Genomic DNA, 138,629 nt, shown 5'->3' with positions numbered 1-138,629 from the left:
AAGTATATACATCAGTGGAGGCTGCTGAGAGGAGGACGGCTAGTAATAATGGCTGGAACAGAGCAAATAGAATGGCATCAACACATAGAAACCATGCGTTTGATGTATTTGATACCATTCCACCAATTCCGCTCCAGCCATTGCAAGCCCGTCCTCCGCAATGAAGGTTCCACCAACCTCCTGTGATAAACATCCGTGTGACCTTGAGGAGCTACAGCTAATTCAACAACAACACTACACTAATCCAATACATTTGGGCTCTTTCTCAATCGTCTAAAAATGTTTCCTCTCCTTCCCTGATCTGAAAGAAGTGACCAGGTGAGAGCTAAGCCAGCCTAATGATGAGCTTCCTTCCACCATATTGTTTTCACCTGTGAAGCCTGTCACTTTCAACTGTTCGCTGCTCTGGCACCCCAATGGTGGAACAAGCTCCCTCACGACGCCAGGACAGCGGAGTCACTCACCACCTTCCGGAGACATTTGAAACCCCACCTCTTTAAGGAATACCTGGGATAGGCTAAAGTATTCCTTCTAACCCCCCCCCCCAAATTGTAAAGTGGTTATCCCACTGGCTATAGGGTGAACGCACCAATTTGTGAGTCGCTCTGGCTAAGAGCGTCTGCTAAATGACGTTAATGTGCCCTTGAGCAAGGCACTTAACCCTAATTGCTCCTGTAAGTCGCTCTGGTTAAGAGCGTCTGCTAAATGACTAAAATGTAAAATGTAAATGTAAATGAAGCCAATCTATCAGTGCAGATGTATGGGAGGAGACAATTTGCAAAAAGCCTCTGGCCACATACGGAAGCCAAAAGTTGCAGATAGAAATGATATCAATAAAGCGGACATGATTCCTTATTCTACACGTCAGAGGCGCATGTTTTTTACTACAGAGCATATTTCTATCTGAATGTTCGTCAACGTTGCATCCTGCTGAACGGGCCCCTTGGTCTGGTGACATGTTCACAGATGACATACCAAGATCACCATCTAGTGGTCAATTATTGTACTGCTATAACTTTCCTAATAAAGACTGGTTTCTATCAACGATATGTATTAAACGTAGACAACTGACAGGGGGTGCTGTTTTGAAGCCTCTTCACATTCATTTTGGTACTACTCCATTGTAAAGACGTTGGAAGATACAGAAATGCATTTAAGGTCTACATTCATTTGACAAGTATATTATATTAGACACCTTAATGCATACTTTAAAATTAAATGAACATGAAAATATGAAACAGAGGTTCGTTGTTCAACAACAAAATCTATGAGCAACCATGGGGCATAACTGACGGGGTTGGCTTAGATTGTAAGTTATATTTCATGCTGTCAACAATGTTTGAATGAAAATACATTTGAACAATGACACAAACACATAGTTACTGTTTTTGGTTAGATAGCTAGCGAATGCCATATTACTGACATGAAATCAGTCAAAACAAGACATGGTATCAATAACAAGATGAATCAAGCTGAAACAAGCCACTTACAATTCCCCACATGGCAGTTTCTTGTAATTCTTGCTAGCAATCTGGCCATCCAGAATCCAGAACCAATTTTATATTCCCCAGCAAAAAAAACAAATAACGTAGATCAAATAGAAGGGGAACTAACAAAGAGTCACTGACCACAACCAAAAATAAACCGGTGCTTTTTAGGAGGGGTTCTGAAAAACACTCATGGAGATGTCCACTGGAAGTTGACTAGCAACAACAACTGGAACCTAGAAGACACACACCATGAGCGCCCACTAAAATTGCCCAAGAAGAGCCAAACAAAAGAAAACCCTTTTTGCTCCAAAAAGTGGAGCAAAATGAAATCAGGGAAGATCAGACAAAGGGATGTTTTCTAGATCTCAAATAGAGAGAGACATCTAAAGGTGTTTACTCTCAACACAACTGGAGTGCTGGGCCAGCCACTCTTAAATATCACCTGGGCCAACACCTTCGACTAACGAGATGGACAAGCCAGCACAGGTGTAACACCTACTGACTAACGAGGTGACACCAATCGGTGCGCCCCACATGCTAAATGAGCTAACGTCTAACCTCAAAATAGAAATGGAAAAACCAAAGCCTGTAACACCTTCCCACTTAAGACAACAAATAAATCTTATATTTTTGTTGGACAAGTTTGCTCACAACCAACAGAAAGTAACTTCCATCCCACAATATGATCAACTTAAATGCGTCGCCTCCTTCAAAAGAAACAAGACAAAACAGCCACTTTTTTTTCATATAATCTTTTATATTTTTTGTATATATAGTTGCCTAAAACAGAGGTAAAATCATGTACATTTCTATAACTCTCAACCAAAACAAAACTCATCTCCAAAACAGCAAAACGTGCAGTCAAAATAAATTGTGAGCCAGGGCTACACACTGGCTAAACACAAAACACAAAACGTATTGACTGCCCACCCTTGAAAGACAATCAGCAACCAAGTTGTCCTTACCGCATATATGTCTGATTTCAAGGGGGAAGACTCCTGCAATATGAGACTCCAGCGAAGGAGTCGGCTGTTCGTGGAGCTCGTCTTTTGCAGGAAAACTAGAGGGTTGTGATCGGTATAGACCACCAAAGGGGTAGAGAACAATACATGACCCTCGAAATGCTGAAGAGACAGTACCAAAGCAAGCGTCTCCTTCTCGATAGTCTAGGAGTGTTTTTTGCGCTCTGAGTTAGAGGGACCTGCCAATATCCCTTCAGCAGATCAAACTTTCTAACGTATTTAGCAGTGCCAACATGGTCCAGACAATCGTCGACCCTGGGCAAAGGGAGTCAGACTTAGTAACGGCATTGAGTTTCCGACATTCTGAAATAAACCGCGGAGACCCATCCGAATATACACTGCTCAAAAAAATTAAGAGAACACTCAAATAACACATCCTAGATCTGAATGAATGAAATAATCTTATTAAATACTTTTTTCTTTACATAGTTGAATGTGCTAACAACAAAATCACACACAAATTATCAATGGAAATCAAATTTATCAACCCATGTCGGTCTGGATTTGGAGTCACCCTCAAAATTAAAGTGGAAAACCACACTACAGGCTGATCCAACGTTGATGTAATGTCCTTAAAACAAGTCAAAATGAGGCTCAGTAGTATGTGTGGCCTCCACGTGCCTGTATGACCTCCCTACAACGCCTGGGCATGCTCCTGATGAGGTGGCGGATGGTCTCCTGAGGGATCTCCTCCCAGACCTGGACTAAAGCATCCGCCAACTCCTGGACAGTCTGTGGTGCAACGTGGGGTTGGTGGATGGAGAGAGACATGATGTCCCAGATGTGCTCAATTGGATTCAGGTCTGGGGAACGGACGGGCCAGTCCATAGCATCAATGCCTTCCTCTTGCAGGAACTGCTGACACTCCAGCCACATGAGGTCTAGCATTGTCTTGCATTAGGAGAAACCCAGGGCCAACCGCACCAGCATATGTTCTCACAAGGGGTCTGAGGATCTCATCTCGGTACCTATTGGCAGTCAGGCTACCTCTGGCGAGCATATGGAGGGCTGTGCGGCCCCCTAAAGAAATGCCACCCCACACCATGACTGACCCACCGCCAAACCGGTCATGCTGGAGGATGTTGCAGGCAGCAGAACGTTCTCCACGGTGTCTCCAGACTCTGTCACGTCTGTCACGTGCTCAGTGTGAACCTGCTTTCATCTGTGAATAGCACAGGGCGCCAGTGGCGAATTTGCCAATCTTGATGTTCTCTGGCAAATGCCAAACGTCCTGCACGGTGTTGGGCTGTAAGCACAACCCCCACCTGTGGACGTCGGGCCCTCATACCACCCTCATGGAGTCTGTTTCTGTCCGTTTGAGCAGACACCTGCACATTTGTGGCCTGCTGGAGGTCATTTTGCAGTGCTCCTCCTGCTCCTCCTTGCACAAAGGCGGAGTTAGCTGTCCTGCTGCTGGGTTGTTGCCATCCTACGGCCTCCTCCACATCTCCTGATGTACTGGCCTGTCTCCTGGTAGCGCCTCCATGCTCTGAACACTACGCTGACAGACACAGCAAACCTTCTTGCCACAGCTCGCATTGATGTGCCATCCTGGATGAGCTGCACTACCAGAGCCACTTGTGTGGGTTGTAGACTCCGTTTCATGCTACCACTAGAGTGAAAGCACCGCCAGCATTCAAAAGTGACCAAAACATCAGCCAGGAAGCATAGGAACTGAGAAGTGGTCTGTGGTCACCACCTGCAGAACCAGTCCTTTATTGGGGGTGTCTTGCTAATTGCCTATAATTTCCACCTGTTGTCTATTCCATTTGCACAACAGCATGTGAAATGTATTGTCAATCAGTGTTGCTTCCTAAGTAGACAGTTTGATTTCACAGAAGTGTGATTGACTTGGAGTTACATTGTGTTGTTTAAGTGTTCCCTATATTTTTTTGAGCAGTGTATATAGGGCGAATTCCACGGACTGTTGCCATGTTCTGCAATGCCATGCTCAAGCATGAACTCTACCTCACTGCGGAGCTTCTCTCTCTTTTCAGGGTTCACTCGATAGGCATGTTGTTTGATTGGGGCAGAGTCCACAACGTCAATGTCATGCTCTAGTACATTTGTCTGAGTTGGCACATCTGATAATAAACCCTGATATTCTAAAAGCAGTGCAACAATATCCCCTTTTTCCTCTGGAGACAAGTATGCCGAAAAGACATCAAGGTTTTCTAGAATCTCTGAGTAACTCAACTGTCCAATAGGAACAGGGTGTATTGACTTTTCATCATGCTCTTTAGGAAGACTATAGTCTGACTTCTGTCCCATGGAAGCGTGCACATTGTTTTAGTGAAGTTGTCAGCTAAACCATCTATATAAAAACATTCCTTAAAATATATTTTAGAGAGTACTAATGTTACTGTCCCCACTACAACAAAGAAATACTTAAATACAGTGAGGGAAAAAAGTATTTGATCCCCTGCTGATTTTGTACGTTTGCCCACTGACAAATAAATGATCAGTCTATAATTTTAATGGTAGGTTTATTTGAACAGTGAGAAACAAAAAAATCCAGAAAAAAGCATGTCAAAAATGTTATAAATTGATTTGCATTTTAATGAGGGAAATAAGTATTTGACCCCTCTGCAAAACATGACTTAGTACTTGGTGGCAAAACCCTTGTTGGCAATCAGAGGTCAGACGTTTCTTGTAGTTGGCCACCAGGTTTGCACACATCTCAGGAGGGATTTTGTCCCACTCCTCTTTGCAGATCTTCTCCAAGTCATTAAGGTTTCGAGGCTGACGTTTGGCAACTCAAACCTTCAGCTCCCTCCACAGATTTTCTATGGGATTAAGGTCTGGAGACTGGCTAGGCCACTCCAGGACCTTAATGTGCTTCTTCTTGAGCCACTCCTTTGTTGCCTTGGCCGTGGGTTTTGGGTCATTGTCATGCTGGAATACCCATCCACAACCCATTTTCAATGCCCTGGCTGAGGGAAGGAGGTTCTCACCCAAGATTTGACGGTACATGGCCCCGTCCATCGTCCCTTTGATGCAGTGAAGTTGTCCTGTCCCCTTAGCAGAAAAACACCCCCAAAGCATAATGTTTCCACCTCCCATGTTTGACGGTTGGGATGGTGTTCTTGGGGTCATAGGCAGCATTCCGGCGAGTTGAGTTGATGCCAAAGAGCTCGATTTTGGTCTCATCTGACCACAACACTTTCACCCAGTTCTCCTCTGAATTATTCAGATGTTCATTGGCAAACTTCAGACGGGCATGTATATGTGCTTTCTTGAGCAGGGGGACCTTGCGGGCGCTGCAGGATTTCAGTCCTTCACGGCGTAGTGTTACCAATTGTTTTTTCCTTGGTTACTATGGTCCCAGCTGCCTTGAGATCATTGACAAGATCCTCCCATGTAGTTCTGGGCTGATTCCTCACCATTCTCATGATCATTGCATCTCCACGAGGTGAGATCTTGCATGGAGCCCCAGGCCGAGGGAGATTGACAGTTATTTTGTGTTTATTCCATTTGCGAATAATCACACCAACTGTTGTCACCTTCTCAACAAGCTGCTTGGCGATGGTCGTGTAGCCCATTCCAGCCTTGTGTAGGTCTACAATCTTGTCCCTGACATCCTTGGAGAGCTCTTTGGTCTTGGCCATGGTGGAGAGTTTGGAATCTGATTGATTGATTGCTTCTGTGGACAGGTGTCTTTTATACAGGTAACAAACTCCTTTTAAGAGTGTGCTCCTAATCTCAGCTCGTTACCTGTATAAAAGACACCTGGGAGCCAGAAATCTGATTGAGAGGGGGTCAAATATTTATTTCCCTCATTAAAATGCAAATCAATTTATAACATTTTTGACATGCGTTTTTCTGGATTTTTTTGTTGTATTTCTCTATCTCACTGTTCAAATAAACCTACCATTAAAATTATAGACTGATCATTTCTTTGTCAGTGGGCAAACGTACAAAATCCGCAGGGGATCAAATACTTTTTTCCCTCACTGTATTTCCCCGGGTGCCTTGTATTTTCCAGTGTGCCTGTTTTGCCCACTGGAGTGTTTTTAACGCATTACCGCGTAACTCTGTATTCGCAGAATAAAGCTTGTTATTCTGCCCTGGAATTGCGTTCCCGTGCAAAACCAGACAGATAGCTAACAACTGAGTCTTCAATAAAACTTCCAAGGCGTGACTTTTCTTGAACGAATGTATTGAAAACGTTTATGTTGTGAAACTGCAAATACAGAAAATAATATACTTTAGTATTCAATTCACATTGACATACTGGAGCTGTACATTATACATTTCAAGTTGAAGTTGCATAAATACAAAGCAAGTGCCAAGTTACCATGTATCTGGCATGACGACAAACCAAATAGATAATTACTCTATGAGTAACAACTAGCCAACTCCTTTCATTACTCTAATAATGTACAAACACCTCTGTACAATAACAAAGCATATTACACTAGAAACAGTAACAAACTATAGTATGTTTTACACTTCTTTTACATGACGCACGAGCAAACTAATACAGCTAACGGCATCCATGAAAGTCAATGCAATTTGCGTGAGTAAATGTAACCAACTAACATTGATAAGTAAGCAATTCTGTCAATAACAATATTATCATCACTTGCAATATGCTTGAATTGAACTTACAAACAAATATTTTCCGAGGCTGAAGCGTAACAAGAAATAGTTGCACTGAAAGAACTGTACAGTAGCGTTGTTTCTAGCTGCTTGTCTGCGTGCAGAATGACTACTTTACTTCCGGTTTTTGTACATTATTCTAAGTACCAGAAAGCTCCACTAGATGGCGCTAAACACCATGGAACACAATGAAAGTCACTCTTAATCACTATAATAAAATAATCTGTTACCTTCTAACAAGATGGCAGCACACTTGTTATTCTGTGATTTACCCTCCTGCGCCTGACTACTTCAACATCACCTCAATGAATAGTTATGCACGCTCAAGTTTCTGTTTTTTTTGTCTTATTTCTTGTTTGTTGCACAATATAAAATATTTTGCATCTTCAAAGTTGTAGGCATGTTGTGTAAATCAAATGATACAAACCCCCCAAAAATCCATTTTAGGCAACTATTCACACAATGAAACAATGAATGCTCACGAATTGGCGGGAGACAGCTGAGTGCATTCTGGAGAGCTGCTGAAGTGCATGCATTCTGGAGAGAGACATGCCATATATCCGCCACACACCCCTCCCTTTCTTCTTGTTGCAACATTTTCAATTATACTCAAGACACATTATCTTCACACATATTTTTTATGCTTTTCACTGACAGCCGCAACTCAATCAGCTAGTCCTATTGCCACGCACGCTTCCCAAATTGCGGGCACTTGTGATTTGTATCAATCCACAGCAACAACAAAAAAATTGTGGCGAAGTCATGCTCTCTGGTGAAGTATTTTGAATGATTTTATTTAGGCTGGCGTAATTGAATAATTTTGGTACAGTGTGCACCCGGCAACTTTCCCTTCCAATTCGCAAGAGGCTGAAACCAGAGATCTGTATATAATGACATGAGGCTCATGTCTCTGCCCTAACAATGGGATTAGTTGTCCCAAAGGCAGGAAGGCAGGCTACAAGCTTAGGTCTGCATATTATGCTCATAGAAACACATTGGGTTAACTCTGGACAGATTTTGGCGAGAGTGAGCCCTCTCGCTTCGCCTCTTCCTCTCCGCTGAAACTATCTTACGGGAGAAAGCATCCGAGCGAGCGAAACAGCGCCCCTCTGTCTTACTACACAGTGTGTAGCCCATGTCTCTAATGTTGTCTGGCCAGAAATGGTATGACATGCCATACTATTTTGGTCCAGACAGCATCAGATACACGGTCTACTCATACTGAGACAGAGGGGCGCTGTTTTGCTCGCTTGGACGCTTTATCTGAAATGGATGCTTCTTTCTGTCGGCACGCAACTGGGTCAAATAAATGATCAATATTTTAATATTTTATTTGGACGGGCAAGGACGTACGGTAGGGCGGGCCAGGCCTCCTAAGGCCCGCCCATAACGCCGGCCCTGTTGCCAGGAAACAAAACCAAACATTGATTGCTGTCATTAAAAAAATAAAAAAATAATAATACTATGTCCATAGACTGCTTACAGGGTAAGGAAACCAATATGTAATTTTGTAATTTGGGTGAACTATCCCTTTAACACATTTAGATTTTAGATAATGCACTTTGCGTTTGCATTACCCATATAGTTGTTTAAGGTCATTCAAAGGCAGAGTGCAGTATCAACATTTTAGGGGTCATAGGTCATGTGTTCATGGTTGATATGCCTACAAAATTACTTCATAATAAGATAATAGTCCCTCGGTGCATTATCTCTTATCTACCTACAATATATTTTTCTGGACAGCCAAAACACTTTAAAAGGGCCAAAGTTGAGGGATGGGCCTGGAGAAATGTAGCCACTCTCAAATTCATAAACAGAGCCATGGATGCAAGGACTGACCATTCATGATATCAAAATGATAGTTTTAACCATGTTTTGAGGCTATACAGCGTTTGTTTACATTTACATTGTTTAAAAACATTGGAGTAAAACAAGCTTATATATTTTGGGTTCTGATCTAAGCTCATGAGGTATTTATAAGTTATATTCTTCTAGAATAAATAGTATATATCATTCATAAAAATAAAAATAAACGATGTAGCAACAGCCCTATGAAGCTATTTTTCTCAGTTTCGCTGGTTGCATAGTTACTGCTCTTTGCCTTTGTAGGGCAGTTATTGACCTCAGGTGGCTGCCCTTCCCTTGTCCCTAGTCTGCCTCCTTTCCCTCCTATCACCATGGAGACAGCTTCCTGACAACAATGGCACTGTACTTCGCTTAAACCTGTTCTGTCAGTTCATGTACTTAAAGATTAGAATGTTCCAGTGTGGTTAGCCAAAAAGATGACAAGACAGTAATCCTGGATGATGACTGTGTGAACTGTCTAACAGATATGTCACATTTCTGGTTCGTCCATAACTTCTTTCCTGCTTGTAGGAGGGTGCGTTTACATGATTTCATGGACATTTTTTATTCAGTGAGGGTGTGTAATGCAAGTCAAGGTATCCTTAGATGATTGTTTTAAGATGGTCATACCAAGGATCATTTATCTATTTGATTTTTGAATTTTAAGACCCCTGTAGGTATATAAAAAAAATGAATTTAGCCTTACTGCTATTAGCCCATAGAAACACACTGAATAACAAACCAGATAGTTAAACATTTATTAAAAAAGGAAATATGTTTTAAATTGTCTGTCCTATATCTGAGATATAAGAAAGCTCAGGAAATTATTATATATTTATTTTACCCATATTTAACCCCTTTTTTGTCATTAAAGTAATTCAATTATATTTTTTAAACTGGTACCTGGTTCAGACGAGTCCTGTGAGGCTTGTGTTCATCGCAGAGCAAAACAACTGACATGTATGTGTTCATGTGAGTCTCAGCTTTCGATGGTGGGGTTTGTGGTTTGAATTGAAGAGGGCAGTCCATAAACGCAGATGAAGGATATCAAGGATAAGGAAATATTCTGTATGGAGGAATGGTCTAAGATCCCTCCTAATATGTTCTCCAATCTCATATTTTGTTGTGGTTGAAAAAAGGCTCAGCGTCGTCATGCTTGCAAGGGGAAGGTGATAGGGTATTGAAAACAGGGCATCCAATAATTTTGACACCTATCTTTTTGATATTGCTTTTTTTATTACTTGTTATACTAAATCTCTTTCTCTGTGCAATTGTATTAGTATATTTATATATATAATTATGTATTGCATACAATATTTGTTTGATTTATTTTATAATATTTTTTGCTCATCTTTATCAAGGGATCCAATAATTCCGACTCCACTGTATGTGGGTGAGTCAACTTATTTGAATAACGATATTATGATATGATTTAATACATGTTCTCCATTTGAAGAATACATTGAAAGTAAACTTTATTAGATTAAACAAAATATTTAATCATTTTGAGACTACAGGAAATAGGTAGACTGCTATGTTAAACACTGCATTCACGGTTGCCAACAGCCTTGTGGCTGTTGTAGTCTTTTGACCGTAGAAAAACAGGAATCTCTAAATTTGTTCCAGGTGAGGCAGGAGGCATGCGAGGGAGGGGCAACTGCTCCTGCACCTGAACTAGACAGACTGGAACAACCTTCATGATTTACAAGAAATCACCTGACTGACTACAAAAGAAAAACCTTCAAGCTAAAGGTGACCAATCACATCATGAAGTACAACTAGGCCCCACATCGCTATAAAGCGTCAGCTGCATCTCTTGTAGACATATGATTCTAGATACCAACTCAACAGGCAAAGGTAAGGACATCTATAAAGTTACTATTACAAGACACAAGCCTGAAACAATACATGGGTGTTTTGTCTTTCAAAATGGACATATAAAATGAAGTATGACTTTTGTAAAGACATTATGTAATTTATTTTATACAAAGCCTTCCGTAATAAGTTTATTGTTACGATAATAACAATGCATACATTTAATTAGTAAATATAGGTATTATATAAAAGGCATTATGATGTGGGCATAATGATGAAGAAATTATGATGATGACATTATGCACATTCCTAAAAAGGGACTAATATGGACTTAAATATTTAATACACATTCTGCTGTCTGGCAATGAATTCAACAATTTCAGCCTGCACTATAAACGCTCTCTCACCCTTTTAACTGTGCATTGGATATGCTAAGGGAATCTTTGGAAGACAGTTTTGTAATATACTTACAGTACTGCAAAATATTTAAAGGAGGGTTCAGCTCTTCTTCCCGAGCAGTAGCGTCTGAGCGTTGTCGACGTGTCCCCCGTGGCTGTGGTCTCGGGGGACACAAAACAGGCAATTAGAACGTACACTGAACAATTGGGTTTAGACTCTCACTTTAGGAATACAGCCAGATTGATGTCAAAATTGGACATCTAACCATGTCCCGAGGACGTCAGAAAATGCTTTCAAAACTGGCCACTAGGGACAACAGTGAGCACTATTACCATCAATTAGGCTTTAGTTTTGCAGAAGGTTGCGTGTTCAATCCCTTGTTTTAAATTGTTTGGTTTTAACCATGTCCCAAAATGTAACCCTTACCTTAACCATTTGGAATGAGTGCCTAAAGGTAATGTTTAATCCTTATCCCAAAACGTACCTTAACCCAGGGCATCCAAACTTATTGGGCCCACGACCCAATTTTGATATCTGAAAATTCTCGCAACCCCAACCATGTGAAACATTTGAAACATTTATGTAATTAACTGTCAATGTTTACTTTTTTAATTGGAGCTATGGCAGTCAATTGCAAATTGGTCTGACAATGTATCTCATCTCACCACCACTAATGACATGGGTGTGCTTGATGCATGACGCGTTGGAGCTTCTCAAAGTCATGGGGCGTGGTCAACAGTGCACACCTCATCGCTCCTGGATCGATATTTGTTTTTAATACAGACGAGAGCACTGAATCAGCGTAGCATGAGTTGTAATGTTCGGAGGGAGACGGCACAGTATTCCCTTTGAGTCAGGAACCAAAACTCCTCCATAGTGACTCGTGAATGAGTTGTCTGTAGCATTCAAACACATGACAGCTCGATCAGCTGTTCAATTTCACTTACTGGCACGTCAACTGAGCCAGGATTACAGTCAAACGGATTTCGCTGATTCGGTCACTCATCTGTAGATTTTTTTATTTCCCCTGCATGCCTGCGTTTAGTTCGTTCAGTTTTCCAAATATGTCTGTTACCTTCGGCAAGGAGACACATTTTATTTTCATTAGAAAGTCAACAAAGTCAGTTTTTTATATCCATTGCGAATAACAGTTCATGTCTCAATTTGAACAATTGTTCCAACACTACCCCTTGATAACCACCAAGCCTGGTGTGAATACAACATTGTCATGCTCTGATCCCATATCTCCACAAAGTTTTGCGAACAGGCGTGCGCGATGTAGTTTACAATCAAAGTTACCTGCTGCATATCTCTGAGTTCTACGCTCAGCTCTTTTGCCGCCAGTTGCTCTCGGTGTATCCATTATAGCTTAGTGGGTGTATCATACAATGGTCCATATGGCAGAGGGAGACACATTCATAACTAGAGTGCAGAGGCCTGCCCGCCGTCCCGTGATAGATGGAGCCCGTGCTGTGCAAAAGCCCACCATTCGATCCCATGGAATCTGTTTTTTGTTAATATAGCCACGCAGCACACTGAACATCCCCTGTGCCGTTTCATGCTCGGGAATCGTTTCATGCTCGGGAATCGTGAGACAGAACAATTATGTCCTCATGAATAGCAGCCCCTGACATGTAGCGAACAGAAGTCAATACATCTCGCCCCTCACAGCTAACATCTATTTGGAGAGCTTAAGGCGTAGCTCCCGAGTGGCGCAGCGGTCTAAGGCACTGCATCTCAGTGCTTGAGGTGTCACTACAGACCCCCTGGTTCGATTCCGGCCGTGATTGGGAGTCCCTAGCTAAATAACGGTTAAATAAACATTTTAAATTGTTGAGTAGTTCAGTCAGTTTCCTCTTGATTGCTAGTTATAGCATAAATTCTTAGTTTCACAGTGTTATCTGACAAAGGTATTGATGTGAGTTTCTGTGCCTCCCCAGGTCCACCACATTGTTTCACCATATCAATTGCGGCCAGTAATATCAAAGTCTCTGCAATAGTTTGTGGTTTCATAGCATAGTGGGCCTAGCCATTCACAGTGGGAATGATTCAAATGCAACGGTCAAGTGCTGCCTTTTCCCACGATCTGAGGGTGCTCTCTGGTTGAATTAGAACTTTTAGATTTAATGAATTTTCATTTAGATTTGTTAAGGTTAACCACATTACAATGATTTTGAGAGACAAAGATGATATAATATACCAGGATTTTTTTTATTCTCCCGCGACCCCATTTTCATTTCAGGCGACCACACATAGGGTCTCAACCACTAGTTTGGGAACCACTGCCTTAACCATTCAGAATGAGTGTCTAAACTTAACCCTTAACTTTGAAATGTGACGTTTGGAGAAATGGAACGATACAGAACAGCAGAAGCAACAAAAGCACTTAGACATTTGACGTTTGGAGCAACTTCCAAAATGTAACGTTTGCAGAACGTGGATGACCGTCGAATTCTGCAGCGAGACAGAGCTTGTTGAGGAATAAGCACTTTCCTTTAGTAGTGCTATAGAAAGCGTTGAATGAGTTGAGCTCTTGGCAGCCTGGCTCGGTTTTCGGATGCTGCTTGCTGGGCTGTTTCTCTGTCGGCGACGAGCCTGCTGGGTTGCAGCGTTGGGTATAGCCTCTCGCAGCTGCGTAGGGCCTGTCCCCGGTGTCTGTACACTAAACATACAATCAGAGCATGTACTGGCCAAAAATTGGAGTCACTCACACACTGGAAATTAGTGATGTTACGTTTACTACTGGAGCTCCGACACATGTGTCTCGTAATCGCTAAGCAGCTAACTTCGATGCAGTGTGCGGATACGTGTATCACTTTATCAGAAGTATGTCATCAATGACGTCTGAAGCTTCGTTTGATCACATGCTTTTCACACAGTGTTGCAAAATGCGAGATCCCACTGATTTCACCATGGTTCTGGTGCTTTCTCCGATTCTAAGCTACTTTCAAACACCAACCTCTATTGGACACCATACTTACACATATAGTTAGGATTTTCTACATGTAGTTTCACCTGACTGGTAGCTTAGCAGGTAGAGTAGGGAACTATGGAACATTCAGGTACATAAGGGTATGAGGTCCAATCCTGTCAAAGGCTAAATATTGTAGATTTCTTTTTCATGTGAAACCACACTTTCTGCATAATTTGTTTTATTTAGTATAGTATAAGATTCTGTCTTAAGCATCCTAAATATTGCCATAGATTCTTTTTCTTTTTTTAAATAGTCAACTTGAAGGCAAAAAAGGGAAGCGTGATGTAAAGCAAACGACTTCCCTAGTTCTGATGAATACAGTGGAGATAAGAGAAAGGTTATCTGATATTCACAGGCTGCTATTTATTGCTGACCAGCAGATGTCACTAATGTGCATTGTGAACCAATAATGAAGCTGAAAGTAATGAACCGTTTTTTCGCCACAATTTGGTGAAAGCTCCGAAGCCTTCAGAAAGCCTCAGTTTCCCATCACTACTTTGATCATGTTGATCATTTGTTGGAGGGTATTTTATACTTTGAAACAGAATACATTTTGATGTATCTTTGCCCAGCTGTCTTGAGTGAATGATCAACCAACACTAATTGTATTTGTTGTGAGAATAAACCACTAACAATGTTTATTACTTTACTTTGACAAACTCTGAAAAACATGTTTTCTTTAGAAGACTGCTGCAGCCCATCCATCTTTAGGTGTTGGGATTCCCCACCAGGTGGGGTTATAGTCATGGAGAGGCCTGATAATGAGGGGTCACCTGGTGGGGTTATAGTCATGGAGAGGCCTGATGATGAGGAGTCACCAGGTGGGGTTATAGAGGTGGAGAGGCCTGATGATGAGGAGTCACCTGGTGGGGTTATAGTCATGGAGAGGCCTGATGATGAGGGGTCACCAGGTGGGGTTATAGTCATGGAGAGGCCTGATAATGAGGAGTCACCAGGTGGGGTTATAGTCATGGAGAGGCCTGATGATGAGGGGTCCCCAGGTGGGGTTATAGAGGTGGAGAGGCCTGATGATGAGGGGTCACCTGGTGGGGTTATAGTCATGGAGAGGCCTGATGATGAGGGGTCACCAGGTGGGGTTATAGTGATGGAGAGGCCTGATGATGAGGGGTCACCAGGTGGGGTTATAGTGATGGAGAGGCCTGATGATGAGGGGTCACCAGGTGGGGTTATAGTGATGGAGAGGCCTGATGATGAAGGGTCACCAGGTGGGGTTATAGTCATGGAGAGGCCTGATGATGAGGAGTCACCAGGTGGGGTTATAGAGGTGGAGAGGCCTGATGATGAGGAGTCACCAGGTGGGGTTATAGTCATGGAGAGGCCTGATGATGAGGAGTCACCAGATGGGGTTATAGTCATGGAGAGGCCTGATGATGAGGAGTCACCAGGTGGGGTTATAGTCATGGAGAGGCCTGATGATGAGGAGTCACCAGGTGGGGTTATAGAGGTGGAGAGGCCTGATGATGAGGAGTCACCAGGTGGGGTTATAGTCATGGAGAGGCCTGATAATGAGGAGTCACCAGGTGGGGTTATAGAGGTGGAGAGGCCTGATGATGAGGAGTCACCAGGTGGGGTTATAGAGGTGGAGAGGCCTGATGATGAGGAGTCACCAGGTGGGGTTATAGTCATGGAGAGGCCTGATGATGAGGAGTCACCAGGTGGGGTTATAGTGATGGAGAGGCCTGATGATGAGGAGTCACCAGGTGCAACGGGTGGTGAAGGGGACAGAAGAGACACCACATCTGTTCACAGCACTGGCACTCCTGATAGCATACCAGATATGTTAGCAATGCTACAGGGCTTCATGTTGAATCAGCAGCAGCAACAACAGATGCAGAAGATACAGCAGCAGATCAGCCAGCTACAGGAGGAGGTGCAGAAAGGAAAGACAAAGCAACAGTGTGTTTAGCAGAAGTTGCACCACAGGTTCAAAAGTGTAGTCGCAAATGTGTACATGTCTTTTCTGGGGCCTGGGGTTTTTCCTGACCTCATGACCTGGTCAGCTAAAACCATGGGTCCCATTCATAGGCTATGAGTATCAGTTGGCCAAAAATGTACTGTCCCGAACCAAATTTCTACTGGCCCAGACATGGTGTAGTTTCTAAATGCATTAGGGTCATACAGGGTCATAGGTTGGCATGCTTTCTCTCTATATTCAGCTATTAATAGGCTATATTTGGTTATTGTGATATGTATTAAAAAGCTGTTTAATATAATTTAGCAATGTAAAGTCGTCTATTCTTTAGAATTGCATTGCATTTATTTTTGTAATTTAGAGATTTTTTTATACATCTCAAAATAGGACGCTGCCCCTTTAAGCGAACTGCGTTCCAAAAAAGTATTCCAGAAGGCTAGGCAAGATGAAAACTGGAATGTATTTTTTTTGATTTATTTTAGCAGACTATCAACAGTAGCCAGCATGTTGGTAGTATGTTCAATATTGAAGATCACTAAACCTCAAATAAATAAACTCAGAGAGTAGATTGATTATTTTTGCTCAAGACAGCTTGCGTGTGCTGTGTGAATGTATCAACTGCTGTACTGCTCGAGAAGTTGTGGCTTGCGGGAGCATAGTGGCGTTTGAATGAATGGCCAATCATATACACGGGTTGGTTGTTTAGCAACAAAACCGACTCGTGCACAACCATGGGGCAAAACAGACGGGGTTGGTTTAGATTGTTGACAACAAGTAAGCTACATACCTGCCAACTTTTCAAAAAACCTTGGAGTGAGATTTTGTCCTGGGTCCGCCTGGGTCCTGCAGTCGGTGAAAAGCAATTGCACTGCCTGCGTCTCAGAACTGCGGCCGCCTTGATCTCATGAGGTTATCGTTGCCCACGTGTGCATTACGTCAGAGAAAGTCGGGATCAAGTCGGACACAAATCTAACCAGCATGCATTGGGCGGTGATCGCCGGTGATCGATTCTGCGAAGACCTGGCTCATCTCAAATGAGCCTCTTGTCTAGGATCTGTCGGCATGGTTATACTGGCCTGTGGCCTTCTTGGAGGCCTTGATGATATCGGAGGGGGGCTCCCATTTGAAGCAGGGCTCCAGATTGGCCATCTTTATGGTCATTATTGAGGACAGGGTGCCATCCAATGCTAGGCTGTTTCTTCTCTTGGTTTTGTTCAGTCCCACAACTGAAAACACCCTCTCAGCATCTGCGTTTGCATGGGGCAACACCAGGACAAGCTTGGCGACGGCAGCAAGCCTCTCAAATTCTTTGGCTCCTGTCACCTATGGAAAATGCACCAAAACACAATGGAAAAACATACCTTGATTTTTGATTGATTAATACTGTAAGTATACTGTAGGTTGATCCATTAACAAAGTTCAGATAAAAACATGCATAATTTGCTACATGCATGACACATATATGCATGCAACTATTTTAAGCAACAGATGTAGCCAAGCCACACCTGCCAAAAGGAAAGACAAAAAAGGAAAAAATGTTTACCTTGTGCTTCCGGGTTGCCATTTCAGCCCAGAAGCTTTCCATTTCAGTTTAGTCCTGCAGGGATATCATTGGCATGGTCTGATAATTTAGAAACTCCTCACCCAGAAGGTCATGCTCCTATGGCCCATGGTATGGGAGGAGATGGGGAAACCTATTTATGAAAGTAGAGTTACAAGTTGTTACGTTTGAGGTATATAGTCATCAACCAGCAGCAGTTCATACACATCTTTGAGGAGAAGCCACATAAGAATATCTCATGTGCAGTTTAGGAGTGAACACACCTCATCATAAAACACAGGGTATTTTAGCTAAGATGATAGACAATAATTAGAGAGAAAAAACTAACCTTTCAACAAAGTACAGGACATCTTCGATGTCACTTTCAGCCCTCTGCCGTACATCTACAAATTGTGCGTGCTTGATCAGTGGCTCTTCCAGTGGCAGCTTCTTAAGTGCATAGTCCACAGCACTTGTCAGGAAACACAACACAGCTTCATGGAATGAATCCACCTGCTGTGGTGTGATGTCACCCTCATCAAGTAATCTGTTAAATTTAGCCCTGGTTGTGAACCTAATGTTCAACTTTCTTCCTGTCACAGATACAGCATATCGGTATAAGGTACAAGGCTAAATATCACATATCACAGTGTTTGATCATAATAATAGTCAAATACTAACCTGGTAAATGGTTTGCCTTTTCTTTAAAGGCAATTTTACAAGGCTCCTCATGGCACTGCAGAGCTGCTGGAACCATAAACTTGGAACATAGCTTGCGTTCGAATTTCACCATCTATAACAGACATTTACAAAAATAGTAGGTGAAACCTGTTTTAGAGGATCCCTGCAGATATCAGCAAGAAACACAGAATGGAAAAAAACAGAAAAATCCAATCCCACCTCATCATGTAACAAAAATATTGATGACTGCTCTCTCTGAAGCAGCAAGTTGAAAGAAGTGAAAGTTGGTACGGTGGCTTGGAAGAACAGCAGGTACACTTCTATTGCACACATTTCCTGTATTTATGTTAAATTCTTTGGAATACATCTTACCTGTTCGAAATCAGCTGAGTTTACATTCACCACACTAAATCATGTTCACAAGCACAAACAAATAATTTCTTTCAAGATTTAAAGTTTAAGAGAGTGAGTACTCAATTGGACGACATTTCATTGTTACATACTGTACCTAGTCTCAGCTCAGCTTCTTATCAGACTTCTTGAGGTAGTGACCGATAGCACGACTTTTCTGCGTGTAGTCTTCAATGGTTTTCAATGGTAGACTGCGGAACTGAGGCTTCGCAAAGGTCAATGTGGATCTTGAATCTAATGGCGGTGGAATCAAGGAGAATTGGACTATTGTCCAAAAGAATGGACAACGGAGCAAAGTAGCGTACAGTGCTGAGAATGTCCCTTCGTGTCTTGTAGGAGTACAGTTTGTTAATGAGGAGCAGCTGATCGGATTACCAATCTTGGAGAAACCATTTGAGATATCCAAACTGGTGGAGAGAGTACTGGGTACAGTGAAGGCTGTGAGGATCACTAGAGGCGGGCTTGTTTCGACTTTTTTGTACTTCTGAGGATCAGAAGGAATGTGTGTTGCGTCTCACCCGATTTGAGAAGTTTGACTTGTCGTGTGTCTCTTCGGAACAGGGAACCCCTCAAGGGGGTAACATCTGACATCTCGTGGGAAGTCGATGTTGCAGAGATTAAAAATATTTGTGTAGTGATTGATGTACGTCGGATGAATCATGTGGTGAATGAAGAAAAAGTGTATCTGTTCTTTTGTTTTTTGATATGGAGTCTCTCCCTACTCAAATGCAGTTGGGGTATATAAACTACAGAGTCAGAGCATTTATCCCAAGACTATAAACTACAGAGTCAGAGCATTTATCCCAAGACCAATGCAGTGTGATCACTGTAAAGCTTTTGGACATGTTTCAAGTGTTTGCAGAAGGGAGAAGCCGAGATGTCCAAGTTGTGGAAAAGATCATATCATGTGTTTTAAAAATGTGACATGTTGCAATTGTGGTTGGAACCATGAAGCCACGTCTTTTGAATGCCCGACAAGGGTGAAAGAGAATGAGATGGCCAAAGTCAGGGCTGTCCAGAGCATTTCATATGCAGCGGCTGTTAAAAGGGTTCAGGGTTGAATGGTGCTCCTGAAGAGTCCATGATGGTGGATAGGCCTTCACTGAAAGCTGCAGGGGTTGCCTTACACCAGCAGGACCCAGATATTTTAAAGGTTAAGAAGGTGGACTTTGTGGCTTTTATAGCTATGGTGATTAATGGTACTGTCAAGGTGGAGAGGAAGTCCAGGAAAATAGATATAATTGTGGATGCGGCAGAGCTGTTCATGGGACTGAAAGGCTTCTCAGCGGAGGAGTTGCATGGAGTATTGTCACAATCCGTACCAGCCTCTCAGGCCCCAGAGCCTGAGAAGGGAGATGTGAAGGAAGGAAGAAGTGGGAGTTTTGTGTTTGATTTTTGTTTTGTCAATGTACTGTTTTTATTTGGGTGGATTAAGTTACTTTTCCCTATCAAGTATGGATGTTTTTTCAATCCTGTCCAGTTGGTGGCGGCAATACACCTTTTGGGGTTGTAGTCCGCCATAAAACCCACAGAAGAAGAATGGTAGACTGCGACAGAGCAGGTAAACGTTGAACTGTCTCGGTTGGTGCTGCTGCTCTGAAAGTGGTGTAGCAGGACCACACCAGATTGAAAAGTACTGGAGCAAATGTGGTCTCGCCACAAGCTTTCCGGCAGCTCTGGTGTTTAGTATTTAGTATTTTATTAGGATCCCCAATTAGCTGCTGCCAAGGCAGCGGTTACTCTTCCTGAGGTCCAAACAGGAAACAGCACAACAAATAAAATACATAACATACATAGCACTGCATGTACATTTCTACTGGCAGAGGGGTCACGACCTGGCTATCATAAGGTTGTCTCGCCTGGCTATCGTAAGATGAATGCATTAACTGTGGGACGCTCTGGATGGGAGCGTCTGCTAAATGACTCAATTGTAAGCTTCAGTCACCAGATGAGTTGTTCAACATGCAGCTCTTTAAAAATAAAGACACAATACACAACAATGAAACTCTGCATATGTTCATTCTGCATAAGAACCACTTTCTGCATGTATGCTGATGTACAATACTATATCTCACCCTTCATTCTAGGCCCAGCAGAGGAGGAATTAGGTGAACACCTTGACAAGAAAGGCCCAGCAGAGGAGGAATTAGGTGAACACCTTGACAAGAAAGGCCCAGCAGAGGAGGTATTAGGTGAACACCTTGACAAGAAATGCCCAGCAGAGGAGGTATTAGTTGAACACCTTGACAAGAAAGGCCCAGCAGAGGAGGTATTAGTTGAACACCTTGACAAGAAAGGCCCAGCAGAGGAGGAATTAGGTGAACACCTTGACAAGAAAGGCCCAGCAGAGGAGGTATTAGGTGAACACCTTGACAAGAAAGGCCCAGCAGAGGAGGAATTAGGTGAACACCTTGACAAGAAAGGCCCAGCAGAGGAGGTATTAGGTGAACACCTTGACAAGAAAGGCCCAGCAGAGGAGGTATTAGGTGAACACCTTGACAAGAAAGGCCCAGCAGAGGAGGTATTAGGTGAACACCTTGACAAGAAAGGCCCAGCAGAGGAGGTATTAGGTGAACACCTTGACAAGAAAGGCCCAGCAGAGGAGGAATTAGGTGAACACCTTGACAAGAAAGGCCCAGCAGAGGAGGTATTAGGCGAACACCTTGACAAGAAAGGCCCAGCAGAGGAGGAATTAGGTGAACACCTTGACAAGGAGGAGGAAGCAGAGATGGTAAGACACACTTCCATCATTTACATCCTCAGTGGTCATGCTGATCATGTTCCTGTAATGTGTTCTGTTTTTTCAGTTTTCTTTACATCACTCCGGCTTTAGAAATCACGCCTCCATTAACTGGTTGCTAAAATTCTAAACTGGCTCATTTCAATTTATGTGACAAAGCAAGCAATATATAGTGTAGAGAATCATTGTAACATCTAAACTGCAGTGAAATATCTTTGGAATAACCAAAAATATTGTATTTTCAACTGCTTGAAGCTGGTGTACAAAACAAAAGTAAAATTATGCAAAAAAGGAAACTTAAGGATGGGAAGCATAGACATGGGCAGAGACTTGAGTCTTGAGTCACGTGACTTGGACTTGAGTACTACTCGAGTTGCACATTTTGTGACTTGCCATTCGACTTCGACTTGAGCATCTATGACTCGTGATTTAACATGGACTTGAGCTGTATGACTCGAGATTCTATTTGTCATCTCGCTCACAATTATTGGAGTGCTGCAGATTCTGTGCGTTGTGATGATGCCCTGATGCAGAGGTGGCACCACAGGTCCCAGAGTGGTGGGGCAAATTGTTTTCCCTGGGACTCAGAGCTTTTCCTGATCTGGTAACCTAACCAGGTATAAATCTGGACCCTATAGGGTCTGACAGTGATTCATTAGTTGTAAAAAATATATATATGGGCAATGATGGGAGTAGAACCCGATTTTACATTTTAGTCATTTAGCAGACGCTCTTATCCAGAGCGACCGACAGGAGCAAACAGGGTTAAGTGCCTTGCTTAAGGGCACATCGGCAGATCTTTCACCTAGTTCGAACCAGTGGCCTTGAGTACTCGAAACCCAAAATGAGGGGCTTGTGACTTGACTCGACCTGAGCTTAAACACTTTGAAGTTTGACGTTTTGAAATGTGTTGTTTGAGAAACATGGATGAACGTCTAATTCTGAGGTGAGACTGTGAGAACTTGTTGATCTTTCCACCTGTTAAGAAGGTGAAATATCTAGATAAAAACAAAAAGCTTCCAGCAGAGCATCAGTTCCGAGTTCCGACACCTGTCAGATTGTAGTGTGATGTCTGAAGCTTCGAACGTCATCATCAGCATCAGTACATTATATAAAATCAGTAGTGCTTTGAAATCTGCATCAGAGTGTCGGAGCTCCGGTATCAATCATCCCATCACTAAAAATAAGTAAAGAAGTAATTTTGTGTGGGAGATAAAAACGTTTTTTACGTCAGAGGCAGAGATGGCTCAGAACGACAAAATCCAGGCTTTAACACAGCCCGTCTATAGGACGCACACTGTTTAAAGGCCCCCTCCAGAGGACGTTACCGCCACTATAGAGCCCCACAGTGGACGCATCATAATACCCATAAAACCTAGCGGTCTAACAGGGAAATGGTTCCAATCATTTTTTCACCATACATTTTTCCTATAGGGGATTTTAAGAAACACTTCAAACGAGGTTTGTGTTTAATGTAGGCTTTCCCTGGCATGACGTTGTGATAACCATGTAAATCTCTCTCGGACAAGGTGACTTTTATCAATATATCCGGCTCTATTTAATCTCAGATTTGAAAATGCTAATTAGCATCAAAGTAGGCATCATGCAAGACAACAAATCCCTGCATGATCCAGCACGTCATCTCTAGCTGTCAGCTAGCTAGATGGCTACAAGCTGCAAAAGCAAAAATGTGTTTACATCCCTGTTAGTGAGATTTCTCCTTTGCCAAGATAATCCATCCACCTGACAGGTGTGGCATGTCAAGAAGCTGATTAAACAGCATGATCATTACACAGGTGCACCTTGTGCTGGGGACAATAAAAGGCCGCTCTAAAATGTGCAGTTTTGTCACACAACACAATGCCACCTAGAGGGATGGTTGGCCATGGAATAAACAAAATGAGGTGCTGGTGTGTTTCCCCTTTTAGGTCTTTGTCAGTGGCGGCTGGCCGATAGAGGGCGCTAGGGCGCCGCCCCCTTAAATAAAATTATTTAAAAAAATAAAAATAAAAAATAATAATAATAATAATAATAATAATAAAAACATCAGTATGTCAATATTTGTGTGTTTGAAATATGGAATGCACACAGTAATATGTGTAAGATATGATAGAAAATCATATTCGCAACCTTTCCTCTGCCTGTCAAACGCCTCGTCAGCTCTGGGCGATACAGAAAGTGCCCCGAGGAGGCGGGTCTACGTAGCAGTTAAGCCAATTGCTAATTTAAGATATGAATGTATGACATAAAATGTAGCCAATCAGCGATCTTAAATCGAATCCAAGGAGGGCGATTATTTTATCGCCCCAAGCTCGCCCCTGATAAAATAAGGACCGGGCTCCAGTGGCGCCATTTTTACTAGACGACAATGGCGAGCGCAAACGTTACTCCTCCAAGACCCAACCCTAACTCGGTGAAATCTCTCCTCCAAGATCCGTTTGAGAGGAGAACTTTGTCAGAGAAAGTTCGGGTGAAAGAGCTGGGCCCAGATCAACCTGACCTCTCAATCAGACAGCAGGCTAGCGAGAAAGGGAAGCAGTATATGCGCGGCTTCTCCCGTAGCTGGTACACCAGGAAGGCTTGGCTAGCTGGGTGCACTGATGCTAATGCTTTATTTTGCTTTCCGTGCTTGCTTTTTAAAACGACGGGGTCAGATTCAGCATGGACAGGTACCGGAGTGAGGGATATGAAGCACCTGTCAGAGAAGGTAAAGAAACATGAGAACACCAGGGCACACATGGACAACTCTGTAAAGCTAGCTGTATTAGGAAGGGTGAACATTGCTACGCAGCTGGATGACGGCCACAGGATTGCGGTGAGGAAACACAATGAGGAGGTGGATAAAAACAGGCACATTCTATCCAAAATTATCGATTGTGTGAAGTTCTGTGGGGCTTTTGAGTTGGCCTTGCGTGGGCACGAGGAGACTGACTCCTCGGACAACCCCGGCATTTTCCGGGGCTTAGTGGATTTTGTTGCCTCCCTCGACAGTGTGCTGGAGGAGCACCTGAAGACAGCTACCGTTTTTAAGGGCACGTCAAAGACGATACAGAACGAGCTGTTGGACTGTATGCTGTCAGTGCTTAAGGATTACATCCTGGAGGAAGTAAAGAGTGCTGATTTTATCGCCATTCAAGCTGACGAGACGACTGACGTTTCCACCCACTGCCAGTTGGTGCTTGTGATACGCTACATCGATGCTAAAAGTAACGTCCAAGAGCGTTTTTTCGAGTTCATTTTGATCGAGAACGCAACCGCCGACACCATCGCTACAGCGCTGCTGGAGAGGCTCAGCACCATACTCTCACATGGACAAAAGGCCAAACTTATTGCCCAGGCTTACGACGGAGCAAGTGTGATGAGGGGAGCCACCGGCGGAGTGCAGCGTAAAATAGTGGATGTGTACGAAAATGCGCACTACGTCCACTGCTATGCACATCAGCTGAACCTCATCATGCAGCAGGCTACTTCACGCATCCCCAGGATTTTCTGCTTTCTTCTCCAGGTCTCCCAAGCGAACCACCGTGATTGACGAAGTGGTTGCGCATAGACTCCCCAGAGCCTCTACAACACGGTGGAACTTCCACAGTCGCGCTGTAAACACTGTGTATGAGTACAGGGATGACCTCCTAACGTGTTTCCAGACCATCAGAGACTCTGGGAACTTTGATGCCCCGACTGTCAGAGAGGCGGGGGGCTTTGTGAGGATGCTCGAAGACGAGGCTTTCTGTTTTTTCCTGGCACTGTTCCACAAGATCATGCCAAATGTGGACATGCTTTTCAGCCAGCTGCAGAAGAGGAACATCGACCCTGTCTTCATTAAAGCACTTGTCCAGAGGTTCACAGACAGCATGCTAACAATCAGGTAAATAACTATATTTACTATTGGCTGATAAAGATGTTGTTAGAAAGATGAATAGTTCACTTACAACAGTTTAAAAGCCTAAATGTGTCTGGTCATCAAAGTGAGTGATTATCATAGAGCCGTCACAATTATATTTGTTTTAGTATTTTAAAAGGAAAGAGAAGACACAATCAGACGTTGATAATAATGCAGGAAAGTACTACACAGTTTGTAATAATTATTCAGGTGTCCACCAGGTCAATTTCTAGAAGAGGCCTAGTTGTTATTGAAGATTAACTTTATTGCTAAGTGCACAGCAGAACAAAATGATGTTGCATCCCTCTCACAAATGTAATAGAAAAAGGCTTTAAAACGTAATAACATCAGTTAATTATGTACATCACAGGTTAAAAGCAGTTACTAGACATAGTTTGTGTGTATATACACACTATCTGTCTGTCTGTCTGTCTATATATATATATATATATATATATATATATATATATATATATATATATATATAAAGTCACTGGTTGTGTGTTGAGGGGGAATTACAGTGAGTTAAGAAGTCTGATTGCAAGTTATCAAATTAAACTTTATTTTTTGGACCCAGGGCCTCAATTCCCTCTTTGTGTGGGGACAGCGCATCTGACGAGCAGCAACAGCCCATCAAGCGACGGAGGATGCTGGGACCAGGAGAACAACAGAGGTTGGCTATAGAGGTAAGTTGTGATGTAATTGTCAGTGTTTCCCCCTAGAACTTTTTTCAGGCCTGGTAGTATGTAGCCAAAACCCTGAACAATCAGCACCTTGGTAATCATATACTTGAGTTGGACATAGGCATGTGTCAGTCAGGATCACTTGCATCAAAATAGCTTAATTGCAAATTAAAGCTGATGATGTATCTTTTACAGGTATGTGATACCATCCTGAGTCATGCCAAAGAGAGGTTCTCCTTCACCCAGCACCTCATCAGCGCAACACTATTGCACGGAGAGTTGTTCCCACAACACAGTGTGAAGTTCCCTGATACAGCGCTTGAAACAACCGTGGAGGCGTACCCCATGTTGAACAAGGCCAAGCTCAAAACCGAACTGTCCCTCATCTATGAGAACAGTGAGTTCAAGGCTTGTAGTGGTGCAGTGCCCCTGTACCAGTTCTTCATGGAGAACAACCTTCAGAGCACTTTCACAGAGACTGCCAGCCTCCTCAAGATCCTCATCACCACACCCATGACAACTGCTGAGTCAGAAAGGTGCTTCTCTACACTGAAAAGGATCAAGACCTTCCTGAGAAACAGCATGACACAGGATCGCCTGAACGCTCTGGCCATGCTCTCCATGGAGAAGAAACTTGTCAGGGACATTCCTGACTTTAATCAAAGGGTCATTGAGAGGTTTGCCACTCAGAAGGACAGACGGGCAAAATTCCTGTACAAATAAGATGACAGACACACACACACAGAGCAGCTCTGGCCGCATGTTTCTTTGTATATAGTTGACCTTAGCATAAAAAATCCAGTTATATATGGTACTCTAGAAAGTCTTAATAGTGTCTTTGCTAATATTACTGTATATATGTTGTTTTGTATCAATTAATTGTTGCAGTTCTGGAGCACATTAACAATTAGTCACATTTAGTATGATCATAAAATACTGTATGCTATTCTTCCAGTCAAAGGTTTGAGTTCATCCACTTGATATCCATTTCTATATTATACATCCTTTTATACAGTGTAAGATTTCCTATAAACTTTATAATAATTTCATGTTATTGTCCACTTTCCACTCTGTTCTGACAGCATGCCTGTTGCGTTGCCTGTTTACTACCAATGGTGAAAAGTTCACTTTAAATGCAAATGAAAGGCTTGGGTTTGTGTAATATGTTTTTGTGTAAGAATGCCTCAACTTTTTAATATTGGCATTAAATAATTACTGAATGTTTCACTGAGCACTGCTGTCCTGCAGTTTGTGTTAAAATATATCGCGATAGTTACAGGAAAAAAAAAGTATGGCACAGCCCCACCGAGAATATTTTTCACCAGCCGCCACTGGTCTTTGTCACAAATATCTGGCCCTTGTCCAGTCATACTCAGGCTCTCATCGTGTGTCCCTCGAAGGCATTCTGTCTTAGTTGCAGCAGTCAAATCGTGCTCATCGTGTGTCTGTGAATCACAACATTAAAGACGATGAGTGGTCACAGCATTTCCACAAATTGAGCCATACACAATACAACTTAAGCATTGGGGACAGAATTTTGTTGACAACATGATGGTTTACACTATGCCTAGTGTGTGTGAATGATGGAAGAATCTTACCCCAGTTTTAGGTCCATTTGAGTATGTGGTCACTTAGGCCTGAACATCAACCAGTACTGGGACCATTGGAGACATGGGATGCTCGCTCTCAAAGTGCTGCTTGAATGTCTTCGGGTCTGCGTCTATAAAGGTCAAGTATAAAATGGAGAAAGTTAAGAATCTGTGGCAGAGATTGAATTCAAAGTTGACACAAATGATAAACTAAGCAATAACTGATAGATACACACACTACACGTTAATGTTTTTAAATGTATGTCAATTGTAAAGTATTTTGTCTGTAATGTCGTGTTCGTTATGTGTTGTACCCTAGTAAGACTAGCTGTTGCCATTGGCGTCTGCTAATGTGGACCCTAATAAATCAAATCAAAAGGCCAGTACACATGGAGAGGAACCTAAAGACACATACAGTACCAACCAATACTACTCAACCGACAGACAGAGCAGGTGTGGACCAGTGCTGCCTTGGCTGCAGTCTTCTGGTCCGCAGCTGCTCCCTTCATCTTGGCAGCTGCCGCCTTGGCATCAGTCAACAAGTTCAACTTCAACTTGAGTTGAAGGAGAGGAGAGGAGAGGAGAGGAAGAGGAGAGGAGAGGAGAGGAGAGGAGAGGAGAGGAGAGGAGAGGAGAGGAGAGGAGAGGAGAGGAGAGGAGAGGAGAGGAGAGGAGAGGAGAGGAGAGGAGAGGAGAGGAGAGGAGAGGAGAGCCCATAGTACAGAATAATGACTTTAAAGGGTGGACAGCTCCAGATCTGAATGCCAGGAGTGTGTATAAGCTTTTGTTCCAGCCCAGCTCATACCTGATTACAAATCATAACTGTGATTTGTTATGTTCATTATTTAAATCAGGTGTTAGAGCTGAGCTGGGAAGATGAAAACAACTTTACACACTCCTGCTCTTCAGGACTTCCTGCAATGACTGAAACAGACCAAAAGAGGAGAATAGTGTTCCAGGTTGAAACAGTTTAGTTGAGAGGTGATGAGACTCAGGCCCACCCATTGGTTTGCAATTTGGCATCAATAACATGACAGTAATTCTACCTCAAAACCTGTGAATACCAATTAATTTATAACCCACCATAGCAGGTAGGACTAAATAAGGTTACATAACTAATGATCTGCTATCCAGGGGGTATCAGCAAACAGATCAACGTCTTCCATGCAGTAAAGTAAGCACACTTGACTCAAGAGAGGATGCTAATCAGTCCATCCAGGAAACCTTTCAAAAAGCCAGAACAGAATAATACAGCTAGCTAGCCCTTTCCAGCCGGAGCATTCTAATTTCGAAATAATAGTTACGATGGTTTAAAGTTACACTATGCAGAAATTGCTCTGCCATTTCCTGGTTGCTAAAATTCTAGTAGTTCACCTAATTTCACTTTATGTGACAAAATAAGCTAGTATAGAGTAGTGAATCATTGTACCATCTAAACCACTGTGAAATATATTTTCCATAACCAAAAATGTTGTATTTTCTGCTTTTTGAAGCTGGTTTACAAAACCGAAAATAAAAGACACAAAACTAAATTTAACAACAGGAAGCATAGAAATGCCACACATAGAACAGGTCTACCACTTCTTAGACAGGCTTTCAATGAGAATTACAGATCTATAATTCACATTTCTATGTGAATTTGGTCAGGTCGCTCAAAAAGTTAAATACTGACACTTTAAAGCATTAATAACACTGACGCCCAATCACCAATTTTATTTCTGAAAATTGCCATTTACACATGACAACATGAGCTACACCCAGATATAATTGGTTTAGGGCTTTACGAGCGGGAACTTTTTTTTTTTACTTAAATGAAAAGTCATGGAGCAAATCCTCCATTTACCTCACTGACCACGTTTACATGCACACCAATATCCCGTTATTATTCGGGACACTCAAGTATTCTGTTTTTGAGTTGCCCACTTTTTCGGCATTTTGTTACGTTACAGCCTTATTCTAAAACGTATTAAATAAACATTTTCCTCACCAATCTTCACGTAATACCCCATAATGACAAAGCGAAAACAGGTTTTTAGAAATGTTTGCAAATGTATTACAAATAAAAACTGAAATATCTTATTTACATAAGTATTCAGACCCTATGCTATGAGACTCGAAATTGAGCTCAGTTGCATCCTGTTTCCATTGATCATCCTTCAGATGTTTCTACAACTTGATTGGAGTCCACCTGTGGTAAATTCAATTGATTGGACAAGATTTGGAAAGGCACACACTTGTCTATATAAGGTCCCACAGTTGACAGTGCATGTCCGTAGAGCTCCGAGACAGGATTGTGTCGAGACACAGATCTGGGGAACTGTACCAAAACATTTCTGCAGCATTGAAGGTCCTCAAGAACACATTGGCCTCCATCATTCTTAAATGGAAGAAGTTTGGAACCACCAAGACTCTTCCTAGAGCTGGACGCCCGGCCAAATGTAGCAATCGTGGGAGAAGGGCCTTGGTCAGTGAGATGACCAAGAACCCGATGGTCACTCTGACAGAGCTCCAGAGTTCCTCTGTGGAGATGGGAGAACTTCCTAGAAGGACAACCATCTCTGCAGCACTCCACCAATCAGGCCTTTTTGGTAGGTTTTCTGACAAGGTTTTCCTGCTTGACAGATATCTATTTATACTATTGTACCGTTAGATATAATTTAGCTAGATAGGATGCCATTATTTGTGCTTGGTCCACCATTACTGTCCCTCATCATCTGATGGCACACAACCATGTGATGGATGAGCCTATCTTGAAACAAGCAATGTGTGAAAGTGTTTGCTGTAAATCAGATAATGTCATTCTGGTTACCCTATAGCCCTTTAGTGACTCAAAATGTATTTTTTTTATAGTATGTGTTATGGATTCATGAAATAATAAATTCTCTCTCTGTCTCTCTCGGTCTCTCTCTGTCTCTCTCTCTCCTTCTCTGTGTGGTGGACTGTCGGCTCTCAGACCATCATGAGGAGGACACTAGAAGCTGTTCCCACGATGACAAGGACAGGCAGGAACTGGAGCGAGTGACTGGACAACATGCTGCTGAGGCTGCAGACAGGGCTGAGGGACAATCACACCCACAAAGGACACACCCATACAGGACACACCCTCACAGGACACACCCTCACAGGACAGTTTTACTAGCAGTGAAACAGAATGTGATCTTGCCAGATCAGGCTGGTTTAGGGAGGTTACAGAAATACAGTATGCTTGATGCCAACTGATGGCTGTCCCCCTCCCCCCAGGTTTAAGACACAGAATGCTTGATGCCAACTGATGGCTGTCCCCCTCCCCCCAGGTTTAAGATACAGTATGCTTGATGCCAACTGATGCCTGTCCCCCTCCCCCCAGGTTTAAGACACAGTATGCTTGATGCCAACTGATGCCTGTCCCCCTCCCCCCAGGTTTAAGACACAGTATGCTTGATGCCAGTCCCCATCTCCACAGGTTTAAGACACTCCCCTGCGTTGCACGCCGGCCTCCCAACGCCCCTCCCCAGACCCGTACCCCTCCCCTTCTTTCCCCCTCCTCACATCCTTCTGGTCACCTCTCTTACTCTGGCCCTGCCCCCTACTCCTGCCAGCCAACCAGCCACCGGCTGCTCACCCTCTTCCAGTTCCACCGCAGCTACTCTGTTTTAACCGGTACCGGTTACCCTCAGACGAGTTCAGTGAAACTTGTGTGGGTCGTAGAGCAAAGAAGAACACCATCGTGTTCGGGAGAATCTCCCCTTTCACAGTGGGCTCACATTAGTTTGTAGGTCAAACCGTTTGGGATGTTGTTAGATTAATTTGAATTTTAAGAATAATTTCTAAAGGATTTCACCCCAAATACAGTATAAATGTGTAAACTGTGTTAGAATTATCAACCCACTAACAGAGGGGGGCGGGACTAAACATTCCAGGGTGAAGGAGAAAGGTGGAAACTGTTTAAGAAAGCCTCCTAAAGGTGGGCGGAGCAAAGTGCCTTTGTGTGTCAAGAGGTATAAAACAGGAGTGTATGGGTTTTGGCGCCAGAGCTCTCCATGAATAAAAATACAGATCATTCTTGCTGGTTGTGGACCTTGAATCATTTATGACTAAAACCAGAGCCTTACAACCTCTGGTAATGATTCAAGCTTAGGTTGAATTAGAGATAGAAATTCTCTTCAGAGATGTCTCATGGTCTGACAAACACCATTCTAGGTCTGCCACCCTTCACCGCATATGTGGAAGTGCGACACTGACGGATGCAGTGGATTGAGATGCATCCAATGCAAAAAAAACATATCTCTAGCTTAAACTGACAGATATTGTTGTGGATTTTTTTGTTATGTAATTTAGATTGATGCACCGGTGCATCAATTGACTCTAGGGGGTTTTAACTAGCAAGCTAGACTGTTGGTTTTGAAAGCCAAAGAAAGCTCAACTATTTTTGGGGATATTTTTTTATGCATTTAAATGGCTAGACAAATAGATGGCTAATGTAGCCATTTAGCCAGGCTAATGTTGCTAACTAGCTAACAGGTATTGTGTAAATTTAAAACTTGCCCAAGACAGTTTACAGAATTATACATTTAAACAAATTTAGCCAATTCATTAATTACTACATTTAGCTAACATTAGATAGTTCATCCAGAGATTCTTACCTTTGCCTCGATTTGTCAGTATTGTCCAGATCATCACGGCACTGGTGAGTATCATGCAGCTTGAAAAAGGAATTTGTAGTTCTGTATGATAGCCACATTATCAGCTAACTAGCATTTACATTTTGGGGTTAAATACAGGCAAATAGATTGATAAAAGTCACCTTGTCCAAGATAGATTTACACGGTTATCTAAATGTCACGCCAGAGTAAGCCTACACGAAACACAGCCCTTATTTGAAGTGTTTCTAAAATCTCCTTTGGGAAAAATGAAAGGTGAAAAAACTATTGGAACCATTTCTGTGTTTTACAACTAGGTTTTATGGGTATTATGACTCATACTGTGGTACTTTATTTAGACCTAATTCCTGTTGTAGTGTGGAAATGCTTGTTTCATTCCACACTCAGAACACAAATGTATGTATCCTTATACAGTGGGGGAAAAAAGTATTTAGTCAGCCACCAATTGTGCAAGTTCTCCCACTTAAAAAGATGAGAGAGGCCTGTAATTTTCATCATGTGTACACGTCAACTATGACGGACAAAATGAGAAAAGATTTTCCAGAAAATCACATTGTAGGATTTTTAATGAATTTATTTGCAAATTATGGTGGAAAATAAGTATTTGGTCAATAACAAAAGTTTCTCAATACTTTGTTATATACCCTTTGTTGGCAATGACACAGGTCAAACGTTTTCTGTAAGTCTTCACAAGGTTTTCATACACTGTTGTTGGTATTTTGGCCCATTCCTCCATGCAGATCTTCTCTAGAGCAGTGATGTGTCGTGTATGAAGATTATGACGTTGTTAATGTTTTAAGTGGAACCAGAGAGGACGTTGATTTTAGTATCAAGAGGGAATGTTTTAGTGTAACGCCACATACAACAGACAGGAAGTGTGTTGGAGACAGGGGGGATAGGTGATTGGACGAAAAAGGGAGCAACCCATTTTTGCCATTGTTTATAAGTAGGAGCTAGACAAAGGAGAAGTGAGAAGCATTCAGATTAATTTGGGACGGGGCTTCTCCAGACACCGCGGGTCTGTAACTTATGCTGTAACCTCGTGATATTAATAAAAGCCTCTAAAACACGGTGCAGCCTAAGCGGATTCTTTGATTGACAGCAATACCCACCAGCATTCGACGCGATACCACAGATGTTTTGGGGCTGTCGCTGGGCAACACGGACTTTCAACTCCCTCCAAAGATTTTCTATGGGGTTGAGATCTGGAGACTGGCTAGGCCACTCCAGGACCTTGAAATTCTTCTTACGAAGCCACTCCTTCGTTGCCCGGGCGGTGTGTTTGGGATCATTGTCATGCTGAAAGACCCAGCCACGTTTCATCTTCAATGCCCTTGCTGATGGAAGGAGGTTTTCACTCAAAATCTCACGATACATGGTCCCATTCATTCTTTCCTTTACACGGATCAGTCGTCCTGGTCCCTTTGCAGAAAAACAGCCCCAAAGCATGATGTTTCAACCCCCATGCTTCACAGTAGGTATGGTGTTCTTTGGATGCAACTCAGCATTCTTTGTCCTCCAAACACGACGAGTTGAGTTTTTACCAAAAAGTTCTATTTTGGTTTCATCTGACCATATGACATTCTCCCAATCCTCTTCTGGATCATCCAAATGCACTCTAGCAAACTTCAGACGGGCCTGGACATGTACTGGCTTAAGCAGGGGGACACGTCTGGCACTGCAGGATTTGAGTCCCTGGCGGCGTAGTATGTTACTGATGGTAGGCTTTGTTACTTTGGTCCCAGCTCTCTGCAGGTCATTCACTAGGTCCCCCCGTGTGGTTCTGGGATTTTTGCTCACCGTTCTTGTGATCATTTTGACCCCACGGGTTGAGATCTTGCGTGGAGCCCCAGATCGAGGGAGATTATCAGTGGTCTTGTATGTCTTCCATTTCCTAATAATTGCTCCCACAGTTGATTTCTTCAAACCAAGCTGTTTACCTATTGCAGATTCAGTCTTCCCAGCCTGGTGCAGGTCTACAATTTTGTTTCTGGTGTCCTTTGACAGCTCTCTGGTCTTGGCCATAGTGGAGTTTGGAGTGTGACTGTTTGAGGTTGTGGACAGGTGTCTTTTATACTGATAACAAGTTCAAACAGGTGCCATTAATACAGGTAACGAGTAGAGGACAGAGGAGCCTCTTAAAGAAGAAGTTACAGGTCTGTGAGAGCCAGAATTCTCGCTTGTTTGTAGGTGACCAAATACTTATTTTCCACCATAATTTGCAAATAAATTCATTAAAAATCCTACAATGTGATTTTCTGGAGAAAAAAACCCTCAATTTGTCTGTCATAGTTGACGTGTACCTATGATGAAAATTACAGGCCTCTCATCTTTTTAAGTGGGAGAACTTGCACAATTGGTGGCTGACTAAATACTTTTTTCCCCCACTGTATGTTAATGCCTGAGAGCAGATCAGATATGGTAATTTGTGTTTTGGTCTTCTGCAACACAAATGAAATATCCTGTAACACTTTAAATGATGCATACACATATAATGCCCTGTAAGTGCATTTATAATGCATTATAATATTCACTATAAGATATTCTAATTGGTTATAAGTAAAGGGGTAATAAAGAACAAGAAGAAAGAATATGGTGACAGGGATCCCTTTTTACAACCCTCATCCTCAAACCCTTTCTTCCATACTTGTGAATCATTAGAATAAGTACAATTGTTAACTTTTTCTCTCTCTCAAAATACGCATCAGCCTGTTAGAATAGCGTTAGTTCAAATCTGGTATTGGAATAAGAGAAAACATGATCAAGAGGTATTCATTTCAAGCTACATTTATATTATATGCAAATGTATATATGATAAGTATGAAGGTTCGTATACGGGCTCACTGAAATACCACGTAGGGCAGACAGAGAACTGATCCATTGTTCTAAGTTATTCTCCAAATACTCTGACAGAGATAGTTCCCGCTCCCTGCTGGCCAATCAGAGTAGAGACTGAGCGTGGTTTAGACTTACTCAGCCTATCGTTGGCGCACAGGCTGGTCCCAGCCCTTTGGCGCTTCACTGTTGCCAGGTGTCTAGTTGTTTTGCAACTTGTCCAGAAAGTCAGCACTTTTGCAGTACACGTCCTTGAGCGCGGTTCAACAAAGAGGCAGTGTTCGTGTATGTGAGACACAAGTTCTTATCTCCCCCTATTCCCTAACAGCTCCTCACATGAATCACAGCTTGTTATGTTAAACAGTCTATATCAGTACAGCACAAACCTATTATGTTTAATCATTAATGTATTCTTTCTAAGCTAGGCATCACATCTAGTTATAAGAAAATAGATCCCCACAAACCAATTAAAATCATTGACGTAGTTGGACCCTACATGTAAGCTTTGCCCATCAGATAACCTGCCACACTTTGCCCTATGCTAACCTGACCCAGCTGGCAGTGATTATTTCCTGTAACAAATTCTGCATCAGCCTATCAAAGATCTTAAACTTTATGTCCACCAACCAATGGCATTTCTTAAAATAGGTCAACTTGGCCAACAGAGGGGTATTTTAAACCTCCAAATTCAAGCTTTACTTTTGTTCCTCTTGGTCAGTATCAACTGTAGTGTGCCAATATTGCATGATGCATCACAAAATAAAAAACGCATGTTTTCGCATATGCTCATCCGTTTTATACACATCCATGTGCTTTTACAGAAAAAAAAGATAAAAGGTCTGTAAAAGATTTTAAGTTCATCGTACATCGTAAAAAAACAATAGTCAAAGAGCCTTATGGATTTGTCAAATAGCATGTACCATAATCAATGCTTACTGGTGACAAACACCGCTAAAGCGGTTGACTTGAAAACGACAGTGCACATTAACCAGGGGTTTCGAGCCCCGCTCGCGTCTAGCATTTTTGTTAAGTAAAACACTGTTCAATGCTGGTCCTCGATGCTCAAATCAAATAACGCATGTGATGAAGAGGATATGCATATAAAACATTGGACATGTCTATGTAATAAAGCCTATAGTAGCCACGATTATTTCTATAGCAGTGCCAGTAGCCTGTGTCGGCCTGCAAGAGGGACTAACGAAGATCCTCATTAAATGGTTTTGGCTGCACTTCTCTTCTCAACACACTAACATAATAAATGTAATTCTACATTTTCAAAAGGGGGAGAAAACTAATCTAAGATTCGAACCCTTCGTCCCAATCTGCAAAAATTTATGGCGCTAGGCAATCTACACAGAGAGCTATTTAACCAGTCAATCAAACACCCGTGATCTAGTTGCTTTGATTATCAGAACGTGCAGTTGGACAAGGACGCTTTCATGAAAAAGTGTTGGATCACGTTCAACTACGTCAACAAGTAATAATTGGCTGATACGGAATTTGAACTGGATATACTCAAGGCCAGCTGTGTATGTTAGCATAGGGCTAAGTCTGCCAAGTTATCTGATGGGAATAGCTAACATATATAGCATTTGATCACGTGCAACTATGTCAATGATTTCAATTGGCTGATTCGCATTTTGAGACAGAAAAAGTTTAAACTTATTCTAATGCTCGCCATTTAGAATTATGATAAAATGTTTTTCATCTGGCACCAAATGACAGATCTGCAGGAAAGTTGGAATGTGGGATCAATGGACCAATGTCTCTCAATGCAATATGTTTAAGATACTACGGAGATACTATGGCGATACTATGGACCAATAAACATTCACATGGGCGGGACTTGGCACAAATGCATATAAATCCAACACGGGTATTCGTATTGTAACAAATGTAATACACATGTTCCAAATGTAACCGGTGTGAAATGGCTAGCTAGTTAGCGGTGCGCGCTAGTAGCATTTCAATCGGTGACGTCACTTGCTCTGAGACCTTGAAGTAGTTGTTTCCCTTGCTCTGCAAGAGCCGCGGCTTTTGTGGAGCGACGGGTAACGGTGCTTCGAGGGTGACTGTTGTTGATGTGTAGAGGGTCCTTGGTTCGAGCCCAGGTAGGCGCGAGGAGAGGGACGGAAGCAACGCTGTTACACAAACACTGTCAAGACTCAGCATAAATGCGAGCACATTCAGATCAGACACAAGGTGGCACTATAACAGGTACATATTTATATCTCTATCTGTTTCATTTGGCACACATGCTCAGGGATGTGATTCTAGTTAACCTGTTGGATAGGAAAACACATTCATGCAAGCTCATTGGCTCATAGCGGCCATATTCTTTGATCTAGAGTCCTGGAAAACATAGACGTGGGTCCATAGATGCTATACCAAATTTGGTGCCAATCGGTCGAGCGGTTCTGGAGAAGACATTTAAAGCAGTCAACATCATTTAAAATCGTCCAAAAATACATTAAACGCATATTGAATGATCTGTTCAATGTTGAGTTCTGATATTTGGCAAGCATGGTAAGGAGTACAGAAGTAGCTCATCCTAGGGCAATGTTTCCAATATGTCCTGATGGTGGCGCTATGGGGCCAAAGCTTGAACCCCGGCATGGCTGCTTGCAGCTAAGTTACCATATTGTTATTGTATTGTTACCCCTGTTATGTATGTGGTGTGTTACCCTGAAACAATAATATAATTACACTAAAGAGTAACTGGGCAAAATAATGTATTCATGGTGAGAAACAGTAACTTGTTACTATACTATTACCATATTATTACCTTTTAATGTTGTGTTGTAATGTAAAGTGCTACTGATATAGTTTTATAGCAATAGAGGGAACTGACAAATTCACATTTTCATTTGTGTAGCAGAAGATTTGTTTTTTGGAGCTCAATGGTTTGGCACCTCATATCTGAATTAATGCTTTCTTCCATTCCTGTGAGTCATTAAGTCAAGGAGTTGATCTGCCTCTGTTTGCTTTAACTTTACCAGTAGTACAGTGTAAAACACCTTGTTATTGTGGAGAGAAATTATAATCACAGCATTCTTTTCATTTATATACAGTTGCGGCCAAATATATTGCCCCCCTTGCACTTTTCTTAACTAATTAATAATAATAAATAAAAATAATATGCCATTTAGCAGACGCTTTTATCCAAAGCGACTTACAGTCATGCGTGCATACATTTTTTTGTGTATGGGTGGTCCCGGGGATCGAACCCACTACCTTGGCGTTTCAAGCGCCGTGCTCTACCAGCTGAGCTACAGAGGACCACATTTACCTATTTCTTCTTAAATAAGTTGAAATTGAAAATAACTTTTGGTATCCACACCTTGTTATTTGGATTTTCAACATTGCATAACCATTTTTTGTTGTTGTGTGACTATTTTTTAGCTTATTTCTTTCCATATCAAAAGGAATTGCAAGCCGGCCATTTCTACTTTTCCTCCTGTAATATATTTCTGGAGTTTAACTGTAGCTGCACTAACAATAATGTGTTTTCCCTTAGTACTTCCTGCTCCAGACCAGCTGACTGTTGACTCAGTGGACACCACATCAGCTACTGTTAGCTGGAGCCAGCCACCAGGATTGGACCAAACCCAACAACATTACCAGATCTCCTACCACTGTCCAGGGACAGAACCCCACAACACTACCACATCTTCACACAGCATCACTCTCTCTGACCTGCAGTGTGGTACTCGGTACTCTGTCACTGTCTGCACTGTGCTGGAAGATGGAAGGCAAAGTCGACCTGTGTCAACAACCCTCACCACAGGTATTGAAGTATTATGTCTGGTGTCAAACTTGGACTAGTTATCAAAAAGACTCATGTAAATTAACAAATCATAATGGATGTGTCAGTGTTACGTTGCCAAAAGACAAACACAATGTCATCGCTCACAGAAAAGGGAACTAACAAATAAAATCGCCTCGCTATTCATGTTTAATAAATGAGTCCGTTAATTTGAATTAACCAAGCTGATGAATCGTTCAGTTTACATCATGCCTACATCTTGTCTAGGCTACTGTAGATTACCTGAAATTAGATGTAGGCCTACAAGGGGATATAGGCTACCTGCCTTTATCTAAGCAAACCATGAAAAAAATTAAATTACAATCATAAACCCAGATTTTAGTCTGTGGCCTATGCCTATTGAAATGACAAGTCAATCTCGTAAAATGGGCCATTTATAACGGTTTGTAGTCTTAACATCTGGCACATAATAACAGCACAATTGCCAGAAACAAGTGTATCTTGTTCAGAGATTTCAAGATCTTCTGTCCAACTTCCATCACTCAAACTCTCCTGTCAGATGTATCTATAGTTAAACACATGCACAAAGGAGATTTATTTACAATTACAAACCTGGTTCCAGCCCTGAATGCTGATTGGCTGAAAGCGGTGGGATAGTTAAGCAATAAGGCCCAAGCAGGTCTGGTATATTGCCAATATACCACGGCTAAGGGCTGTTCTTACACAAGACGCAACGCGGAACCACACAGTTTATAACTGACCATATACTATTGGTATGACAAAATATTACTTTATACTGTTCTAATTATGTTGGAAACCTGTTTATAATAGCAATAAGGAACCTTGGGGGTTTGTGGTATACGGCCAATATACCACGGCTAACGGCTTTATCCAGGCATTCGGCGTTGTGTCATGTTAAAAACAGCCCTTAGCCTTGGTATATTGGCCATATACTATACCCCCTTATGCCTTATTGCTTAATCATAGCAGTCAAACAAGTTAAATCGACATCCGTTGATGGAAAATGATCTGTCGAGTTTAATAAGGGCTAATTATCTTTTCTCTTGCCACATATTCAAATTCCTTTATTATGTCATGTCAAAGCTTGCAATAATTATTATTTTGAGGAAACCCGAATAGTAGTAATATATTTATTCTTAATTGTCTCTAGCGTTATGAGAAAAGGGTTTATTGTATAAATATGGAAACTCTTCCCTTGCTGTGAAAAAACAAATGGGGCTAGTTTTCAGGCCTTTGTGTGGGTTTTGAGTGGTCATTGGGCTGGAAATTTTAGCTTGACCTGCCAACCCTGTTTGTGCCTGTGATATTGAGTCTGATTAGTAGCAGCATAGTCTTCTCTTCCCTAGCAGTTGAAACTCAAACATTGAAAAACAACCTAGCTTGTGAACAAAATAGCCAAGAAACACAAGGACAAAGTCTAACTTAAGTAGACTTTTGTTTAAAGTTAATTAGACCTGTTTTTATGCCTGTGCACAGAGCTTCTGAAAATGGATCTTTGACTCAGCTCTTCAGCTCTTAAATAATTCCCTATTTCTTCTGAAATAAGTTGAAATTGAAAACAACTGTTGGTTTCCACACCTTGTTATTTGGATTTTCAACATTGCAGAACCATTTTTTGTTGTTGTGTGACTATTTTTTTATCTTATTTCTTTCCATATCAAAAGGAATTGTAAGCCGGCCATTTCTACTTTTCCTCCTGTAATATATTTCTGGAGTTAAACTAGCAGCTCTTAAAGGGCCAGCTGCTCTTAAAGGGCCAGCTGCTCTTAAAGGGCCAGCAGCTCTTAAAGGCCATACACAAAAATGTATTCACGCATGACTGTAAGTCGCTTTGGATAAAAGCGTCTGCTAAATGGCATATTATTATTATTATTATTATTATTATTATTATTATTATTATTATTATTATTATTATTATAAGGAGACACCACCATTCCCTTCACTGCCCCTGGAGAGGTGTAGCTCTCCCAACATCTCTCCAATTGATGCACTGGGCCAGCAGCTCTTAAAGGGCCAGCAGCTCTTAAAGGGCCAGCAGCTCTTAAAGGGCCAGCATAGCTGTAACACATCCTGACTAACGAGGTGACTCCAATCAGAGCGCCCAACCTAGTCAACCTCGAAATGGATCGAAAAACCGTAACAGAACCGAAACCCGTAAAAGTCAGCATGGGATGTAATGGTACAGTATCTTCCCTGATGAGAAATATATGATGGTGAATTGTCCAGATGATATAATGCAGTTTGGTGCTGAAATCATTAAACGTTGTTTATAGTACAGTATCTGAATTCATGCTTTCTTCCATTTCTGTGAGTCATTAAGTCAAGGAGTTGATCTGCCTCTGCTTGCTTTAACTTTACCAGTACTACAGTGTAAAACACTTGTTATTGTGGTGAGGATTTATAATCACATTATTTTAATTTCTATTTATATATTTTTTGGAGTGGCGGCAACAATTTAGCAGCACAGCACCGTTGCTAAATGAATACAGCAGAAACCCTTTATTTTTGTTACTTTACGAATTCAACTTTTGTTGTGTGACTTCTGTTTTTAGCTTATTTCTTCCCAAACCTAAAATAATTGAAGGCCTTTTCTACAATTTTACTTTTCTTAGTGGAGTTTATTTCAGGAGTTAAACTGTAACACTGACAATAATGTGTTTTTGTTACGCCCCTGAAAAAGGGGAGAAATAATCACGAAAGTGACGCAGTTATGTTTCCTCACTGAAAACTTTAGTGTAATGATTTTACAAAAATACCACATTTTACAGAACAACAGATCTACAGGAACCAGAGTTTTGTAGGGTACAAAGCTTATTCAAGTCACAACAGCATAAACTGTAATTCACTAAAACATATACAAATGTTTCAATATAACTGTCAAACACAAAGTAGCTTTAGCTCAGTAACCCATAACTACATTTATCAACCATGTCAACAAAGTATTCGAAACACATTATACAAATAACCCCAAATATATTATTAACAACGCACATGTTCATTCACAATTAGCATAAAATGGCAGCTACTCTCAGTACGAAGCTATTTCGCTGCAACCAAGCAGATTTCACTCACACACGCACCTAATACTCTCTTCAACTTAACTCTAACTTACTCAAGATGTTACTAACACATACCTTAAACTCTCTTGACATGTTAGCAAGTTATTACATTCAAAGTAACTCGTTTTATATCAATAACGTACCTGAAAAAGGGGAGAAATAATCACGAAAGTGACGCAGTTATGTTTCCTCACTGAAAACTTTAGTGTAATGAGAAAAAGACCGCGATTTCCCCAGAAAGTTGGGTGGAGACCAGAGCAATCGATCTCAGGCTCATAGATTAAGAGCATTTAGTAGATCACAGATTAACACTTTTACCCTTAAATTAGGCACCACAAAATAAAGTAGTCAATATAACGTTTACACATTCCTCTTACAATATTTACCCTTTTACACTTGACGGATTTTAACACATTTATGAATTTTATCAATCTCTATGAACTAGTACTGGATGCATGATCTTTTTAACCTTAGATATTTTAAGATCCTTACATACCATGAACTTACTAATACTTTTTAGTGTATAACAGGCTATGAATATGTCCTTTAACCTGTCACACTCTCCCCGACAAAATAAATGTTGTCCCAACATTACCAACATTGTCTTCTTAAACAGTCTAAGCACTGGACGTAGAAAATCCTCTTCTGTAAGATAGTCCTTGAGCAGAGGTCAAAGTTCACAGTTCAAATAGAACCAAGAAGTTATATTCACAGTCCATATCTGTTGACCAGCTGTATAAACAGTCCATAAGCAGTCTTTTCTCATACTATTGTCAACAGTCCATCAGTTTTAATGATCTATATGCATAGTCTGCTAATTGTCTCGTGAAAGTCTGTGAAATCAGTCAGTAGTCCATGGTCAAACATGTCAACTCTGTCTGTGGCCTCAAGTTTGCTGAAGTCCATACATGTAGGGTGGCTGAAGGTAATATCGCTGTAGTGATGGCAGCCATGGAACCAGTCCTGGTGCAGGGTAGACAGGGAACAACTGTGGCTGTGGCTGGATACTGTAGCAGGAAGGGATACCAAGCTGATCATAGGTGATACGTCTTGGAGGGTGTCTCTCTCTTTGTGGCAGCTGGTAAGCTGGTTCCTCCGGTTCAGCAGCAGCAGTTAATGAAGGAAAGGCACTTAGTGGACGATCATCAGGCACATTTTCAGCAGGCAAGTTCATCTCCTCAGCAGGCAGTTCTTTAACTGTTGTTTTCTCCTCCAGCTGATTTTCAACAAGCGGCTGTGCTGGTAGCATATCAGGAACTGGCACCGCAACTGTCTGTTTCACTGGTGGGGGCCTCTTTTCCGACTCTCTCGCTGGTTCAGCATACCTCTCAGGTACTGTAGGAGATGTGGGGACCTGTAGCGGCTCATGATGAAGGTCATATTCATCCCCGCTGTCTTCATCAGAATCTAGAGGCTGTGATCCAGGCTGATGTCTCTTTTTCTTACTTTTGTCATCTTTAGTCATTTCTGGTTGTCTCTCAAAAGGTAAGTGGTCACAGGACATGAGCAGGTTTCTGTGCAGGACCCGGGAGCGTCCCCTACCCTTTTCTGGTCTCAACTCATAAATCGGCAGGTCTGAACCCATTTGTCTCACTACTGTGTGAATTTGATCTTCCCAATAGTTACGGAGTTTGCCTGGTCCTCCTCTTGGTGTCAGGTTTTTAATCAGAACTCGCTCGCCAGGCTGTAGCACTGAACTCCTAACTTTAGTGTCATAGTACTTCTTACTTCTTTCAGCAGCTTTCTGAGCATTTTCATTTGCAATGGCGTATGCTTCTTCCATTCCTCGTTTCCAGTTCTCCACGTAGTCTCGCTGGTTGCTGGAACCTGCCTCTGTGCACAATCCAAAGAACATATCAACTGGAAGCCTGGGTGATCTCCCAAACAGAAGATAAAATGGTGAATAGCCAGTCACTTCGCAACGGGTGCAGTTATAGGCATAAACCAGTTGGTTTAGAGACTCCTTCCAGTTTGACTTTTGTGTCTCAGTTAGTGTCTTTAGCATTTGCAACAATGTTCTGTTCATTCGTTCCACTTGACCGTTCCCCATCAGGTGGTAGGGTGTTGTTCTGGACCCCGCCATGCCACTGAGTTTCTTTAACTGATGGAACAACTGATTTTCGAATTCTCCCCCTTGGTCATGGTGGATGCGGGAGGGGAACCCAAACTTCAGGGCAAAGTCATTGAAGATGAGATTTGCAGCAGTTTTTCCTGACTTTGATGTGGTGGCGTAGGCTTGAGTGTAACGTGTAAAATGATCAACAATCACAAGGATGTACTCATATCCCCCTTTGCATCTGTCGAGATGGAGGAAATCTATACATACCAGTTCAAATGGCTGTGTTGTCACAATGTTTGTCAGAGGAGCTCTTGTTTCATGGCCTGGCTTTTTCTGCTTGACACAGCTACAAGTTTTAGTCACATAGTGCTCGATGTCAGATTGCATATAAGGCCAGAAGAAGCGGTCACGTACTAGTGATACAGTGCGGTCAGTACCTTGGTGTCCCATGTTATTGTGCAACTCTTCCATCACTTTACCTTTGTACTGCTCTGGTAGAACTAACTGCTTGCGGGCTGTAGTGATTCTGTAAAGAATACCATCATTGTCGATTGTCAATTTGTCCCATTCTCTGAATAGGCATTTTGTCTTTGGACTGAATTCCTTTTGCTCTTTAACTGGCGGTTTGGAACCAGACAGCTTGAAATCGAGCACAGGATGGATGACCGGATCAGACTCTTGTGCCTCTCTTATCCCCTCTTTTGGGATCGAGCTGATTGTTGCTGTAGTTGTCTCACCTTCAGCTGATACTGACATAAATGCAGCTGAAATTGACCAAGGCACAAAAGGCTCTTTCTGTACCTCTACTGCTTGTATCGTGGCGGCAATGGTGTCTGGTGGAAGCTCCTCAGAACATTCTCTCATCAGTGACTCTACATCCAGTGGCATCCTCGACAAAGCATCTGCATCACCGTTCTCTCTGCCTGGCCTGTACTTTATTGTAAAGTGGAAATCAGCCAATTCTGCAACCCACCTGGAAGTGGTTGCGTTCAGTTTTGCAGTAGACAGAATGTAGCTGAGCGACCAGTGAAGGTCGGAGCATAGTACAAATAATCATGGAACTTATCAGTGATTGCCCATTTTAGAGCTAGAAATTCTAGCTTGCCAGAGTGGTAGTGATAGTTCTTCTCAGCTGCTGTTAAGGTTCGAGAGCCATAAGCAATGACCCTAAGCTTCCCATCTTGCTCTTGATAAAGAACTGCTCCCAAGCCTTGGTGTGACGCATCAGTGTGTACAACAAATGGCTGAGTGAAGTCAGGGAAACCTAAGACTGGTGGGTGAAGCAGACACTCAATCAGCTGTTCAAGTGCCTGTTGATGCTGGTCAGTCCACAGGATTGGCTTGTTTGAGGGCACCACATGACTTACTTTCTTTGTTTTTGCTTTCCGTGGGTGGTCAGGTAATTTCTCTGAATCTGCTTTCAGGAGGTCATACAGACAGCTGGCCCTCCTAGAAAAGTATTTGATGTACTGTCTGTAGTAAGTGAGTAAACCAAGCATTTTTCTGAGCTGGCCCACAGTCTGTGGTCTGATCTCTTTCAATGCTCTTACTGCTTCAAAATCGGCTGGGTCAACTTTGCTGCCGTCTGCAGACACTATTCTGCCCAAATAACGGACCTGGGGTTTAAAGAGATCACACTTACTTGGCTTGAGTTTGATGCCATACTCTCTGAGACGCTGCAAAACCTTTTGCACATCATTCACATGGCTGTCGAAAGTTTTACTGAAAACTAGCGTGTCGTCCAGATAAGGAATGCAGATGTTGTCCCGGAGCCCTTCCAAACATTCCTCCATACAACGCTGAAAAGCTGCAGGAGCGTTCATGAGGCCGAATGGCATACGTATCCACTCATAGAGTCCCCATGGGGTCACAAATGCTGTCAGTGATCTGCTTTCTTCAGAGATGAACCCTTGGTGATATGCTTTTCCCTGATCTAAAAGGGAGAACCAGGAATTACCACCTAAACTGTCCATGATGTCCTGGACCCGAGGGATGGGCTGGCGGTCGGGATGTGTCTTTCTGTTCAGGTCTCTGTAATCTATACACAACCGGAGGGTCCCGTCCTTCTTCCTAACGCACACGACAGGTGAAGAATATGAAGAGTTTGACTTCCTAACCCAACCCTGGGCTATGAGGTCATGAAGGTAACCCTTCATCTCCTGATACAGTGGCCTGGGCACTGACATGTATGTGCGCTTGACTGGTTCAGAGTCCTTTAGCGAAATAGTCATTTTCAATCGTTCAATGCAGCCAATGTCATTGTCTGATCTGGAGAAGGAGTGACACTCTTCTCTAAGCATTTTCCTAACAACCTCTCTCTGTTCTTCGGTTAGGTGACTTAAACCTACTGGTGGATCCCACTGTTCAGTAGCAGTACATGGGGTTTGAACACTGGTGTGATTCACTGTGGCTGGGGTGACAGCTTTTTCAAAGACTTGGGCAGGTAACACAGTCATAATGATTTGTACTGTACCGATTATGGTGCGTCCTAGCAGGGCAATGTCGTGGTCAGTGGGGTTAGAGACATCAAGCATGACAACTGGAAAAACACCTTTCTTAACTCTGACTAGTGTGTCAAAGAACTCAAGTTCATCTGGCCACTGCGGGTTCAGGTCTGGCTGGAAAAGCATTGTCATGTCGTCTTTGAAAGGCTGGGAAGCTACACGGCACTCAATCTGAATGCTACTGTGTTTTGGTACAGCAACCTTCTCTTTCTTGGTTTTCACTGCGTATTCATCTGTCTGTTCTGCGCTAACAGCCTGTATAAAAGCCCTCACCTTATTTCTTTTGAGGCTTGGGAAAGCTTTTTTCACTGTACTGTACCGTTTAGTCTTTTCAGTCCTTGTCAGGATGTGCTCAATAACATTGAAACCTATGATGGGATGAGATAGGTGACAGCCTTTCATTACCAGCACTGGGATGATCAGTTCCTTCGTTTGGTCAGTTTCAGAGGCTAGCTGAAAAGTTGTTTCAATCCATCCCAGGTACGGCATTTCAGTCCCATTTGCTGCCGTCAATCTTAGATCATCAGGTGAGTCCAGAATTTCTGAAACATCCCTCAGCCTTGCGTTTGGGAGAGATTCCGCTTTCCATCGTTCATCAATGACCGATACCTGAGAGCCTGTGTCCCATAGGGCTTGGAGGTGGTGGTGATTCAGGTGACACTCAACAAGGCACTGTCTACCGACTAGTGAGGTGACCTTATGGGGGTGGCAACCTTGAGCAAGGGATGGTAAAGAGTGGGCATTTTCCTCTGTACAGGAAAGCTTTTCACAGGTAGAGTCAATTTTCAGGTGAGTGCATTTTTCCTTATGTTTAGTCCAATGTTGGTTTTGACATCCTTTGGAACAGTACAGTGTCTCTTTACATGATGAACATTGTTTCAGGTTCTCAAATGAATCTTCTCTGGCACAATTTGCACATTTCTGGGACTTTTTGGTAGCTACGGTTAACACTTGTCCCTCAGCGGTAACCCTTCCCCGTTTAAAGGGGCCTCTTTGGATGGTCTGACTCCCCGGATTTTACATCCAGCTTGAAAATGTTCTCCACTCCCACATCGGAAGCAGTGTGTGCAGCGTGCATCTGTTCTGGCCTGCTGGCAGACAAAACACCTCCTTGGAGCTTGAGCAGAGCGGTTGGTATACAGGTTAGGTGCATATTGATACTGCGCAGGGTCAGGTGCATGGGGCTGACTGTAGTTGCTGTAATACTGCTGCTGGGAAACAGGTGGCTGGGGGTCCCTATCTGGCCTCCTAACTGGAAGTGGGGCATGGGCATAAGGCGATGACTGAAACATAGGCTGCTGTAATGTCTCCTTAATCTGAGCAATCTCTGCACTGAGACCTTTTAGGGAAGCTACACCTGTCTTAAGTTCAGCTAACTCTGTTAACAGTTCTGCGGGTATCTTAGCTTTGGCTTCCTTCACAGGACACTTTGCAGATGGCGTATCTTCTAACTGGACTACACTTACAGTTGTAGCAGGCTGTGGGGCATTAAAACGCTTTTTGTTTCGTCTTTCTATCTCATTCGCACAAGCAATGTTAAGCTTCTCTAGCAAAACCTCATCTGATGTTTCGCTATCAAGCAGGAGAGGCTGCATGTCTATCCTGATACTGTCACTCTGGAGACCTGTAAGGACTGTGTGTAAACACATGCGCTGGACTAGGGCAGGGTCATACTTAAGCCCTGATTCTGACTCCTGGGAAGCAAATAGTACTTTCTGCCTCAAATCTAAGACGCGCATCAGGAAGCTTTGAGGGGTCTCCTTGCTATGCTGTGCTTCTGAAGCTAGCTGTTTGTAAAGCTCTGTTGCACTCTTCTCTTGGAAGTGGGAACGCAGGATGCATCTAAGTGTGGGAAGAGTTAGCTGGGGTTTACCTTCCAAGTAGCTGCGTAGCTGTGAGCCTGGAGAAATAGCCCTGATTACTGCGTCTACTATTTCTACCTCAGGATAGCCTCTGTTAAGTCCATTCTCAATCTGATGGGCAAGGCTGGAAAAAGTCAGTTTATCTTTCTGGCCCGGTTCACCTATCTGACCAGAAATTTTTAACTCTTTGCGCCAGTATGAGCCGGGCTGTGCACTGGGTGAGAGCTGCATGCTCCTCTGAAGATGGGCAGGGGAATCACTGGCTTTGTCTGCAGTACTCTGCTCATTTCCCACCCCTTGTTGTGGGGTTACAGTTCTCAGTCCCTCTATTATGTGATGTGTTCTGGCTGTTTCAATATCATGGTCAGTTTGCCCTGTCTTGCTATCTATGCCACTGATCATCTCTGTCATTTTGTCTTTAAGTAGCAATAATTCCGACATGCCGCCATCTTCTAACTCTGCAACTTCCTCTCTTTCAAGGAACATCATAATGTGAGTCATCAATGATATGCGGGATTTGTCTTGAATAACTCTTCTCTGTTCGCCTGATATGTCAAGGAAATCACATACGTCTAGTAACTTGTCTTTAGTCAGGGTTTGCAATTCTCCTACTACCTCTTCCTGTAGTTCTTCCAAGGCGGTTGTCATGTTGACAGGTCAGGAGGAACCTTTACTGTGCAGGAGTTGACTCTGAATTAGATGGTCCTTACTGTCTCTGATGGTCTCTCAACGGCCTCAGTTGACACGTACTTAACCACCAACTTCCAGCTCCCCTCGAACAGCAACACTTTCCTCACTGCAGCCTGCCTGGGTTGTTATGTAGGGATTTAGCTGGCTCAGAATTCAGCGACCAGGATGTGGAAGCCGGACATCTGAGCAGCAATCTCACCGGAGCCTCCAAAATGTTACGCCCCTGAAAAAGGGGAGAAATAATCACGAAAGTGACGCAGTTATGTTTCCTCACTGAAAACTTTAGTGTAATGATTTTACAAAAATACCACATTTTACAGAACAACAGATCTACAGGAACCAGAGTTTTGTAGGGTACAAAGCTTATTCAAGTCACAACAGCATAAACTGTAATTCACTAAAACATATACAAATGTTTCAATATAACTGTCAAACACAAAGTAGCTTTAGCTCAGTAACCCATAACTACATTTTATCAACCATGTCAACAAAGTATTCGAAACACATTATACAAATAACCCCAAATATATTATTAACAACGCACATGTTCATTCACAATTAGCATAAAATGGCAGCTACTCTCAGTACGAAGCTATTTCGCTGCAACCAAGCAGATTTCACTCACACACGCACCTAATACTCTCTTCAACTTAACTCTAACTTACTCAAGATGTTACTAACACATACCTTAAACTCTCTTGACATGTTAGCAAGTTATTACATTCAAATTAACTCGTTTTATATCAATAACGTACCTGAAAAAGGGGAGAAATAATCACGAAAGTGACGCAGTTATGTTTCCTCACTGAAAACTTTAGTGTAATGAGAAAAAGACCGCGATTTCACCAGAAAGTTGGGTGGAGACCAGAGCAATCGATCTCAGGCTCATAGATTAAGAGCATTTAGTAGATCACAGATTAACACTTTTACCCTTAAATTAGGCACCACAAAATAAAGTAGTCAATATAACGTTTACACATTCCTCTTACAATATTTACCCTTTTACACTTGACGGATTTTAACACATTTATGAATTTTATCAATCTCTATGAACTAGTACTGGATGCATGATCTTTTTAACCTTAGATATTTTAAGATCCTTACATACCATGAACTTACTAATACTTTTTAGTGTATAACAGGCTATGAATATGTCCTTTAACCTGTCACATTTTCACTTAGTACTTCCTGCTCCAGACCAGCTTACTGTTGACTCCGTTGACACCACATCAGCTACTGTTAGCTGGAGCCAGCCACCAAGATTGGACCAAACCGATCATTACCAGATCTCCTTCTACCGTCCAGGCAAAAAAAAACACAACACTACCACATCTTCACACAGCATCACCCTCTCTGACCTGAAAAGTGGCACTCAGTACTCTGTCACTGTCTACACTGTGCTGGTAGATGGAAAGCAAAGTCGACCTGTGTCAACAACCCTCACCACAGGTATTGAAGTATTATGTCTGGTGTCAAACTTGGACTAGTTATCAAAAAGACTATTGTAAATTAACAAATCATAATGGATGTGTCAGTGTTACGTTCCCAAAAGACAAACACAATGTCATCGCTCACAGAAAAGGGAACTAACAAAGATAATCACGTCGGCAACCAAACCAAAAACAGAAAGGGTTTCAAAAGGGGTTCTGAAAGGCACCATGGGGGTGCCCACTGAGAGATGGCAAAGCCACTAGTAAGGGGTTCTAAAAGACACCCACCATGGATGCCCACTAAGGTTTACCTCCAAAAAGACAAACTAAAAGACAAACCCACACCAACTCAGGACCTGGAGTGAAAAGGATATGGAGCTAAATAAACAGGAGTTTCAGGCTAAATGCCATGGCCGCCCTAACATGAGGTGTAGCTCTCCCAACATCTCTCCAATTGATGCACTGGGCCAGCAGATCTTAAAGGGCCAGCAGGTCTTAAAGGGCCAGCAGCTCTTAAAGGGCCAGCAGCTCTTAAAGGGCCAGCAGCTCTTAAAGGGCCAGCATAGCTGTAACACATACTGACTAATGAGGTGACTCCAATCAGAGCTTCCAACCTAGTCAACCTCGAAATGGATCGAAAAACCGTAACAGAACCGAAACCCGTAAAAGTCAGCATGGGATGTAATGGTACAGTATCTTCCCTGATGAGAAATATATGATGGTAAATTCCCCAGATGTTGTAATGTAATTTGGTGCTGAAATCATTAAACGTTGTTTATAGTACAGTAACTGAATTCATGCTTTCTTCCATTCCTGTGAGTCATTATGTCAAGGAGTTGATCTGTGTTAAACATTTGTTATTGTGGTGAGGATTTATAATCACATTATTTTAATTTCTATTTATATATTTTTTGGAGTGGCGGCAACAATTTAGCAGCACAGCACCGTTGCTAAATGAATACAGCAGAAACCCTTTATTTTTGTTATTTTACGAATTCAACTTTTGTTGTGTGACTTCTGTTTTTACCTTATTTCTTCCCAAACCTAAAATAATTGAAGGCCTTTTCTACTTTGACTACTATTTTCCTTTTCTTAGTGCAGTTTATATCTGGAGTTAAACTGTAACACTGACAATAATGTGTTTTCACTTAGTACTTCCTGCTCCAGACCAGCTGACTGTTGACTCCGTTGACACCACATCAGCTACTGTTAGCTGGAGCCAGCCACCAGGATTGGACCAAACCCAACATCATTACCAGATCTCCTTCTACCGTCCAGGCATAAAAAAAACACAACACTACCACATCTTCACACAGCATCACCCTCTCTGACCTGCAAAGTGGCACTCAGTACTCTGTCACTGTCTACACTGTGCTGGTAGATGGAAAGCAAAGTCGACCTGTGTCAACAACCCTCACCACAGGTATTGAAGTATTATGTCTGGTGTCAAACTTTGACTAGTTATCAAAAAGACTAATGTAAATTAACAAATCATAATGGATGTGTCGGTTTTACGTTCCCAAAAGACAAATACAATGTCATTGCTCACAGAAAAGGGAACTAACAAAGATAATCACTTCAACAACCAAACCAAAAACAGAAAGGATTTCAAAAGGGGTTCTGAAAGGCACCATGGGGGTGCCCACTGAAAGATGGCAAAGCCACTAGTAAGGGATCCTAAAAGACACCCACCATGGATGCCCACTAAGGTTTACCTCCAAAAAGACAAACTAAAAAACAAAACCACACCAACTCAGGACCTGGAGTGAAAAGGATATGGAGCTAAATAAACAGGAGTTTCTGGCTAAATGCCATGGCCACCCTAACATGAGGTGTATCTCTCCCAACATCTCTCCAATTGATGCACTGGGCCAGCAGCTCTTAAAGGGCCAGCAGGACTTAAAGTGCCAGCAGCTCTTAAAGGGCCAGCAGCTCTTAAAGGGCCAGCAGATCTTAAAGGGACAGCTGCTCTTAAAGGGCCAGCATAGCTGTAACGCATACTCACTAACGAGGTGACTCCAATCAGAGCGCCCAACCTAGTCAACCTCGAAATGGATAGAGAAACCGTAACAGAACCGAAACCCATAACAGTCAGCATGGGATGTAATGGTACTGTATCTTCCCTGATGAGAACTATATGATGGTAAATTCCCCAGATGATATAATGCAGTTTGGTGCTGAAATCATTAAACGTTGTTTATAGTACAGTAACTGAATTCATGCCTTCTTCCATTCCTGTGAGTCATTAAGTCAAGGAGTTGATCTGCCTCTGGTTACTTTAACTTTATCAGTACTACAGTGTTAAACACTTGTTATTGTGGAGAGGATTTATAATCACATTATTTTAATTTCTATTTATATATTTTTTGGAGTGGCAGCAACAATTTAGCAGCACAGCACCGTCGCTAAATGAATACAGCAGAAACCCTTTATTTTTGTTACTTTACGAATTCATCTTTTGTTGTGTGACTTCTGTTTTTAGCTTATTTCTTCCCAAACCTAAAATAATTGCAAGGCTGCCTTTTCTACTTTGATTACTATTTTACTTTTCGTCCTGCAATTTACTTTTCGACCTGCAACTGTAACACTGACAATAATGTGTTTTCACTTAGTACTTCCTGCTCCAGACAAGCTGACTGTTGACTCAGTGGACACCACATCAGCTGCTGTTAGCTGGAGCCAGCCACCAGGATTGGACCAAACCGAACATCATTACCAGATCTCCTTCCACTGTCCAGGGACAGAACCACACATCACTACCACATCTTCACCCAGCATCACTCTCTCTGACCTGCAAGGTGGTACTCAGTACTCTGTCACTGTCTGCACTGTGCTGGAAAATGGAAAGCAAAGTCACCTGGTGTCAACAACCCTCACCACAGGTAAGGATGTACTCTACTTATTAAGTATTATATCTGGTGTCAAAGTTGATGTAACTTTGACTAGTTATCAAAATGACTTTAATGTAAATGAACTAATCATAATGCATGTGTCAGCATGGGATGTCAAGTTTTTTTCCTGAAGAGAAATATGATGGTGAATTCCCCAGATCTCATAATGCAGTTTGGTGTTAAAATCAATAAACGTTTCATGCTTGCTTCCAGTCCTGTGGGTTGTAATGTCAAGGAGTTGACACTTTTTATAATAGGGATAATTTGTAATGACAGCATTCTTTTCATTTAAAGTGCCTTGCATAAGTATTCACCCCCCTTAGACTTTTCCACATTTTATTGTGTTACAACCTGGAATTCAAATGTATTTAATTGTCATTTATTTTGTCAACAATCTACTCAAAATACTCTGTAATGTCAGAGTTGACGAAATATTATATATTTTATTAAGATTAATGAAAACTAAAACACTAATATACACTACCAGTCAAAAGTTTGGACACACCTACTCATTCAAAGGTTTTTCTTTATTTGTACTATTTTTGACATTGTAGAATAATAGTGAAGACATCAAAACTATGAAATAACACAAATGGAATCATGTAGTAACCACTGTTGTTTTGTGTGTTTGTGTCTGAGTGTGTGTGTATAGTGGAGCTTCACAATGGGAGCCAAAAGCAGTAAGGGAGAACCTTGTCTGCCCGATCCTTTGATTGGACCGGTGAAGGTAATGGCAGATGAATGGGGCAGGGACATTCTGGAAACAGGTACCGCTCTGGCACAGAGTAGCAGATTTTTCTTTAAAAGGCACATTGAGTGAAGTTTTGTTAGCAGAATGTAGAAAGAAGTTACAGGGCTTTGAGACAACCAAGAAAGGCAAGGCAAGTAAAATAAACTGGGACGATTTCAGTAAATGGGAAAGAGGTGCAGAGAATAGGAAAGACAGGAAAAAACAGACAGAGGATGATAAGAAAAGAAGGTGAAACAGGGATGATGATGATGATAATGACTTTCCACCCCCCTAACTTTGCTTGTTACAACTGTGGAAAAGAGGGACATTTTGCTAGAAAGTGTCCAAACCCAAGTGAGCCGGGGGCAGCGGGGGAGGTTGGAAAACCGGACCTCCACAGAAAACAACCCTTTACAACCCACATATGGACTGACACGAGGTAGAGACAGTTGACACCCTTGGGCAGAATTTAAAGATTTTTTCAAAACCCTCTGTGAGGAGCCAATGTTTTGTCTCTTCGTCAACGGTGAGTCAATCGATTTTCTAGTAGATACTGGCGCTGCAATGTCTGTCATAAATTCAAAATCCATGTCCAAACCTCCCATGTCAAATGAATCAGTCAGCAATGTGGAATGACTATGAAAGAGTTGCTCACAATGATAAAACATCAATTCATTTTCTGCATGTTGTCCTGTAAATTTGGCAGGTAGAGATCTTCTCTGTAAATTGGTAATTACATGTGATTGGTACTATGCATGGGACGTACAGGATATTTTCTCAACTGCTCGCAGTTGTTGGAAACAGAAAGGCAGTTTTGTGTGACAGACTGGCTTACATTGTACCACACATTTCTCACCATTGCCAAGACATTTATATTATGGACAGAGGATGGACCCTAATTTTGGTAATATATGTTAGCTAGCTACCTAATGCTACTAATACATTGAACTTGCCAGTATATTAACTATATGCTATTCAACTACCCAATGGTTATTGACTTGATTATTCACGTAATTCTTAGCTTAGCGAAATGGTATAGTCGTTGTGCGTTCTCGATGGACATTGTAAAACCGAGTGCTTCGTAAGTTCGCTCTGGCAATCTGTTCCGATTTCAGAGCACTCTTGTCTGAATGTCCTAGAGGTGTCACATCTGCTCCTGAAACGCCCTCTACTGCTCATCCTGTGTCTCCTTGACCTGCCGCCACTCCCCCAGTACTCTCTCCCTCTCCCTCTCTCTCTCTCTCTCTCTGTGTGTGTGTGTGATTGTGTGGGCGGAGACAGATGTCCTGGAGACAGAGCAGATCCCCACCAGCTGCAACCTGTTCCATATTCAAGACCTTTTCAAATACTCAGTCCTGCCACTTCCACGCTGCCAGATCGTAATCTCTGCTCAGTCAGTCTATGGTTCTAGCTGTTTGTTACTATTCAGATCCTGTTGTGCCTGTTTTCCTTGCCAGTTCTGCCCACTGACTCTGGTCCCTGTCTCCAGTCCCACGTCTCGTCATCCTGCTACACGGTCCTGGATTCCCCACTCTACTACTCCCTTGGATTCCCCTCCGGACCTGCTCACCCTGTCTCAACCCCCCTCGCTCCAGCCTCAGCCTCCGCACCTGGTTGCCAGCAGGTTCCCCTGACCTGCACTCCATCTTCCCCCTGCGTTTCAATAAATACCTTGGTTACTTCATCCCAGTCTCCTCGTCTGAGTCTGCTCTTGAGTTCCCCTGTTCCACTCCGCGTAACAGTACGATCTGGCTAAAGAGATGAACCCAGCAGACTCTGCTACTCTCCAACAAACCCTCGTTGGCCAAGACGCCCTGCTCGATCAACATGACCAAGCCCTGAAGACCCTTCTGGAGCACATCAAGGAGTTTTCACAGAGCCTGTCTGACCTACAGGGCCGACCCTTCACCCAGAGCTCACAACCAGTTCCAAGTCCTTCTCCTCCGCTCCGGGAGCCGTTTGTTCCGACTCCCGAGTGTTACGATGGCAACCTCGGAGCTTGCAGAGCCTTTTTGGTACAATGTTCACTAGTATTTACGCAACAGCCCTACTCTTATGCTAGCGAACTGGCCAAGATTTCCTTTCTGATTGGCTGCCTCTGTGGAGCAGCGCTTTCCTGGGCCACGGCGGTGTGAAGGCAACCTTGTGTGACAGAGCCACGCTTTTCCTCTGTCTGCTCTCATCGATTCGGTCGCCGACGAGAGCTTCCTGGACCGAGGTGTCATTACCCAGTTGGGCCTGGACACTGTCCCATTCGATTCACCCCTCGATGCCAACGCTCTCAATGGAAAGCTTCTCACCCGTGTCTGTGAGAGGACCGTCCCTGTCATCCTGCGTCTCTCTGGAAATCACCAGGAAAATATCAGTTTCCACATAATCAACTGTTCTTACTCTCCCCTGGTTCTTGGCCATCCATGGTTAAAGCTACACAACACACAGATTGACTGGACCGCCGGAAAGGTAACCACTTGGAGTTCAGTTTGTCACTCTAATTTTTTACATTCTGCCCTTCCCCCTGCCTTGTCTGTGTCCCAGTTCATTCCAGAACCTCCAGACCTGTCATCAGTTCCTCCTGAGTATCATGATCTAGCTCCTGTCGCTACCGCCTCATTGGTCGTACAACTGCGCCATTGACCTCCAGCCTGGAGCTCCTCTCCCCAGTGGCCGGTTGTTTAACCTCTCTCGTCCCGAGCAAGAGACTATGGAGAGGTACATCCAGGATTCTCTGGCTGCAGGACTTATCAAGCCATCTTCCTCCCCGGTGGGTGTTGGGGTTTTCTTTGTGAAGAAGAAGGATGGGTCACTGAGGCCGTGCATAGACTTCCGTGGGCTGAAAGATATCACTGTTAAGAACAAGTACCCCTTGCCACTCATCAGCTCTGCTTTTGTCCCCCTCCTTGGTGCCACGGTGTTTGCCAATCTCGACCTCCGGAATGCCTACCACGTTGTCCGCATAAGAGAGGGGGACGAGTGGAAGACTGCGTTCAACACACCACTTGGTCACTTTGAGTATTTGGTCATGCCTTTTGGTCTTACTAACGCCCCTGCTGTTTTCCAGAACCTAGTCAGTGACGTGCTGAGGGATGTGATTGGATGCTTCGTTTTGGTCTATTTAGATGATATCCTGATTTTTTCCAAGGACCCTGAGGCTCACCAGCAATACGTTCGCCAAGTTCTTCAATGGCTGTTGGAGAATAAGCTTTTTGTTTAAGCTGAAAAATGTGAGTTCCATGCTGCCACAGTGTCTTTCCTGGGTTATATTATTGCACAGGGACAGTTACGTATGAACCCCGCCAAGGTCATGGCAGTCACAGAGTGGCCTGCGCCCTCCAACCTGAAATAGCTACAGTCTTTCCTGGGGTTTGCACATTTTTACAGACGTTTCATCCGCAACTACAGCCGTCTGGCAGCACCTCTCACCACCACCTCCACTCCGTTCCACTGGACTCCTGAGGCAGAGGCAGCATTCCTGGAACTCAAGCGTCGCTTCACCTCCGCTCTGGTCGTTACTCAGCCCGACCCAGAACTCCAGTTCATCGTGGAGGTGGGCACCTCTGACACTGGGGTAGGTGCTGTTCTGTCTCAACGTTCCCCCTCTGATCAGAAGGTCCACCCATGTGCATTATTTTCCCGTAAGCTCTCACCTGCAGAGAGGAATTTTGACATCAGAAACCAGGAACTCCTGGCAGTAAAGCTGGCTCTGGAGGAATGGCGTCACTGGCTGGAGGGCTCTGTAACCCCCTTCATCGTGTGGACTGACCATAAAAACCTGTCCTACATCCAGACCGCCAAACGTCTGAACTTCCGGCAAGCCAGGTGGGCCTTGTTCTTCGGTAGATTCAATTTCACACTCACTTATTGCCCCAGTCTGCTCCGCCTTCTTCACATACCCAGTCGCCCCTGGTCACACATAGCTCTGGACTTCGTCACTGGCCTTCCCCCATCTAACGGTAACTCTGTCATCCTCACCATTATTGGCAGGTTTTCCAAAATGGCTCACTTCATTCCCCTCTCCAAGCTCCCGTCCTCCAGGGAGACTGCGGACCTGTTAGTATCCCATGTGTTTTGTCTGCATGGCATCCCCACTGACATTGTTTCTGACAGAGGACCCCAGTTTACCTCCCAGGTATGGAGATCCTTCTGTCCAGCTCTTGGTATCAATGTCAGTCTTTCTTCTGGATATCACCCCCAGACCAACAGCCAGACCGAACGGGCCAACCAAGAGATGGAGACTGCCCTACGCTGCGTGACTTCTGCTAACCCTTCCTCCTGGAGCGCTCCGCTACCCTGGGTTGAATATGCCCACAACACCATCACCAACACCTCGTCAGGTATGTCACCCTTCGAGTGTGCTCTGGGTTACCAACCCCCCTTGTTCCCTGCCCAAGAGGTTGCGGTTCACTCTGTCCAGGACCATCTGCGCCGTTGTCACCGTACCTGGAGGAAGGCCCGGGCTGCCCTTCTTCGTGCCTCCGACAGGACCCAGTCCCAAGCCAACCGTCGCCGGGCCTCAGCTCCAGTCTACACCCCGGGTCAAAAGGTATGGCTCTCATCGAAGGACCTGCCATTGAAGGTGGCATGTTTTGTGCCTGTTTTCCTTGCCTGACGCTGTTTTCCTCTCCTCTATAGTTCTGCCCACTCCGACTCTGGTCCCTGTCTCCAGTCCCACGTCTCGTCATCCTGCTACTCGGTCCTGGATTCCCCACTCTACTACTCCCTTGAATTCCCCTCCGGACCTGCTCACCCTGTCTCAACCCCCCTCGCTCCAGCCTCAGCCTCCGCACCTGGTTTCCAGCAGTTTCCCCTGACCTGCATTCCATCTTCCCCCTGTGTTTCAATGAATACCTTGGTTACTTCATCCCAGTCTCTTCGTCTGAGTCTGCTCTTGGGTTCTCCTGTTCCACTCCGCGTAACAAGAGGGCAGAATAACTGTTGAATTTACGAACGCTCAACACCCGTTGAATATGGCCGGTGTGTAGGGGTATTCGAACACAGCTTGGGTATGTGAGTATGTTGATAAAATGTTTACATATGCTTTGATTGCAGGTTTGAAACCTGTTATCAAAATGGATATTGCGGGGGTAGTGACCAACATTGGCATGAGATAGTAAATTAGGTTTTGAGAGTGGAATCCAATTCCGCTCACTTTGCAGCCGTGTGATTAATACACTGAAAGTTACCCTATATTAGGTGTGGGCCGTTAGTCATTGGAAAAGTGAGTGTAGGGGCAATAGAGCTCGAAATTGGCTAAAATTACGCAGGTAAAGTATTATATTTAGCGGGGTAACGGGAAGAATCGAAAGCGATACAGCTACTACCTATGCCTTTGAACATAAGTCAATTAACAATACACAGATCATTTTACATGGCGATGGAATTGGAGCTGGTTTTGGGGTTGAATAATCCTTGTGAGAATCAAAGACAGTGGATATTAGGTAACATATAAAAATTGACAGTATATATGGGCGAGAGCATGAATGATTTTTACAAATAGTCCAACTTTATCACGCCACATTTAAACAATCACTAAAGGGTGTACATTTGAGGGTTCTGTGTTGATACAGTATGTAGTGAATTTGTTATTGCCGTAAAAATACGAAGAAACTCATATGCCAGACATCACCACATTAGTAAACTATTTGGTAGAGAGGGGTCACAAGGCATCATATGGGAAAGTACAACCAGCGAAACAAGAGAACAACATATATGGGGGTTTCGATTTCAGGAGGTCTTAAAGCACATTACAAGTAATCGAGTAGAAACAATGCATTCTTTGGCACGAACAAACACTCCTTGCAGACTCAGGAAAAACCCTATGGGTTTTTAATCTTGTGAGACACTTTATTCCTTCTTATTCTGAAATAGATTTATAGAATTGACAAAAGGAAGGAGGGGTCATGAGTAATTCAAGTGGCCTTCCGGTGAACAGAAGTTATCATGTTTGTTTTGACTGTCATTTAAAACGTTTTGTTCACCTGGTAATGTAACATTAGATGGAAAGACAGAGGTAGAGTATAGTAGAGATTGTAGAGGTCTTTCTGAGTTAAAGGAAACAGGGTTGTAGACTAGTGAAGGTAACAAAGGAAATTGGAAGATATTTGGAAGTAAGAATTTCACATTTGAATTGTTTGGACTGATTTAAGATTTAGCAAAATGAAAACTAACAAAATTATTATTTTCTCTCCCTTTGAAGTGTTTTCCGAGGCTGTTGTCTTGTGAGAGCAGTTAGTGAAATTCTGCAGTTTTATAAAGTATAAAGGCATCCGGATACAGCCATAAAGGGAGCTCCTAAATAAGTAAGGCCTGGCCATTGATTTGTTTGTTTTTGCCCGACGTTTTACCACACACACCAGCACGCACACACAACTCACCTGTTGTGAATATTTGTTAAATGGTGTTAATACCGTGTTTGATTTATTGTGTGGGGTCTTTTTTTTATTTGGTTGTACAGCAGAATGATGGAAATATTTGAAATGTTGTTAAATATGTTAAATGGTTTCTGAGGTACAGGGAAAGAAAAGGGAAAGAGAATAAATAAATAAATACAAAATACCGGTCCCCTGGGGCCCTTTGGTAAATATACAAATTGATTTTCTTCACGTCTGCCTATGAAAGTAAGAAAAGTTTGTCCCACCTCTAATTTATTACTGTTTGTTTGTTTTTGTCTTGTTTTGATATAAATCTCACCAGATTGGGTCTTCTGTACGGTTGGGATTTCTCCCTAAGGGGTAACTCTGCAGGTAGGTCGTCAATATGATAAGGGAGTATAAGCAAATTTGCAAAAATGGTTTCAACAAGTGCGTTGTTATGCTCTTTGACATTAGTTTTAGGAATGTTGTATTAAGAAATTGGGATGGTAATAATTTGTCATACGATAAATTGTTTTTCTTGGTATTTAACCAAATAGGGCTATCTTCTGTATACCCCCCCTACCTTGTCACAACACAACTGATTGGCTCAAACGCATTAAGAAGGAAAGAAATTCCACAAATTAACTTTTAAGAAGGCACACCTGTTAATTCCACCCTCAGCCCCCTGATGATAACTCATTATAACTCTCAGAGAGGAGGTCTCACAATCCTGAAGAGGTCTGGTCTGGTCCCATATCAATATGTAAATAAGAAGAGTAAATACCATGTATTGACAAAACCTTTTAGACACAAAAATTCTGCTGGCCTGCTCTGGGGGTTTATGCTGGTGATTTGTTGTCTAAACCACTTAGTGATACATGCCCTTACACAGCCTAGAGGTGTGTTGGGTCATGGTCCTGTTGAAAAACAAATGATAGTCCCACTAAGCCCAAACCAGATGGGATGGCGTATCACTACAGAATGCTGTGTTAGCCATGCTGGTTAAGTGTGCCTTGAATTCTAAATAAATCACAGACAGTGTCACCAGCAAAGCACCCCCACACCATAACACCTCCTCCTCCTTGCTTTACGGTGGGAACTACACATGCGGAGATCATCCATTTACCCACACCGCGTCTCACAAAGACACGGCGGTTGGAACCAAAAATCTCAAATTTGGACTCCAGACCAAAAGACAAATATCCACCGGTCTAATGTCCATTGCTCGTGTTTCTTGGCCCAAGCAGGTCTCTTCTTCTTATTGGTGTCCTTTAGTAGTGGTTTCTTTGCAGCAATTCGACCATGAAGGCCTGATTCACACAGTCCCCTCTGAACAGTTGATGTGAGATGTGTCTGTTACTTGAACTCTGTGAAGCATTTATTTGGGCTGCAATTTCTGAGACTGGTAACTCTAATGAACTTATCCTCTTCAGCAGAGGTAACTCTGGGTCTTCCATTCCTGTGGCGGTCCTCATGAGAGACAGTTTCATCATAGCACTTGATGGTTTTTGCGACTGCACTTGAAATAACTTTCAAAGTTCATGACATTTCCCGCATTGACTGACCTTCATGTCTTAAAGTAATGATGGACTGTCGTTTCTCTTAGCTTATTTGAGCTGTTCTTGCCATAATATGGACTTGGTATTTTACCAAATAGGGCTATCATCTGTATATCCTAATATTACCAAAACAAACAACAACCAAACACGACGGAGAGTAAACATGGAGAACCAATCCCTAAAAGAAAACGTGACTCCAGACGATTTATGTTTTTCACCACCCGGAATGGTAAGGGTGGAAACCGATTTGTTAAAGTCGATAAATGGTAAACTGGGCATACTTGAATTAGTCAGTAAAGATATAAAGGAGATGAAGTGACGAAATGGAGAAAGAAACAGACAAGCTAAAAGGTGCAGTCAATGCGATCGAAACGGACGTTAATGAACTTGAAAAGGAGAACATGTTTCTGAGAGAAGCCTTACTTGATATACAGACTAGATCTATGAGAGAAAATCTGGTATCCAATAAAAAGAAGGCGAAAGTCCTGAAATCGTGGTGAAATAATTATTTCATACAGCGATACAGATCCCAGGCGATGTTGTCGACAAAATCCAACTCGAACGTGTAATCCGTATAGGACAGAGATACGAGCGCCCAATCGTTGCCAAATGTGCATTATTTAAAAATAAAAGAATGCTTAAAAGCCTGGGTGAAAGTCTCGCTGGCACGAAAATAGTAATTAATTATCAGTTCCCGAAAGAAATTGCAGAACGGCACAAAGTTCTGTACCCACACTTTAAGGAGAATAGATTAAAAGGGAAATGTGTAGCTCTCGACTGTATCTTGATAACCAAATGTTCAGAGACACCAAGACCACTCCATGGCTATTCTAAATATTACAAAGTTCCCATAGAGGAGTCGAATAATGGAACACCCAAACTGCCCATGGTAGGGATTGTAATGAAAAATATATATATAGGAAAACAATAAAATACTACAATTGATAAAGAAATAAACTACAACTACACTATACCATTCAAGATGGTAGGGAATGTTGTAAAATAATTAGTATTCAGCTTTCTTTTTATAGTATTTTATAAATAGATAAGACAGCATTAGAAGAAAGGATAATTAGCTAAATAATACATCTTAAAATATAAGGAACTGGAACACAACAGTACTCAGAATCAACACGGTAGGGTTAAAAACATAGCAAACAGAGCACCTAGAAAGTACAGTATGTGCGGATGTATTGTGATGGAAGGTGGGGTGTGTGTTTTTGTGTTTTGAAAAGTGTGGAGTTAAGTGAGTGAAAAAGGAAATGGTTGCGAATACCAGAGCCCATGTGTGTCTGCGAGCAGGGGTTGTGTGAGAGAGCTTTCTATTTTGTGCAGATATGGGATATACATTTTAAAATAAATGATATAGTTTAATTATTTATTGTCCTATCACGATTGAACGGTTCCCAACCCTATACCCTAGACACCCACCTGAGCGACCCATACACTAAGGAGAAGTCCTTATCTGTTTAATGGGCCTACTGTAAGTAGCCTATACACAGCCAAAACAGAAAGATGAATGTGTTCAGAAACCCACTAGAGCAGCACCGCCCCCTCAAGATTCTGAGCCTGCCTGGCAGAGTTGGTCCTACAAAGCCAGAGCCCCCTGATGGGAGAGCATAATATACAAGGAATTCCTCAAAGCTGCTAATGAGAACCATGACGACCTTGTACCTAGCCGGTGAGGATTCCGGTTGGGTGTCCCCACCCAGGTAGTAGCAGTGCTGGCAACACTAGCTGCGGTAACCCATAGGGAGGGGGTCACACTCGGACAATCAGAGATGGGGCCCTGGAGGCACGGAATGATCAGAGTGTGTATGAGTATGTGTGTGTGCGAATGTGTCCCACATATGTTGCTATGGGGTTATGATGTTAGGGACAATATAGGATGAATCACAATAAATGCTAAAATAAGAACGGGTGGAATAGTGGAGGACAATTGGAGTTTACTTAGTAGCCATGTAAATATCATGATACTGCTATATAAACACTCAATTACTATGGTACTTTTTAATGGTAAATGTACAAACATATACTATGATAAATAGAAGTGAAACGTGTATCTCATTATGGTAAATGGAGAAATAAGTATAGCCAGCTATAATTGTAATGGCTTAGCAGATAATAAGAAAAGACAATCAGTATTTACCTGCTAAAAGAGAAGGAATATAATATCTATTGTTTACAGGAAACTCATTCAACAATTTTAGATGAAGTTGTGTGGAAAAAGGATTGAGGGGGGGCGAAATATACTTCTCCCATGGGCAAAGAAACTCAAGAAGTGATGATATTAATTAACCTCTACGGATCGGTGTCCCGTATATGGGACAGTTAAGCTAACGTGCGCTAATGTGATTAGCATGACTGTTGTAAGTAACAGCAAACTTTCCAGGACATAGACGTCTTATATGGGCAGAAAGCTTAAATTCTTGTTAATCTAATTGCACTGTCCAATTCACAGTAGCTATTACAGTGAAGAAATACCATGTTATTGTTTGATTAGAGTGCACAACAACAACAAATTATCACGGCACCTGGTTAGATACATTCACCTCTGAAGGTAAATAATGTACTTACACTACCGTTCAAAAGTTTGGGGTCACTTAGAAATGTCCTTGTTTTCTAAAGAAAAGCAATTTTTTTGTCCATTAAAATAACATCAAATTGATCAGAAATATAGTGTAGACATTGTTAATGTTGTAAATGGCTATTGTAGCTGGAAACGGCTGATTTGTAATTGAATATCTACATAGGCGTACAGAGGCCCATTATCAGCAACCATCAGTCCTGTGTTCCAATGCCACGTTGCGTTTGCTAATCCAAGTTTATCATTTTAAAAGGCTAATTGATCATTAGAAAACCCTTTTGCATTATGTTAGCACAGCTGAAAACTGTTGCGCTGATTTAAGAAGAAATAAAACGGGCCTTCTTGAGACTAGTTGAGTATCTGCAGCATCAGCAATTGTGGGTTCGATTACAGGCTCAAAATGGCCAGAAACAAAAAACTTTCTTCTGAAACTCGTCAGTCTATTCTTGTTCTGAGAAATGAAGGCTATTCCATGCGAGAAATTGCCAAGAAACTGAAGATCTCGTACAACGCTGTGTACTACTCCCTTGAAAAAGTGTCTGTCGGCAATGCATTAAAGACCAAAATTGGCTAAAGAAAATTGTGATAAATAAAAAACTATACCAGTTTCATTGAAGGACCAAAAATGGACAGCTGTGCCATATAGATTGCAAAATAGTTGGGAAATGATTGTCAATGTACCGATTCCATGGCACATGGTTTATGAACTGTTATGCAAAACAACGCCCGATTCAAAACTTCAAATTTTTTAATTTAAATTCTTATACAAAATTCTTGCAACCAATATAATGTTATATATGGGTGATACAACCATCCCAGCTATGCAGATTTTGCTACAGAGACAGAATCATTAGACCATTTGTTTTGTACTGTCCATGTTTTTGGTCGCAGGTCCAGGAATGGTTGAAGAAGTGCAACATTTACCTGGAGCTAACACTACTGTAGATAGCACTCCTGGGTGATTTGAAAAGTCATAGTCAATCGATCTATAATATAATAATTATTTTAGCAAACATGTTTATCTTTAATGTACAATCTGTAGAAACTATGAGAATAGAAAGGTTCAGAACTTCTGTGAAACATCACAGCACAGTTGAAAAATATATGGCAAATAGAAATCAAAAATGGATGGTGTTCAGAGATAGATGGGAGGTGTTGAGTGGAGCTGAAGGGTGGGATAAAAATAACAAGACAACTAATGTAAAATATACTGTGTCCGTAAAATGTATATAGGTTCAGAACTTTTGTGGAACAGCAGAGTTGAAAAATATATGGCCAAATAGAAATCAAACTGGATGGGCTTCAGAGATAGATGGGAGGGGTTGATGGTAGCTGAAGGATGGGTTCAGGACCTCCTGTAGCTCAGTTGGTAAAGCATGGCGCTTGCAATGCCAGGTTTGTGGGTTCGTTTCCCACGGGGGGCCAGTATGGAAAATGTATGCACTTACTAACTGTAAGTCGCTCTGGATAAGAGCGTCTGCTAAATGACTTAAATGTATGGAATCATGTATTAACCAAAAAAGTGTTAAACAGATCAAAATATATTTTATATTTGACATTCTTCAAAGTAGCCACCCTTTGCCTTGATGACAGCTTTGCACACTCTTGGCATTCTCTCAACCAGCTTCATGAGGTAGTCACCTGGAATGCATTTCAATTAACAGGTGTGCCTTTTAAAAACTGTAACATAGAGGCTCAGAATAAATTAGAGGAAAAACTAAAAGAAATGGAGAAACTTATTCAAGAAAGATCAAGTGTAATATATTATAAAAATAAAGCAAACTGGATGGAATATGGGGAAAAATGCACAAAATTATTTTTTAATCTTCAACATAGGAATGCTACCAAAAATAACTTAATGAAACTGGTTACAATTGACGGTGTCACCCATAAATCACCAAATGGTATTTTGAAGGAAGAAACAAAGTACTTTAAGCATATGTTTTCTTTTCAGTCGCCTCCATCTCCTCTAACTGAAGCTAATTGTAGAGATTTTTTTTTCTATTGATAATGTCAAATTAACAGCCACACAGAAATACTCATGTGAAGGTGAAATTACAGAGGAGGAACTTCTGGATGCAATTAAAGACTTTTAAGTCTGGGAAAACTCCAGGGTTGGATGGCATACCAGTCGAGGTATACCAAACCTTTTTTGATATACTAAGAGGACCGTTATTAGCATGTTTTAACCACTCCTATGTAAATGGTAGATTATCTGACAGTCAAGAAGAAGGTCTGATCTCATTATTACTGAAACAGGATACAAGTGGAAAATATAAAGATCCAGTCCATTTACAAAATTGGAGGCCCCTTACACTTCAGTGTTGTGATGCAAAAATCCTAGCAAAATGTATAGCGCATAGAATAAAAAATGTATTGTCGGATATTATTCATTCTAATCAGACAGGTTTTTTACATGGAAGATACATTGGAGATAATATAAGGCAAGTATTGGAAACAATAGAACACTATGGAAACTATGGGAAACCAGGCCTGCTATTCATAGCAAACTTCGAAAAGGCATTTGATAAAGTTCGACTGGGGTTTATATATAAATGCCTGGAGCATTTCAATTTTGGAGAATCTCTTATAAAATGGGTCAAAATCATGTATAGTAACCCTAGGTGTAAAATAGTAAATAATGGCTATTTCTCAGAAAGTTTTAAACTGTCAAGAGGAGTGAAACAAGGTTGTCCACTATCGGCATATCTATTTATTGTGGCCATCGAGATGTTAGCTATTAAAATCAGATCCAATAATAATATCAGAGGATTAGAAATACAGGGCTTAAAAACAAAGGTGTCATTGTACGCTGATGATTCATGTTTTCTTTTAAATCCACAACTAGAATCCCTCCACAGCCTCATAGAGGATCTAGATACATTTTCTAACCTCTCTGGATTACAACCTAATTATGACAAATGTACTATATTACGTATTGGATCACTAAAAAATAAAAAATTTACATTACCATGTAGTTTACCAATAAAATGGTCTGATGGTCATGTGGATATACTCAGAATACATATCCCAAAGGAAATAAATGATCTCATTTCAATACATTTTAATAGAAAGTTAGCAAAAATAGATAAGATCTTACTACCATGGAAAGGAAAATACCTGTCAATTTGTGGAAAAATCACCCTGATTAACTCTTTAGTATTATCCCAGTTTACCTATTTGCTTATGGTCTTGCCTACGCCTAGCGAACATTTTTTTAAATTATATGAGAAAAAAATATTCAATTTTATTTGGAACGGCAAGCCAGACAAAATTAAAAGGGCATATTTATATAAGAATTCGGAGGACAGAAATTATTAAATATTAAAGCATTAGACCTATCATTAAAAGCTTCAGTCATACAAAAGTTATACTTAAATCCGAACTGGTTCTCAAGCAAATTAGTAAGATTGTCTCACCCAATGTTCAAGAAAGGCCTTTTTCCCTTTATTCAGATTACAACAACTCATTTGCAGTTATTTGAAAAGGAAATCATCTCCCAAATATCACTATTTCTAAAACAAGCCATAGAAAGTTGGTTGCAATTTCAATTTAATCCTCCAGAAACGACGGAACAAATAATGCAACAAATATTATGGTTAAATTCAAATATACTAATTGACAAAAAACCTTTATTTTTTGACAGAATGTTTAAAAAAGGTATAATCTTCGTAAATGATATCGTCGGTAGGACTGGTGGAGTTATGTCGCACATGCAGCTAACAAAACATATGGAAATGTCTGCTCTACCCAAAATTACAACCAAATAATTGCAGCCTTACCGCAAAAGTGGAAGAGGAAAGTGGAAGGGGGAGAAAGTAAGGAACTTGTCTGTCGGCCTTGCATTAAAGAACATAATTGGTTAAGGAAAACTGTGATAAATAAAAAAGTATATCAGTTTCACTTAAGGACCAAAGGATTGACAGCCGTCCCATATAGATTGCAAAATAGTTGGGAAGAGATCTTTGACGTACCGATCCCATGGCATAGTGTTTATGAACTGACACGCAATACGACACCGGAAAAATTAGAATCTTTCAATTTAAATTATTATATAAAATTCTTGCTACCAATAGAATGTTATTTATATGGGGGATACAATATTCCCAGCTCTGCAGATTTTGCTGTGAAGAGACAGAATCATTAGATCATTTGTTTTGGTTCTGTCCATTTGTAGCTTGTTTTTGGACACAGGTTCAGGAATGGCTAAAGGATTGCAATATTTACCTGGAGCTAACCTTGCAGATAGCATTACTGGGTGATCTGAAAAGTCATAGTCAATCAATCAATAATATAATAATACTTTTAGCAAAAATGTTTATTTTTAATTCACAATCTGTATAAGCAATGAGAATAGAAAGGTTCAGAACTTTTGTAAAACATCACAGTACGGTTGAAATATATATGGCAAATAGAAATCCTATATGGATGGTGTTAAGAGATAGATGGGAGGTATTGAATAGAGTTGAAGGATGGGACTAATAACAAATAACAACAAATAATAACAAAGATAGCTAATAGTGTAAGCATACTGTGTCCATAATAAGTATATAGGTTGTATGTTGGGAGCTTTTGGGAAAGAGCACAGTTAGAAAGATATGGCATATAGAAGCAAACCGGATGGACATCATGAAAATGATCGGAGAGGTTGAGAGTAGAAGAAGTTCAGGAGCAAAAATAAAAATAAAAATAAAAAATAAATATATATATATATATATATATATAATAGAATTATTGTAAAAATAACTCTGTCCATAAGGTGTAGATAGTAAGTATAGACCGGAAGTAGAGGCCTGGGCATTGTTGTTCACTAATGTACTCCAAGTAGGGCAAGGATGGCGGGGTTGAAAAGTAATAAAGGAGAGTATATATATAAAAAACATGGGGAATTGGAAGTGATGCAGGCAATTACATTGATAGAAGATACAATCTATCTGCAATATTAAGCTGATCCACCCCCCCCCCCAAAAAAAAAATCAAAAAAATAATAAAAAATAAAATATAACCAAAAATAAAAAATAAAAAAAATAACAGGTGTGCCTTGTTAAAAGTTAATTTGTGGAATGTATTTCCTTCTTAATGCAAGCCAATCAGTTTGAGCCAATCAGTTGTGTTGTGACAAGGTAGGGTTGATATACAGAAGATAGCCCTATTTGGTAAAAAAAACAAGTCCATATTATGGCAAGAACAGCTCAAATAAGCTAAGAGAAACGACAGTCCATCATTACTTTAAGACATGGAGGTCAGTCAATCCGGAAAATTGTGCAGTTGCAAAAACCAACAAGCGCTATGATGAAACTGGCTCTCATGAGGACCGCCACAGGAAAGGAAGACCCAGAGTTAACTCTGCTGCAGAGGATAAGTTAAATTGAGTTACCAGCCTCAGAAATTGCACCCCAAATAGATGCTTCACAGAGTTCAAGTAACAGACACATCTCAACATCAACTGTTCAGAGGAGACCGCGTGAATCAGGCTTTCATGGTCGAATTGCTGCAAGGAAGCCACTACTAAAGGACACCAATAAGAAGAAGAGACTTACTTGGGCCAAGAAACACTAGCAATGGACATTAGACCGGTGAAAATCTGTCCTTTGCTCTGATGAGTCCAAATTTGAAAATGTTGGTTCCAACCGCTGTGCCTTTGTGAGACGTAGAGTAGGTGAACGGATGATCTCCGCATTTGTGGTTCCCACCGTGAAGCATGTAGGAGGAGGTGTGATGGTGTGTGGGTGCTTTGTTGGTGACACTGTCAGTGATCTATTTAGAATTCAAGGCACGCTTAACCAGCATGGCTACCACAGCATTCTGCAGCGATACGCCATCCCATCTGCTTTGCGCTTAGTGGGACTATAATTTGTTTTTCAACAGGACAATGACCCAACACACATCCAGGCTGTGTAAGGGCTATTTGACCAATAAGGAGAGTGATGGAGTGCTGCATCAGATGACCTGGCCTCCACAATCTCCCGACCTCAACCCAATTGAGATGGTTTAGGATGAGTTGGACTGCAGAGTCAAGGAAAAACAGCCAACAAGTGCTCAGCATATGTGGGAACTCCTTCAAGACTGTTGGAAAAGCATTCCAGGTGAAGCTGGTTGAGAGAATGCCAAGAGTGTGCAAAGCTGTCATCAAGGCAAAGGGTGGCTACTTTGAAGAATCTAAAATCTAAAATATGTTTTGATTTGTTTAACACTTTTTTGCTTACTACATGATTCCATATGTGTTATTTCATAGTTTTGATGGCTTCACTATTATTATACAATGTAGAAAATAGTAAAAATAAGAAAAACCCTTGAATGAGTAGGTGTGTCCAAACTTTTGACTGGTACTGAGTATATATATATATATATATATTTACAAAAAAATAAATGGGGGATTGGGAATGATGCAGACAATTACATTGATGGAATCTACAATCTATCTGAAATATATACAGTGAGGGAAAAAAGTATTTGATCCCCTGCTGATTTTGTACGTTTGCCCACTGACAAAGAAATGATCAGTCTATAATTTTAATGGTAGGTTTATTTGAACAGTGAGAGACAGAATAACAACAAAAAATTCCAGAAAAACGCATGGCAAAAATGTAATAAATTGACTTGCATTTTAATGAGGAAAATAAGCATTTGACCCCCTCTCAATCAGAAAGATTTATGGCTCCCAGGTGTCTTTTATACAGGTAACGAGCTGAAATTAGGAGCACACTCTTAAAGGGAGTGCTCCTAATCTCAGTTTGTCCACAGAAGCAATCAATCAATCAGATTCCAAACTCTCCACCATGGCCAAGACCAAAGAGCTCTCCAAAGATGTCAGGGACAAGATTATAGACCTACACAAGGCTGAAATGGGCTACAAGACCATCGCCAAGCAGCTTGGTGAGAAGGTGACAACAGCTGGTGTGATTATTCCCAAATGGAAGAAACACAAAATAACTGTCAATCTCCCTCGGCCTGGGGCTCCATGCAAGATCTCACCTTGTGGAGTTGCAATGATCATGAGAACGGTGAGGAATCAGCCCAGAACTACACGGGAGGATCTTGTCAATTATCTCAAGGCAGCTTGGACCATAGTCACCAAGAAAACAATTGGTAACACACTACGCCGTGAATGACTGAAATCCTGCAGCGCCCGCAAGGTCCCCCTGCTCAAGAAAGCACATATACAGGGCCGTCTGATGTTTGCCAATGAACATCTGAATGATTCAGAGGAGAACTGGGTGAAAGTGTTGTGGTCAGATGAGACCAAAATCAAGCTCTTTGGCATCAACTCAACTCGCCGTGTTTGGAGGAGGAGGAATTCTGCCTATGTCCCCAAGAACACCATCCCCACCGTCAAACATGGAGGTGGAAACATTATGCTTTGGGGGTGTTTTTCTGCTAAGGGGACAGGACAACGTCACCACATCAAAGGGATGATGGACGGGGCCATGTACCGTCAAATCTTGGGTGAGAACCTCCTTCCCTCAGCCAGGGCATTGAAAATGGGTCGTGGATGGGTATTCCAGCATGACAATGACCCAAAACACACGGCCAAGGCAACAAAGGAGTGGCTCAAGAAGAAGCACATTAAGGTCCAGGAGTGGCCTAGCCAGTCTCCAGACTTTAATCCCATAGAAAATCTGTGGAGGGAGCTGAATGTTTGAGTTGCCAAACGTCAGCCTCGAAACCTTAATGACTTGGAGAAGATCCGCAAAGAGGAGTGGGATAAAATCCCTCCTGAGATGTGTGCAAACCTGGTGGCCAACTACAAGAAACATCTGACCTCTGTGATTGCCAACAAGGGTTTTGACACTAAGTACTAAGTCATGTTTGGATTTCTTTGTTGTTATTCTATCTCTCACTGTTCAAATAAACCTACCATTAAAATTATAGACTGATCATGTCTTTGTCAGTGGGAAAACGTACAAAATCAGCAGGGGATCAAATACTTTTTTCCCTCACTGTACATACTGAGATGATGTTTTAAAGCTGTTGATATTGTTAAACCACCTAATATTAAATAACGTGTTCTCTCTCAACCTGCACCTCCTCTCTTTCGCTCACTCACTTTCAGACATGTTTCAGGGTTGTTGTTCATACTTATGTTAATTGATATAGAAACAATCCCTAATAATATTAATATATGTTTTATTGTATAACTGTAACATTCTGATAATAACTGTATTATGTTCAAAGCACTACACTATGTAATCAATTAACAAATATTGATGATTTTGTCATTTATAACATATTTTTGTAATTATTGAGTCTGTGAACAGAGAAAGGTTCATTGTGTGATTATATAATAGAAGGTAGATTGGGATTCATCCTACTCAATAGTTTAAATATTTCAAGATTTAAAATAAATATTCATTTTAAATTGTTTTAATAACTTCAAATATTAACAAATTGTTTTATTTATGGGGGAATAAAGTAAAATTAACTTAATGTCAATAAAAAGTTGTATTTTAAAAGTCATGTTTGTATGATGATAAGTAGATGAATCGTAAAATTACACTACCAGTCAAAAGTTTTAGAACACCTACTCATTCAAGGGTTTTTCTTTATTTGTACTATTCTCTTCAGAATAATAGTGAAGACATCAAAACTATGAAATAACACACATGGAATCATGTAGTAACCAAAAAAGTGTTAAACAAACCAAAACATATGTTATATTTGAGATTCTTAAAATACCCACGCTTTGTCTTGATGACAGATTTGCACACTCTTGGCATTCTCTCAACCATCTTCATGAGGTAGTCACCTGGAATGCATTTCAATTAACAAGTGTGTCTTATTAAAAGTTAATTTGTGCAATTTCTTTCCTTCTTAATGCGTTTGAGCCAGTCAGTTGTGTTGTGACAAGGTAGGGGGGGTATACAGAAGATAGCCCTATTTGGTAAAAGACCAAGTCCATATTATGGCAAGAACAGCTCAAATAAGCAAAAAGAAACGACAGTCCATCATTACATTAAGACATGAAGGTCAGTCAATCCGGAAAATGTCAAGAACTTTGTGCAGTCGCAAAAACCATCAAGTTACCTCTGCTGCAGAGGATAAGTTCATTAGAGTTACCAGCCTCAGAAATTGCAGCCCAAATAAATGCTTCACAGGGTTCAAGTAACAGACAAATCTCAACATCAACTGTTCAGAGGAGACTGTGTGAATCAGGCCTTCATGGTCGAATTGCTGCAAAGAAACCACTACTAAAGGATACCAACAAGAAGAGGAGACTTGCTTGGGCCAAGAAACACGAGCAATGGACATTAGACCGGTGGAGATTTTTGGTTCCAACCGCTGTGTCTTTGTGAGACACGGTGTGGGTGAACGAATGATCTCTGAATGCGTATTTCCCACTGTAAAGGATGGAGGAGGAGGTGTTATGGTGTGGGGGTGCATTTCTGGTGACACTGTCTGTGGTTTATTTAGAATTCAAGGCACACTTAACCATTAAGGCTACCACAGCATTCTGCAGCGATACGCCATCCCATCTGGTTTGGGCTTAGTGGGACTATCATTTGTTTTTCAACAGGACAATGACCCAACACACCTCCAGGCTGTGTAAGGGCTATTTTACCAAGAAGGAGAGTGGTGGAGTGCTGCATCAGATGACTTGGCCTCCACAATCCCCCGACCTCAACCAAATTGAGATTGTTTGGGATGAGTCGGACCGCAGAGTGAAGGAAAAGCAGCCAACAAGTGCTCAGCATATGTGGAAACTCCTTCAAGCATTCCATCTGGTTGAGAGAATGCCAAGAGTGTGCAAAGCTGTCATCAAGTTAAAGGGTGGCTATTTGAAGAATCGAAAATCTAAAATATATTTTGATTTGTTTAACACTTTTATGGTTACTACATGATTCCATATGTGTTATTTCATAATAAAAATAAAGAAAAACCCTTGAATGAGTAGGTGTGTGTTCTAAAACTTTTGACCGGTAGTGTATGTTACATGCATTTTTCTACATTAAAATAATGCTGAGATTTTGTACTGAAATCAGATGTGCATACATTCTTTCAATTTGACAAATCTGAGACAAATAAACAAACAATAGAATAATTAACTTGTTAAATGATGGAAATTCATCTTTTAACATACATGCATGTAACTACAGTAGCCCTTAAAGCAATGTAACTTCATTATACAGTGGGGATAATTATTATATTATATTACATAAAACTTGTTTTCCACCATAATTTGCAAATAAATTCATAAAAAATCCTACAATGTGATTTTCTGGATTTTTTTCCTCATTTTGTCTGTCATAGTTGACGTGTACCTATGATGAAAATTACAGGCCTCTCTCATCTTCTAAAGTGGGAGAACTTGCACAATTGGTGGCTGACTAAATACTTTTTTTCCCCACTGTATAAGATGCACTCTAAAAAGAAAAGGTTCCTGTAGGATCCTGAAGGGGTTCTTCAAAATGAAACTGTGGGGGAAACCCTATAAGTACTTTGAAGAACCCTACAAAATACTTTCCCAATGTACAGTATGTATGAATCTGTTTCAGAGGCTTGTTGTCATGGTAATCTAAACATAATCACAACTCTAACGGACCATTCACAATAACATTATGTACATTCTGCACTGATTGTTGGATCCCTTTCAGCCTATCATTGGGCTAGTCTTTCAAAGACTAAATCAATGACATACAAGATAAAACTAAAGCAAACCGAAGACAATACACAATATAAAATATACAATATCAAAGATCAAGCAAAGAGAAATGACTTTTATTTTATATTTAAAGAGTTGCACTAAGTATGTTCACACTGAACACTGTATTCACTCAATTCTGATCAAGAACTTTATACAAATATTGTGATCAAATAGTATGATCATATTTTCTAACGTTAACCTCTTCGGGATCGGTGTACCGTATACGGGATGGTTGAGCTAACGTACGCTAATGTGATTAGCATGACTGTTGTAAGTAACAGCAAACATTCCAGGACATAGACGTCTTATATGGGCAGAAAGCTTAAATTATTTTTAATCTAACTGCACTGTCCAATTTACAGTAGCTATTACAGTGAAAAAATACCATGCTATTGTTTGAGGAGAGTGCACAACAACAAAAACTTATCACGGCAACTGGTTTGATACATTCACCTCTGAAGGTAAATAATGTACTTACATTCAATAATCTTGCTCTGATTTGTCATCCTAAGGGTCCCAGAGATAAAATGTAGCGTAGTTTTGTTTGATAAAATCAATTTTTATATTCAAATGTAGGAACTGGGTTCTACAGTTTGAACCCTTGCTGTCTCTGGCTCCACACCCACCCCGCCCGGCCATCTAGATGTGTGAAAGTTAGTGTATAAGCTAATGATCCATCATGTATGACATTCCTGGGAGTGTGTAAACTTACATTTTGTATTACCATATCATTTTTGTATGTTCTCTATAGTTATGTACTTGAAAATTTATCAATTGACCAATTCGGCACATTTGGGCAGACTTGATACAAAATAGTCCAGTATTGCAATGCTTCACTGGATCAATCTTAAACTTTGCACACACACTGCTGCCATCTAGTAGCCAAAATCTAAATTGCGCCTAAACTGCAATATTATATTGTGGCCTTTCTCTTGCATTTCAAAGATGGAACAAAAAATATATAGAAAAAGCATGTATTTTTATTTGTATTATCTTTTACCAGATCTAATGTGTTATATTCTCCTACATTAATTTCACATTTCCACAAACTTCAAAGTGTTTCCTTTCAAATGTTATCAAATGGTATATCCTTGCTTCAGGTCCTGAGCTACAGGCAGTTAGATATAGGTATGTCATTTTAGGCAAAAATTGGAAAAAAGTGTCAGATTCTTAAGAGGTTAACATGAAAGACTATACTATACTAATCAGCTGAATACCAAAACAAGTGGTGGGCCCCTTTCTGTTGTTTTTCAAATCACAAATTGATTTGGAAGTGCAAGATTTGCAATTTATTAAAAAAGTTATTGATTGAATTGACTGGATCCTGGCTTTGTATTGCTGTGTTGTCACATTCATGCTTGGTGAGTTATAAAAAAAAAAAAAAAAAAAAGTTTTGCCATTTAGCAGACGCTTTTATCCAAAGCGACTTACAGTTTTACGTTCATTTCTGGTTGCCATGTCTGAAATCTTTGATTGGCCAATTTTATGTTTTGGTCAAGAAGAGTCATGCTATCGTTTTCCACTTTATTTCATGTTGAATGCGTTTTTCAAGCTCTTCAATGCGTCATCACTTTTTAATGCCTTCCAGTCCTCTGGGATATCAGCAGGGAGTGCATTTGTGTCTCTAGCAATTATCTCATTGAATGTGGCCATCACATACTTCCAGTAGTCTGAAGCCTTGATGCTGGGATCTCCAGTTATGGTCCAGTGAGGGTAATATGTCTGGTAGTCCTTGAAGGGGTGATATTTGTCTCCTGTCAGGGTGGTCTTGAATCTGAGGTCACTAATCACAGAGGATGAACATATGCCAGTTACTAACACCCTTGTCGTTGAATTCCTCCAACCACTGACTCCTTGTGGACGGTGAATGGAGGAAAAGTGTTTGGCATGCTCCTTCCCCCCTGCTTCACAGGGTGCACTGCAGAAGGGACATTGCTCCCCACAGCCAAACTGACTGGTGAACATAATGTCCTGGGGCTTGAATGGCAGAGATCTGAGTCTCTTTCTGATGTCAGTCCTCTGGTCATACTCTGATGCCACTGACTTCTCCATTTCTCTAACAAACTCTGTGAGGTAGTCAGCAAACTGTTCTGTGTTTGCATTGTTCAGAATCATAATGGAATCCAGAGCATCCTTTGGAAAGACAAGCTTCTCTCCAAGGGCACTGCAGATGTTCTGAATGAAAGTCTTGATATCTTTTATAGTGCTATGTGTTTTTCTGATGTTAGAAACTGCATCAGTGATCATCTTGACTATCTCTGAAAGATGTTTATTCTCCAATCTTTTCAGACTGCTCTCATCTGAGAGTTGTTGGACAATCTGATCAAACAGCCAGTCCTTCACAAACCTGTCATAATCCTTTATGTACCTTTTATATTTCTCATATTCTCCATCTGTCAGGAGTTGTTTCAAAATGGAGAACTGGAAGGCGATCCGTGTGCTGTAATCCTGTGATCCTTTACCTTTCTTCACTTCATCAACTACATCAGGACCAATCCTTTTGGTCACATAGTCCTGTACAGCTGGCTGTAAGAGCTTTAAGAACTCCTCAGCTTTCTTTAGGCACTGGTCTTGGTTACGAAATAAGTCTTTGAAATCAGTAAGGTACTTGCTCTTAGACTGTTCCAGACACTTCCTTGGATCATTGACTGCAATGAAATCATCATGCATATTCTGGAACTCTGTGGCTGCTATGCCACAGATGTGTAGCTTCAGAGAAATCTCACACTCCTCACTAACTTCACGATTCTTGTCTTGTTTGAATCTTTCATCACACCTGTTCAGCAGTTCTTTGATGTAGGTGTCATGGTAATCTGTTTTACTTTTCACCTTCTGGCTTATAAACTCCTGACACTGTGTTATGATGTTGTTACAGAAGACTTGTAGTTTTTTCCTGTAATGGTCAGTATCCAAGTGCTTTGCAAAGCCTTTAGCCTTCTGCAACCCCTTAACTGATTTCACGACAAAGTCTGTCTTCCCACAATCCACCAAACTGCTTCCAACCAACATTTTATTTACATGACTGCCCCTTCTTGATAAATTATCACGTAACATGACGAAGGCATCCTGAGCGACATCTCTCTTTGGCAGTCCGCTAAAGTTGATCTCAGATAGAGTTTCCTCCCACATACTTTCAAACTCTTCTATGAGGTCCTGTTCTGATAAATCAGATTTTCTCTGTCTACAGGTCTGCAGCAAAGCCAGTACCTTCTTCTCCATTGTATTTGCCTGTGAACTCTTGATGTCATCCAGTTTGGCCATTCCCTCTTTGATTTCAACAGCTCCACGTACAGTGTTACTCACTGTGTTTTGTGTCTCTCGTCTCAGTGTTTTTGCACTGGACACAAAGTCCTCCCTGTATTTTTCCACCAGATTGACATGGCCATCTTTCCTTTCAAAGTATTTTACTATATTGTCTTGGATTTCCCTTTCTCCAACTGACAGCTTCTCAGATGCGTCACCCAGCAATTCCTTCAGCACATTTCTTATGGTCATTTGGGGATTTGGATCGGTTATGCCAAAATTTGATATTTTGGTTTCAGAACTTACAATCCAGGAATACATCTCCTTCTGGAAGGCCCATTCCCAACCATTGTACTCAGTGCATAATCTGGAGTATGCATCTGCAACCAAGCTGTTTCTGAAACTGAAGATGAACTTCTCAAATTTCACTGCCTCCCACAAGCTTTGTGTCCACTTCAGGAAATGTGTCATGTCATCATTACTCTGACATTGTCTGAAATCTTGCATCAACCTATTCTTGAAGTCATACACAGCGTCACTGTATCCAGCATTGACTGGAGCCATAGGTGGAGTCCCATGCCAGAGTCCTGGGATGTAGCAGCTGCTTGTGTCTGGATCATACTCCATCACGTCAGTGAACTTGGTGATATTCTCCTTCATCTCCATTCTGGCTGCTGCCTGGGTCATTTCATCCAACTGTTCCAACAACTTCTTCCTGTCCCTCATGTTGTTGTCATGAGCAGACATGTCTGATACATTCTGGTGCACAAAATGACATATCGGCTTCTTCCCTACTTCCTTCATCCTGATAAAAGCATGAACCACAATCTGTAGAATGTCTTTCATCTCTGTGGAGTTCTCCATGGCCATGTTGATAATAGTGACATCACTGAGTCCTAGGGCGGCAGGTAGCTTAGTGGTTAAGAGCGTTGTGCCAGTAACCGAAAGGTCGCTGGTTCTAATCCCCAAGCCGACTAGGTGAAAAATCTGTCGATGTGCCCTTGAGCAAGGCACTTAACCCTAATTGCTCCTGTAAGTCGCTCTGGATAAGAGCGTCTGCTAAATAACTAATTATTATTATTATTATTATTATTATTATTATTAATTATTATTACTATCACCAGTGTTGCCAGTTCATTGTCATGTTCATGGCTATCATCTAGTTGAGCCAACTCTGGTGATTTCAACCCCTCTGTGTCAATGATCATGATGAAGTCACATTTCAGTTCCCCCTTGAGTTCTTTGTTGACTTTTATCAGTAGCATGAAGGCCCCTCTGGTGCATCTTCCACTGCTGACAGCAAACTGGACCCCAAACATGGTGTTGAGGAGAGTGGACTTCCCAGTGCTTTGGACCCCTAAAACTGTGACCACCCGGATCTTGCTGTTGGATTGGACAAGAGTATGAAGCTGAGTTAGAACAGCTGATATCCATTTCAGAGGGATATTTGATGCATCTCCATCCACAAGCTCAATGGGGAAACCGTCCAACAGCATCTGAGCACACAATCCAGGGAACTGATCCATCTCTGTCCTTTGAGGGCTGTCTTCAGGGAGGGAGCAGGAGGCTTCATACAGCTGACCCAACTCACGAAAGAAATGTTCAAGTCCCAAGGAACAATCAGACATTTGCCTATCCAAATCTGCAATGTCTTTTTTCTCTGGATGCTTTTTGCAAAGCTCTTTGTACCGCTTCCGCAAACCAGACAAGTTCTGCCGAGACAGATTGTCCAAATTAATCTGCATCCATTTGAGGAAATGGGATTGCTCAGCTTTTCTTGACATTCCAATTCTGAAGTTTTTGATTGCTTCTGTCATATCAAATCTTTGTTGCTTCTCTCTCAGCTCTTTCTCCTTTTTCTTCAGAGAGCTCTTGTAGTGTTCAATTTCTTGACCCCCTGCTTTTCTCAGTCTACATCTCTCTTTCTCCAACTGGGAAATGTCTTTCCAGACTTTCCCTTGTAAGGGTAGTTGCTTGTCTTTGAATTTCACAGTGTTTTCGATGTTGCTGGTGATTTGATCTGCATTCTTCTTGGCACTCTGACACTCATCGAAGTCTTCATCAACAAGAATCCCACTCTGACGAGCTACGTCAGCCATGTTTTCAATTGTAAATGTGTTTGGACTTGTTTCGGTGATGTCACCAACAGATGACTGCAGGGTTTTTACAAATTCTGCATCATTTTCATTTTCCTTAACAATCACATTTGTTGCATTGATACAGAATTCTGTGGTGAATTTTCTCAATGTATTTTCTGTGAATGTTTTTCTCTGAGAGTCAACAACCAGAAATAACTCTGCTTTTGAGTCTTCTTCCAAAATCTCAGAATCTGCCTTTAAATCATCACTGAAAATGTAAACTGCAGCCGATGTTTGACACAGAAAGGAGAACTGTTTTTCGAAGGATCTGATGTCTCCTCTGAGATTGGCAACAGCCACAGGCTTAGTGAACCTGTCTATGTTTCTGTTCCCACATGGAAAGTACCAGCTGATTTCAACTAGACCATCTGAGATTCTGCGAGGAACATTGCCACATTCCATATGATGATGAACAAATGTATCATGGTACTGTTGAGGGTTACTAAGCAACTTGTTCAAAATCTGAGACTTGGACAAGCTGCTCTTTCCTAGCCTAACAAAGGACACCATAGGAATATCAGAGAGTACAATTCTCTCCTCTATGAAGGACTTTGAGTCAGCTTGTGAAGGCAGCCTGAACTTCTTCACTATGTCCCTCAAGGCCCACAGCATCAAAGTGCTTTGTTTTGTGTCACAGTTTGGCAGCAGGAGAGGAACAGCAAACTGACACATTGACATTTTCTGGACCATCTCCTGCTGGAGGAAACCATCTGAACACAGAAACAGGGCTGTGATAAGGTCCAGGGGGTTAACCTTCATATGATCCTCCTTATCAGAGGTGATGTACTTTACCTCCCTTGCTGACACGTTCATCCTCATCAGTTCTTTCAGAAAACACCATGGTAGAGATTGAGGAGTTAGAGTATGGTTCTTTCCTAATGTTAGGCCATCGATTGCAAGCACGGCATTCAACGACAGTTTCTTCTCAAAATGCTGTGTCAGTCCCAACTTCTGCATAAAAAGTTTCAGTGTGAACTCTGCAATAACAAAGGGAAATGTTTGAGTTTACTAAAATATTGAAGTTCATTTAATCTTGAAGCTGCAATTGATTACTTACTTGTATGTAGGTTTGTACAGACTGGGTCACTCTCCTTATTTCTCTCATCAATGGTGCAGACAGTGATGGTGTACTCCGTCCCTGGTGTCAGACCAGTGACATTTCCACAGATCTTGTTGGTAGTGAAGGACTTACATGGACTGGCATTGTCACACCAAGTCACCCTGAAGTGGTGCTGGATGTGCTTCATGCCATCAGGACTATCCCAGATCAGTTTGGCAGAGGTCGCACTATAGTAGGATATAACAAGATTGCCTGGAGGAGCGGGGTCTGTGTAACAACAGAAATAACACAAAACAGAGTTGGATTGGATTATTAAAATGTCACGCCCTGGCTCTGGGGACTCTTAAATGTTGAGCCAGGGTATGGATTTTCATTGTTTCGTTTTCTATGTTTTTCGTTCTAGATCGTTTATATCTATGTTGGCCAGGGTGGTTCCCAATCAGAGACAGCTGTAGCTCGTTGTCTCTGATTGGGGACCATACTTAGGCAGCCTTTTGGCATGTTAGTTTTGTGGGATCTTGTTCCGTAGGGTTTTGTGTATAACCTAGGACTTCACGTATCGTTTGGTTTATTGTTTTGGTTCGTACGCTTATCACGCTGCGCCTTGGTCCGCTTCATCTGTCGACGATCGTGACATAAAAACAAGGTGACTTGTAACATACAGTGGGGTGTGAAATGATTGACCCCCTTGATAAAGATGAGCAATAATGACTGTATACAAAAAATAATTAAAATACTGTATGCTAAAAAAAAAGGGAAATTATATTATTTTATACTAATACATTTGCTCAGATAAAGATATATATTTATATAAGTAATACTTTTATCTCAAAAAGGTAGGGGTCCAAATTATTGACACTACTAAATAGTCTTATAAATAAAGTAGTAAAAAGAGTAGCATTTGGTCCCATATTCCTAGCACGCAATGACTAGATCAAGCTTGTGACTCTCCAAACTTGTTGGATGAATTTGCAGTTTGTTTTGGTTGTGTTTCAGATTATTTTGTGCCCAATTGAAATGAATGGTAAATAATGTATTGTCTCATTTTGGATTCACTTTTATTATAAATAAGAATATAATATGTTTCTAAACAATTCTACATTAATGTGGATGCTACCATGATTACGGTTAATCCTGAATGAATCGTGAATAATAATGAGTGAGAAAGTTACAGAGGGTCGAAGATCATACCCCCAAGACATGCTAATCTCTCAACATTACCAATAACAAGGGAGGTGAGCATGTCGTGGGGGTATGATCTTCGACCCTCACAAACAACTACCACTGTACTGGGTCACTACTGGGACCAGCCAATTTTCTTGCCCTAAGTACTTTAAACAATGCATAATAAACAATGTTTTGCAGTATAAAATGACTTGCATTATGTCTTATCATTGATAAACAGTTTAATGTAAACAAAAACATGTATGATGTAACTATTTGTAATTTTAATGTGTTTTTCATAGTTGCAAAGCGGAGGGACGCAATTGCCACTCTAACTCAAGAATGACCCTTAACTTAGCACATACTTGTATTAAAGGTTGTTGACACCAGTTGGCTTTGGATCCCATTTTCCAGCACAGTGCAGACAGTGACAGAGTACTGAGTACCACATTGCAGGTCAGAGAGAGTGATACTGTGTGAAGATTTGGTAGTGATGTGTGGTTCTGTCCCTGGACAGTGGTAGGAGATCTGGTAATGATGTTGGGTTTGGTCCAATCCTGGTGGCTGGCTCCAGCTAACAGCAGCTGATGTGGTGTCCACTGAGTCAACATTCAGCTGGTCTGGAGCTGGGAGAACTACATTACAAAATGTTTTGTTGTCAGTGTAACAATGTGATTACAAATATATATTACAGTAGATTAACACCAGGGTTAAGCATGTCTTTGTAATTGCTTGGGAAGAAAAAAGACGAAAACAGTCGGATTGGTAAATATTAAAGAAAATAAAAACCTTCACTATCTCCTGTCCTTCATCACAGCTTGGTAACGTTACAAAATTGTGAGTTCTAGTTACTGGTACACAGACGAGGTGCAGCTGGATGCAATAGGTCTCTTACCTGTACAGATGGTTACAGAGACAGGTTCACTGTGTTCCCCATTGTTCAGCACAGTTGATACACTGACAGTGTATTTAGTTCCAGGTCGTAGGTCAGAGAGTGTTGTATGGCAGTCTTCAGTACATATTCCCTGGGCTGCAGAATCTGTTCCTGGGCTGCAGTATGATATATGGAAGCCGTGTGGTGTTCGGTCCATTCCATGAGCCTTGGTCCATCTTACGGTGAGGGTTGTAGTTTGCAACTGGTCTACGTCTATCGTCAGCTCATCAGGTGCTGGGATTTCTAAGATTTTTGAAATGGAACGTTTTGGGAACTCATTTGAATATAGAGAACATGTAGCAGAGAGATATGCTTGAAATGAACATGAAAGAAGAGTTATGTTTTCAAAGTACTTACTTGTGGTGAAAGATGTTGCGATAGGTTGACTTCGCTCCCGATTTTCCAGCACAGTGTAGACAGTGACTGAGTATTCAGTAGCAGGTTGCAGGTCAGAGAGAGTGATACTGTGTGAAGACGTGGTAGTGATGTGTGGTTCTGTCTCTGGACAGTGGTAGGATATCTGGTAATGCTGTTGGGTTTGGTCCAATCCTGGAGGCTGGCTCCAGCTAACAGCAGCTGATGTGGTGTTCACTGAGTCCACATTAAGCTCTACCGGGGCAGGGATAACTAGGGAAGGGATTTAATATAGTTAGTTAATAGTAGCTGATCACTTGTCAAAACAAATGTAGCCCTTTTAGCAATGACTTCCATTCTACTATTACTATTCCACTAAAGGATAATATCCCACTACTAGTTAGAGTCACTACTCACTACTACTATTACACTAGTGTCATGATTCAAGGCCTCAGAATTCAATGGCTGACAATAACCAGACCCCCTCTCACCCACAGAAGAGGGGATGGGGGGCTGGGCCGGTTTTGACACCTCACACCCTGTCATAAATTAGGGAGGAGGGGAATCTCTCTCTTGCTCTTCAGTATTGGTAAAGGAATGTCCATTGTCTCCAGAATACTTTTGCCGACAAAACTATAACATCCAAAAAGTGAATACTGGAACAATATTTCTAAGATAAGAATATGGGGAATGGTTAGTGGGGACCTAATGAATAATCAGGTCATATTGTTTATTATTTTGTGATGTTATTAAGAATGGTATCAAGACAATACTGTAACTTGGAAAGTATACACACTGTATGTGTCAGGTTTTCATCCTTTACATTGTATATGATATATGAAAAATTATAAGAGTATTTTTGTTAAGATAGGAATGTGATTTTAGTTTTCTAATGAGATAATTGTTTTTCATATAAACTTTGGACCAGTCAGTAGCCACGCCCCGAGTGAGCTCAGAGATCGTGTCAGCAAGTAGGAACGCCCCTTTTACCAAGAATGCATAAAGGCTTCAAAGATAAATTAACATCAGACCAGAAAGCGTGGAGCTGTGGCAACATGGCTGAAAATGGTTAGAACGTTGAACCTCAACACGAGGTGAAGAAGATCGCCTCTCAGACTAGACCCGAACATTGCCAGGCTGCCGCTGTGCGTGTAAAGTGGTCCAAACTCTGACTATCCACACAAGCTAAGTAGCTGTTCTGAAAACACCCCACTACAAGCCAGGACAACTAAGAAGAAGGACATTGTGACCTCTGGTTGGTTTGATTGGTTTCAACAGAGATAGACGACGAACAAAGGCAAACACTTAAATACATTCATGATTTCCTACTCCAAACGGGCGGTGGTTTGTGAGCAAAGTGTTATGATTACTTTGAAGGTAGTTTCCAAATGTATCAACAATAAGTTTGACTCTCTCTTTGTCTCTCTCTCCCTCTCTCTTTCTACCCCTCCCTCTTTTGATAACCAAGCAGTCATGTTGTTGTTAGTCCGCTAGGGACTTTTTCTCATGTATTAAGTGTGTATGTGATTCTGTGTTATTATTTAGTTAGCTAGTATATAAATAATTAAACAAAATTTGTGTAGTGCTGAATCATAAGTAAAGCTGGGGTTCTTGCAGATCCAAGAGGTCTACGACTATTCAGAATGAGACTGATAAGAGGTAATGATTAATACGTTGACTGTTTTAGACATATTGTTAGGTAAAGAACTTTAGAGTTTAATTCGGGAGATGGTAACTCGATAAACAACTTCTTCCGTTGTGCCCCAAATCCTAATGTCACGAATTCCGCCGAGACTGCTTCTCCTCCTTGTTCGGGCAGGTTTCGGCATTCGTCGTCCCCGGAGTACTAGCTGCTACCGCTTGATGTTCTCTATGTTTGTTTGGTTTTGTCTTGTTGGTGCACCTGTTTCGCATTATGTATTGATTATGTCACCTATACGTTTCCTTTGGTTTTGTTTGCAGTTGTGTGTTGTTGTCCGCCTGTCCGTTGGGGATTTGTTATTGCTCTCTTGTATTTAGTGTATTGACGCACTGTATGCGTAATCGCTTGTATTTAGTGTATTGACGCACTGTATGCGTAATCGCTCGCCTCCGTTGTTTTGAGGCCCGTTATTTTGTATTGTCGTGTTTTAACAAGTAAAGTCGGTTTGACTAGCTTCTGTGTCCTGCGCCTGACTACAACACCACATCCACATCAGCACGTGACAGAACAACACACCTTTACTATGGAGTCAGCAGGAGCAGCGGCGGCGACCGAGTCGCTGGAGGATCGGGTCAGCTGCCAGGACGCCAGGATCCAGCAACTTGGCTCCGCCATGCAGGAGGTTATGAACACCCTGCGCTGATGGGAAAGGGGAGGCGTGCCCACACCTCCTCCTACATTACCACCACCATCGGCCAGCCCCACCAGACCAGTTCCGGAATCCAGTGGGATTCGGCTCTCGCTCCCGAGGGCGTATGATGGCACCGCAGCCGGGTGTCAGGGGTTCCTCCTTCAGGTGGAACTCTACTTGGCCACCATACACCCGGCGCCCTCGGGATACGAGAGCGTTTCCGCCCTCATCTCCTGTCTCTCCGGCAAGGCGTTGGAGTGGGCCAACGCCGAATGGAGGGGAATAGACGCCGCCACCATCAGCTACGCGGAGTTCTCCCGCCGCTTCAGGGCTGTTTTCGATCACCCTCCTGAGGGTAAAGCGGCGGGGGAGCGTCTGTTCCACCTCCGACAGGGGAAGAGGAGCGCACAGGAGTTCGCCCTGGATTTCCGGACTCTAGCGGCGGATGCAGGGTGGAATGAGAGGGCCCTCATCCATCACTATTGGTGTAGCCTGCGTGAGGACGTTCGTCGAGAGCTGGTCTGCAGTGACACCAATCTGTCCTTCGACCAGCTAGTGGACATGTCCATCCGTCTGGATACCCTGCTGGCCACCCGCGGACGTCCATTCCATCCCCCACCACCTCCGAGCCGAGCCCTATGGAGCTCGGGGGTGCTGGCGCTAGAGAGAGAAGGAGAGAGAACCCGAGGGTGGCCGTCCCCTGCACCAGCTGTGGCAGTGGAGGACACACTGCGGCTAGGTGCTGGGGAGGGTCTCCAGGGAATCGGGGCAACAGGTCGCGCACTGGGGAGTCATTTCAGGTGAGTAGGCGCCCCACTCACCCAGAGCTCTCTGTTGTTCATTTGTGTATACCTGTGGTATTTCCTCAGGTTGCATCTCATTCCCAGCATAAGGCGCTAGTCGATTCAGGCGCAGCTGGGAATTTTATTGATCGGAAATTTTGTTCTAAGTTAGGGATTCCCCTCCTGCCCGTTGATGCACCCTTTCCTGTCCATGCCCTAGATAGCCGCCCGTTGGGATCTGGGTTGATTAGGGAGGTCACAGCGCCACTAAAGATGAAGACGCAGGGGGGTCATGAGGAGATTATTCAGTTGTACCTAATTGACTCTCCTGCGTATCCCGTGGTGCTGGGGCTTCCTTGGTTAATCACCCATGACCCCACCATTTCGTGGCAACAGAGGGCTCTCAAGGAATGGTCTGGCCAGTGTGTTGGCCGATGTTTAGGTGTTTCCGTTGGGGCGACCACGGTGGAGAGTCCGAACCAAGTGCCCGCAATGCACATTCCCCCTGAGTATGAGGATTTGGCACTCGTGTTCAGCAAGACGAGGGCGACGCGATTGCCACCTCATAGACAGGGAGATTGTGCGATAAACCTCCAGACAGGTGCGGCACTCCCGCGGAGCCATGTGTATCCTCTGTCTCAGGAGGAGACGGCGGCTATGGAGACATACATAGCTGAGTCCCTGAGACAAGGATACATACGGCCCTCCACTTCCCCTGCGTCCTCAAGTTTCTTTTTTGTGAAGAAGAAGGATGGAGGGTTGCGCCCGTGTATTGATTATCGTAGTCTCAATCAGATCACTGTGAAATACAGTTACCCTCTTCCTCTGATTGCGAGTATGACTGAATCATTACGCGGATCGCGTTTCTTCACAAAACTGGATCTCAGGAGCGCTTATAACTTGGTGTGCATTAGGGAGGGGGATGAATGGAAGACGGCATTTAGTACCACCTCAGGTCATTATGAGTATCTTGTCATGCCATACGGGTTAATGAATGCTCCCTCAGTCTTCCAATCATTTGTGGACGAGATCTTCCGGGACCTGCATGGGCAGGGAGTGGTAGTGTACATTGACGACATCCTAGTGTACTCTGCTACACGAGCCGAGCATGTAGCCCTGGTGCGCCGAGTGTTGGGTAGGCTGTTGGAGCATGACTTGTATGTCAAGGCAGAGAAATGTCTGTTTTTCCAGGAGTCCATCTCCTTCTTGGGTCATTGGTTGTCCGCGTCAGGGGTGAAGATGGAGATTGACCGGGTGTCAGCCGTGCGTAACTGGCAAACCCCAACCACTGTTAAAGAGGTGCAGCAGTTTTGGGGTTTTGCCAATTACTACCGGAGGTTTATCCGGGGTTTTGGACAGGTGGCAGCTCCCATTACTTCCCTGCTGAAGGGGGGCCCGGTGCGTTTGCAGTGGTCAGCTGAGGCGGACAGGGCGTTTCGTAAACTGAAGGACCTGTTCACTTCGGCTCCGGTGCTGGCGCACCCGGACCCCGCTTTAGCGTTCCAGGTAGAGGTGGACGCGTCAGAGGCCGGTATTGGGGCAGTACTGTCGCAACTCTCCGGCACGCCTCCTAAGCTCCGTCCCTGCGCTTTTTATTCTAAAAAGCTCAGCCCGGCGGAACGTAATCATGACGTATGGGACAGGGAGTTGTTAGCCGTGGTTCAAACCTAAAGGTGTGGAGGCATTGGCAACACCCTTTTCTCATTCTGACTGGCCATCGTAACCTGGAGTACATCCGGGCAGCTAGGAAATTGAACCCTCGTCAGGCTAGGTGGAACATGTTTCTGACCCGGTTCGTTTTTAAGATCACTTACATCCCAGGGTCCCAGAACGGTAAGGCAGACGCCCTGTCCCGGCAGTATGACACAGAGGAGAGGTCCATTGAGCCCACTCCCATTCTGCCGAAGTCTTGTCTTCGTCGTCCCCGGAGTACTAGCTGCTACCGCTTGATGTTCTCTATGTTTGTTTGGTTTTGTCTTGTTGGTGCACCTGTTTCGCATTATGTATTGATTATGTCACCTATACGTTTCCTTTGGTTTTGTTTGCAGTTGTGTGTTGTTGTCCGCCTGTCCGTTGGTGATTTGTTATTGCTCTCTTGTATTTAGTGTATTGACGCACTGTATGCGTAATCGCTTGTATTTAGTGTATTGACGCACTGTATGCGTAATCGCTCGCCTCCGTTGTTTTGAGGCCCGTTATTTTGTATTGTCGTGTTTTGACAAGTAAAGTCGGTTTGACTAGCTTCTGTGTCCTGCGCCTGACTCCAACACAACATCCACATCAGCACGTGACACCTAATGAGTTAATTGTGTCATGACTTGCCCTCATGGGTTGAGGATCAAACATTCCTGCTAGGCAAAGGTTTGAACACCCCCTTTCCTGAGGGCCAGTTTTATGACTTAACAGCCGGTCATAAATAGTCTGCAGAAAAGGACTCCTTTTGGTCTCTAGTATGGGAAGAAATAATTTCCCTGTGAGACAAAGGAAGTCTTCCCGCCAAGACTCCAACATCCAAAAGTGGATAATGAAACAATATTCGTACTTAAAAGAATGTGGGAAATGGTCAGTGGGGATCTAAAGAATAATCATGTCATATTGTTTATTATTTTGTGATGTAATTAAGGATGGTATCAAGTAATAACTGTAACTCGGAAAGTGTACATATTCTATCTATCAAGTTTACATCTAAATGTTGTATAACATATATGATTAAGTATGAGAGTATTTTGGTGAAGATAGGAATGTAATTTTAGTATTCTAATGAGATAATAGTTTTTCATATAAACTATGCACAGTGACTAGCCACGCCCCGAGTGACATCAGAGATCGTGTAAACATGATGGAACGCCCCTTTTACCCTGAGTGCATAAAAATACTTGAAAAACAAATCATCCTTTAGACCAGCAAACGTGAAGCGTGAGCTAAACATTACAAAATGGTTTAAAACTACAACTCCATTACCAAAGGAAGACCAGCAAGCAAGCCCCACATCTTAAAATGGTTGAAACTCTAAAGACCAGCAGACGTGAAGTGTGAAGCTACACGTTACAAAATGGTTAGACTAGAAAGACCAGAAAACGTGAAAAGTTAGTCCACACGTTTGAAATTGAGAAACTCTGAAACTCTCAACAAGGTGAAGAAGAAAACAATGCACTAGACCTTATCATCTCAGTCTGCAGCTGGCATGTATAGTCGTCTAGAGAACTTTCACTAAAGACACAAGTTGGAAAAGACAATCCCTCTCCGACAACCGCTGGTACATCTGAAGTATCCATTCAAACCACCACTACGACCAGAAACTCTACCAAGGACATTGAGATCTCTGGTGGGCAAGCCAGAGTCCTACATCATCAACTCAACTATCGAGGACAGCAACACGTAAATACATGTTGCATTTCTAATCCGAATGAGTGTTATTAGGGTGAATAAGTATTATGATTACTGTGAGCATAGTTTCCAAAGTAACCACGATAGTTTGAATCTCTGTCTCTCCCTTCCACTCTGATCCTCCTTCTACCCAAACATTCATGCTATTGTTAGTCCAGTCCACTAGGGACCTGTTTTCATTGTATTACGTTAGTAATCAATAACCTAGGTATGTGTTTGTATTGTGTTATTATCTAGTTAGTTAGTGAATAAATAATTAAGCAAATTTGTGTATTGCTGATTCATCAATAAGGTTAGGGTTCTTGCAGGTTCAAGGATTATGTGACATTCAGAATGAGACTGATAAGAGGTAATTATTTAATAAGTGACTGTTATCGATATAACATATATCTTCTAAGAGTTTAATTCGGGAGATGGTAACTCGTTAAACAACTTCTTCCGTGGTGCCCCAAATTCCTAATGAGTTAATTATTACATTATTAATTTAATCGAATGACAATTAAAAGATAGTTAGGTGATTCAATAAATAACAGTCATACATTAAAGTAAATCACGTCACGACAATTGTTACATTATTAATTTAAATTGGGTAACAATTAAACATAGTTACTTGATTCGATAAATAACAGTCATTACATTAATGAAAATCACGTCACGACACTAACCTACATTTAATAACACTAGGCTCTAACAATTATAATTCTAAACTTCTTAGACGACCATAAAAATTATTTTTGGACAGCTGCAACAAGAACACAACTTCTCTTCAGGAAAAAGGTTCAGATTAGTTAGGATTTGTCAAATTCTGCCCCCCGGTAGTGAAGTGAGTCGGTATGAGGCCTTACTTGTACAGATGGTTGTAGAGAGAGGTTTGCTCTGTTTTCCATTGTTCAACACAGTTGAGACACTGATGGTGTACTGAGTACCAGGTAGCAGGCCAGAGAGAGTTCTGTAGCAGTCCTCAGTATTGGCTGCACGGGGCTCTGTTCCTCGACGGCAGTAGGATATGAGGAAGCTCTGTGGGACTTTCTCCATTCCTTCAGCCTTGGACCAACTGACAGTGAAGGAAGTCGCTCCTGACTGGTTTATTTGTAAGTCCCTGGGTGCTGGGACCACTAAAAATACATATAATATGTTTTATGAAACGAAATATAGGATTGGCCTATAGCTAATGTCTTGTTTGGACATCACATGAAAAAGCAACATCCCTAGAAGCAAATAACCAAAGACAAACTCAAGTTACTTTACCTGTAAATACAGATTTTGAGACCCATCTGCTTCGGCTGCCATCTTCTCCCTCTGTAGCCACACTGAACTGGTACTTTTTACCAGGCTGGAGTCCATCTATTTCAATATTACACCCATCTTCCACCCTCAGGCTCCTCTCTTCCCCATCACATCCCCAGGTCATGCTGAACTTCTGTGGTCCGGTAAGTCCCTCAGGAGAACCCCAGCTCAAAGAAACAGAGTCTGATGTCACTGACAGGAACTGGATCTCACCAGGAGGGGGCAGTACTTCTATAGAAATAATGGAAGAGAAAAATAATTACTTTAATTGCACTGACACACACTAAAAAGAAAACTACATACTAATCATACAACCATTATGGAATAAGAATGATTAATCTAAACAAATTAATCTTCCTCTTTATGATCTTAAAATGGTATGCATGTTGTTGAACACAATGTAAAGGTCTCAAAATACATTGTTTAGGTAATGTATTTCTTGATTGTACACCTACCGTCAACGGAGGCCAGCCTTGGGCTTTGACATTGCTCTCTATCAAAAGTCTTGAAAACAGAGTAAGAACCCATTATTCTGATGAAAAAACAGTTGTTTCTTTGCAGAACATATAACATTATTATCAAATGCTGTTAGGCCTACTGCTGCTAGGTAGCTCTCTCTCTGCTCTCCCCCTCCCCTCTGTCTGTCCTTGATTGCAGGAGTAATAATAATAATAATAATATGCCATTTAGCAGACGCTTTTATCCAAAGCGACTTACAGTGATGCGTGCATACATTTTTGTGTATGGGTGGTCCCGGGGATCGAACCCACTACCTTGGCGTTACAAGCGCCGTGCTCTACCAGTTGAGCTACAGAGGACCACTGACTCCTGCACACCAGACCACCAGGAGTGAAGTCTGGTGTGCGGGAGTCAGGGTTCCAGCTGCAGCTCATTCACCATAATCACCTCAGCCTTTAAGACCCGGTCAAACTTGCCACTCATCGTCAGATCATAGTCAAGACGACCATGTTAGTTTCGCTGTTGACTCAACCTGCTTGTTTTCGCCCTTTGTGTTTTTGGCCTGTTCTAGTTACTTTTATCCTGTGCCACAGATTATTGGAACCTGACTCCTGCCTCCGCTTCACTCCTGCCACCACCATCCTGCTTTCCACTACCGGACCTCCCTTTTGGACTCACCACGGACACTAGGACATTACGGTACCACACCTGCTCTGAACCTGGATCTGTTACCCTCCCTGTAAACCTGGACTTGCTCTTCCCCTATTATTGGAAACCTGGACAAATTGCACTTCGTAAAAAAACCTGTTAAACCTTCTCTGGCTCGGTGTAGTTGTCTGCATTTGGGTTCAAATCCAGTTAAATCATGACAAATGCAATATCTTCTTTAAAGAGCATCTTCAGGTGCAAAAAATAGAGTACCTACCTGTCTTCCTGCTTGTTTTATCTCTTCATAGACTACATCATGTCCTTTGTGTTCTGTTACTACACACAGACTGCAGATCAGCTTCTGGTCTGTCCTGCAGAACACCTCCAGAGCTCTGTGGTGCTCCTGACAGAGTCTCTCCTCCAGGTCTCCAGTCACCTCCACCAGGGTGTGTCTCTGTAGTTTAGGTACTGTGTAGTGCTTCCTAACGTGGGTCTCACAGTAGGAGAGAGTGCAGGTCTGACAGAACTTCACAGCTTTGACGTCACAGACATCACAGAACACCTCTCCTGGCCTGATGATGCTAAGTGGAAGACAATTACACACATTAAAACTTAAACATTAAACATTAAATACATTAACTTATTAGATTTACCAAGCAACTTTAAATTTCACAAGAAACATTTACTTTATATACATGTCAATCACGTACACTATATATACAAAAGTATGTGGACAGCCTTCAAATTAGTGGATATGTCTATTTCAGCCATTGTAACCATATAATTGCCTTGTTTTCAAATTTTTCCGTCGACTCCCCTAGAGGATAAAACAAGGATCAAAACAAGATGGCCACTGCACTTGTGTCTGGTAGGAGTTTCCATGGAAATGTGAGTGACCACATATTATGGGATTGAAGGTCTTGTCTTCTGAAGTAAAGTGAGTTACAGTAAGTCGTTCAGGAAATTAAACTTGTTGGATTTGGAGATCATCAGGCAGCTGTTTTGTTCGTTATATATATATTTTTGAACCATTAGAGCTACACTATGTATTTAAAAGTATGTGGACACCCCTTCAAATGAGTGGATTCGGCTATTTCAGCCACACCAGTTGCTGACAGGTGTTTAAAATCGAGCAAACAGCCATATCCATAGACAAACATTGGCAGTAGAATGGCCTTACTGAAGAGCTCAGTGACTTTCAACGTGGCACCATCATAGGATGCCACCTTTCCAACAAGTCAGTTTGTCAAATTTCTGCCCTACTAGAGCTTCCCCAGGCAACTGTAAGTGCTGTTATTGTGAAGTGGAAACGTCTAGGAGCAACAACAGCTCACCTGCAAAGTGGTAGGCCACACAAGCTCACAGAAAGGGAATGCGGAGTGCTGAAGCGCGTAAAAATTGTCTGTCCTCGGTTATAACACTCACTACCCAGTTCCAAACTGCCTCTGGAAGAAGCAGAGATGCTAGGAGAACGTTACATACCCTAATGCATAGTGCCAACTGTAAAGTTTGGTGGAGGATGAATAATGGTCTGGGGCTGTTTTTCATGGTTCAGGCACCTTAGTTCCAGTGAAGGGAAATCTTAACGCTACAGCATACAATGACATTCTAGACGATTCTGTGCTTCCATCTTTGTGGCAACAGTTTGGGGAAGGCCCTTACCTGTTTCAGCATGACAATGCCCCCGGGTACAAAGCCAAGTCCATACATTAATGGTTTGTCGAGATCAGTGTGGAAGAACTTAACTGGCCTGTACAGAGCCCTGACCTCAACCCGATCGAACACCTTTGGGATGAACGCCGACTGCGAGCCAGGCCTAATCGCCCAACATCAGTGCCCGACCTCACTAATGCTCTTGAGGCTGAATGGAAGCAAGTCCCCGCAGCAATGTTCCAACATCTAGTGGAAAGCCTTCCCAGAAGAGTGGAGGCTGTTATAGCAGCAAAGCGGGGACCAACTCCATATTAATACCCATGATTTTGGAGTGAGATGTTCAACGAGGATGTGTCCACATACTTTTGGTTATGTAGTGTATGTCATACAACTCCATGTAATAATGCATGTGTTGTTGGTTTACCTTTCATCCTTGGTTTGGTCTCCATCATCACTTGGGTCTATGCTTGAATTCACTGACTGGTCACTCATAGACATATGACTATCTGTACGTAGCTGGAGATGCTTCAAATTGTTTCTGTGAACAAAGAAAGATGCTGAAAGTTTTCACAATTGATCTGGCAGGGCTGTTGTTGGATCATAACTACTATCTCCTACTGTTGTGTCCTTGCTCAAGGACACAACTTCTCCATGGTCACTGCACAGTGGCTCCTCTCAGAGTTGTGTGTGTGTGATGCAGTGGCGTGTATTTATGGATGCTTCCTCCGAAAATGTACCAAAAATAAAAATATATATCAAATAATGTATCTTTCGTCTCTCTGTGTTTCATCATTTTCCTTCAATTAGCAAGAGGCTGAATGTACCTCACCGGAGAAAGCATCTGAGCGAGTGAAACGGTGCCCCTCTGTCTCTGTATGTGTAGGCCATTCTATCTGATGCTGTCTGGATAAAACGAGTATGACTTTGCTGCCGCCCTGTAGCATTGAATGCAACGGAAGCCAGCGAGCATTAGGCCTCCATTGATAAAGAAAAATATACCATATTAGCCAATCAGCATTGAGCTAAACTGAGTGAGCTAAACTGTGAATGGTCCTGGAACACCCCAAAAAAGTGTGAAGGGAAGCCAGTTCGGATTTGCCTTTACACCAATCACATCACATCAAGCCAAACGTAATGTGACAGAAAAAAACTTTGCATCTCGAATGGTTGCATCTCGTTGTGTTGTTGTCCTCCGGTGGGTTGCTAGCTAATTAAAATAGTCCCTTTCCTAAATTAGCCATGGATGGAGATAGGGATTTGGACTTGTGGTTTTACTTAATTCTCCGTACTGGCCAATGATTATAACGGCGATTCTGATCCAACCATTACCTCATACATTGTTGTGACCCTGGCCTGAGAGGATGGAAGTTCAATTTTTAGCTAGATGTAGTAGGCTAATGTTAACTAGCTTGCTCATTGTTGCCCATGACAGGAAGTTAGGCTAGCAAGCAAGCATTTTAACCAGGTAGCCTAGCACAACAAAAACTAAAAGTGTGGACTGTATGACAGAGTCATAGACCGTTTCTTCAACATGAAAGAGAGGAGGATGGCATTGGCGTTTCTCTAGTCAACATGTTTTTTCGACTTATGCACACAAACACTCACACAGAGAGAAATCAGTACCATGGACAGCCACATGATATTTAGCTTATGTTGATTGGACTAAATTGTTTTTGAATCTTTTAGTTGTCACTGTATTAAAGTAAGCATAGGTGATTTGATTATGTTTACATTTTAAAGTTGAAATGGTGCTGGAATAGTGGAGGCAGCTCCTGTTTTCTTTGTGACTTGCGGTAACTTATTTAATCAATTTTAGAATAAGACTCTAACGTAACAAAATGTGGAAAAAAATCAAGGGGTTTGAATACTTTCCGAATGTACTGTATCACGATGGTAAGGCATATGAACTAACGGGTTATAGAGCAAACAACGCAATTATTACAACACATAGATTATAACTTTAATAAGGCATTTTTTTCTGGCTTGTCTTCCCCAGTGATTTTACCCACGCTCCGCTCGAGCAGTTCAAGAAATGCTTTCACGAAAGGCACCGCTACTGTTGTGGGGGGTTAGGAAACAAGCAGAAGCCACATTTTATTGTTTACTAGTTGAATAAAATGCAAATTAATAAAATAAATGATCTTATGTGGAGTGGTGAACAAATATGGACTACTTAAAGCTACATTATGTAACTTTTTGGGAGATCCAACCAAAATTCACATAGAATTGTAAGTTATAGACATTTTATTCCCGTTGAAGAGCAAGTCTAAGAAGTGGTAGATCTGTTCTATGTCTGCCATTTCTGTGCTTTGCATTCTGAAGTTTCGTTGTTGTATATTTTACTTTAGGTTTTGTACACCAGCTTCAAACAGCTGAAAATACAATATTTTTGGTTATGGAAAATATATTTCACAGTGGTTTAGATGGTACAATGATTCTCTACACAATGACTGCTTGTTTTGTCACAAACTGAAATTAGGTAAAATATTAGAATGTTAGCAACCAGGAAATGGCGGAGCTTTTCTGCATAGTGCATCTTTAATGTGGTGATGCCATTTGGGATCCCGTGCGTTGTTATTTTAAGAGACACTTGCTGATCAATTGACATTTTTCTCAATCAATGAGAAGTTGCAAAAGGTTTTCAGAGAAAAGAGGTGGATCTAGTGGAGAACGAAGAATGAGATGAAATGAGAGGACATGCATGTAAAAGTCCATTTAACGTGAGTTACATAGAGTCAAGAAGTGTATTTTGAGATGAGAAAGTAACTGCCTTATAAAGGTAAATTAAAGTGGGACTGACAGCGTTTTAGCAACATGAACTCTCTCATTAAAATCTCTTCACATACACACATACACTGAATTTTACAAAAAAATCGAATTAATTGAGTATTTGGTGTCTCTTGGACAAGGTGAGCTTAATCAATATATTCACCTCAATTTGGGCCGCAAACAATAAAACCTGATGGCAATCAATATGTTTTGGACTACAAAGAAATGTATTTGTGAATTATATAATCATGCATTGAACTGCATCCATCTATTCTGCCAAAAATGGCTTAGTGTACTTCATGGAATTTTTTGTCAAATAGAACCTATTTTTGAAACCACTTATAAAGTTGGTTTTGTAGCATAAACTGGGAATTTGATATTTTTGACTGATATTATGATTGTCTGTTTCATATCTGCAAAGTAATTCAAACGCTGTCAGTTCCACTTTAAATAAGATGTTTATGGACGTTTTACTGCAGTTTAGGCTGGTCAACTGCGCCTAGCAAAAGTGGTAGAGTAGTCAGCTAGCCATAGTCAGGCTGCTACTGTGCTACAGTATGCAGTGAGACAGATGAGCTGCATGTACCTGAATGAGAGACTTCGCCAGTCAAGAGGAGAGAAAAGCTACGGTTAAACTAAACAGACTTCGCAGGTCAAAAGGACAGCTACGGTAAAAAGCTGCGCACTGTAAGAGTGAAGTGGAGAGAGAAGGACACGCGGTGCAGTCAGCATACACGACAGACCGCTGATTCAGACTTGAGATACATGCACTTAAAAGGAACTTATTTGACACTTTCCTCTCTGAGTTACGCGTATTCTGCCTTTGGCTTAATTTCTTTGTGCGTCTGGAAACTATGAATAAATGGAGCAAACCTGTTGGTTGCATGATGTGATAAAACAACTTTGTTGTGTTTTCACCTAACTTTGACATAAGTAGGTCAAGTAAATAGCCTTGCACGAGTATTAGCTTGTAAGGGCCGGAACGACTCATAAGAGCAAAAGCCTATCTCCTGTTTCAGTAGCGAGAGGCAGCTTGATGTATACCCCTGTACAGGATGATAGTCTATCGGAGGGCCTTACCCCAAATCTATCTCCTTAATGCTGAGTGTCAAGCAGAGACGATACAGTCTTTGGTATGACTAGGCCGGGGATCAAACTCCCAACCTTCCCACGAGCAATGCAATTCAATGCACAATTTGATAATAATTATTATAATGGAGAACTGGATTGTGCATTGTAGGTAACCCAAATACTGCATATTGGTATCTACACATACAGTATGTATTTAACGTCATATAATGTATGGGAAACCAAATTGTCTAGCAGGTGTAGGTACACCTGTAGCAGCTGGAATGATTCGATCCCTTGATAAAGATGAGTGAAAAATACAGTATAAAATAAATAATATAAATACTGAACTATACTAAACAAAAATATAAATGTAACATGCAACAATTTCAAAGATTGTACTGAGTTACAGTTCAAATAAGGAAATCAGTCAATTGAAATAAATTCATTAGGCCCTAATCTATGGATTTTAAATGACAGGGAATAAAGATATGCATCTGTTGGTCACAGATACCACCCCCAAAAAAAATTAGGGGCGTGGATCAGAAAACCAGTCAATATCTGGTGTGACCACCATTTGCCTCATGCAGCGCAACACATCTCCTTCGCATATAGTTGATCAGGCTGTTGATTGTGGCCTGTGGAATAATGTTCCACTCATTTTACATTTACATTTTAGCAGACGCTCTTATCCAGAGTGACTTACAGTTAGTGAGCGCATAAAAAATTGTTCCACTCCTTTTCAATTGCTGTGCTACGTTGCTGGATATTGGCGGGAACTGGAACACGCTGTCATACACGTCGATCCAGAGTATGCAGGTCATGGAAGAATTGGGACATTTTCAGCTTCCAGGAATTGTGTACAGATCCTTGCGACATTGGGCCGTACATTATCATGCTGTAACATGAGGTGATGGCGGCGGATGAATGGCACAACAATGGGCCTCAGGATCTCGTCACAGTATCTCTGTGCATTCAAATTGACATCAATAAAATGCAATTGTGTTCATAGCTTGTGTCTGACCTTACCATAACCCCACCGCCACCATCTGTTCACAACGTTGACTTCAGATAACCGAACACCCACACAAAGCGGTTGGACGAACTGACAAATTTTAAAACGACTTTGGAGGAAACTTATGGTAGAGAAATTACCATTACATTTTCTGGCAACAGCTCTGGTGGACATTCCTGCAGTCAGCATGCCAATTGCACGCTCCCTCCAAACTTGAGACATATGTGGCATTGTGTTGTATGACAAAACTGCACATTTTAGAGTGGCCTTTTATTTTCCTCAGCACAAGGTGCACCTGTGTAATGATCATGCTGTTTAATCAGCTTCTTGATATGCCACACCTGTCAAGTGGATGGATTATCTTGGCAAAAGAGAAATGCTCACTAACAAGGATGTAAGCAAATGTGTGCAGAATTTGAGAGAAATAAGATTTTTATGTGTATGGAAGATTTCTGGGATCTTTTATTTCAGCTCATGAAACATGGGACCTTTACAGACTTTACAAGTTGCGTTTATATTTGTTCGGTTTAGTTCACTATATAAGGTGCCATTTCAGACATCAGTGTATATTGTATGCTCCCCAAAATTATATTATATTATTATATACTAATACAATTGCTCAGATATATATATATATATATATATATATATATATATATATATATATATATATATATATACACATACACACAGTGGGGAGAACAAGTATTTGATACACTGACGATTTTCCTATTTACAAAGCATGTATGTCACGATCGTCAGTAAGAGATGAGGACCAAGGCGCAGCGTTGCAGGCAAACATACTCTTTATTGAGCGAAACACGACAAAAACAACAAAACGATAACGTGACAGTTCACGGTCTAACACAACCAACTAGAAACAAGAACCCACAAACACAAAGGGAAAACAGACAGTTTAAATATGGCTCCCAATCAGAGACAACCAGCCACAGCTGAACTCGTTGCCTCTGATTGAGAGTCACTCAGGCCAACATAGAAATAAACAAACTAGAACTCCCAACATAGAAATATAACACATAGAATGAACACACCCTGGCTCAACATATAGAGTCCCAGAACCAGGGTGTGACAGTACCCCCCCCTAAAGGCGCGGCGCCTCAACCAGAGCAAAACAGGGGAGGGCTGGGTGGGCATTCCTCCTCGGCAGCGGTTCTGGCTCCGGGCTTGCCCACCACCCTCCAATACTTCCCCCATAGCGCCCCTGGTCCGGTCTGGCCCCGCTGGCCGGAGCTGAACTGGACATCGTAGGAGCGGGTCTTACCAGGCTGACGACTCGCACCCCTGGCTTGGTGCGTGGAGGAGGAACGGGCCTTACCAGGCTGACGACTCGCACCCCTGGCTTGGTGCGTGGAGGAGGAACGGGCCTTACCAGGCTGACGACTCGCACCCCTGGCTTGGTGCGTGGAGGAGGAACGGGCCTTACCAGGCTGACGTCTCGCACCCCTGGCTTGGTGCGTGGAGGAGGAACGGGCCTTACCAGGCTGACTTCTCGCACCCCTGGCTTGGTGCGAGTAGCAGGAACAGGCCGGGCCGGGCCGGCGACGCGCACCGTAGCCTTGGTGCGAGTGGCAGGAACAGGCCGGGCCGGGCTGGCGACGCACACCGTAGGCTTGGTGCGAGGAGCAGGCACAGGCCGGACCGGTCTGGCGACGCGCACCGTAGGCTTAGTGCTAGGAGCAGGAACAGGCCGGGCCGGGCTGGCGACGCACACCGTAGGCTTGGTGCGTGGAGCAGGGACAGGCCGGACCGGGCTGGCGACGCACACCGTAGGCTTGGTGCGAGAAGCAGGGACAGGCCGGACCGGGCTGGCGACGCACACCGTAGGCTTGGTGCGTGGAGCAGGGACAGGCCGGACCGGGCTGGCGACGCACACCGTAGGCTTGGTGCGTGGAGCAGGGACAGGCCGGACCGGGCTGGCGACGCACACCGTAGGCTTGGTGCGTGGAGCAGGGACAGGCCGGACCGGGCTGGCGACGCACACCGTAGGCTTGGTGCGAGGAGCAGGGACAGGCCGGACCGGGCTGGCGACGCACACCGTAGGCTTGGTGCGTGGAGCAGGGACAGGCCGAACCGGGCTGCCGACGCACACCGTAGGCTTGGTGCGAGGAGCAGGGACAGGCCGGACCGGGCTGGCGACGCACACCGTAGGCTTGGTGCGAGGAGCAGGGACAGGCCGGACCGGGCTGGCGACGCACACCGTAGGCTTGGTGCGTGGAGCAGGGACAGGCCGGACCGGGCTGGCGACGCACACCGTAGGCTTGGTGCGAGGAGCAGGGACAGGCCGGACCAGGCTGGCGACGCACACCGTAGGCTTGGTGCGAGTGGCAGGAACAGGCCGGGCCGGGCTGGCGACGCGCACCGTACATTTGGTGCGAGGGGCCGTAACAGGCCGGACCGTACTGGGGACACACACCACTGGCTCTACCCCGGGATCTGGAACGGGCCGGACCGGACTGGTAACACACCCCAGTACCTCTCGCCGTGCCTCTAAACCTTCTTTCTCTACTTTGACCAGTGGCCCCCGTAACCTGGTGGCCTTCTGAATATGCCCCTTTTCTGCCTCCGTCAGCCCCGTCGTCCATGCCCTGTGCCCCCCCCCTAAACATTTCTTGGGGTTGCCTCTCGACCGTCCGACTACGACACTGATCATGCCGTTGCTCCTCTCTTCGTCGCCTCTCTACTGTCTCACTCCATGGCCGGCGATCCATCCCGGCCAGGATTTCCTCCCAGGTCCAGGACCCCTGCCCGTCTAAGATCTGCTCCCACGTCCAGGCCGCCTGCTCCTAGACACGCTGCTTGGTCCTGTGATGGTGGGTTCTTCTGTCACGATCGTCGGTAAGAGATGAGGACCAAGGCGCAGCGTTGCAGGCAAACATACTCTTTATTGAGCGAAACACGACAAAAACAACAAAACGATAACGTGACAGTTCACGGTCTAACACAACCAACTAGACACAAGAACCCACAAACACAAAGGGAAAACAGACAGTTTTAATATGGCTCCCAATCAGAGACAACCAGCCACAGCTGAACTCGTTGCCTCTGATTGGGAGTCACTCAGGCCAACATAGAAAAAAAAAAACTAGAACTCCCAACATAGAAATATAACACATAGAATGAACACACCCTGGCTCAACATATAGAGTCCCAGAACCAGGGTGTGACAATGTAGAGGTCTGTAATTTTTATCATAGGTACACTTCAACTGTGAGAGACGGAATCTAAAACAAAAATCCAGAAAATCACATTGTAGGATTTTTAAGAAATTAATTTGCATTTTATTGCATGACATAAGTATTTGATACATCAGAAAAGCAGAACTTAATATTTGGTACAGAAACCTTTGTTTGCAATTACAGAGATCATACGTTTCCTGTAGGTCTTGACCAAGTTTGCACACACTGCAGCAGGGATTTTGGCCCACTCCTCCATACAGACCTTCTCCAGATCCTTCAGGTTTCGGGGCTGTCGCTGGGCAATACGGACTTTCAGCTCCCTCCAAAGATTGTCTATTGGGTTCAGGTCTGGAGACTGGCTAGGCCACTCCAGGACCTTGAGATGCTTCTTACGGAGCCACTCCTTAGTTGCCCTGGCTGTGTGTTTCGGGTCGTTGTCATGCTGGAAGACCCAGCAACGACCCATCTTCAATGCTCTTACTGAGGGAAGGAGGTTGTTGGCCAAGATCTCGCGATACATGGCCCCATCCATCCTCCTCTCAATACGGTGCAGTCGTCCTGTCCCCTTTGCAGAAAAGCATCCCCAAAGAATGATGTTTCCACCTCCATGCTTCACGGTTGGGATGGTGTTCTTTGGGTTGTACTCATCCTTCTTCTTCCTCCAAACACGGCAAGTGGAGTTTAGACCAAAAAGCTCTATTTTTGTCTCATCAGACCACATGACCTTCTCCCATTCCTCCTCTAGATCATCCAGATGGTCATTGGCAAACTTCAGACAGGCCTGGACATGCGCTGGCTTGAGCAGGGGGACCTTGCGTGCGCTGCAGGATTTTAATCCATGACGGCGTAGTGTGTTACTAATGGTTTTCTTTGAGACTGTGGTCCCAGCTCACTTCAGGTCATTGACCAGGTCCTGCCATGCAGTTCTGGGCTGATCCCTCACCTTCCTCATGATCATTGATGCCCCACGAGGTGAGATCTTGCATGGAGCCCCAGACCGAGGGTGATTGACCGTCATCTTGAACTTCTTCCATTTTCTAATAATTGCGCCAACAGTTGTTGCCTTCTCACCAAGCTGCTTGCCTATTGTCCTCTAGCCCATCCCAGCCTTGTGCAGGTCTACAATTTTATCCCTGATGTCCTTACACAGCTCTCTGGTCTTGGCCATTGTGGAGCGGTTAGAGTCTGTTTGATTGAGTGTGTGGACAGGTGTCTTTTATACAGGTAACGAGTTCAAACAGGTGCAGTTAATACAGGTAATGAGTGGAGAACAGGAGGGCTTCTTAAAGAAAAACTAACAGGTCTGTGAGAGCCGGAATTCTTACTGGTTGGTAGGTGATCAAATACTTATGTCATGCAATAAAATGCAAATTAATTACTTAAAAATCATACAATGTGATTTTCTGGATTTTTGTTTTAGATTCCGTCTCTCACAGTTGAAGTGTACCTATGATATAAAATTACAGACCTCTACATGCTTTGTAAGTAGGAAAACCTGCAAAATCGGCAGTGTATCAAATACTTGTTCTCCCCACTATATATAGTACCAGTCAAAAGTTTGGACACACCTACTCATTCCAAGGTTTTTCTTTATTTTTACTATTTTCTACATTGTAGAATAATAGTGAAGACATTTAAACTATGAAATAACACATATGGAATCATGTAGTAACCAAAAAAGTGTTAAACAAACCAAAATATATTTTATATTTGAGATTCTTCAAAGTAGCCACCCTTTGCCTTAATGACAGCTTTGCACACTCTTGGCATTCTCTCAACCACCTTCATGAGGTAGTCAGCTGGAATGCATTTCAATTAACAGGTGTGCCTTGTTAAAAGTTAATTTGTGGAATTTATTTCCTTCTTAATGCGTTTGAGCCAATCAGTTGAGTTGTGACAAGGTAGGGGGGTATACAGAAGATAGCCCTATTTGGTAAAAGACCAAGTCCATATTATGGCAAGAACAGCTCAAGTAAGCAAAGAGAAACGACAGTCCATCATTACTTTAAGACAATAGTAAAAATAAAGAAAAACCCTTGAATGAGTAGGTGTTCTAAAACTTTTGACCGGTAGAATCACCACTCTCGACGGGTCTGACCTAGAGTATGTGGACAACTACAAATACCTAGGTGTCTGGTTAGACTGTAAACTCTCCTTCCAGACTCACATAAAGAATCTCCAATCCAAAGTTAAACCTAGAATCGGCTTCCTATTTCGCAACAAAGCCTCCTTCACTCATGCTGCCAAAAATGCCCTCGTAAAACTGACTATCCTACTGATCCTTGACTTCGGCGATGTCATTTACAAAATAGCCTCCAACACTCTACTCAGCAAATTGGATGTAGTCTATCACAGTGCCATCCGTTTTGTCTCCAAAGCCCCATACACTACCCACCACTATGACCTGTACGCTCTTGTTGGCTGGTCCTCACTACATGTTTGTCGTCAAACCCACTGGCTCCAGGCCATCTATAAATCACTGCTAGGCAAATCCCATCCTTATCTTAGCTCATTGGTCACCATAGCAACACCCACCCGTAGTCTGCGCTCCAGCAGGTATATCTCACTGGTCATTCCCAAAGCCAACACCTCCTTTGTCCGCCATTCCTTCCAGTTCTCTGCTGCCAATGACTGGAACGAATTGCAAAAATCTCTGAAGCTGGAGACTCTTATCTCCCTCAATAACTTTAAGCATCAGTTGTCAGAGCACCTTACCGGTCACTGCACCTGTACACAGCCCATCTGAAATTAGCCCACCCAACTACCTCATCCCTATATTGTTATTTATTTTGCTCTTTTGCACCCCAGTATCTCTATTTGCACATAATCTCTTGCACATCTAGCATTCCAGTGTTAATACTATTGTAATTATTTTGCACTATAGCCTATTTATTGCCTTACCTCCATAACTTGCTACATTTGCACACACTGTATATATCTTTTCTGTTGTATTTTTGACTTTATGTTTTTTTTACCCCATATGTAACTCTGTGTTGTTTTATTGCACTGCTTTGCTTTATCTTGGCCAGGTCGCAGTTGTAAATGAGAACCTGTTCTCAACTGGCTTACCTGGTTAAATAAAGGTGAAAAAAATAATTAAAAAATGATGGTATTTCATGGGGGGGGGGGTGGACGACAATTTAATAAATTTTAGAATAAGGCTGTAACATAACAAAAATGTGGAAAAAGTCAAGAGGTCTGAATTCTTTCCGAATGCACCATAAATTAGTTATTTCTGTATTTAATTTTCAATACATTTGCAAAAATAATCATTATGGGTCATTATGTTATTATGGGTATTGTATGCAGATGCATGAGAACAAAAATAAATGTAATCATTTTTTAATTAAGGCTGTAACAACAAAACGGGGTATAAATCAAAGGGTATGAATACTTTCTGAAGGCACTGCATCTAGCTAGCATATAATTATGTAATTGAAGTAATGATAGGCCTACTACTAATATCCTAAACACATTATAATGCCGAGCACATCAAGGCAGCACCTCTCTCTCTCACTCTCTCTCCATCCCGCAAAATGTAAGTCACATCTCGAGCCCTACACTTCAGAAAGAAACGATTGGAAAATAATTTCAGTTCCAACCCCTGTGGTGAACACAAATAGAGTATTAGTTTGATTGAAATGAAAGACTGCAGTGCATACTGCAGGGGTTAAATTAGGGGAAACTGAGCTCCACCATTATCTGACTGGAAACAGCATACAGTTGGAATTGAATTATCATTTTCCAAATGCATTTTCCAATTTAATCTATTACTATACCATGTTTTGTCAGTATGTACTATAATAAACAGTTATCCTGATCATTACTATAATAAACAGTTATCCTGATAATTACTATAATAAACAGCTATCCTGATCATTACAATAATAAACAGTTATACTGATCATTACTATAATAAACAGCTATCCTGATAATTACTATAATAAACAGCTATCCTGATCATTACTATAATAAACAGTTATCCTGATCATTACTATAATAAACAGTTATCCTGATAATTACTATAATAAACAGCTATCCTGATCATTACTATAATAAACAGTTATCCTGATAATTACGATAATAAACAGCTATCCTGATCATTACTATACTAAAGAGTTATCCTGATCATTACTATAATACACAGTTATCCTGATAATTACTATAATACACAGTTATCCTGATAATTACTATAATACACAGTTATCCTGATAATTACTATAATACAGTTATCCAGATAATTACTATACTAGAGAGTTATCCTGATCATTACTGTAAGTGGTGTTACATAGATGCTGTGTTCACAATGCATGATTAATACATAATTCATGGTTTATTTGATGTAGTAAATAAATAAATGATTTATTGATGTATAGGTAAGAATTTAAATGTGATGTAACAGGTCAAATTAACTTTAGGCCATTGTTTGTGTTTTTATGTTCCATCCCGAAACTAACGTTCTCTGTTGTGTTACTGCTACGGAATTTGTTAATTGACTGTGTGCAATCTAACTTAAGCAGATCTCAGTCTGAGTTATAATTGTTGATGGCAGAGGCCAAGCAAGACAGTAAAGGGACTTTCAAGGGACTTTACGGATTCAATAACCTCTTTTCAGGACAAGCAGCCTACGAGGTATTTTGTTCAACCTGTAGAACTTTGTTCATATTCGCGCCAAGCACCATTTTGTATTCTTTTGTTTCAGTACTGTATAATTTATCAACGTTACTGTGTTCATTCAAATATATAGTTCTCACGGCGTGACGTGGATGCATCGGAGAAAAAGACATGCAAGGCAATAAACGCCTGTTTCAAGGAACCAACCTGTGTCTGTTGTCGTGAAGAGAGCTACAATTACTATAATAAACAGTTATCCTGACAATTACTATAATAAACAGTTATCCTGACAATTACTATAATAAACAGTTATGCTGACAATTACTATAATAAACAGTTATGCTGACAATTACTATAATAAACAGTTATGCTGACAATTACTATAATACACAGTTATCCTGATCATTACTATAACACACAGTTATCCTGACAATTACTACAATAAACAGTTATCCTGATCATTACTATAACACACAGTTATCCTGACAATTACTATAATACACAGTTATCCTGATCATTACTATAACACACAGTTATCCTGATAATTACTATAACACACAGTTATCCTGACAATTACTATAATACACAGTTATCTTGATAATTATTATAATAAACAGCTATCCTGATAATTACTATAACACACAGTTATCCTGATCATTACTATAACACACAGTTATCCTGATAATTACTATAATAAACCATTATCCTGATAACTACATCAGATATTATAATAAGTATCATCATGATAACTGTGTGTTATAGTAATTATCAGGATAACTGTTTATTATAGTAATTATCAGGATAACAGTTTATTATAATATTTATCATCAGGATAACTGTGTATTGTAGTAATTGTCAGGATAACTGTTTATTATAGTAATTGTAGCTCTCTTCACGACAACAGACACAGGTTGGTTCCTTGAAACAGGCGTTTATTGCCTTGCATGTATTTTTCTCCGATGCATCCACGTCACGCCGTGAGAACTATATATTTGAATGAACACAGTAACATTGATAAATTATACAGTACTGAAACAAAATAATACAAAATGGTGCTTGGCGCGAATATAAACAAAGTTCTACAGGTTGAACAAAATACCTCGTAGTAAACATTAGAAGTGCAACGTGCTCCAATCGACGGACACACACACCCCACACACACACCACACAGAGACACACCTCATTTCAGGGTCCATGGTCTCATCAAGATCCTTGTTTCGTGACCCATCCTTCTGTCTTTCTTTAGGGATGGCACCACCCTCAGCCCCCTGATGATAACTCATTATAACTCTCAGAGAGGAGGCCTCACAATCCTGAAGAGGACTGGTCTGGTCCCATATCAATCTGTAAATAAGAAGAGTAAATACCATTATATTAAAACGTTTAAACACAAAAGCAGAGTAGGCTTACTGTTGGCCTGCTGTGCTGGGGATTTAAATTGACATTATAATGACATCCTGTAAAGCAACTGTGAAAAGCAGTAAAGGCTGAATGTTTTTTTTTTGTTTTAATTATTATTATTATAAAAAATAAAATAAAAAGCAATGTAGCATAATTACATAGTGAATATGTAATTATGTTATTTAGTTGTCTTTTTCGTGTCAGTCCTCTTTTAGGAAATTGTATTATCCCTAGGGGGGCACCAATCCGCCCCAACCTGGTCATGGCTAGACGGTATACAGTTTATGTCAATTTGAAGTCAAAAGTTAATTTTTGCATTTTAATTAAACCTAACCTTTTACTTAACTTTAACCTAACTTTCCCAACCTACTACGGTAATTATACTAACCTGCGGAGTATTTCTCCTAACCTGCTAGGAAAAGTATATCCTGGTCTGAATTAGCATGAGCAGCAGTTCCACCATTTTAACGTATTCAACTGGGTGGGACTTCCACCTTCATTGGCCTATCCTTCCTGGTGACCCTGTTGTGTCCAGCCGGGTCATCGGGATGGATCAGCCAGTGTACTACTTTTAAAAGGAGATAGCATCAACAGAGCTGCCTCTGCTGTATATCTCTATGGCCCAACGCAAAACCAAAGTGGCTAAGTTTTTATGAATCCATTTTGTTAAGGTTGGCTGGGAGTCATAGGTCGTATCCGAAATACTTACTAAAACGACATAATGTGTATTACTAATCGTACTATATACTATTTAGAAACGTACTGTTTACTAAAAATGTATGCAGTAACAACAAATATCAACATACTAGACTCACCGTTCATTTGGGTACAGTGCGTCCTTCCTCAACAGTGTGCAGCGAATTATAGCCGGAATTAGTTTAACATCCTGGCATTTAAAGCTTAGTCGATTTTCCAAATTTCACATATAAAACGTTATATTTTCGCATACCTAAAATGCCTACTATTTAGAACGCAAGTATGGGTATTCGGATGCACCTGTAAAAATGTAACAGGACTCAATTAGGCCTATGACCGCCTATCAAAGTTAGGAAGAAATACACTGTATGTATACAATACACACGATTGTCCATTGTTTCTTTCCTCATAAGTATCTCTTATTTTAGGATAAATATAATAAGATATCTGCTAAATATCTTAGTCAGGTAGCTGTGTAAAAGAGAAGACGTTTCGTGGTCTTCCTTGTGCGCACTCACCATTATGCCAGTGGGCCTAGCGGGGTACTAGATTTTTGTACTTGCCATGTATTAGAAAGAAGTTGAAAAATCGGGACTTTATTATAAGAAAGTTTCGTTGAGTTGAATAAGAATCGACTCCCAAAGAATCTAACACCTGACTTTCATAATAAAATATTAACCTACCATTTCTCCTGCTGTCTTGCAAGTCGAATAAACCTGGGTGTAGCCATAGAAATAGAGAAAGGTTGTCGAATTTACTCTCACTTTCTAACAGGAAAGCACTTCGACAAAACAACTCCCGCTTTAAAAAAACACAACAGGTGTACGTTTTCTAAGAGACAGAATATGTAGTTCTAATTTTTGAAACGTTTGTGGTGTCAAATATTGATAGGGTCAAATTAATTAAAAACATCTGGAAATAACACGACACATCTTAGCATTGGCATACGCCGCAAACTCTATCAAGAAAATATTATTTGTCCATTAAAATGATTTGATAATGTGGGAATGTGTCTTCAGCTCGTAGTTATTAAATGCAGTGAAAATACAAACAAACATAGATCAGAAAACATTATACAGTATTCGTATCAACTTTTTGGCGTTCCTGTGATAGTTGTAATCACTCCTTTGTTCCTTTAGGTGGCGACAGGGGACTTTGTAGAGCTGAACGTCCTGAGACGTTATAGCAGAGACAGCAGAAATCAAAGGAGTGAAGGGACGCTTTCAGATGTACAGAGACCATAGCCACGGGAAGTCGTTTGCGGGTGGAGGGGGCTGCGTTTTTTTTTTGTTTGAACAGACAGCTCGGTGCATTCAACATGTTAATACTTCTTACAAAAAGAAGTAGTGATGAAGTCAATCTCTCCTCCACTTTGAGCCAGGAGAGATTGACATGCAAATAATCAATTATCTCAGTTTACATTTAAGGACCAGCTGTGCTGCCCCGTTCTGAACCTATTTTAATTGTACATGGCTAAATAACAGTTGACAAGTTACATTTTAAGCCCATCATCTCAAAATATATATATTTTAAAGCCCTCTGCTTTACACCTCTGAAGCCCTACCGTGTCATGGTATATTTTCATAGAACTGTACAGTGCAGAGGAGGCTGGTGGGATGAGCTATAGGAGGATGGTCTCATTGCAATGGCTGCAATGGAATTCATGGAATGGAGTCAAACATGTGGTTTCCATACATTTGATGTGTTTGATACCATTCCATTTATACCATTCCATTCATTACAATGAGTCCATCCTCCTATAGCTCCTCCCTCCAGTCTTCTCTGGTACCATGTCATTGAATATCCTTTACTGAATCAAAGTGTAGCGATGTGAACAATCCCTCTGTAAATGTTGATGTACATGTTTACTTTCTGCATTTCTTTTTACAGTTTATTTTGATATTTTTACTCGGGAAAAGGTAGATAATCACAACTACATAGCCTCTATAGCTCATGAAGCATTGTGGGGATACATAGATACTGTACATTGTTGTTCACTAACTCTGTAGAACAACTAGTGCATAAATAAAACATGGAATGGAGTACTTAGTCCATCTGTTATCAGTATAATGAAACCATGGACTGGACTACAGTAATGTTCACTAGTAGACTACACTACAGTAGTTATCAGTATAATGAAACCATGGACTGGACTGACAGTAATGTTCACTTGTAGACTACACTACAGTAGTTATCAGTATAATGAAACCATGGACTGGACTTCAGGAATGTTCACTAGTAGACTACACTACAGTAGTTATCAGTATAATGAAACCATGGACTGGACTACAGTAATGTTCACTAGTAGACTACACTACAGTAGTTATCAGTATAATGAAAACATGGACTGGACTGCAGGAATGTTCACTAGTAGTTATCAGTATAATGAAACCATGGACTGGACTGCAGTAATGTTCACTAGTAGACTACACTACAGTAGTTATCAGTATAAGGAAACCATGGACTGGACTACAGTAATGTTCACTAGTAGACTACACTACAGTAGTTATCAGTATAATGAAACCATGGACTGGACTACCAGTAATGTTCACTAGTAGACTACACTACAGTACATTTACATTTTAGTCATTTAGCAGACGCTCTTATCCAGAGCGACTTACAGTTAGTGAATACATATATATATATATATATATTTTTTTTTTTTTAACTGGTCCCCCGTGGGAATCGAACCCACAACCCTGGCGTTGCAAACGCCATGCTCTATCAACTGCGCTACATCCCTGCCGGCCATTCCCTCCCCTACCCTGGACAACGCTAGGCCAATTGTGCGCCGCCCATGAGTATTCAAATTTTACCCTACGAGGACTGCTGCTGGTTTTCTGTTCTACCTGATAATTGATGGCAGCAACCTGGTGGCCCAGGTCTAAACCAGTCCCTGATTAGAGAGGAATCATTTTTAAAAAGCAGTGGAACTGGCTCTGGTCCAGATTTGAATGTGAGGGGTTAGGCAGCTATATCGAGAGAAAGATGGCGTTCCAGATCGTCTTTTTCTGCATACGAACATCATCACATTTCACACCGCCTGGAGAAGTATGTATCATGTCAGGAAACCCATTAATGTGACATATTATTATATTGCAATCAGACTCGCAGCGCAACTGCAAAAAAAGACTACCTGGAACGCTGCCAGATAGTTTGCCTGTAGTGTTTTGTTTTGCAAGTAGTAACAAAATATGTTAACATTTGACAATTTCATGTATGCTAACAACAAATTAAATCCCTTTTTGTGAACATCCTTACAATCTGTCATGCGAGATCTGGGCCATTTCGATTTGTACCTGTTCAAATTACCTGAGAGGAATAGCAATTGTTACAACGTTGAGTCCTAAAGTCTTCCCCAGTTTGAATAAGGAACAGCCTACCTGCCGTCAAACATATCTTAACCTGACACGTTTATAAAACATGTTGACTTACCATTTTCCTGCTGCATTCAGAGTAGCCTAGCCTGGAGCATGTACTGACACGGTCATAATGTCACGGACAGAAGAGGACCCAAGAGCGCAAGTTCAAATTCAGAGTTCTTTATTGAAGGTTTCAGGCGGGAAGAGGAGTGCCAGGGGTGTCAGGGGTTCCAGGGGTGCTTGGGGCTCTGGGGTTTTTCAGGGTCCTGTGGGTACCTGTGCTCCGGGGGTCACCAAATGTCCGGGGGTGTCCAGTCCAAGTGCTTAGTGTGTGTGTTCCCCAGTGATGGAGCGGCGTATCGGGCTGAGGGTGGTGAAGCGTCTGGGCACGCTCATCTGGTGGTCGGAGACCTGGGGGAACACACACACAACAGCAATATGAATGGCAGGCAGAAGTACAGATCAGGGCTGGGCAAATATCGTGGTGAGAGACAGAAGGCAGAATCGAGTTACCGGAGGGGCTGAAGATCGGAGAGTAGTCGAGGTCCAGAAGGCAGGTCGGGATAGACGGGGCAGTAGAACAAGGAGGCAGTCAAGAAAGGATCGGTATCACAAACAGGAGTCAGAGCGCAGACAGGCAGGTTACTGGTCCGGGTTTGAAGACGATCTGACAGGGCTTGGCTGAAAAACAGGGCTTGATATACTGGGAGAGGTTAGTGGGGAAATGCAGTTCAGCTGGCAGAGTAATTAGAACAGAGTGAGGCAAGGTGAGGATGGTGAGTGGGAAATGCAGTGCAGCTGGCCAGGTAACAAGAGCAGAGCAGGGCGGAGCCAGGTGGAGCTCGTTAGGCAGAGTAGGGAGAGAGTGAGCAGAGTGGCAGAGAATTGAATGCAATTAATGTTGCTACCAGGGAGAGAGAGTGCTCATGACAGGACCCCCCCTCCAAGGGACGGCCCCAGAAGTCCCAAGAACAACATCATGCCGGGAGGGTGGAGGGGAGCAGGCGGCGGGTCAGAACTCCTCCGAGCGGTCCGAGTGAATCTCCTCATCCTCAGAAGGAGCTGGAGGGTCACGGTCGGGAGACAGGACAGGCACTGAGACAGGAGCAGGGTCAGGCACAGGACAGGAAGCAGGGCGGGCAGGACGGCTAGGAACCCCTCTTGGACGGCCCCTACGGATTGCAGGCTGATCAGGATGTAGTCGGTGGAAGTCAGTGATAAGGGTCCGGTCCACTATCCTCCTGGCCGGGATCCAGGTCCTCTCCTCTGGACCATATCCCTCCCAGTCAACGAGGTACTGGAGACCCCTACCCCTTCGCCTAGAGCGGAGCAGCCGCCGGACGGTGAAGACAGGACCGCCATCTACGAGGCGCGGAGGAGGTGGCGCCGGAGCTGCAGGGACCAGGGGACTTTCATGGACCGGCTTGACCTTGGAGACGTGGAAGGTGGGGTGGACCCGCATGGAAGCGGGCAACTGAAGTCGGACCGCCGTTGGACTGATGACTTTCTGCACAGGAAAAGGACCAATGAAGCGAGGGGCCAGCTTACGTGATTCAACCCGCAGCGGCAGATCCCGGGCAGACAGCCAGACCTTCTGACCAACCCGGTAAGTAGGTGCTGGGGTCCTCCGTCGGTTGGCACCGACGGCGTAGCTGGTTCCAGACTTCAGGAGCACAGTGCGAGCCTGGGCCCAAGTGCGGCGGCAGCGGCGGGCATACGCAAGAGCAGACGGACAGGTGGCATCCGCCTCCTGGCTGGCAAACAGTGGAGGTTGATACCCGTAGACACACTGAAAGGGGGAGAGCCCGGTGGAGGAACTGGTGAGTGAATTATGGGCATATTCCACCCAGAGCAGGTGTTGAGCCCAGGCCCGGGGATTTTGGGAAGCCACACACCTCAGTGCCTTCTCCAGCTCCTGGTTCATGCGTTCAGTCTGGCCGTTTGACTGCGGGTGGAATCCAGACGATAGGCTGGCGGTGGCCCCAAGGAGATGACAGAACTCCTTCCAAAAGGTTGCTGAGAATTGCGGGCCCCGGTCTGACACTATATCCTGGGGTAGGCCATGGATACGAAACACATGTTCCAGGACCACCTGGGAGGTCTCTTTAGCAGAGGGTAGTTTGGGAAGGGGCACGAAGTGGGTCATCTTACTAAAGCGGTCAACAATGGTAAGGATGACTGTGTGTCCGTCAGAGGGCGGAAGGCCCGTAACAAAGTCCAGTGAAACGTGGGACCAGGGCCTCTTGGGTATGAGTAGGGGTTGCAGCAACCCAGCAGGAGGCTGGTTGGGGGTCTTGTTTCGGTTACAAGTGGGACAAGCTCGGATGAATTCTCGGACATCCCGTCTCATCCGCCGCCACCAGAACCGCTGGCGGACCAGATGAAGGGTGCGAGTGATGCCGGGATGACAGGCCAGACGGGATTCGTGCCCCCACTGAATCACAGGTGACCTGAGATTTGCTGGAACAAACAGACGGTTGGGGGCGCTGGTGCTTGGACCTGGCTGGTCCCGAAGAGCCTCCATGACCTGCTTCTCGATCTCCCAGGTGAGGACCGCTACGACCAAGTGGCTGGGAAGAATGGGGGCTGTCATGGCGGTGGTCTCGTCCTTCTGAAACATCCGGGAAAGAGCATCAGGTTTGATGTTGCGAGATCCCGGGCGGTAGGAGAGCGTGAAATTGAAGCGCGTAAAGAACAGAGACCACCGCTGTTGACGGGAGTTCAGCCTCCTGGCTGTTTGGATATACTCCAGGTTCTTGTGGTCTGTCCACACTACGAATGGTTCCTTTGACCCCTCTAACCAGTGCCGCCATTCTTCAAGGGCGAGCTTGACAGCCAACAGCTCGCGGTTCCCAATGTCGTAGTTGCATTCGGCAGGGGTTAGCCGACGGGAGTAGAAGGCACAGGGGTGCATCTTGCCATCCTCAGCTGCTCTTTGAGAAAGCACTGCACCCACTCCCACGTCCGAAGCATCTACCTCCACCACAAACTGCCTTGCTGCATCTGGCATCTGGAGGATGGGAGCAGAAGTGAAACATGTCTTGAGGATATTGAAGGCCTTATCAGCAGCTGATGTCCATTGGTACGGTTGTTTAGTGCTGGTTAGCGCCGTGAGGGGTGCAGCCACTGTGCTATAGTTTCTGATGAATCTCCTATAAAAGTTGGCAAAGCCCAGGAACTGTTGCAACTTTTTCCGAGACTCAGGAACTGGCCAGGAAGTGACAGCCGACACCTTCGTGAGATCCATCTGAATGCTGCCCTCGGTCACCACATACCCCAGGAATGAAACGGTTTTGGCATGGAACTCGCACTTCTCTGCCTTCACGAAAAGAGAGTTCTCCAGCAGGCGGCGCAGGACCAACTGGACGTGGTGCGTGTGTTCTGACAGAGTCTTTGAGAATATTAAAATATCGTCAAGGTACACAAATACGAACGTATTTAGCATGTCCCTGAGGATATCATTCACTAGGGCTTGAAAAACTGCTGGGGCATTGGTGAGGCCGAAGGGCATGACGAGATATTCATAGTGGCCGGTTGGTGTGTTGAACGCTGTCTTCCATTCGTCTCCCTCCCTCATCCGCACCAGATGGTAGGCATTGCGAAGGTCCAGCTTTGTGAATACAGTGGCTCCCTGCAGCAGTTCGAAGGCAGACGAAAGTAAGGGCAGTGGGTAACGATTCTTAACCGTGATGTCGTTCAGACCCCGGTAATCTATGCATGGACGAAGAGAACCGTCCTTCTTGCCGACAAAGAAGAATCCCGCTCCTGCGGGGGAAGATGACGGTCTAATTATCCCGGCGGCAAGAGAGTCATTAATGTAGTCCTCCATGGCCTTTCTTTCCGGGGCTGACAGTGAATACAGACGACCCTTGGGAGGTGCTGTGCCAGGCAGGAGATCAATCGCGCAGTCATAGGGTCTGTGTGGGGGTAGAGATGTCGCCTTGGATTTGTTGAACACCTCTTTCAGGCTGTGGTAACAGGCCGGAACATTGGATATGTCGGAGGTAGCGCTAGATCTTTCCCGGTGAACGGGCAGGGTGGCCCCCCTTAAACAGGTCTGGTGACAACTCCTTCCCCACTCACGGACTGTTCCTGTCTCCCAGTCGATGTGGGGGTTGTGCTGACGGAGCCACGGGTATCCAAGAATGAGTGGTTGGCCAGGTGAGTGTAGGAGGTGAAACTGGATGGACTCCTGGTGGTTTCCTGACAGCAGGATTGTCACAGGGGCGGAGATATGAGTGACAGTGCCAAGATGATGCCCATCCAGGGCTCGTGCAGGAATGGGTTGTGTCAGTTGATGATGGTTCACGCCCAGTTGCTGTGCAAGCTCAGGGTCCATGATGTTTGCTTCGGCTCCGGAATCCACAAGGGCGGCCAATGTATGAGTCTTGTCAGAAAGCTGAAGGCGGAGATGAAGCAGGGTCTTTCGGATGGAGGGAGACTGAAGGCTTGTTGAGCTCACCCGGATCTCCCCTACACCTGGTGAGCTGCGGCTTTTGCCGGACAAGTGGCGACACGGTGATTCTCGCCACCACAGTAGAGGCAAAGGTTGGAGCTTAGACGGCGCCGACGCTCCTCGGGAGTCAGAGAGGCACGGCCAATCTCCATGGGCTCAGGCTGACTGAGTTGGCTATGGGACTTGACAGGCAGGGGCTGGACAGAAGCGGTATCGACCCGAGTGCGGATGGCAGGTTGACTGAGACGGCCCTTCTCCCTCCTCCGGGTCTGTATACGGCGGTCAATGCGGACGGCAAGGTCAATGGCGGCATCAAGCGTTGAGGGCGGGTCATGGGAAACAAGCTCGTCTTTGATATAGTCCGCCAGGCTATGGAGGAAGGCTTGCACCAGTGCCTCTGGGTTAAACGAGCTTTGACTGGCCAGGGTACGAAAGTCAATGGAGAAGTCTGCCACTGTCCGATTGCCCTGACGGATGGTGAGCAGAGCTTGTGACGCTTCGGCTGTTGGCGAGCCTAGGTCAAAGACCTTTAACATCTCCTCCTCAAAGGCACTGAAGGAGGCACAGGCTGGGGTTTGCCGGTCGAATTCCGCCGTTCCCCACAACCGAGCTCGACCGGTGAGATGTGTGATGACATACCCCACCTTGGCTCCCTCTGTTGAGAAAGTCCTGGGCTGTAGTGCAAACTGGATTCGGCAGCTGCTCAAGAATGGTCTTACTTGCTTCTGGTTGCCATCAAAACGTTCCGGGTTCCCAATCTTTGGTTCAGGAGCGTGGGGATCTGGTGGCAGCACTGCCGGGCCTGCAGCATTGGGACCTCCAGCGGAGGGATGAAGGAGTGTCGGTGGTACAGGAACAGAAGGACCAGGGGGGGGTGCAGGTGGAGTAGCCGGGTTTGAGAGTAGTTGCAGGGCTTGGGCTAGCTGTTGTTGCTGCAGTTGGAACTGTTGTTGCTGCTGGTTGAATAGCTGGAGAAGGGAAGCGATGTCGCCAGCCATCCGATTTATGTCTCCCTCAGAGCGTTCCAGTCGCTGTATGGCAGTCATCTCTGGCTCTTCTTCCATCGTGGTCAGGGAGTGCGCTGGGTCCATGATGGTCAGATCGTTCTGTCACGGACAGAAGAGGACCCAAGAGCGCAAGTTCAAATTCAGAGTTCTTTATTGAAGGTTTCAGGCGGGAAGAGGAGTGCCAGGGGTGTCAGGGGTTCCAGGGGTGCTTGGGGCTCTGGGGTTTTTCAGGGTCCTGTGGGTACCTGTGCTCCGGGGGTCACCAAATGTCCGGGGGTGTCCAGTCCAAGTGCTTAGTGTGTGTGTTCCCCAGTGATGGAGCGGCGTATCGGGCTGAGGGTGGTGAAGCGTCTGGGCACGCTCATCTGGTGGTCGGAGACCTGGGGGAACACACACACAACAGCAATATGAATGGCAGGCAGAAGTACAGATCAGGGCTGGGCAAATATCGTGGTGAGAGACAGAAGGCAGAATCGAGTTACCGGAGGGGCTGAAGATCGGAGAGTAGTCGAGGTCCAGAAGGCAGGTCGGGATAGACGGGGCAGTAGAACAAGGAGGCAGTCAAGAAAGGATCGGTATCACAAACAGGAGTCAGAGCGCAGACAGGCAGGTTACTGGTCCGGGTTTGAAGACGATCTGACAGGGCTTGGCTGAAAAACAGGGCTTGATATACTGGGAGAGGTTAGTGGGGAAATGCAGTTCAGCTGGCAGAGTAATTAGAACAGAGTGAGGCAAGGTGAGGATGGTGAGTGGGAAATGCAGTGCAGCTGGCCAGGTAACAAGAGCAGAGCAGGGCGGAGCCAGGTGGAGCTCGTTAGGCAGAGTAGGGAGAGAGTGAGCAGAGTGGCAGAGAATTGAATGCAATTAATGTTGCTACCAGGGAGAGAGAGTGCTCATGACACATAATAAAAAGGTGGAAGCCTAAGGTGACGTTACTGAGGTGAGGGGAGGAGCATCTGTGCATCCATCACTTCGGACAACTTTAGAAAAGATGGTGAGCGTGGGCACGCTTTCCCCGCGTGAGCTCACTGGTATAAAAATAAATTGTGAACTAGGCATTTATTACTCCTGTATGAGCAGATATAAAAAAACTAAATCACAAAATGTGTGAACTAGGCCTTTATTACTCCTGTATGAGCAGACATGGAACAAATATTTATATATACAGTACCAGTCAAAAGTTTGGACACCTACTCATTCAAGGGTTTTTCTTTATTTTTACTATTTTCTACATTGTAGAATAATAGTGAAGACATCAAAACTATGAGATAACACATTTGGAATCATGTAGTAACCAAAAAAGTGTTAAACAAATCAGAATATATTTTATATTTGAGATTCTTAAAATAGCCACCCTTTGTCTTGATGACAGCTTTGCACACTCTTGGCATTCTCTCAACCAGCTTCATGAGGTATTCACCTGGAATACATTTCAATGAACAGGAGTGCCTTGTTAAAAGTTAATTTGTGGAATTTCTTTCCGTCTTAATGCGTTTGAGCCAATCAGTTGTGTTGTGACAAGGTAGGGGGGGGGGGGGGGGGGTATACAGAAGATAGCCCTATTTGGTAAAAGATCAAGTCCATATTATGGCAAGAACAGCTCAAATAAGCAAAGAGAAACGACTGTTATTGTCTCTTCCTTTCCTGTGGCGGTTCTCATGAGAGCCAGTTTCATCATAGCACTTGATGGTTTTTGCGACTGCACTTGAAGAAACTTTCAAAGTTCTTGAAATTTTCCGGATTGACTGACCTCTTAAAGAAATAATGGACTGTCGTTTCTCTTTGCTTATTTGAGCTGTTCTTGCCATAATATGGACTTGATCTTTTACCAAATAGGGTTTTCTTCTGTATACCCCCCCCCCCCCCCCCCCTACCTTGTCACAACACAACTGATTGGCTCAAACACATTAAGAAGGAAAGAAATTCCACAAATTAACTTTTAACAAGGCACACCTATTCATTGAAATGCATTCCAGGTGACTACCTCATGAAGCTGGTTGAGAGAATGCCAAGAGTGTGCAAAGCTGTCATCAAGGCAAAGTGTGGCTACTTTGAAGAATCTCAAAAATGAAATATGTTTTGATTTGTTTAACACTTTTTTGGTTATTACATGATTCCATGTATTATTTCATAGTTATGATGTCTTCACTATTATTTTACAATGTAGAAAATAGTAAAAATAAAGAAAAACCCTTGAATGACTAGGTGTATCCAAACCTTTGACTGGTACGATATATAAAACAATTTACGAACAAAAAAACTAAAAATATGTTTCAATTAAGAACATCTCCACATGGCCTGTCCTCCCTATAGGCCTACATTAAAATGCAACCAATGCGGTTCTAAAAATGTAATACGTTTTTTTTTTTCCTCGCTGATGCTACGTCAGTGTGAATCATTTCACATATCTCCCCTCTTTCAGGGGTTTAACGTTACAATTGAATAGCTAGGCTATGTATTTGTAGATCGACTAAGGTGAATGAACCTACAGCAGCCAAATAGCGTTTTAACGTTTTTTTAAAAAAATTCTATAGAAATGCAATAAATGAGCTTCAACTTAAAAAAAAAAATACCTTGAGGAGGGGATAGCAAACTCGTCCGTTCACCTACCAATTTACACTTTCCTCAACCACTGACCGCTTATCTGTTTCTGGGTTATGGTGGAAAGGTAGATGGAGGAGTCGAGGAAAGGACAGACTTTTTTTGCAATTGAGAATCTCCCGTTGCTGTTCACTAGCTCTGTCCCTAACTAGTGCCTGAATAAAACATGAAATGGAGTACTGAGTGCATCAGTTATCAGTATATGGACTGGACTCCCAGTAATGATCATTATAGACTACAGTAGTTATAATAATACTCTCATAATATGATGCTGTTGGCTGCTGTATTAGGCTAGTATGATAAATCAGTTGATTTAGGATAGACGACTTACAAAGGTGCACCATCATCATGTGCTTTAGTTGATCCTTTTCTTGTCAGTCATTTTTTATGAAATTATAGTTAACAATTAAAGAGCACCTTTTTTTATAGACAGACTACAACTCTGCCATTTTAGGCCATATTTAACTGCAAGAGAACGGTGAATATTGTCCTCAGGTGGCTTCCCTTCCCTTGCCCTTAGTCTGCCTACTGTCCCTCCTATCACCATGGAGACACCTTCCTGAAAACAATAGCACTGTACTTTGTTTCAAACCTGTTCTGTCAGTTCATGTCCTTAAAAGATTAGAATGTTCCAATGTGGTTAGTCAAAAGATGACAAGATGGTTCACACATTCATCATCCAGGGTTACTATCAAACAGATATGTTATATTTCTGGTTTGTCCACTTGTTTCCTGCTTGTAGCAGGGTGCAGTTACAGGAATGTTCTAACTATAAGTCACATGATTACGTGAGAAAATGTTTCTGCAGTGAGGGTGGGTAATGCAAGTAAAGGTGTCCTTGGATGAATGTCAACTAAATGAATTAAATCTGACCATACCAGTTCATGCCCTAAAACACTCAAATTCAAATCTGGACCTCGAAGCCTGTTCCACTGCTTTTGTCTTCTTCTAATTTTCTCTGTCAGGGACTGATTTAGACATGGGACACCAGGTGGGTGCAATCAATTATCAGGTAGAACAAAACCAGCACCATTTCAGATTTAAATACCCCTGCCCTAAAATAATACAATGTTCAAAGGTAGTCCATGAGGACGTAGGCCTATTAGGATTATGTACACAGCTATTAACCTCACATGTAGCTATAGCAACTGATTAGGGACCAGGGGTATTCAAATTGTACCCTACGAGGACTGCTGCTGTTTTTCTGTTCTACCTGATAATTGATGGCAGCTACCTGGTGACCCAGGTCTAAATCAGTCCCTGATTAAAGGGGAATAATTGTTAAAAAGCAGTGGAACTGGCTCTGGTCCAGATTTGAATGTGACGGGGTTAGGCCTACAACTATATTGAGAGAAAGATCGTCTTTTTCTGCATATACGAACATTATCAGATCTCACAATGCTTGGAGAAGTATGTATCACATCAGGAAACTCATTCATGTGACATATTATTATATTGCAATCTTCTGAGACTCGCATCACAACTGCAAAAAAACTACCTGGAACGCTGCCAGCTAGTTTGCCTGTAGTTCTTTTTGCAAGAAGTGTAGATTTTTTAGTAGTGAAAAATAAACGAACATTTGACAATTTTTGTATGTATGCTAAGAACAAATGAAACCCTTTTTGTGAACTTCCTTGTGCGCAATCTCTCATTATGCGAGATCTGGGCCATTTGATTTTTACCAGTTCAAATTACCTGAGAGGAATTGCAATTGTTAAGACAGTGTGAGTCCTAAAGTCATCCCCAGTTTGAATAAGAATTAGCCTACCTGCCAATCATCAAAACATATCTTAATCTGACACTTTTATAAAACATGTTGACTTACCATTTTCCAGCTGCATTCAGAGTAGCCTAGACTGGAGCATGTACTGACACAGTCATAATAAAAAGGTGGAAGCCTAAGGTGACGTTACTGAGGTAAGGTGAGGAAGACAGGCAGGAGGAGAGGGGAGGGGAGGAGCATCTGGGCATGCATCACCTGGGACAATTTTAGCTTCTTCTTCGATGAGGTTTAACGGTGGTTGGCATCCAATAAATGTTGCATTACTGCCACCTACTAGACTGGAGTATAACTCCCTTATACTCTGCCTGAATTGTTTTCATAAAGAAATCATAATAAATAAATAAATAAATAAATAAATACTATCTAATTCTAGACGCATTAAAAACCCACCCCCCTACTCCACTATTTAAATACCCTACCATCTAACCCAATCACTAAAAACCCACCAGCCTACTCCTCCATAATTTCTGGCATGCTCATGGTTCCTCCATAATATCTGGCATGCTCACGGTTCCTCCATAATATCTGGCATGCTCACGGTTCCTCCATAATATCTGGCATGCTCACGGTTCCTCCATAATATCTGGCATGCTCACAGTTCCTCCATAATATCTGGCATGCTCACGGTTCCTCCATAATATCTGGCTCACGTGAGAGAGGGAACAGCTGACTCTAATCTACTTATTGTCCCACCCCGCACCGCCAGACAAGAAAGAATTAGCCAGTGAGAAGTCTCGCCCTGGAGCAGCCCCTCCGTGGGGCGGGGGCAATAAGTAGTCCACTCGAGTGGCCCCGTACTGATCCAAATAAATGAGAGAGTGGGGTGTCTCGCTTTCTCTACCGTCTCTAACTTTAGATATCCCTGTTTTTCTATGGTCAAAAGACAACAATAGCCACAAGACTGTTGACAACCAAAACAACCATTACTGCAGTTGTTTAACATAGCAGTCAAACTTTTTCCTGTAGTCTCAAAATGATTAAACGTTTTATTTCATGTAAAGTTTATTTTAGATTTCTACATCAAATAGAGCATACTTTGGCTAGACTAATGTGGCTTCTACCTGACGACATGACTCTTGGTAATAGCCTGAAATTCACATCTCCCATGTAGATAGAGATCATTTACATTTACATTTTACATTTTAGTCATTTAGCAGACGCTCTTATCCAGAGCGACTTACAGGAGCAATTAGGGTAAAGTGCCTTGCTCAAGGGCACATTTACGTCATTTAGCAGACCATCATGAACATAACTCTCAGTGTTCAGCCCTTCTTTTTTGCCAAAGATTCCTTTGTTCATTGAGCAGCTTTTCTGCATGAGCTAGGCGGTGGAGACCATAGAGAATGATAGAGGGCTCTAGTGGCCAAAAGGTTGTGTTAGCATGGGCACAGCCATTGAGGGATTCCACCATTTTAATGCAGTCAACTGGATGGGACTTCCAACATCATTGGCTGATCCCTCCTGATGACCCAGTTGGGTTCATGTCCAACCGGGTCATCAGGAGGGATCAGCCAATCGTGAAGAAGAAAATGGACTACTATGTGAAGAATGGAAATTGCCTCAATGGTGCTGCCCATGCTGTCACAGATGCATACAGACACGGATACAAAAGTGAGTCCTCTATCTGTCTATATGATGGAGACCAACTTCAGCACTCTGCATAGCCACAGGAAGTAGGGGTGCTGAGGGCGTTGCGTGCCCCCCCCCCCCGATAAATCAAAATGAAATAAATAATAATAATAAAATAATAACAAGTTCACAACATTTTTTAACTAGGCCTTTATTACTCCTGTATGAGATATACAGTATATATCGTGGAATGGAAGTATACAGTACCAGTCAAAAGTTTGGACCACCTACAAATTCCAGTGTTTTTCTTTATTTTTACTATCTTCGACATTGCAGAATAATAGTGAAGAAATCAAAACTATGAAATATCACATATGGAATCATGTAGGAACCAAAAAAGTGTTAAACAAATCAAAATATATTTTATATTTGAGATTCTTCAAATAGCCACCCATTGCCTTGATCACAGCTTTGCACACTCTTGGCATTCTCTCAACCAGCTTCACTTGGAATGATTTTCCAACAGTCTTGAAGGAGTTTCCACATATGCTGAGCACTTGTTGGCTGCTTTTCACTCTGCCGTCCGACTTAACCCAAACCACCTCAATTGGGTTGAGGTCGGGGGATTGTGAGGCCAGGTCATCTGATGTAGCAGTCCATCACTCTCCTTGGTAAAATAACCCTTACACAGCCTGGAGGTGAGTTGGGTCATTGTCCTGTTGAAAAACAAATGATAGTCCCACTAAGCCCAAACTAGATGGGATGGCGTATCACTACAGAATGCTGTGTTAGCCATGCTGGTTAAGTGTGCCTTGAATTCTAATTAATTCACAGACAGTGTCACCAGCAAAGCACCCCCACACCATAACACCTCCTCCTCCATGCTTTACGGTGAGAAATACAAATGCAGAGATCATCCGTTCACCCACACCGCGTCTCACAAAAACACGGCAGTTGGAACCAGAAATGTCCAATTTGGACTCCAGACCAAAGGACAAATTTAAACTGGTCTAATGTCCATTGCTCGTGTTTCTTGGCCCAAGCCGGTCTCTTCATCTTATTGGTGTCATTTAGCAGTGGTTTCTTTGCAGCAATTCGACCATGAAGGCCTTATTCACATAGGCTCCTCTGAACAGTTTACATTTAACATTTAAGTCATTTAGCAGACGCTCTTATCCAGAGCGACTTACAAATTGATGCTCGAAAGGAGTTGCACAATCTGTCATGGTATGGTCTAATAATACAAGTCAGGAGGATGTTTATACAATAGAACCCAACATCAATATACAGGATTCAGGACACCCAGAAAGAACGGGTGATTTCACATGAACCACATTCAAGACCATACAGTTCAAGATGTACCCCTCCCTACAATCCTTTTCACTCTCTTAGCAATCAGGACCACTGAGAGGGAAAGGAAACAGCAGCAGCAACAAGATGTGAGCATCAGGATGTTTTATTATGAATCTGTTTTAGTCATCTCTTCTTCATAGTCCATGAGGCACTGTTTTATTAGAAGTCATCATTGTCAGTCATCCAGGTCCAGTGTATTGAGTTCTTCATCCAGTTCGTCCAGGTCCTCACCGGTGAAAAGGTTCTCGTCCACAGGCACGGCCTCTGCTTCCTTATCATCGAGAGTCTCCTCTTCCCCGTTGTGCCCGTTCTCCTCCACAAGCCCCATTCAGCTGGTCATCATTAATTTCCTTTGTTGGCTTCAATTTGGCTGTGAATCTGTCAACTGCAGCAACAGTTATTCCGGTGTTGTCAACTTCCTTTGGAACAAACCAGGCTAGATCGATGTCCTGGAACTCCTGAACATCTTCAACGTAATCATCGTCCTCAACATATTTTATGTAATCAGCCTCCTCATCGTCATCATCAGCCAGATCAGGGCAGAACTCAAATACTTGACGGCCTCTAACCCCAAAGGACCTGCCAGCATTGAAATCAGCCTTCTTTTTCTCCATGTCTTGCTCTGCCTTGGCCACTTTCTCTTGCATTTTCCTCTTTTTCCAGGCCAAGAAGGTCTCCAGAGTTATTCGGGTGACATTTGGTCCGAGGGCAGATCATTGAGATTTCATCTTCCTTTTCGTCCTTTTTCTTGTCTTTCTTGAGCACAAACCCAGCAGGCAATGCATGGCAATACATACAAGTGTCAGCTCCACTAGGACATACCCAAAACCAACCATATGTTGTTTTCAATGGCATCAAGGAAATGCTTGCAAACTATCTGAGTTTTTGAGCTTTGAGGTTTCTTCTTTTCAGCTTCTCCGTGCTTCTGGTTCACTACCTCCTCCAGCTACTTCTCATCCCAATTATCCATGGTATCTTTCTCAAGCTCGTCATCTCTCTTGTCAACATAGAGGCTCCGTTTCTCACACTTCCTCTCGAGTGTCAAATCGTGGGAGAACCTGCACTTGTCTCCCTTGGTGCATTGGCCTTGCTTGAAGAAGGCACAGAGAACTGACTTTGGGTCCACCCCTTTAGCGACTTTCTGAGCAGCCACCACTGGCTTGAAAAGTTTGTTCAGCTCATCTAACTTTTTTCTTGTCACCCTTTTTGTTCTTGTCCCCTTCCGCACCATCCTTACTACCAGGAACTTGCTGAGAGACATTCTTGATACATTTTTGTTGTTTTCCTCCCTTTTTGTTCTTCAAACCAAATGTCTTGTCGTCAATTATCTTTTCCTTCTTCTTCTCTTGCGTTTTTTTACTAACGGCGGCAGCTTGAGCTGGTTTCTTCGGAGGCATAGTGAATGATGTAACTATATTTTGAATTATTCTATTACGATAGCCACCGCTACATAAAGTACTAAAGTTGATGTTGAGATGTGTCTGTTACTTGAACTCTGTGAAGCATTTATTTGGGCTGCAATTTCTGAGGCTGGTAACTCTAATGAACTTATCCTCAGCAGCAGAGGTAACTCTGGGTCTTCCATTCCTGTGGCGGTCCTCATGAGAGCCAGTTTCATCATAGCGCTTGATGGTTTTTGCGACTGCACTTGAAGAAACTTTTAAAGTTCTTGATATTTTCTGTATTGACTGACGTTCATGTCTTAAAGTAATGATGAACTGTCGTTTCTCTTTGCTTATTTGAGCTGTTCTTGCCATAATATGGACTTGGTCTTCTACCAAATAGGGCTATCTTCTGTAACCCCCCCCCCCCCCCCCCCCCCACCTTGTCACAACACAACTGATTGGCTCAAACGCATTAAGAAGGAAAGAAATTCCACAAATTAACTTTTAAGAAGGCACACCTGTTAATTGAAATGTATTTCAGGTGACTACCTCATGAAGTAACCTCATGAAAATCTTTCCAAGTGAAGCTGGTTGAGAGGATACCAAGAGTGTGCAAAGCTGTCTTCAAGGCAAAGGGTGGCTATTTGAAGAATCTCAAATATAAAATATATTTTGATTTGTTTAACACTTTTTTGGTTACTAAATGATTCCACGTGTTATTTCATAGTTTTGATGTCTTCACAATTATTCTATAATGTAAATAATAGTACAAATAAAGAAAAACCCTTGAATGAGTAGGTGTGTCCAAACTTTTGACTGGTAGTGTATATAAATTCTCACAAAATATGTGAACTCGGTCTTGATTACTCCTGTATGAGTGGAGAGAAACACTCCTCAGCGTAATTTTTCTTAAATGCTGGGACACTTTTTGGCTATGAATCCAGCGTAAACCGCCAGAGTTCTCTCATCCAGTGTTGCGTCTAATCGCCTTAGCATAGGACTGAGCTCAAAGACTGTAGCCATGGAGATAGATAGAGGACTCATCTTTATATCTGTGCCATTATAGCGCCTGTGACATCATGGGCAGCGTCACTGAGGCTACAACCCATAGGAAACCCTACCCAATTGACTACTTTAAAATGGCAGAAGCATAGTGGAAGCCCTCAATGGCAATATCCATGCTGGAATGAGTTATAGTCATGATGAGTCCTCTATCTAACTCTATGACTGTAGTGTTCTTTCAATTTCGTCTGCGACTCTGTCATTCAGGAAATACATTTAGGTTGGCCAGAATAATTCATATTTATTATAAATTATTATAGGCCCTATTATAAATTCAGGACAAACGACTTTCCCATCTGTTCTTCTTAAAACATTTTCAAAGATACTCAATCCATTTTGCATAGCACATATGATATCAAATTGATAAACACAATTTTAGGCTACTTTGTTTATTGTCAAATATGATGAATTAAAACAAAGCCTATTAGCCTAATCATTTTCACAATTGTTCGTCTATATGCTCTAATTAGGATTAGGAACTTGCACAAAATTTTCATGAATTCAAGCATTAAGCTATAATTAGGCCTTTTGGTTGTTTAGGTAATTATAGGGAAATGTGCCATATTTATTGCAATAAGGCTGGTAGCCTAATTTAATCTATAAGCATGCGGTCAAAACACTTCGGTGAAGTGAGCCGACACTCGCAAAGCGCAGTCAAGCCATCCGCTCTTCAGTTTCCTCCTGAAGTTGGTGGCACAACACTTTACGGCAGTGGTCACCAACCTTTTCTGAGTCAAGATCACTTTCGCAGTCAAAAAGCAAACCGAGATCTACCGCTCAGATTTGTTTTAAACATCAGGCCTACTTAGAAAATGTAACATGAACCTAATAAAACAGTTGTGTAGGAATGAGTTTTGTGCAGTAGGCCTAATACATCACAGCATATTGGTTATATGCCTGGCCTGACAATATTGTTATTCTCAGACCATATTATATTTCAAAACTCGAGCTTTGATAACAAAATAGATCAGTTGGTGTAACATAAATTGAAAATATTAGTTGATTTTATTTTACTGGACTGATAGTACCTGCATCTGATGGTCATTGTGCTTTCAAGACAACTTGGAACTCGGAAAAAAACTAGGTACAATTATGACGCCAGTGATCTTCAGGTCGGAAAGTCGGAGCTCTAGAAAGATGCCAGAATGTATGTTTTGAATAATGAGTTGGATGACTGTTAAAAATATTTATCCCAGTCGGATCGCGTTTTTTTCCGAGTTCCCAGTTGTCCTAAACATACTGAAGTCGGAAGTCGGAGATTTCCGAGTTCCCAGTTGGTTTGAAGACAGCACTTGTCTCAGCGGAGGGAGGGAGATAGCAGCAGAGGGTCGAGATAGCAGCAGAGGGTCACACCTCTCACGTCCCTGCTCTCTCCTTCCTTTCCTCTGGTGAGACTGACAAGAGAGAGGGGACACAGTCTTCTACCTGATGGCGAAACTTGAGTCGCTATAGTAGTGTAGATGTCAGAACTCTATACTATCACCAGATAACTGACCTGTTATAGTAGTGTAGATGTCAGAACACTATAATATCACCAGATAACTGACCTGTTATAGTAGTGTAGATGTCAGAACACTATACTATCACCAGATAACTGACCTGTTATAGTAGTGTAGATGTCAGAACACTATACTATCACTAGATAACTGACCTGTTATAGTAGTGTAGATGACAGAACACTATACCATCACCAGATAACTGACCTGTTATAGTAGTGTAGATGTCAGAACACTATACTATCACCAGATAACTGACCTGTTATAGTAGTGTAGATGTCAGAACACTATACTATCACCAGATAACTGACCTATTATAGTAGTGTAGATATCAGAACACTATACTATCACCAGATAACTGACTTGTTATAGTAGTGTAGATGTCAGAACACTATACTATCACCAGATAACTGACCTGTTATAGTAGTGTAGATGTCAGAACACTATACTATCACCAGATAACTGACCTGTTATAGTAGTGTAGATGTCAGAACACTATACTATCACCAGATAACTGACCTGTTATAGTAGTGTAGATGTCAGAACACTATACTATCACCAGATAACTGACCTGTTATAGTAGTGTAGATGTCAGAACACTATACTATCACCAGATAACTGACCTGTTATAGTAGTGTAGATGTCAGAACACTATACTATCACCAGATAACTGACCTGTTATAGTAATGATGTCAGAACACTATACTATCACCAGATAACTGACCTGTTATAGTAGTGTAGATGTCAGAACACTATACCATCACCAGATAACTGACCTGTTATAGTAGTGTAGATGTCAGAACACTATACTATCACCAGATAACTGACCTGTTATAGTAGTGTAGATGTCAGAACACTATACCATCACCAGATAACTGACCTGTTATAGTAGTGTAGATGTTAGAACACTATACCATCACCAGATAACTGACCTGTTATAGTAGTGTAGATGTCAGAACACTATACTATCACCAGATAACTGACCTGTTATAGTAGTGTAGATGACAGAACACTATACTATCACCAGATAACTGACCTGTTATAGTAGTGTAGATGTCAGAACACTATACTATCACCAGATAACTGACCTGTTATAGTAGTGTAGATGTCAGAACACTATACTATCACCAGATAACTGACCTGTTATAGTAGTGTAGATGTCAGAACACTATACTATCACCAGATAACTGACCTGTTATAGTAATGATGTCAGAACACTATACTATCACCAGATAACTGACCTGTTATAGTAGTGTAGATGTCAGAACACTATACTATCACCAGATAACTGACCTGTTATAGTAGTGTAGATGTCAGAACACTATACTATCACCAGATAACTGACCTGTTATAGTAGTGATGTCAGAACACTATACTATCACCAGATAACTGACCTGTTATAGTAGTGTAGATGTCAGAACACTATACTATCACCAGATAACTGACCTATTATAGTAGTGTAGATATCAGAACACTATACTATCACCAGATAACTGACCTGTTATAGTAGTGTAGATGTCAGAACACTATACTATCACCAGATAACTGACCTGTTATAGTAGTGATGTCAGAACACTATACTATCACCAGATAACTGACCTGTTATAGTAGTGTAGATGTCAGAACACTATACCATCACCAGATAACTGACCTGTTATAGTAGTGTAGATGTCAGAACACTATACTATCATCAGATAACTGACCTGTTATAGTAGTGTAGATGTCAGAACACTATACCATCACCAGATAACTGACCTGTTATAGTAGTGTAGATGTCAGAACACTATACCATCACCAGATAACTGACCTGTTATAGTAGTGTAGATGACAGAACACTATACTATCACCAGATAACTGACCTGTTATAGTAGTGTAGATGTCAGAACACTATACTATTACCAGATAACTGACCTGTTATAGTAGTGTAGATGTCAGAACACTATACCATCACCAGATAACTGACCTGTTATAGTAGTGTAGATGTCAGAACACTATACCATCACCAGATAACTGACCTGTTATAGTAGTGTAGATGTCAGAACACTACACTATCACCAGATAACTGACCTGTTATAGTAGTGTAGATGTCAGAACACTATACTATCACCAGATAACTGACCTGTTATAGTAGTGTAGATGTCAGAACACTATACTATCACTAGATAACTGACCTGTTATAGTAGTGTAGATGTCAGAACACTATACTATCACCAGATAACTGACCTGTTATAGAAGTGTAGATGTCAGAACACTATACTATCATCAGATAACTGACCTGTTATAGTAGTGTAGATGTCAGAACACTATACTATCCCTAGATAACTGACCTGTTATAGTAGTGTAGATGTCAGAACACTATACTATCACCAGATAACTGACCTGTTATAGTAGTGTAGATGTCAGAACACTATACTATCACCAGATAACTGACCTGTTATAGTAGTGTAGATGTCAGAACACTATACTATCCCTAGATAACTGACCTGTTATAGTAGTGTAGATGTCAGAACACTATACTATCACCAGATAACTGACCTGTTATAGTAGTGTAGATGTCAGAACACTATACTATCACCAGATAACTGACCTGTTATAGTAGTGTAGATGTCAGAACACTATACCATCACCAGATAACTGACCTGTTATAGTAGTGTAGATGTCAGAACATTATACTATCATCAGATAACTGACCTGTTATAGTAGTGTAGATGTCAGAACACTATACCATCACCAGATAACTGACCTGTTATAGTAGTGATGTCAGAACACTATACCATCACCAGATAACTGACCTGTTATAGTAGTGTAGATGTCAGAACATTATACTATCATCAGATAACTGACCTGTTATAGTAGTGTAGATGTCAGAACACTATACTATCACCAGATAACTGACCTGTTATAGTAGTGTAGATGTCAGAACACTATACTATCACCAGATAACTGACCTGTTATAGTAGTGTAGATGTCAGAACACTATACTATCACCAGATAACTGACCTGTTATAGTAGTGTAGATGTCAGAACACTATACTATCACCAGATAACTGACCTGTTATAGTAATGATGTCAGAACACTATACTATCACCAGATAACTGACCTGTTATAGTAGTGTAGATGTCAGAACACTATACTATCACCAGATAACTGACCTGTTATAGTAGTGTAGATGTCAGAACACTATACTATCACCAGATAACTGACCTGTTATAGTAGTGATGTCAGAACACTATACTATCACCAGATAACTGACCTGTTATAGTAGTGTAGATGTCAGAACACTATACTATCACCAGATAACTGACCTATTATAGTAGTGTAGATATCAGAACACTATACTATCACCAGATAACTGACCTGTTATAGTAGTGTAGATGTCAGAACACTATACTATCACCAGATAACTGACCTGTTATAGTAGTGATGTCAGAACACTATACTATCACCAGATAACTGACCTGTTATAGTAGTGTAGATGTCAGAACACTATACCATCACCAGATAACTGACCTGTTATAGTAGTGATGTCAGAACACTATACCATCACCAGATAACTGACCTGTTATAGTAGTGTAGATGTCAGAACACTATACTATCACCAGATAACTGACCTGTTATAGTAGTGTAGATGTCAGAACACTATACTATCACCAGATAACTGACCTGTTATAGTAGTGTAGATGTCAGAACACTATACTATCATCAGATAACTGACCTGTTATAGTAGTGTAGATGTCAGAACACTATACCACCACCAGATAACTGACCTGTTATAGTAGTGTAGATGTCAGAACACTATACCATCACCAGATAACTGACCTGTTATAGTAGTGTAGATGACAGAACACTATACTATCAACAGATAACTGACCTGTTATAGTAGTGTAGATGTCAGAACACTATACTATTACCAGATAACTGACCTGTTATAGTAGTGTAGATGTCAGAACACTATACCATCACCAGATAACTGACCTGTTATAGTACTGTAGATGTCAGAACACTATACCATCACCAGATAACTGACCTGTTATAGTAGTGTAGATGTCAGAACACTACACTATCACCAGATAACTGACCTGTTATAGTAGTGTAGATGTCAGAACACTATACTATCACCAGATAACTGACCTGTTATAGTAGTGTAGATGTCAGAACACTATACTATCACTAGATAACTGACCTGTTATAGTAGTGTAGATGTCAGAACACTATACTATCACCAGATAACTGACCTGTTATAGTAGTGTAGATGTCAGAACACTATACTATCATCAGATAACTGACCTGTTATAGTAGTGTAGATGTCAGAACACTATACTATCCCTAGATAACTGACCTGTTATAGTAGTGTAGATGTCAGAACACTATACTATCACCAGATAACTGACCTGTTATAGTCGTGTAGATGTCAGAACACTATACTATCACCAGATAACTGACCTGTTATAGTAGTGTAGATGTCAGAACACTATACTATCCCTAGATAACTGACCTGTTATAGTAGTGTAGATGTCAGAACACTATACCATCACCAGATAACTGACCTGTTATAGTAGTGTAGATGTCAGAACACTATACTATCACCAGATAACTGACCTGTTATAGTAGTGTAGATGTCAGAACACTATACCATATCCAGATAACTGACCTGTTATAGTAGTGTAGATGTCAGAACATTATACTATCATCAGATAACTGACCTGTTATAGTAGTGTAGATGTCAGAACACTATACCATCACCAGATAACTGACCTGTTATAGTAGTGATGTCAGAACACTATACCATCACCAGATAACTGACCTGTTATAGTAGTGTAGATGTCAGAACATTATACTATCATCAGATAACTGACCTGTTATAGTAGTGTAGATGTCAGAACACTATACTATCACCAGATAACTGACCTGTTATAGTAGTGTAGATGTCAGAACACTATACTATCACCAGATAACTGACCTGTTATAGTAGTGTAGATGTCAGAACACTATACTATCACCAGATAACTGACCTGTTATAGTAGTGTAGATGTCAGAACACTATACTATCACTAGATAACTGACCTGTTATAGTAGTGTAGATGTCAGAACACTATACCATCACCAGATAACTGACCTGTTATAGTAGTGTAGATGTCAGAACACTATACTATCACCAGATAACTGACCTGTTATAGTAGTGTAGAAGTCAGAACACTATACCATCACCAGATAACTGACCTGTTATAGTAGTGTAGATGTTAGAACACTATACCATCACCAGATAACTGACCTGTTATAGTAGTGTAGATGTCAGAACACTATACTATCACCAGATAACTGACCTGTTATAGTAGTGTAGATGACAGAACACTATACTATCACCAGATAACTGACCTGTTATAGTAGTGTAGATGTCAGAACACTATACTATCACCAGATAACTGACCTGTTATAGTAGTGTAGATGTCAGAACACTATACTATCACCAGATAACTGACCTGTTATAGTAGTGTAGATGTCAGAACACTATACTATCACCAGATAACTGACCTGTTATAGTAATGATGTCAGAACACTATACTATCACCAGATAACTGACCTGTTATAGTAGTGTAGATGTCAGAACACTATACTATCACCAGATAACTGACCTGTTATAGTAGTGTAGATGTCAGAACACTATACTATCACCAGATAACTGACCTGTTATAGTAGTGATGTCAGAACACTATACTATCACCAGATAACTGACCTGTTATAGTAGTGTAGATGTCAGAACACTATACTATCACCAGATAACTGACCTATTATAGTAGTGTAGATATCAGAACACTATACTATCACCAGATAACTGACCTGTTATAGTAGTGTAGATGTCAGAACACTATACTATCACCAGATAACTGACCTGTTATAGTAGTGATGTCAGAACACTATACTATCACCAGATAACTGACCTGTTATAGTAGTGTAGATGTCAGAACACTATACCATCACCAGATAACTGACATGTTATAGTAGTGATGTCAGAACACTATACCATCACCAGATAACTGACCTGTTATAGTAGTGTAGATGTCAGAACACTATACTATCACCAGATAACTGACCTGTTATAGTAGTGTAGATGTCAGAACACTATACTATCACCAGATAACTGACCTGTTATAGTAGTGTAGATGTCAGAACACTATACTATCATCAGATAACTGACCTGTTATAGTAGTGTAGATGTCAGAACACTATACCATCACCAGATAACTGACCTGTTATAGTAGTGTAGATGTCAGAACACTATACCATCACCAGATAACTGACCTGTTATAGTAGTGTAGATGACAGAACACTATACTATCACCAGATAACTGACCTGTTATAGTAGTGTAGATGTCAGAACACTATACTATTACCAGATAACTGACCTGTTATAGTAGTGTAGATGTCAGAACACTATACCATCACCAGATAACTGACCTGTTATAGTAGTGTAGATGTCAGAACACTATACCATCACCAGATAACTGACCTGTTATAGTAGTGATGTCAGAACACTATACTATCACCAGATAACTGACCTGTTATAGTAGTGTAGATGTCAGAACACTATACTATCACCAGATAACTGACCTGTTATAGTAGTGTAGATGTCAGAACACTATACTATCACTAGATAACTGACATGTTATAGTAGTGTAGATGTCAGAACACTATACTATCACCAGATAACTGACCTGTTATAGTAGTGTAGATGTCAGAACACTATACTATCATCAGATAACTGACCTGTTATAGTAGTGTAGATGTCAGAACACTATACTATCCCTAGATAACTGACCTGTTATAGTAGTGTAGATGTCAGAACACTATACTATCACCAGATAACTGACCTGTTATAGTAGTGTAGATGTCAGAACACTATACTATCACCAGATAACTGACCTGTTATAGTAGTGTAGATGTCAGAACACTATACTATCCCTAGATAACTGACCTGTTATAGTAGTGTAGATGTCAGAACACTATACTATCACCAGATAACTGACCTGTTATAGTAGTGTAGATGTCAGAACACTATACTATCACCAGATAACTGACCTGTTATAGTAGTGTAGATGTCAGAACACTATACCATCACCAGATAACTGACCTGTTATAGTAGTGTAGATGTCAGAACATTATACTATCATCAGATAACTGACCTGTTATAGTAGTGTAGATGTCAGAACACTATACCATCACCAGATAACTGACCTGTTATAGTAGTGATGTCAGAACACTATACCATCACCAGATAACTGACCTGTTATAGTAGTGTAGATGTCAGAACACTATACCATCACCAGATAACTGACCTGTTATAGTAGTGTAGATGTCAGAACACTATACTATCACCAGATAACTGACCTGTTATAGTAGTGTAGATGTCAGAACACTATACCATCACCAGATAACTGACCTGTTATAGTAGTGTAGATGTCAGAACACTATACTATCACCAGATAACTGACCTGTTATAGTAGTGTAGATGTCAGAACACTATACTATCACTAGATAACTGACCTGTTATAGTAGTGTAGATGTCAGAACACTATACTATCACCAGATAACTGACCTGTTATAGTAGTGTAGATGTCAGAACACTATACTATCATCAGATAACTGACCTGTTATAGTAGTGTAGATGTCAGAACACTATACTATCCCTAGATAACTGACCTGTTATAGTAGTGTAGATGTCAGAACACTATACTATCACCAGATAACTGACCTGTTATAGTAGTGTAGATGTCAGAACACTATACTATCACCAGATAACTGACCTGTTATAGTAGTGTAGATGTCAGAACACTATACTATCACCAGATAACTGACCTGTTATAGTAGTGTAGATGTCAGAACACTATACTATCACCAGATAACTGACCTGTTATAGTAGTGTAGATGTCAGAACACTATACCATCACCAGATAACTGACCTGTTATAGTAGTGTAGATGTCCGAACATTATACTATCATCAGATAACTGACCTGTTATAGTAGTGTAGATGTCAGAACACTATACCATCATCAGATAACTGACCTGTTATAGTAGTGATGTCAGAACACTATACCATCACCAGATAACTGACCTGTTATAGTAGTGTAGATGTCAGAACATTATACTATCATCAGATAACTGACCTGTTATAGTAGTGTAGATGTCAGAACACTATACTATCACCAGATAACTGACCTGTTATAGTAGTGTAGATGTCAGAACACTATACCATCACCAGATAACTGACCTGTTATAGTAGTGATGTCAGAACACTATACCATCACCAGATAACTGACCTGTTATAGTAGTGTAGATGTCAGAACACTATACTATCACCAGATAACTGACCTGTTATAGTAGTGTAGATGTCAGAACACTATACTATCACCAGATAACTGACCTGTTATAGTAGTGTAGATGTCAGAACACTATACTATCATCAGATAACTGACCTGTTATAGTAGTGTAGATGTCAGAACACTATACCATCACCAGATAACTGACCTGTTATAGTAGTGTAGATGTCAGAACACTATACCATCACCAGATAACTGACCTGTTATAGTAGTGTAGATGTCAGAACACTATACTATCACTAGATAACTGACCTGTTATAGTAGTGTAGATGTCAGAACACTATACTATCACCAGATAACTGACCTGTTATAGTAGTGTAGATGTCAGAACACTATAGTATCACTAGATAACTGACCTGTTATAGTAGTGTAGATGTCAGAACACTATACCATCACCAGATAACTGACATGTTATAGTAGTGTAGATGTCAGAACACTATACCATCACCAGATAACTGACCTGTTATAGTAGTGTAGATGTCAGAACACTATACTATCACCAGATAACTGACCTGTTATAGTAGTGTAGATGTCAGAACACTATACTATCACCAGATAACTGACCTGTTATAGTAGTGTAGATGTCAGAACACTATACTATCACTAGATAACTGACCTGTTATAGTAGTGTAGATGTCAGAACACTATACTATCACCAGATAACTGACCTGTTATAGTAGTGTAGATGTCAGAACACTATACTATCACTAGATAACTGACCTGTTATAGTAGTGTAGATGTCAGAAC

The 138,629-nt window shown here is 42.1% G+C and overlaps 1 protein-coding gene and 1 pseudogene across 2 annotated transcripts; both read right to left on the bottom strand.

The window, feature by feature from the left end:
• Window positions 1-76,680: 76,680 nt before the first annotated feature.
• LOC311110108 (interferon-induced very large GTPase 1-like) lies at window positions 76,681-110,174 on the bottom strand. Its single transcript, XM_084188679.1, has 9 exons — window positions 110,115-110,174; window positions 95,096-95,209; window positions 93,296-93,599; window positions 92,367-92,415; window positions 91,873-92,139; window positions 91,470-91,739; window positions 81,668-81,937; window positions 79,588-81,587; window positions 76,681-79,369 (listed from the first exon to the last, which is right to left on the bottom strand). The coding sequence occupies exons 2-9, from the start codon at window positions 95,167-95,169 to the stop codon at window positions 76,754-76,756; spliced, it is 5,850 nt and encodes a 1,949-aa protein (XP_084044805.1). The 5' UTR covers window positions 95,170-95,209; window positions 110,115-110,174; the 3' UTR covers window positions 76,681-76,753.
• Window positions 110,175-125,737: 15,563 nt separating this feature from the next.
• LOC311110124 (zinc finger CCCH domain-containing protein 15-like) lies at window positions 125,738-126,959 on the bottom strand (annotated as a pseudogene). Its single transcript has one exon. The product of its transcript is annotated as a zinc finger CCCH domain-containing protein 15-like (transcript).
• Between the last annotated feature and the right edge of the window lie 11,670 nt (window positions 126,960-138,629).

The sequence above is a fragment of the Coregonus lavaretus genome (genome assembly GCF_964263955.1).
Source record: "Coregonus lavaretus genome assembly, contig: SUPER_35_unloc_2, whole genome shotgun sequence".
NCBI lineage: Eukaryota > Metazoa > Chordata > Actinopteri > Salmoniformes > Salmonidae > Coregonus > Coregonus lavaretus.
The sequence above is the reverse complement of the archived record's forward strand: the minus strand, read 5'-3'. Positions and strand labels throughout refer to the sequence as shown.

Excerpts from the sequence above, each read along its gene's own strand:
- LOC311110108 (XM_084188679.1), bottom strand. The coding sequence starts at position 95,169 with ATGTCTATGAGTGACCAGTCAGTGAATTCAAGCATAGACCCAAGTGAT. Across the intron at positions 91,740-91,872 it reads CTCAAAATCTGTATTTACAG|TGGTCCCAGCACCCAGGGAC; the intron begins GTAAAGTAACTT and ends ATGTATTTTTAG. Across the intron at positions 79,370-79,587 it reads AACTGGCAACACTGGTGATA|GGACTCAGTGATGTCACTAT; the intron begins GTAATAATAATT and ends CCTGCCGCCCTA.